Source organism: Neocloeon triangulifer, unplaced genomic scaffold (genome assembly GCF_031216515.1).
Source record: "Neocloeon triangulifer isolate White Clay Creek 2 clone unplaced genomic scaffold, ASM3121651v1 ptg000014l, whole genome shotgun sequence".
Classification (NCBI taxonomy): Eukaryota; Metazoa; Arthropoda; class Insecta; order Ephemeroptera; family Baetidae; genus Neocloeon; species Neocloeon triangulifer.
This window is the reverse complement of record NW_026775556.1, coordinates 7018518-7134662: the sequence shown is the minus strand read 5'-3', so window position 1 is coordinate 7134662 and position 116145 is coordinate 7018518. Positions and strand designations below refer to the sequence as shown.

At 38.1% G+C, this 116145-nt stretch overlaps 23 protein-coding genes across 29 annotated transcripts; 11 read left to right on the top strand and 12 right to left on the bottom strand.

The window, feature by feature from the left end:
• Positions 1-23740: 23740 nt before the first annotated feature.
• LOC132200152 (prefoldin subunit 2) lies at positions 23741-24528 on the top strand. 2 transcript variants are annotated; one of them, XR_009442149.1, is made up of 3 exons: positions 23741-23902; positions 23959-24312; positions 24368-24528. XR_009442149.1 is itself a non-coding variant. In XM_059625394.1 (2 exons), the coding sequence occupies exons 1-2, from the start codon at positions 23784-23786 to the stop codon at positions 24248-24250; spliced, it is 411 nt and encodes a 136-aa protein (XP_059481377.1). In that variant the 5' UTR covers positions 23741-23783; the 3' UTR covers positions 24251-24528. The 2 variants fall into 2 exon arrangements, 1 of the variants encoding a protein (XP_059481377.1); XM_059625394.1 differs by having other exon boundaries at positions 23959-24528.
• Positions 24529-24533: 5 nt separating this feature from the next.
• Positions 24534-26120, top strand: LOC132200151 (calmodulin). The gene is made up of 4 exons (XM_059625393.1): positions 24534-24681; positions 24940-25114; positions 25494-25635; positions 25745-26120. Exons 1-4 carry the CDS (start codon positions 24679-24681, stop codon positions 25872-25874), a joined length of 450 nt encoding a protein of 149 aa, XP_059481376.1. The 5' UTR covers positions 24534-24678; the 3' UTR covers positions 25875-26120.
• A 249-nt stretch (positions 26121-26369) lies between these two features.
• Positions 26370-29615, bottom strand: LOC132200149 (alpha-soluble NSF attachment protein). 3 transcript variants are annotated; one of them, XM_059625389.1, is made up of 4 exons: positions 29456-29615; positions 27401-27677; positions 26982-27341; positions 26370-26932 (listed from the first exon to the last, which is right to left on the bottom strand). In XM_059625389.1, exons 1-4 carry the CDS (start codon positions 29545-29547, stop codon positions 26783-26785), a joined length of 879 nt encoding a protein of 292 aa, XP_059481372.1. In that variant the 5' UTR covers positions 29548-29615; the 3' UTR covers positions 26370-26782. The 3 variants fall into 3 exon arrangements, with proteins under 3 accessions (XP_059481372.1, XP_059481374.1, XP_059481375.1); XM_059625391.1 differs by lacking the exon at positions 29456-29615 and adding an exon at positions 27953-28141; XM_059625392.1 differs by lacking the exon at positions 29456-29615 and adding an exon at positions 27859-27987.
• Positions 29616-29989: 374 nt separating this feature from the next.
• LOC132199267 (ras-related protein Rab-4B-like) lies at positions 29990-31491 on the bottom strand. The gene is made up of 4 exons (XM_059623860.1): positions 31445-31491; positions 31307-31387; positions 30631-30963; positions 29990-30364 (listed from the first exon to the last, which is right to left on the bottom strand). The coding sequence occupies exons 1-4, from the start codon at positions 31458-31460 to the stop codon at positions 30159-30161; spliced, it is 636 nt and encodes a 211-aa protein (XP_059479843.1). The 5' UTR covers positions 31461-31491; the 3' UTR covers positions 29990-30158.
• Positions 31492-31937: 446 nt separating this feature from the next.
• LOC132199268 (peptidyl-prolyl cis-trans isomerase FKBP2) lies at positions 31938-32817 on the top strand. The gene is made up of 3 exons (XM_059623861.1): positions 31938-32210; positions 32322-32434; positions 32637-32817. The coding sequence occupies exons 1-3, from the start codon at positions 32052-32054 to the stop codon at positions 32779-32781; spliced, it is 417 nt and encodes a 138-aa protein (XP_059479844.1). The 5' UTR covers positions 31938-32051; the 3' UTR covers positions 32782-32817.
• A 336-nt stretch (positions 32818-33153) lies between these two features.
• Positions 33154-37133, top strand: LOC132199265 (delta(14)-sterol reductase TM7SF2). The gene is made up of 8 exons (XM_059623857.1): positions 33154-33245; positions 33636-34003; positions 34590-34849; positions 34901-34945; positions 35217-35687; positions 35744-35988; positions 36045-36172; positions 36231-37133. The coding sequence occupies exons 1-8, from the start codon at positions 33169-33171 to the stop codon at positions 36512-36514; spliced, it is 1878 nt and encodes a 625-aa protein (XP_059479840.1). The 5' UTR covers positions 33154-33168; the 3' UTR covers positions 36515-37133.
• A 305-nt stretch (positions 37134-37438) lies between these two features.
• On the top strand, positions 37439-40473 carry LOC132199266 (uncharacterized). Its single transcript, XM_059623858.1, has 6 exons — positions 37439-38334; positions 38434-38591; positions 38656-38778; positions 38830-39068; positions 39123-39270; positions 39489-40473. The coding sequence occupies exons 1-6, from the start codon at positions 37706-37708 to the stop codon at positions 39521-39523; spliced, it is 1332 nt and encodes a 443-aa protein (XP_059479841.1). The 5' UTR covers positions 37439-37705; the 3' UTR covers positions 39524-40473.
• Positions 40474-41484: 1011 nt separating this feature from the next.
• Positions 41485-53445, top strand: LOC132200605 (dual specificity protein phosphatase 10). 2 transcript variants are annotated; one of them, XM_059626204.1, is made up of 6 exons: positions 41485-41618; positions 47059-47208; positions 50494-50767; positions 50976-51195; positions 51504-51821; positions 52513-53445. In XM_059626204.1, exons 2-6 carry the CDS (start codon positions 47066-47068, stop codon positions 52779-52781), a joined length of 1224 nt encoding a protein of 407 aa, XP_059482187.1. In that variant the 5' UTR covers positions 41485-41618; positions 47059-47065; the 3' UTR covers positions 52782-53445. The 2 variants fall into 2 exon arrangements, with proteins under 2 accessions (XP_059482187.1, XP_059482186.1); XM_059626203.1 differs by lacking the exon at positions 41485-41618 and having other exon boundaries at positions 47011-47208.
• A 1968-nt stretch (positions 53446-55413) lies between these two features.
• On the top strand, positions 55414-63227 carry LOC132200367 (muscarinic acetylcholine receptor DM1). The gene is made up of 6 exons (XM_059625790.1): positions 55414-55629; positions 59296-59681; positions 59905-60110; positions 60172-60422; positions 60679-61010; positions 61729-63227. Exons 2-6 carry the CDS (start codon positions 59323-59325, stop codon positions 62282-62284), a joined length of 1704 nt encoding a protein of 567 aa, XP_059481773.1. The 5' UTR covers positions 55414-55629; positions 59296-59322; the 3' UTR covers positions 62285-63227.
• Positions 63228-63809: 582 nt separating this feature from the next.
• Positions 63810-67361, top strand: LOC132200883 (SET and MYND domain-containing protein 4). Its single transcript, XM_059626651.1, has 6 exons — positions 63810-64154; positions 64420-64615; positions 64966-65506; positions 65713-66034; positions 66407-66837; positions 67056-67361. The coding sequence occupies exons 1-6, from the start codon at positions 63857-63859 to the stop codon at positions 67224-67226; spliced, it is 1959 nt and encodes a 652-aa protein (XP_059482634.1). The 5' UTR covers positions 63810-63856; the 3' UTR covers positions 67227-67361.
• Positions 67301-69487, bottom strand: LOC132200884 (brachyurin-like). The gene is made up of 6 exons (XM_059626653.1): positions 69330-69487; positions 69107-69276; positions 68175-68344; positions 68027-68122; positions 67835-67977; positions 67301-67773 (listed from the first exon to the last, which is right to left on the bottom strand). The coding sequence occupies exons 1-6, from the start codon at positions 69378-69380 to the stop codon at positions 67570-67572; spliced, it is 834 nt and encodes a 277-aa protein (XP_059482636.1). The 5' UTR covers positions 69381-69487; the 3' UTR covers positions 67301-67569.
• Positions 69488-69857: 370 nt separating this feature from the next.
• On the bottom strand, positions 69858-71390 carry LOC132202103 (brachyurin-like). The gene is made up of 6 exons (XM_059628834.1): positions 71247-71390; positions 70994-71166; positions 70474-70643; positions 70322-70417; positions 70129-70271; positions 69858-70061 (listed from the first exon to the last, which is right to left on the bottom strand). Exons 1-6 carry the CDS (start codon positions 71292-71294, stop codon positions 69903-69905), a joined length of 789 nt encoding a protein of 262 aa, XP_059484817.1. The 5' UTR covers positions 71295-71390; the 3' UTR covers positions 69858-69902.
• A 115-nt stretch (positions 71391-71505) lies between these two features.
• LOC132202101 (leucine-rich repeat and calponin homology domain-containing protein) lies at positions 71506-80217 on the bottom strand. Of its 3 annotated transcripts, none has more exons than XM_059628832.1 (13): positions 79942-80213; positions 78278-78422; positions 77848-78083; positions 77643-77779; positions 77451-77584; positions 77215-77395; positions 77002-77081; positions 76823-76888; positions 76229-76409; positions 76008-76172; positions 75802-75942; positions 75616-75693; positions 71506-72996 (listed from the first exon to the last, which is right to left on the bottom strand). In XM_059628832.1, the coding sequence occupies exons 1-13, from the start codon at positions 80117-80119 to the stop codon at positions 72886-72888; spliced, it is 1833 nt and encodes a 610-aa protein (XP_059484815.1). In that variant the 5' UTR covers positions 80120-80213; the 3' UTR covers positions 71506-72885. The 3 variants fall into 3 exon arrangements, with proteins under 3 accessions (XP_059484815.1, XP_059484813.1, XP_059484814.1); XM_059628830.1 differs by lacking the exon at positions 71506-72996 and adding an exon at positions 73091-75414 and having other exon boundaries at positions 79942-80216; XM_059628831.1 differs by lacking the exons at positions 71506-72996; positions 76823-76888 and adding an exon at positions 73091-75414 and having other exon boundaries at positions 79942-80217.
• A 353-nt stretch (positions 80218-80570) lies between these two features.
• On the bottom strand, positions 80571-82764 carry LOC132202102 (large ribosomal subunit protein uL4). Its single transcript, XM_059628833.1, has 5 exons — positions 82653-82764; positions 81741-82094; positions 81234-81619; positions 81000-81172; positions 80571-80941 (listed from the first exon to the last, which is right to left on the bottom strand). The coding sequence occupies exons 2-5, from the start codon at positions 82085-82087 to the stop codon at positions 80627-80629; spliced, it is 1221 nt and encodes a 406-aa protein (XP_059484816.1). The 5' UTR covers positions 82088-82094; positions 82653-82764; the 3' UTR covers positions 80571-80626.
• A 69-nt stretch (positions 82765-82833) lies between these two features.
• Positions 82834-85789, top strand: LOC132199711 (U3 small nucleolar RNA-associated protein 4 homolog). The gene is made up of 11 exons (XM_059624647.1): positions 82834-83012; positions 83132-83343; positions 83397-83613; positions 83700-84052; positions 84103-84215; positions 84267-84481; positions 84535-84738; positions 84794-84998; positions 85051-85163; positions 85227-85331; positions 85382-85789. Exons 1-11 carry the CDS (start codon positions 83010-83012, stop codon positions 85757-85759), a joined length of 2118 nt encoding a protein of 705 aa, XP_059480630.1. The 5' UTR covers positions 82834-83009; the 3' UTR covers positions 85760-85789.
• Positions 85783-86835, bottom strand: LOC132199714 (MKRN2 opposite strand protein). The gene is made up of 4 exons (XM_059624651.1): positions 86549-86835; positions 86401-86478; positions 86121-86333; positions 85783-86053 (listed from the first exon to the last, which is right to left on the bottom strand). Exons 1-4 carry the CDS (start codon positions 86674-86676, stop codon positions 85849-85851), a joined length of 624 nt encoding a protein of 207 aa, XP_059480634.1. The 5' UTR covers positions 86677-86835; the 3' UTR covers positions 85783-85848.
• Positions 86836-87024: 189 nt separating this feature from the next.
• On the top strand, positions 87025-90183 carry LOC132199713 (signal transducing adapter molecule 1). The gene is made up of 7 exons (XM_059624649.1): positions 87025-87184; positions 87336-87496; positions 88312-88633; positions 88687-88896; positions 88953-89166; positions 89221-89476; positions 89528-90183. The coding sequence occupies exons 1-7, from the start codon at positions 87142-87144 to the stop codon at positions 89747-89749; spliced, it is 1428 nt and encodes a 475-aa protein (XP_059480632.1). The 5' UTR covers positions 87025-87141; the 3' UTR covers positions 89750-90183.
• A 173-nt stretch (positions 90184-90356) lies between these two features.
• On the bottom strand, positions 90357-93335 carry LOC132199712 (double-strand break repair protein MRE11). Its single transcript, XM_059624648.1, has 13 exons — positions 93113-93335; positions 92857-93019; positions 92649-92788; positions 92404-92597; positions 92140-92344; positions 91836-92087; positions 91677-91783; positions 91532-91627; positions 91316-91473; positions 91133-91262; positions 90873-91072; positions 90652-90784; positions 90357-90598 (listed from the first exon to the last, which is right to left on the bottom strand). Exons 1-13 carry the CDS (start codon positions 93207-93209, stop codon positions 90494-90496), a joined length of 1980 nt encoding a protein of 659 aa, XP_059480631.1. The 5' UTR covers positions 93210-93335; the 3' UTR covers positions 90357-90493.
• An 815-nt stretch (positions 93336-94150) lies between these two features.
• Positions 94151-97784, top strand: LOC132200117 (MFS-type transporter SLC18B1-like). Its single transcript, XM_059625328.1, has 11 exons — positions 94151-94686; positions 95491-95586; positions 95642-95715; positions 95780-95927; positions 95978-96046; positions 96452-96590; positions 96648-96760; positions 96825-97015; positions 97082-97177; positions 97239-97407; positions 97505-97784. Exons 1-11 carry the CDS (start codon positions 94489-94491, stop codon positions 97616-97618), a joined length of 1407 nt encoding a protein of 468 aa, XP_059481311.1. The 5' UTR covers positions 94151-94488; the 3' UTR covers positions 97619-97784.
• Positions 97501-98957, bottom strand: LOC132200118 (cuticle protein 16.5-like). Its single transcript, XM_059625329.1, has 2 exons — positions 98823-98957; positions 97501-98401 (listed from the first exon to the last, which is right to left on the bottom strand). The coding sequence occupies exons 1-2, from the start codon at positions 98835-98837 to the stop codon at positions 98117-98119; spliced, it is 300 nt and encodes a 99-aa protein (XP_059481312.1). The 5' UTR covers positions 98838-98957; the 3' UTR covers positions 97501-98116.
• A 950-nt stretch (positions 98958-99907) lies between these two features.
• On the bottom strand, positions 99908-100860 carry LOC132200928 (glycine-rich protein-like). The gene is made up of 2 exons (XM_059626721.1): positions 100812-100860; positions 99908-100446 (listed from the first exon to the last, which is right to left on the bottom strand). The coding sequence occupies exons 1-2, from the start codon at positions 100821-100823 to the stop codon at positions 100066-100068; spliced, it is 393 nt and encodes a 130-aa protein (XP_059482704.1). The 5' UTR covers positions 100824-100860; the 3' UTR covers positions 99908-100065.
• A 1298-nt stretch (positions 100861-102158) lies between these two features.
• On the bottom strand, positions 102159-107700 carry LOC132201627 (shematrin-like protein 1). Its single transcript, XM_059627931.1, has 4 exons — positions 107566-107700; positions 106597-106981; positions 103023-103090; positions 102159-102677 (listed from the first exon to the last, which is right to left on the bottom strand). Exons 1-4 carry the CDS (start codon positions 107578-107580, stop codon positions 102330-102332), a joined length of 816 nt encoding a protein of 271 aa, XP_059483914.1. The 5' UTR covers positions 107581-107700; the 3' UTR covers positions 102159-102329.
• A 1964-nt stretch (positions 107701-109664) lies between these two features.
• Positions 109665-114372, bottom strand: LOC132200072 (uncharacterized). The gene is made up of 3 exons (XM_059625261.1): positions 114137-114372; positions 110429-110911; positions 109665-110169 (listed from the first exon to the last, which is right to left on the bottom strand). Exons 1-3 carry the CDS (start codon positions 114170-114172, stop codon positions 109798-109800), a joined length of 891 nt encoding a protein of 296 aa, XP_059481244.1. The 5' UTR covers positions 114173-114372; the 3' UTR covers positions 109665-109797.
• Positions 114373-116145: the final 1773 nt, after the last annotated feature.

Below are 116145 nucleotides of genomic sequence, written 5' to 3'. Positions count from 1 at the left end.
AAGCCCGATTTTCCGTTTCATTTGTGTGGGAAATGGTAAGGGCTTCAACTCTCAATTATTCACCAAGTGCGGTTTCCAATAATATTGCAATATCTCATTTTGATCTCAATAGTATTACATGATTTTTAATCCGTATTTTAATAATTAAATATTCCTCCAAAATATCAAGTGGAAGACAACTTTCATCTCGTAAACCAATTATTTTATTATTTTCTTGTGCTTGAATTTTATTTATATAATTAATTTAAGTTTGTGAGACAAGTAATATGTGTGAATTTTTTATTTATTTATATATTTAAAAAAAAATTATTATATTTTTTCAAATAATTGTTATTTTGCGTGTGTGTTTTCTGTTCTAATTATGTAGAGTAGTGTCTTTGTTTGTGTTGATAAGGGTAACGCAGTGTCATGGTTTAATTTTTGAGAGGTTTTTATGAGATTTTACTGAAGCTGTGCAAAAAAACTTGGCTTCAAAGAATACGGAATACAAGTCAAAATTTTGACTTTAAATAAGAAATAAATCTTATACAACCCAAAAATTAATATTTTAGTGTTATATTCCAATCTTTAAAGCCAAGTTTTTCTTGCACAGTTTCAGTAAAACCACGTAAAAACCTCTTAAAGATTTATTAATTTTTTAATGTTTAATGATAAATGATAATAAAAATTAAATTTTATACATTCAAAATGTACATAGCAAACATCAAAAAATTATATTTAATATCACTTTTATTAACCTTCTTGAAAAATTAATTTATGAAATTCTTTTGTTAAATCTTGAGAAATGTTAAAAATATTGTTGTATTTTATTGCAGGCTTTGTAAAACAGAAAACTGACCAGGTTTCCCCCTTTTTAACGTGTTTGAATATTCCACAGGCAACTTCCACCCACAAAACAATTCACTTTGAATAATAATGACTACTTTTAACAACTCGCACAGAAAACGTAAGAAAGTCCGCGGCTTCTTGGCGTATAATTTGAAGAAAATTTTTATTTATATTTCCACAAGCGTGGCACAGTTGTAAAGGAAACAGATGTTTCGCGCTGTCTCGATTCGATAATCAACCCTTTGTTACCCCAGCCACATTTTCTCCTTGGCCTGAGCCGCGCGTTTTCATTTATTATTTCACAATGAAAAGAGCAGCTTTTCATTAAAGTTTCACGAGAGGCGGTGCGGACGTGCTCCGGATTTGACCCCTACGTGGTGCACTCGGCAACTTTCGTAACAAAAAATCAGGTATAACAAGCGGTGCAGCAACTCTCGAAATGGTAAAATTTGCTCTTTTCTCAATTCTTTATCTCGGTCACGTCGCCGGCCCGGGTCAAGTCCTGCGTGCTCAAAATGCTGCAGGCGCGCGCAAGGGCTGCATCATCCCCCATTCACATGCACACATCCATCCGGTGGTGCAGCCTGCACCACTTCCGCCCCAAGCCGCGGCGGTGCCGTACTAATCTACTCCTTGTACACACACCGGCTTAATATTTCTCATGCGGCACCACTCGTAGCAGAAGCTCATTCAAAGACACTCAATATGGCACACTTCTTTCTCTATTCATATGTACCGCCCATTTATTTCGTCTATTTATTATCGACGCTTTCCGTCTTTTTTATGCACTGCATTCAATTCGATACGCTGGAGACTTGTTTGCATGTGCATCAAAACTACTTTGTCGTCTTTGTCGTGCAGGAAGTTAGATTTTTTCCTTGCGGATTTCCTTCAAATCGTTTTCTTCCTTTTAATTGAAAGAAATTTGATATACGCTTTGAAAAATTGAACCGGGCTAATTCATTATAGTCTTTAGTCTCCAATTTAAAACACTTTAGATGTATTAAATTAATTCGCTGATTAATTCTTTTACCTCCAAATTCACTTATATATTTAATTTTGTGTGTGCTCATCTTGTATTAATTTAATCTGAAAGTACTCCCCCTCTATAGACCCTTTAAATTTAAAATTAATTGCTTAAATGTAATTCTCTCTCAATTATGAAATATAGATGGTTTTAATATTCAACTTTAATTATTTTAATCTAATATTAGTGCAGATATTGCAATAATTTTACATTTTATTCAACAAATCATCTTTAAACAGTATTGTTTTAATTTAAAATAAAAATTCATGATTTTATAAATTTCAACCTTTTAAAATAAAAAGTAAAAGATTTTAATACGCTTTCATAAAATAGATAATAATTAATTTATTTAGTTTTATTCATTATTTTTATTCATGTACAAAATTAGTTGAAAACTATCAAATATTAACCATTTTATTTTTAATTTAGTAATTTCTTAACGATTTTTATTCTACTTAGAAATATTATTTAAGGTACTCCAAAAGTTATTGTTGAATTTGAAGGGTCATTAAACTAAACATAATTTATATTTGTATACACAAATTCATACTCAAGCCTCCCTTTTTGATAAAAAAAAATTATAATAATTTGGATTATTTGCGATTCGTAGCTTTTATGCAAAAAAGTTTTGAAATGAGGCTAAGTCAAGATGCGCAATTGTATTATCTATATAGCAAAAAGAAAGAATATAATGTTGGGAGAGTCGCACAGCTTTGATGCGAAACTCTTCAAAGCTCTAATCTAATTCAAATAAAAAGTCAGCGGCGCAACCTCTGAATGCCAATCGTGAACCCATGAAGCGCCGAGAAATCCACAATCACGCACAATCGCATGCGAACACGACCTCTCGCACGTTTTATTTTTATACAAAAGCTTCTACATTAATGCATATATAGACTTTTATTTTACCTCCAAATTTCAACCGTCTGCACACGTTTATAAAGAGAGGAGGAGGAGGAAGTCAAAGCCCGTGAAAATCAGGAAAAATAAAATGCGCGCTGATATCACAGAGAGAATACGGTAAATAAGCGTCAAGCAATTAACTCTCAGTGGCTTTATCAGCAGTTGGAAGAAATTCTAGTAGTACCTGTCGGGGCGACCCAGCTGGTGCTCGGGTGGCGAACCAGAAGTTCGCATTAGCTCAACAGATGGGTCCCAGCCAGGTGGGCTCCCTGTTGCACCCCGAATTTCGATACATCTACCTACCTTTACGCACGTCCTATATATATAATAGAATAGAAAGAAAAAATATAATAGAGCCTATGCACCCTTATGGGGAGAGTGTAGCAGGAGGAGAGAGCAAGAGAAAAGAGAGCAACATGCAGTCGCGGCTGCAGCTGCGAATCTGCATCAAGGCAGGTGCTGATGGAAAAAAACACTGCGCCCGACGCTGCTGGAGTAGCTTGACTACTTATTTTTAGCTTTTTATTCAAGCGTGATTCGGAAAATCAAACTCACATGCGTGGCACTGATTTTTTTTCTAGCTCTCTCTCAAAACCAACTTGATGAAAAAAATAATGGCCGGTGCGTAGAAAAATATAAAACGCGGGGGTGCCTTCGGAGAGATATAATTCAAGGCTATTTCTGGCGCTTTGATTGCTCTGCTATGTGTCTTACGTATCACTGCTTTTACTGCATATTTATAGGCCCGAAGTGTGATGCACCCCACACACAAACTCCTGCACTTATTAATAAAATACATATCAAGACACCCAACAGATATAACATAGACGGAGGGGCACGCCTCGCGCTCGTATTAGCGATTAGACCGTCGGAATCTATTAGATCCAGCGCGAGACACGCGACCGGCCACATACATAATAAAATCAAACGCTGAAATTTATAATGATTGTGCCCCGTGGTGATGGTCAGTCGAGATCAGAGCGCGGGAAAATCCTTTAGTGCCGCCAATCATCTTCTCTCGCTCTCTGAACGTTTTGGTGTAACGATTTTTGAATGAAACTGATTTTTAGGGCCGAGGAAATTTTTCTCTCAAAATTTGTGACAGTTATTTAGAAATCTTATACGCTTTGCGTAAACTGTTTACGCTTTCTATGTATTTATTTAAGCGACGCGGGGCTTCGGCATGAGCATTGACGCCGCGCCACGGTGGCTTTTGGCGCGCGGCAGACTGGTTTTGATTTTAATAGCCGCTGATGCCCCCATTGGCGAAAAAAAACTAGAATCGCACAGTGAATTACCCGCGTGCGAAAACTTTTTATGGTTTGCTGTCATCGGGGCAGATTTTGCCCGCATTGCAATTAATTAATGATTTTGGGATGAAGTAAAATGAAAAGTAAAATTTATTTGAAAAATATATAATTTTGACTTGAGAATAACAGTTGTATGTTAAGCTGTGGGTATAAAACAATATAAAGCAATTGGCTACACAATTGCAACAAGCAGCTGCGATTTAATGAGTTGATCTCGCATTAACTGCTAAAATGCTTAATTTAAAGAGTGTGCAGATTATTTTTCCCTCTCAAACGCGCAATCTTTTTTTTTAATCCTAATTTGTAAGATCACAAAAGGCATACTTACTTTTCAAGGTGCATGAAAAATTGAATAAATCAATGTTCATGAAAGCGATAATATGGTAAAGCTATTAATAATTTCCTTCAAAATATACTATATTTGCAGTTATTTTTAAAATACATGTTTTAACAAAATTTTACATATTTTATAATAGAAATAAGCAATCTGATGGAAATTTTATAAAGTTTATTATTTCCCAATAATTATTTCAAATTTTATATAACAGCAAATAATTTTTTTAATCATGCCTTCGCATTAAGGATACCCTGGCTTAATTTTTTCTTTCAGTGTTTACTCAGATTAATTCCAAGCTATTAATTCTGTGTAGGCGGGTGATTAACACCCTGAGCACAGAGTCGTAATTCATAAGCCGTTCTTTCAACGCATTATGACACTGCACTCAATTTATTGCATTTTTTCGGCGCATTTTCAACGCCCCTGAGAGAGAATTATAAAATATATGAAACGGGCCAACTTCTCCGACGCGCACATATTAATAACACAGGGGGATTAAAAGTGCGAAGCTCCGAAATCAAATCAATGTTGCAGCCCGTCTGTTGTGACGGAAGAAAATGCAAATCCGTAATTTTTGTGGCCCAATTAGAGAGGGTGGCCGAGGATTATTTATTATACTTGCGTCTGACTCACCGCACATTTCACAAATTCGACTTTACGAGTGATCAGGGAGTTTTGAAAAAAATAAAAGAGGCATCACCATAATTCTCAACTCCCCCAAGTGCAGTGTCATATCATCCGCGTTGCACTCGCGGGGACACGCGACGCCGTGCCGAGAAAAAAGAGAAAAAATTGCTGCGTTTCCGCCGAAATCCAGAAATAAAACGCGCGCGTTAAAAAACTAGCAGGGCAGATTTGAATTTTTCTAAGGCCTGATTTGGTACATGTGGCCCTGAGTGATTTTGCGTAATAGCATGTGGATGGCACGGCGAGGGATTTTGTTTTTCATCTCTGGAGGCAGCTGGCGGCATCCTCTGCAGATGTGGCCGTCCCCCTGTTTGGAATAACATCTGCCTGGCACACGACCCATCCAAAGAGCAACAGATCCGCCGCATGACGTCACTCTCGAAGCTCACTCCGAGCACACATACCTTCAGATCGGCTCGGTGGCGTGGTCCATTGCGTCGCGGCCTATTGTCCCAGAGGAAGTCCCATTCTTCTTCGCTCATCAGACCACTCGCCGGACCATTGTTTGACCCAGACGCGACCATCAAACTCCTTTGCGTTTTCAATCATCCGACTTGCATGAATAAAGAGACGCTGAAGAGAAATTTGTTTATTTTTTCCTTTTGATTAAAGAATGCGCCGCATTTTGGGATTATTTCCGATTTCCATTTCCTGCGGCAGCTTCCTCGATCCTCGCGAGAGGGAAGCAACCCCTGCTGCAAGGGATGCAACTGGTGGCTCTCTCTCGAATCCGCGTGTAAACAGGCACAGCGTTTTTTTTTTCATTCCTTTTCCACTCTTTACTCGCACCGCAGTTGCTGGAGGATGTGTCGGAATTATTATTGTGTGCGAGAGCATAAAAGGCATTTTCAAATCAACGTATTGCCTGCTGCCTGTTGCCCTCCCTTGTAAGAGATATGATATACTCTTTCTGCAGTGGAGCTATGCGCGTACGCGTTCTTTTGTCACACCATCAATGCGTATTTTGAAAGCTCCCCTCGAAATTTTCAATGCCGCGCGATCGGCATCATTTAATATTCTCGTGGAGATATGTATTTTCAATGTTATAAGTAAATTTTAAATGAAAATAAATGTTTTATTATCTTAAAAGGTATAGTACGATTTAAATTTGATTAGAGGCATTATTTTATAATGCGGTATATTCAGTTATTGATATATAATGATCAAACAGAATTATTGACTTTATCCAAATAAATTTTTAATTGCGCATTTTTTGAATGATCTTTTTTAATTTATAAATTGCATAAGTTTTATAATACCAACAATTAGCCGCAATTAGCAATAATTATTATAAAAAAAAAAATGTTTTTCGAAATGCACCACTTTAATATTATTTGTATAAATATGTAAATATATATATATAATATAATATTACTAATATTCAAGAAAATTGTTTTCAGAAAAAAAACAGTTTTCAATAATTTTCCAGTTAAAAGTATTTTAACTATTATCTCATAATTATTTTATTAATTTCAAGGCGGCTTAATTGTTATAAATTCATTTAAGCATTAATTATATTTATTAAAAATATATTTCTTTGAAAAGCCATTCTGGCTTTTGAATCAAAATCGACTAAAATTAAGGAGCTAAATAATGTAATTTTTTTAAATTGCGAAAAACCATTGTATACTAATTTTGCATTGATTTTTAAAGCGGTGTGGAAAAAATTTTGAATGAAAATAATTCAATAAAAAGATATTACTGAGAAAAATAAATAATATATAAATAATAACTTCTTGCAGCTCTATTCGGCGCTCATAATAATTATTTGAAATTTATGGTGCACCATTATAAAATAAAATCCTGCGCGTCTCAAATATTTCTAGCTATATGTCTTTAATCAATTACATAGATAAACCCAAAACAAAAGGTCATTTAACGGAGTAGGAAAAAGTTGGCGTTATTCGATAAGGTGACATCATTTCATTGATGAATATATAGATGGGGCCTTTCCTGTTTTCGAATTTCCCTATCTCTCTGGTGGGTATAGCATCCTCGTAGCGCGCTAGCTTCGTTATCAAACTGTGCCAGAGAGTATATTATGCAGCATTGTCTTCAGGCATGTTTGGCATTGACAAACGGCGCAAAACCCTTTGGACTTTGCCGGCCAAAAAACCCATACGGAAGCTGCGCCGACACATCTTTGGTTTATGAAACGCCGCGTGCCTTTTTTCCTTCCCTTCATTTAGCGGTAAAAAAAAAATAATGTCTCCTCGGTGAGAACGGCAAAATTGCAATATGCGAAATAAAAGCGAATTTCTACATGCTGTAGAACAAAACAAAAAAAGCGAGCCATGCAGATTTTTTCGTATTGGATTTCGATACTGGCGCGGCCGGAGTTTCCTGCGTGCCTCAAATTCCTTTTGTCATTCATAAATGTGCTTTCTCGCTGATGATGTTCCAAGAAGAAGACGAGTGCTGACTGCGAGTGGCTGGCTCGTCGCTATATGGCTGGCGTCTCTATTTGCGCCTGTTGAGCCTCTGAAGAGTTGGAGCCGCGCTAACCCTCTCTAATAAGCTGTATAAATAGCACATAAATGCATCTCTCCGAGTGATGGGCCGCGCGCCGACCAGGAAATCACTTGAACTGAATATTTCGGCCCCTATCAAAATACATACATATATAGTACTCCTGGCTGTTCTCATATCTATTTCAGTCGCTCTCTTTTATTATTACAGACGCCGCATCAAATAATTTAGTCTGCGCCGGGACTTCGAGACGACCTTCAAACTTTATCTCCCCGATGGTGCTTTTCTTAATGCGCTCGCATAAATCCCGCTCGTTTTTTAACCGTGTTTAACACTCTTAAGAACCGATGTTTAATTTGTTTTTCAATCTGTTGTTTTGAAAACACATTTTAATGCGTGCTTTGCAATTAGTCAGGGGGAGGGGAGCATTAAAATTAATGCACAATTTGAACCAATCTCCTAATATGCACCGTTAAGTTTATTTATAATTTATATTTAACATTTATATCTATTTATTCATTCAAATGAACTATATAACAAAAGTTAAACTAAGTCCGCTTATATCAAATATAACTCGATCAGTAAAGAAAATCGTTTAACCTTAAACACCATAACTTTATTTCTTGGCAGCTCCAATATATACTAATTTTAGAGAAAAAAACTATTTAGATCAATTTTATTAATGGAAATTCAATTTAAATATTTAAATACGAAAATATAAATAATTAAATGATTAATACAAGGTAAATAATGTATTAACAGGATATTAGACAATACAATTAATATATTCAGTTATTTGTGAATCGCTCATTCATTTCTAGCGGAGGTGCTGTTGATGTTGTGTCTCAATTATCTCATTTTACTTGGTGGTCCCTGAAACCAAATCCTCTGACGCTTCTGTTGCCAGATCGTATCATAGTCCGGTGCGGGCGCGGTGCGATACTAATTTGAATGAAAACCGGAGACGCCGCCGCCAGGCTCGTTCTCCAGAGGGTGTCAAACACTCGATCGCTCATTAATGTCTCTCGGCGGTGGTCCTCCCTCTCATCCGCACACATGCACGCGAAAAAGAAGATGCTGCTCTCGAATAATAAATCGAGCAGCAGCTCTTCGACAGCAAAAAAATAAAAAATAGCGATGCATAACGCGCAGCATATGAGCAGCCGCGCCGCGTGCGCTGCCAATATGTGCGCGAGAATTGAGAGAGGCTGCTGTTGCCGCTCGGATTTCCTCCGAGAGATAATTGAGGCGAGAGTTGGATTTCTTTCGGAGGCAGGCGCCTGCAGTGTGCATCTGTTTTGCAATCTGTTGCTCCAGATGCCCTCGCAGGTAGCAAGCTCTGCGCGCTTCACCTGGCCTCTGAGCAACAGTTTACCAGGGGGTGTCCGGGGGCGGAAAGGAGGGAGGGAGGGCGCGTGGCCGACGCGTGCTCCATCGCCGCCGCCGACGCGCCGGCGACGTGACTGACAATATTGATTTGGAGAAAAATACACACACTAGCCGCCTTTTATGGCAAATTCTGAAAAACTGGATTTCTCGCCGCCTGCCGCCAATCGCAATTTCAGTTTTCTTCATCTCAAGTCTTTTTTTCTATTACATGCGTGTGTTTGTTTGATGATTGTTGGCGTGCGTGCTCGAAATCCTGATGCATTTTACTTACAGCAGATTGAAGTGCATCTCCTGCATTTGTCGCCGCCACTGCTGAGGAATTAGTCGCGGCGTCTTATATTCCTTCTCAATTCTTTTTGTTATGTGCCATGCATGTCTCTCTCTCTCTCTCTCTTTCTCTTTTCTACAGGGACGCGCAGGTTGAAAGGTCCAGAGGCACACGAGGCCGTTTTTATATTTTCATGTTTGAATCCTGCATTAGAAAGTGAAAACGTTCTTTGCGTCGACAATGGACATGACAATCGACTTGTGTGTGGCCCCTGCTGGAAACATGGAAAATAAGGGGGAAACGAAAATGGAATCGGGAGACGTGATCAGGGAAATAAAACATTGAGCTGATAATGCTGCTGGGACTGATAATTAATAGCTTCGATTCTTTCAAAATCTCGAAGAAAATTTTGTGTAAAAGATGGAAATAAACTAACCTTTTTAACATTCATCTACACAGTTTGAAAAATTTAATTTCGGCAGAATTTGAGCAAAGCAATGTAGGTTTTACAAAATGCGGATGAAGGGTAAAAAAGTTTTTGTTTTCTTTACATTACATAAAAATCGTATTAAAAATAATAACAATAATAATTTATAAAAAATTAAATTCATGAAGTGTAATAGTATATTTTAGCTTTTTATTGTTAATTAATTTTTTAACTTTCAAATTTTGGTTGATTACGATAAATAGCTGCAATTAATCTTATCGCGAAGGCTTTATTGTATTTGTATATACTGCTTTTGGTTTTGATCATGATTAAATCATGTTAATATTACTTCTAATGGATATGATTAATGCTTATTTTATTGGCTTTTATGGAATTTAAAAACTTTATTCTTTTCTTTCACATCATAATCTAGGTGATTTCTAAACTATTTTGAAATAAAACCTGGATTTAATTTAAAGTACTATGTATGTTAAAGCTCAATATGTGGGAGGTACGTTCCCTATAACTAATTTTTGATTGTATATTCCATCTCCTCCCTGGCACAGAAACAAATTTGAATTTCCACGCGATATTAAACACAACAATTACTTCAGTAGAAAATGAAATATAGAGACGTCAAAAGAGAAAACGGAAGCAAGGCGAAAATAAAAAGAACATCACATTTCCGCGCCATTAATTTCACTGCCCTTTTTTAATAAGCGCGCGCAATTCCACAGCACAGACCATTTCGCAAAGCATTGTACCTTTTTTGCTCCGGCCTAGAAATTTCGCTGCCGCACGATCGCGCATTATGATGGAAATGAGAATTTTAAAAGGCCTAAACACTTTTTCGCCACGACCTATAACATGTTGCTGGCGCGCATTTGTAAACAGCCAAAAGCAGCAACAGCAGCAGGCCGTGCTGGATGTTTTTGTTGCACGAATATTGCGCGTCGTCGCGAGTGGGGCATGTGCTTCCTGGTGTACACACCAAGTACAATTTTATATATATTCAGGGGGGCTCAACTCTTTTTGTGCGTACTACACACACACACACACACGTGAAAAATAATATAATACATTAAATGCACATGCACGGCCAAGGAAATAAAAAGAGTGTTTTTTAAAAGCAGAGCGAACCCCTGCCCGCCGAGAGCTGCACAAAGAGAGAGAGAGAAAGAGTTGGGGCGCGCAGATGAAACGAAAGCAGGTGAAAAAAGCAAGGGTTGAGTTGCTGCTGCTCGCTGGATGAGCTAGCCAGCAGCGGCCATAGCTAGTCCACCCTTCCGTTTCATTCAAGGGGGACAAATAAATAAAAATGCGCGCTGGCAAACACACACACACCTAGATCTCATTTCACCTTTTTATCGCGAGAGACGCTTCGCAAAGCCCATTGTGCGGCCCTATCCTGTTATGCATGCACACCTACCTATCTGCTGCGAAAATGAAAATGCAAAAAAGAAACAAGCATTTCGCCACTGGCGCGCCATTGTATATTATAATTTATATGTATATGAGAGTGCTATGCGTTTTTGATCACAAAACAAGCCGTGTGCTGCTGCTGTCGGCGTTTTATTATAATTCTGATGCTTTTATGGCTTCTCATCTGGTCATATGTATATTTTTTATTATTCTATATTCGGATACGCATGTATGCATATTCATTAATTTAAGGATTTTATCCGCGCAGCAGTCTGTGTGCAGCTGATCGGAAAATGACTCTCTATAAATATAACTCTGAGGTTGTACAAAAAATTACCCTTTGAGAATTTTTCAGCTTCTATAAAATGCATCGATGCGACGGAGTTTTAAAAATTTTTATTGGCCTGAAATCTAATAGGAGCATCTGCTGAGAAGCTCAAAATCATAATTATAATATCAAAAAATTATTGGAAATGTCTGAGCCAAAAAGAAACTAATGTGTTGTTTTTCTTTATCTGCCAAAAGAATTTGATTTTATAGACTTAAAATCATCCAAATAACTGGGATAATTGCATGCATTTTTAAGCAAAATCAGTCAGAAAAGTAATTACTTTTGCATAACACAGTACAAATTATTAATAGAAATTCATATTATAATTCATAACAATAATAAATACAAAACTTTAAAATGATTTTTGCACTTCCCAATAAATTATTTGATACTTAAATAATTTTTTCTTCTTTGTTTAATTTATCATAATCACACCCAATAAAATTTAATGTAAACTAATGAATTTTGATGCAAAATGCACAAACAACTAATAATATAAATTTTCACATTTGATATTTTATTTTTGTGCTTATTTTAATATATCTTTGTTGTGATCATCACATTTTTTATAATTAAATTATTTTATAACCCTGCAGACAATTTTATCACAGTAAGGATCAAATAATAATCTCTTTTAACCCTAACGGAAATGAATTTACATTTTCCTTCCTGAGCCCCTCGCTGCGTTAATTTACGATTGATGGGCCCTGCACATGTATGCTTCTAATGATGCTGTGAAAATGAAAAACTGCGTCAAATCATGCATCCAACGTGATCACAGCGGATCAGCTGCGCCTTTTCAGACTTTCAAACGAGCAGAGATAGACAAATTGATCATGCATGTGTCCATATAATATTCGTATATGATACGCGCAACCCTTCCGCCGGAATGGCCCTACGCGTCGATCAAAGGAATGGGGTGGGTGGTTTGCAACAAATTCAAAACGGCACCCCCTAAAAAAGTAGCAGTGCAGTCTCGCGAGATGCAATTCCTCTGAGCTGTTTTTTAGCTTTGCACTTGTCGCTCGTTGGACTGCGCTATGTGCACTTTATATAAATGGTGCATCTGTCGCGTTAATTAAGCCGCCTATTGTTGCGGCGGCGGCGAGCAACAGATGAGCCGTGGATGGGAACGGCCCCTGATGACTGAGGGTGCATGTTGACCACCCCTGCCGACGAATCCAGCCCCCGTGAGGAATGATCGTGTTGTGTGTATTATATATGGAGCAATGTGACCGGGCCTATCCATTGTGCTGCGTGGTTTTGTATCAAGTGCCGCCTCGGAAAAACTAAATCTAACCGCAGAGCAGTAGCATGAGCGTACCATTATTTTCTATTCATCAGTATGGGGCACACTTTTGTAATTTATTAAACTGCTCCGTTGCACACGAAAGAGAGAAGAGGAGAGCGACGACAGAATTTGGTTTACGGGACCATTGCCCTCGCTTTACCCCGCTAAATTCATTATAACACACACACATGATGCTAAGGGAATTGCGTTAAAGTGCAACAATAGACCTTCAGATGTTTCCCTTTAAATTCCTCCTGATCCATTTTATTGGAAATACGAGATGGTCTTTGATTTTTTTTTATCTGCTTTAAAAAAAGACCCCCTATTATAATATTATATCAAAAACTCGCGTGAGCGATCATGATGTAAATAAATTTAAATTATGATACTAAAATTACAGAAATGAACGTTAAATTTCAAATTTCAAATAAAAAGTACTCCTCATTCTAATGAAAAATTTGAGCTTGCGCATACTTTTATGCAAGCTCAAAAAAAAGGGCACAAGCCAATAAGAACACAATTCGTCTAGGTCTAAAGCATGATTCTCAACAAGAGCTATTTTAATATCAAAATATTTTAATCTTATTAGAGTCTTCTTTGAGATGGTACTTCGTTTTTGCAACAAAATGAAATGAATTTATAAAATGCAGTACATCATGCAGCAGAAGTATGGCTTTCAAGCATTTTGAAATAACCTTCTTCAGCTAGCAGAATAAAATTTTGTTTCCTGTAACCCCAATAACCCCATATTGTGATGAAAGTAGATTGAAAATTATTAAATTTTACATCTAATTATTCTTTGCGACAAAACTTGCGTGAAATGTTTAAGTACTTTGATATATTATTAAGAATAAAAATCGTAGAACAACACTATATATACAATATTTATACTCAATTGTAATATAGTCTAATATCTACTTGATTAACACAGTTCACGAGTTATTTGAAAATAAAATTAATCTATATTAATGTCAAATTTAATTAAATTACAAATAAATACTAATTTACAATTTATTTGCTCTCTTATTAAATCTGAACTTTGCTCAGTAATTAAAAATACAGAAAGAATGTTTTTGAAAATATAAAGTCTAAAATATCAATAGATCTGAAATAGCAATATAATGCTCACATATTTATGTTTCCACACCTTTCTTCTCGATAATTGGTTGTTTGCAAAAGGTGCTATTATAAAAATACAAGCAGAACGAATGCTTTCATGCTTCTTTTCAGAAGGCGCCAGAAAGCGTTTTTAATTTATCGCGTCTGACTAGCTGCTGAAAAACAAAATTCTGTTGCACACTGCTATATAATTTCCCTTTAAAAGGAGGCACACAGTGCGTTTGTGAGCAACAACGGCAGATTGCAAGGGCGAGATTAAACTGGAACAACATAATCAGCAGGTGCTGTCTGCTTCGTGTCATATAAGAGGAAAAATCAGCGGCAGCAAAACCGCAGCGCGCGAGCAGCCGCCGTCCTCTCTCGCGATCTCCCAGCTCCACTCACATCTCTCTTGTCTTTTCGCATGTGCTCTGCGGTTGAATATTAATAACCACACATGGCACATGCGGTGCACATCATCACGCTTGCCCACATACACCGTGCGCCCAGCAGGGAAATTAATTCGCGATAATGAAATGCCACCGCCGCCGATCTCTTCACTTTCATAAATTAGCAATGCGTAATTTTATGCTGATTTTTATACGGTGATAGAGACACACGCAAGCTTTCAATGAGTATGCACGTGTAATCACAGTGAAGGGTGTTCCACAACTATAGAAAAAAATGCTTCAATTTTAATTTTTTTTTATTATTATTATTATTTCTTAAAGTTGTATTTTACAAAAGAAGAAAAAAAAATTGAATTATAAAATTTTTTTGTTGCAAATTTTCGGTGTAAATTAGTGGAGTTTTTTAAATGTTTTGTCTTTTACATGTACTTGCTCATTTCAGAAAACATGGCCAAATATTGTAAAAATGAAATTTTTTAAAGTTTTCACAACACAAAAAATTAGATTTTTTTTATTTTTTTTTTACAATTTCAGAGCAAATTTGAATAAGTTGAGCTTGGAACACGCTATAATTGTATAAATTGGTATTAAAGCTTAAGTAGCAGCGGCTGCGGACGAGTTTTGCTATTAATCGCTTTCATCCTCGTCCAGGTCGCCGCCGCGGGCGTCGTTTTCAAAACCAGAAGCTGTGCTGACATTTCCTCTGCCACAGAGGCTCGACCTGCTTTAATTTGGCACCAGTAAATAAAACTTTAATCGGCCTTGCTTTTTGGGATGAGAATTTTATATATATTTTTGACAGTGTTGACAGCACTTAATATACTTGTCGTCCGGTGTAAATTTGGCATAATTGTCAACCGTCGGAAAACGTCCTTAAATTGGCCGTTTGTGTTTCTCTCGTCGTCGAAAATTCCCAGGCATCTGCCTCTGTGCTGAGAGACCGAGCGACACAATTAATAAAATTAATGTGTGCCGAAAACAAAGTGCTGCGCAGCAAAATGGAGAGCGATTTGCATGTTTTACAGTTGCTCGGTCTCTTTTCGGGTGTTGTGTCTATTGAAACATCGGTCTCTTGATTTTTCCCATCGCAAATGTGTCGCATTTATAATTGCCGCGCATTAGCATCAGCACAATTGAAAGGATTTTATCTGTTCTTTCTTTCAAAGAGATCTGCGCGAATTCTGCTGTGAGTGCGATGGACTAAAAATTACATAAAGTGAATTCCTAATGACATGTACGATCGTTAGATATCCAACACATCCTCTATATATACATTCTGCTGGCGGATCCTTATCAGAGACTATATAGCAGTGCATTATAAATGCAAGTTTTTGAATAAAACAAGTTGGAGAAAAGGATGTAGAGCTGTGAGCAATATAAAATGCAAATAAGCTTCAATATTTTTCTGTTTGCACGGTTTAATTGTTTCAAAAAAATTTATATTGTTTTAACAGTTATTTTTCCTTAATTATGTGAATTGACTACGGAATACTAATGAAGGAATGAGAGCGGAGAAAAGCTTTGTGTGTCACTAATACACCATTTTATTATTATATTATTTAAATACACCCCGCCAAAATTATTATATTCTCTTTGATATGAGCATATTGAGGACTTTCATTACAGCATAATGACGCGCGTGAAAACTCAAATTTTTCTCAATTTTAAAACCTGTCTAAACAAAATAAAAATTAGATTTTACACACTTTTTTATTCAAGTTTCCCTTGTGTTTTAATTGAAAATCTTCATGCAAATTCAATTTATTTGCATATTTTTGTATTATTGGTATTTTCCGTATTTTCTAGCTCTCCTTTCGAGTGCACCAGCTTGACCCTTGCATCATAGTCATTGCACATTTTATTTTATTGATTATTTTATCATAAGGACGGTGCTTATCTCTAATAGGGTATATATAGAGTATAATATAGAAAAGATAAAAAAAAGACGGGATGAAAATTCATCATAACTGACGCCCCAGAACGACGCACGCTATTAAAAAAAACGAACCAGTATATTTTGCGCGTCTCATTTGGGCTCTATATTTGAACAAGTACAAAAAGCACTTAGAAAAGAGCACGTTACAGCCCTAACGGGCAACAGATAGGCAGGGAGAGAGACGCGACTCACCCCTTTCATATATAAGAAACAGAAGGAGTGCGATAAAAACTAAAACACATTCGGCGTGCGGTATATATGGAGAGTGCGTCTCTCCGCGTTTTTTGATAAGCGCACGCGGGGAGTGAGTTAAGAGCGCGATAAAAAGATGAGTCGATGCTCATCTAATAAAAAAGCGGCCCCAGCAGAGTGGAAAAATAGAGCCCCGGCTAGGGAATTGTCCCGAGCGTGCATTTGCTAAAGGCAGAGGACGAACGAGCCAACTGGCGCGATGTGGAAATCAGAGAGCATCAAGTGGAGGAATTATTTAAACAAGTGTTTGGGGTGCACTGCAGCTGGCAACTGGGTGGATGAGCGGCAGCCGCCCGCCACCCCCAACCCCGCACGTGGCAGCACGCGCCCCCGCACAATGCGCGGCGCGTGTGCTTGCAGCGGGCCATTACAATCTGCTGGAACGTGCTGTCCGATTTTGTTCAAACTTATTATCAACTCTAAATAATTCAACAGTTGGCTATTTGTTTGTTTTTTATGCAGTGTTAACTGCCGCTGTTCACTAGATTTTTTTTATCCTCTTTTTACCGGTTTTTGAACAGAGAAGTGCATTTTTGTCTTAACGTGTTTCAGCTGCGCCAAAAGAGAAGTCCTTATTATCAATTCTTATCGATATTGGAAATATTTTATGAGAATATCTTCAATGGCTTTTATTAAGTATTATTTTAATTTCCAGCATTATAATATAACTTAAAAGTGTGAATCAATTCCCCAACCAAGTTTTTAATAATTTAAATACATAATGTATAAAATTTTGATGGAAACTCAACTTGAGAATGCCACTTTTGACTTTATTAGATTTAAAAGTTTACTTTCTAGAAATTTACCAAATTTTAAAAATTTGTTGCACATAATTAATTTTATTGGTGGTTTTTAACTTCATTTATATTTTAATTACAATTTTTTTAGACATATTTTAAATAAAAACTATTGATGACATTTTATGAAAAACTATGTCAAGGAACTGAAAATATCATATTATTTTTTAAATTGCATTTTACCAGGACAATACATATTTGTGCAATGATACTAATAAGAACAATGGAACAATTTGAAACATATTATAGTATATGTTCAACATATATTATTACTTGAATAATATATATATCTTTTTTGAAAATGCGAGTTAAGTAAAGATAAATCATTTTCATAATTACTTCCATTGCTTCTATGCAAAAGCTTCAATGATTTAAAAACAAATCTAATATTGATTTTTTTAATGGTTCCTGACTTTCTTTTTCTGCATGTGTATATAGCACGCATTCGAAATTTAAAAATTTAACACGCCAGCACGGCTCAAATTTTCACATGACTTATTAAGTTTTTTATCATTCACAGCAATTTGTCCTTAATATGGTGCAATATTATTGTTATTAAATAAGTTATAACAGTGAATATGGTAATTTTCAGATAGAGCTTAATTAGACAGGTAAATTTAAACACAGATCTTAATCTCGCGCGGAAATGGACGTTATTGTGCCACCAAGTTGAACACAATCAATTTTTATCGTACTACTTTAAAAAGTTTTTTACAGCGACACGCATATGATATAAACCTTAACTAATCGACGCCATGAAACGCTTCCTGGAAAATTTTCATAATTAAAAATTATTGATTGTCTGCGTGTTTTTGTGGCTATTATTTGCTTCTTTTTTCAGCTCCTTCCGTGTAAATTGTAGTATATAGAGAGGACGAGGGAAACAAAAGGTGGCTGATGAAATTTCACGATAACTCATCTTGAAGACCTTCTTTAATGAACAAAAGTAAAATGTTCACCTGACATGCACTCGGCGTGGCCCAAGTTAGCCGTGCGGCTAGGCAATAAAATATATTTTACAGCAGGTGCTTCCGCGTGATGGCGCATCACCAAAAAGTAATCAGCATAATTCCCTCTGGTCGGAAGAGAATAACGCTCCGTCGGCAACTTAATTTATCTCCCGGGTTTTATTATCGCAGTTTTACACCCAATCAACTCCTTGAAATGAAGAGCATTTTCAGCAAATCGCTTGAAATTAACGAGACGAAAGAAAATGAAGAGTACCGAGAGAGAAGATAGCGAATAAAATTCTTCGGCCAAAAATAATTGGCTTGAAATTGAGAAAATTCACGGTTTCGTGGTTTTATATTAAATTCGTCCCCGCGTTCATATTATATGCTGGCGTGAGTGAAGGAACATTAATCGTCGGTTCGGTACGATGGAGGTGCGAGCGATAATAAAAGGTTGGCAGGGCCAAGGTATGGTGTAGGTTTGTGTCTGCCGGTGCGTTCGTCAGGGCGCGTGGCGCGCGGCCCGCCGAGCGGAAAGCCTATTTTTATCGCGAAATGCACCCCACCGTCGACGGCGTTTTTTAGATTTTTTTCCGGCCCGTTTTCTCCTCGCTCTGTCAAACACAGGAAGCAGCAAAGGCTTGAAAGCACTTCTTCTTCTTCTCTCTCTCTCCTGTTTTTTATCTTGCCGGGATCCACAATGCGCAGCCATTAATTGGTGCTGTGTGTATGTGTACCTTTGCAGGATGAGGAAGCAGAGCAGGAAGAATTATTCAAGACGGAGTGAGAGAGACGCTCATTCAATGCGTGCAGCTATAGCGGGAGGAAATCAAGCTCCTTATTTTCATTCTTTGTTCTCCTTTGTGCTCAAGTATGAATGCGACACTTTTGCGTGCAGCTCGCCAATTATTTATTTTCATTAATGCCCCCGAGAATATAGGCGAGCGACAAAATAAATAAAAAGCATTTGAGACGAATTGGTATAAATTATTTGCCCTTACACGCGGCGCGCCATGGTTCGATTTCCTCTTTCTAATCCATCATTCAGGAAGACCCGCTAACAAAACATGTTATTTGCTCAACTTGATCATTCACACTTTGGAAGGGAGACGCCGCCGCACTGTTTGATTTTGCCATTTCCCAGAAGTGCTATTGTTTTGCATGCATGACATAGCGGCGGCGTGGCTTCTGAAAAATGAAAGTTATTTCTTGAGGTATTTATTTATTTGAAGAGCATTATTCCAAATCATGCTGGGTGTGCTTCCTGCTGGCTGGTGAAAAGAATTTGTGCCTGGAAAAATGATTATGTTGAGTTATTTCAAAGTGCTTGTCTCTGTTGTGTGGAAAAAGAGAAGGAAAATTGAGGAGCGTTTATAATTGATGAGTAAATATGGCCTCGCGCGCGGTTGATGTGTTTGTGCGACTGCTGTCGCTCGCCTGCAGAGTTAGTGGATTCACGTTTATGCGGAATTTGTTGTTTCCTATGAAATTGATAAGTAAGATGACCAACAACAGAAACGAGAATGCACTCTTGCAATTATTCCTTCCAGCCCAAATCAAAAAGAAAAGAGAAAAATTTTATGAAGAGTCTGGGGGAAAAGAAATATTTTATATCCATTGAACACGCAAAAATGCGCTAGTTTTTTATACAGAATAAGTGGCCCATTTCGTTTTATATTTCCAATTTTTATATCTTTAAAAAAAAAAACACGAAGAATGATCAAAATTATGGGAAATTGAATGCCACTGTGATATATCAATAAATATTATTTGTCAAACTGAATATTAATAAAGTATTATCAAATACATAAATTATAAATTTCCTTTGTCTCATGGGGCAAATTAACCGCGTAGTAAAGCTTTTAATGAAAATGAAAATCAAATTTTATTTCTAAAATTTTGCAGCTATAATGTGCAAGCAAATAATTTTTTTTTCTTATTTTAATTGAGCTTATTGGGTTTAAATTGTTTTCAGTATGAAATAAAAATATTTTAGTGAAAGGGAGCTAAAAATGTACTTATTACTCTATCAGAGACTGAACATCATTTTAAAATAACTTTTGATCATTAATTCTTATTTTGGAAAATTAAATTATGTTATCAAGGTTTACGTTAGCTTGCAGCACACATTCAGTTTAAGTGACGTGATATTTATTATAACTTTTCGGCTAAAAATTATTAAAATCCAAAATAAACATTAATTTGATTTTAATCAAGATTGCATTATTTACGATTATTTAATTTTTGTAAATTATGTAATTTTTTTTATTCCGATTATACTTTTTACTTTTTCCAAATATGTAGGTTGAATCCGTTTCCCAGTCCAGATTTAGCTTTTGCCAACGCCAGGGAAAAAAATCATTCTCGGAAGCGTGAGTTCGTAAAAATGCAGAGCGCAGCCTTAATGAGCGCCGAGGGGTGCGATTTGATTTTGAATGGATTTACACTTAAAAAAGGCAGACAGCGCGCAGCAGAAAATTGATATTTTCTTACCCTCGTTATACCGAGTGCACAGCAGCAGCACACGCCCGCGCCTTGTGTATGTATTATAATATTAAATTTGAAAAAGGTCCCCCATGCGTTTAGTTGGCGCATCCAGCACAGGAAGTCAAGTGTTTCTTCCAATAGGGCTTGTATTTTTACTTACTTTTAAGGATTCCGGGCAACAATTTTGCCACCAGCTGTACACTCGTGCCACCGAGCAGCAATCAAACGCTTATACAGATAAAAAGATGCGAGTAACATAATTCCCATTAAAACGACCGGTGCGGACTTTTAATCAAGGAAATAGTCTAGGGAACGAACATATTAAATGGAAACACGAAATCACAATTAAAAGAGTGTGTGAGATGCAGTGTGTGCAATTGTTCGTGTGGCACAATGTAATTGAAATAAGAAGAAGAAGTGAAGGAACTGTACTTGATCTTATTTATGTGCGGCGTATATATTTTATTCGCGGCGGCGTGCGCGGTAGTCCTATTCACACGGGCAATATTTTTATCTCTTTAAAGGCCCGCGAGCGAACGAGCCACCGCCGCACTTCGCTTGCTTATATTATTCCTTTTTTCCCATTGTCTCCGTCCTTCTCTCTGCGTCTTCTAGCTTTCGTTTATAAAATTATCCGCGCGCGATTTTTTTTCTCACTTCCTCGTGTACATATCGCGCGAAATGGCTTTATGCAAATGTGGCTAACGACCTGCCAGGTCTTTAAACCTCTAAAACCTTCCCAGCCGTATCAACACCCGCGCGCGCGAGACAATTATTCGTGCAGCAGATTTTCACGCCGACCCTCTTTTCCGAAAGTGAGCTGCGAGAGAGTGAAGAGCACACACTGCATGCGTATGAATTATTAATTGGCGGGTTCATGCACTCGCCGCCCCACCGATTTCTTTTTAATTGCCAGCACTCGCTCTCGACAGATTGCCGCCGCGTGCATTAGGACCTGTGCAAAAAATAAACAAATCTCCGTAACGCCACCAACATGTTTCTTTGTGGTATTAATTTCAGATTTTTAATTAAATATTTTACTAATGTCATATGCCTATTCCAATTTTGTTATTGTCAAATTATATTTTAAACCTATTTGATTTTTATATCATTATCTGAGTTTCAATCAATGCTCATTTTAAAGGTTTTTTTTTTCATAGATTTTAACTACAAATTTGAACAAAATAGAATAATTTTCAGAATTTTATTGATTCCTGATAGTTATGTATCATTTTTTTTAGTTAATTTAACAATAGATTCAAACTCCTTGTTAGCAAAACTCATCGAGCGGTGTGCAATGCGCCACATGCATGATAAAATAAAGGCACTTTAAACTCTAATTAAAAATCCTTGTTCAGGCAACATAATTACGCTGAAAATCTGTGTCAAAAATCTTAAAGCTCATTTTTCTTTGGTGCCTAGCTGATTACAAAGTAAAAAATGACAAACAAAAAGTGCGCTTCCTTCATCAGGACAATTAAAACGAGTCACTGTGTCACTTGAGACGCGAGCATTGTTTGCGCGCATTTTAGCGATAACAAATTTACGTCGCCGACGTCTGAAGGTGTTAATTTTTCTCAAGCAAAAACCTCCCCGTTTCCGTGGTGTGCGATGCGATCTCACCAGGGTGTCCTTGTCCCGAGAGAAAATAATTATATTTTGTACGACAATGCGCGCCGCCAAATAAGGAAAGAATATGCGCTTCGGAAGCTGATTTTCCCGCTAAATAAAAACTACTGGTGAATAGCACGGCGTATGCGTATATGAGAGATGATCTCGGGGAGAAATCTGAATGTGTGCGCACACACAATATTCTTCTGAGGGATATCTGTTGATTTCCGCAAGGTTGCTCGCGCGCTGGTGATGGTCGTCGTTCCGCCAGCTGTCGCCCCGCATGCACCTGGACCCGCGCGGCCAGGCCAGGTGTTTCGGCAGCGGCGCGGCGAGAGCGGCGTGCCTCGTGACGTCACCCCTCATCCACCCCTGGCGGTGGCAAGTCTCTCGCTTTTCTCTCATTCGGCGACCAACCCCTTTGCACGTGCAGCAACAGGAAAAACCGGCTTCCGGTGTCCGCCCCGTTTTTCCTCTGATTTGTTCTTTTTTGCCGCCGCTTTGAGAGCATCCCCTAGAAATTTTTTCGAATTTCGTCTGAAATTTTGATTCATATTTTGGCAAAAGCCTTTTTCTTTCACTCGACGCTGGTGAGAGACTCAAGGTGAAGACACGCACTCAGCGTGCAGCGGAAGTGCGCCAAGTCACTGGAACGAAACGCCGCGAGCAAGCAGCTAGTGTTCCTTAATTGCCGCCCCGTTGCCAAGTCGCAACCCTTTTCCCGCCGAAATTTTCTGACAAATGGAATGCATAAAAGTAAAAATTTGGCCACATTCGGCCGATGGGAGACTTGAAGGGTCGAATTTGTCGATGCTGTTATTCCATTGGCGCCTGACCAGTTCTGGAATATGCAACCCGCACGACGAGCGTTCTTGATACAGTGCCAAAGGTGTAGGCATCTAGTGGCGACATCCGAAAGTAAAAAGTAAAACTGGCTAACTTTTTTTACAAAAAAGCGCCACACCTTACCAAACCCAATAAACTATAAATATAATAAAGAAATAAATTATTTTTACCCAAAAGAGATTAGCATTAAATCAGAAAAATAAGAAATATTTTTTACTTAAATTACAAAATTATAATAATTTTATGCCAATTATACACTACGTACGTAATTAAATAAAATTTATCCTTCATATACCTAAAATTCTTAAAAATCCAGTATAAAAAAATCACTCTGATTTTTATGTTTTAATTTTGTTAAATATAAAAATTACGTTTTCTATTTTTATGAATTGCAAATCTATATTTTATGTGTTCCAATTTGTTATTAAATATTAATAACAATAAATAAATTTGAAATTTTTATCTTACAGTCATTAAAATATGTATCTGAATTTTTTTAAATAAATTATTTAAAATGGAGCAAAATTTTCATGGTCTTTTTCTATTCTTTTTCTTTATGCACCATAATATAAAATATAACCTCGCATCTCGCCCGAAAGGCTTTCCGTGCCGATTTATGGCTCGGTATTTTGCTTAACAAACCGACTGAGAAGTTCTGCACAAACCGATTAATCGGTTATTTACTCCGCACTTAGACCAAAACAAGCATGGCCGATAAAGGTAAATCTCCTGAAGAAATTGTGGCCGGGTTTAACACCCTTCGCAATGAGCAGCGACGACTGGCCCTCAAGATCTCCGAGATGGAAGTCGACCTGAACGAACACAAGTGAGTTTGAACCCTGGAGATTTGTGATCTTGTCTGAAAAATCGATCCGATTTCAGAATCGTGGTAGACGCCCTGGAGAAGGTGGAGGACGACCGCAAGTGTTTCCGACTGATCAACGGTGTCCTGGTGCAACGCACCGTCAAGGAAGTGCGTCCCTCGCTGATGCACAGCCGAGACCAGCTGTCCGAAGCGATTAGGCTTCACAATGAGGCGCTGTCCCGCAAAGGAACGGAGCTGAATGAATACAAGGATAAATACAACATTCGAGTGCGCAACGCCGGAGACGAAGAGCCCGAAAAGCAGGAGGCGCCCAAGGCACCGCAGCAGGCCGGTGTGCTCGTCAACTGACCCCCTTAAATAAGACTCGTTACGCCGTGATAAATAATGATCCTACATGCACGTGGATACCTGTGAAATACTTTAATAAATCTGATTATACGCCATTGTGACGTCTTTTTGAATTAGGCCGCCACCGATTGCCTGCAATGCGACGAGCAGAACAACCAATCGGCGCAGGTACTATTTTTCATCCGCGGTTATGACTGGAAGAAAATTCAAATTTATTTTAAAATAATGTAGAATACTTTCAAATTTTTGAATTCGTTGCAATAAATATAACAATTGTATTTTTTTCGTTACTAATTTCCCCTTGTAACACTAAAACAAATTTGAAAAATTAGTAGCGGAGGCGTTGACTTGCGCACTACTTTTCTGCCAGTGGCTACAGAGCTTTTGCGTCGGCCGACTGTTGTCTCGGTCAAATCCAGCAATCAACCATGGTAAGCAAGTCATCCAGGTCCAATAGCCTCCCTCAAATGACCCTATGGTATCACTAGAGACATCCTCGAGATTAGTTTTTCTGGGAAACGGCCGCTGTGTTTTTCCGCGGCCAAAATGGCGGCCGCCCCCTTTTTGGCCGTTCTCCAACCCCGGCGACGGTTACTACCCTCAGAGGACCGTTATTTTGGACACCCTTGATTCCCAACCTGATCATTACATTGTCCACGACACAAACTTAGTCTTATTTGCGCTTCTAGGCGGACCAACTGACTGAGGAACAAATCGCTGAGTTCAAAGAGGCGTTTTCGTTGTTCGACAAAGACGGCGATGGCACTATCACCACCAAAGAATTGGGTACCGTGATGCGGTCTCTCGGACAGAACCCTACCGAAGCCGAACTCCAGGACATGATCAACGAAGTTGACGCTGACGGTAAAAATGCGACCTTTTAGTCGTTTCCGCTGTCCAAGGCCTTTGTTTACATTATTCCTCACTGGCCCTGAGTTATTGATTTTATACCTGGTCCCTTAGAGAGGGCATAAATAAACTTTAAATTTACATTTTCAAGCGCCTGAACAAACGATCTTGCCTGAAATGTTCTTTAATTCTATAAATAAATATGAGCTTAACGCTGGGTAAATTTACAAAGTTAGACTATCCCAGAGGAGATTAATCATCGTTTAGAATTTAGAAATCAATACGATTTTATTCCTTGAATCAAACAATGTAACTTATGTGTCATTAATTAGCGTACCTTTTCTTTGTATGTTTCTGTTCAACATGAAAATTAATAGCCCAAATGGAATTTAAGGTAATGGTACCATCGACTTTCCTGAGTTCCTGACGATGATGGCGCGCAAAATGAAGGACACAGACTCCGAGGAAGAAATCCGTGAGGCCTTCAGGGTTTTTGATAAGGATGGCAACGGTTTCATTTCGGCTGCAGAGCTCAGGTAGACGCAGTGTAAATTATATCTGGTAGTTTCGTTTTAAAAGAATGGAAAAAAAGAATTATGATGAATTGGCAAAAAACATAAACAATTCTTAACAATTTTTCTTTAGGCATGTAATGACCAACTTGGGTGAGAAGCTGACTGATGAAGAGGTGGACGAGATGATCCGCGAAGCGGACATTGATGGTGACGGTCAGGTCAATTATGAGGAGTTCGTCACCATGATGACCTCCAAGTGAGGTGCCTGCCGGCCCTAATTTATTACTCGAAACACATTCCACCACAGTCATTTTTACATTTCCAAAGATAAAACACAAAACCACACACACACTTACACAACACACTCATCAATGAATCACTCACCGAGGAAATTGGTTGGTTGATTGGTCGGTCCGGCCCCGACAGGGCCAAGTCCAGAGCGAGTCGACTTTTCGGTCACAAAATTGTAAAACAACTACTAAATAAATGTTAAGGAGTTAAATTAATCCATATTCTGCTTCCTTTATATTTAAACATAATGGCGACTTTCGTGTGTGTCAGGAATAACATCATTAATCACCTTTATATTGATTAAATTAAACAAGGTGTATTCGTGTTAGTCAGGAGAGGTGTTACTTGGGAAATCAATAGCAGTTTCATAAAGTCAATATTTTTTAGTTGCTTGGGCAGCTGAGTCATTTAAGGGTGACACCCAGAGGCACTATGGTGGTCTAGTGAAGCAAAAGACAGTTGGATAAATATTGTAACTGGTTTGGTTTATTTTTTTGTCAAACAAAGAACTTGACGGTATTTTCTTTAAATAATAATGATGACCATAAATTTACATATCCAGTGCTCTGCAGAGCAAAATTGACTCGATGCTCTTGCGCTCTCTCAAATATCCTTCCCATCATATAATTTCTTAACTAACATTGTTACAAGTTTTTTTGTGTGTTTAATTGATATATTTTTGTTTTTAAATTTAATCAATCTCATTATGTACACCAAGAGGATTGGCAAACAAAAAATAATAGAAGTTAAGGTTGTGTTCTTTTCATCGCTTACATTTTTTTCTCTCGCCTTAAGTTTTCTTACTTGCAATAGAGGAATTCCTTAAATATATGTACAACAAAAATATAAAATAATAAAGCTGAGGAATGCAGTGGGATTAGCACAAGTCAGGGTTGTCTTGCACCGTTTTCTTGATTCGTAACAGGATGGTGGTGTACCACTGATCAAACCTAGACACCGAGTCGTAATCTTTGACTGCCTCTGTGAACCCATCTACGTTTTGCTCTTCCATGTGCTCCATCAGGACCTATTAATTTTTAATCAGTTATTTGAATCAAGAGATAAAAATAGTTCACCTTGATAAGTTTGTACTCCCGAGAGTCCTGGAAAGCAGGGTACTGTTGGATGTAGCGTTCAAGCGCAAGCTGAGCGTTAAGGATATCAACGCAAAGGTGACAGAGGCCTGCCCTGAAGAAGTACTCCTTGGCTGAATACTTGAGCAGAGAGCTCTCGAGCGACGAAGCAGCCACCTGTTCATAAATCGAGATGGCTTTTTCGTAATCAGCCAATTGGGCTGCATACTGAGCCACTTTCAGGACGCACTTGTTAGCCGACGAGTTGGATTCCTCACCCCTGAAATAATCAGCAGCTTGCTCATAATGCCGAGTAGCAGCCTCCAAGTCGGGTGCCTCTGTTTCGTAAATCTCTGCGATGGACTGGGGAAAAAATGATTATTGAAAACTGCTTGACGGGAAATAATTTATTTTTTTGCTACCTGATGGTGTCTGGCGGCCATGGTGAACCTGCCCATGTCCGTGTAGATTTCGATGGCCTTAGAGAGGCAGTTGACGGCTTCATTGGCATCCGCCTTTTTGAAACAATTGGCTGCGTCTACAAAATTTGTGGCCGAGTCGTGCTTGCTGCCAGCTTTTGCGTGAAGACTTGCAGCCTCGCAGAACGCTTTCCCAGCCTCGTTCCATTTCTTGGCCATCTTGAACATATTGCCTGCCCGCTGGTAACATTCCACCGCCTCTTCAACTTTGGCAGAGCCGCTAAATAAAAATTGATCATTTTTAATTAAAATTTAAAAATAATTCATACATATACACATATGTATTTCAACAAAAATTATATTTAAAAAAATACAATTCAATTCATTATTTTTAATTGAATTTTTGGTGATTTATAAAATTCCCGAATCAATTTCAACGAAAATAGAAAGTCGCTCATCACACTGTGGTTGTCTTGTGGTTTGGAGATAATCAGGTGCTTGATAGTGCCAACAAATCGATAAGAGACCCTTCGGTTGTCCTACTTTGAAACCCACCCAAATATGAAGGATAGAAAGCCTGTTGACTTTTGCAGCTTGGCTCGCGCTTCAGCCATCAGTGCGTGACCTTTGGCCTCGGAGTCGCCCATTGCAGATCGATTTTGAGGGGACTAAATTTTGAGATCCAACACGGAAGAAGTCCTCAAACGTAGAACGTAAATACAACAAAAGGGGCGTGCCTGTGTGACTCAGAAGGTCTACAATTTGAATGCTCTGCGCGGGTATGGGGAATTATTTTCTGAACGGATTTTGCAATTTTTAGCTTACTCATTCTCATCTAAGAAAATCGTTTGATTTCCGTTCAGATTTCAACACCATAAAAAATCATTTTAATTCAAATATCATTACGATGTATTTTCAAAGTAAATGAACAAATTGCATGGTGTCAATTTAATTCTTTAATGTTATTGAAGTGACAAAACAGAGAGAAAATATTTTCGTGTAAAAAATATAAACAATTGTTTTTGCAATTTGCATAATGCACATTGAGTGCCTACGATTAGTCACTAGGACACGCAACGTGGCCAGTTGAGCTGGAAAGTACAATGAAATAATTTGACGCAGCATGTAAATCGTCTAATTTACGTGGTACAAATAAGCATGGCACAAAATATAAAAATAAATACGAAACCGCGAGATCTGAGTCAGAGTCATTATTCCAAAATTAAAAAAAGGATGAAAATTTTCAATTGAAAATAAAGACATAAAATTTAAATAGTGATAATGATAATAAAAAAATTAGCTTGTGGTAGAAAATATTCAATTCTTTATTTTTTAAAAAAAAAAAATTCTTTTTTTATTATTGTTGTTGTGTATTTGTCCACATTGCTAAAAATACTTATTGAAAATTTTATTTCATTCAAAGCATCCAAATCCAAAGTAACTTTTTCACTAAAAATTTCGAATTTTGAGCTTATTGGAAAAACAAAAATCTTCATATTATACTGCTTTGCTCATTATTTTTTCCTGCCTCTTTAAATGCCACATTTTATGACTTAAAAAAAAATAAGGCCGCCATGCCATATTATACAATGCTTGCATAATTTTTGCAAGAGAAATTTTCTCAAGGCTGTCTTTATGCAATTTTAATTAAAAAAATAAGCTCGTCAGAATTAAAAAAATATTGTTGGGAGTTTAAAATTTGATAAGCTTAAAAATGTTTGAAAAATACAAATAATAGAAAACTACGATCACCTATAAACTCTTCCAAAAAATTTTATTTTGCGCAGTTCATACTGTTACACACCCTTCCTCTAAAATATATATTGCACTCGGCTTCCTCGAATTTCTTTTAAAAAGCTTTAATTCAAAGCAGCTTTGTTCTTTGCAATATATGTTGCTAAATAAAAAATGCGTAGTGCGGAATGGGGGTGGACTGTGTATTGCAATAAGGAGTGTGCAAGACGATATTGATTGAATGGGCCTTGGCGTAACCCCAAGACCCACAAGAGGTTTCACCCCTGCGGTCCCTGGGGACGCCGACGGACGGCGGCAACGTACCCAAAGAGTTGTCCCAAGAAGCCATTGGAGCGGTTCAACTTCTTCTCGGCGTCCGAGATGAGTTGATAGGCCTTTTGCTCAGAGTCGCCCATGGTTTTTGGTGCTCAAGTGTTCGCCAGCCGATGGCCGCCTTGCTATCGATTAGGGTTGCGGGCTGTGCGCCTGCGCCACCCTCTGGATACATCGATCCTTCGGCCCACTTCCACGAGGGCTCTTGCACCCCCAACCCATCCTCACTCTGTTACCACTCCATCTCCCGGTGGCCTTGCAGATTTAATAATACTATTATGCCAAAATTTGCACCGCTCGCCACTTTTCGTTTTTTTTTTTTTATAATTGTAAAGGAGTGGAGGTTGGTTAAATCATAGGAAAATTTTCACATTAATTTAGTTATGGTTTAAGTTTTACAAATGAAATTTTCCCTGACTTATTATTTAATGTGTTAAACTACGAACCTACATCAATTTTATAATTTTTTATTTAGATATGTTTGTGGGAAAATAGCGCAATGAGCAAGCAAAATAAAAAACTGTATTCTGCACTTAGTACGTAGATAAATACATTTTATTCAATTTTAATTTTTTTCTCATTAACTTACATACTTATAATTCAATTCAAAAATATATAAAAGAATAACAAAGAAGCTTCCCTAGACATTTTATAATAAAATTAATTTGTAATGCTTTCAATTGATTTGAACAGTTTATACCCTGCATGGGCAGGAGCGGCCAGTAGCCGCTGAGGTTGAGTTCCTTGTAGGCCTCAGGTTTCCATACTGAATTCCCGAGCCGATTCGATCGGGGTCGAGTTCGCCAGATTCGATCTTTGTCACAATGGCCTTGGCGCATTTTGTGAACGCTTCGACCACATTTTGGCCGCTCTTGGCTGACGTTTCCAAAAACATCAGTTCTGAAGCAAAAGTTATCACACATAAAAATTAAAAAAAAAAGACATCAACATAAAAAGTCTTTAAGAAAAAAAAAGGCAATCGTATATCTATAATTGATAAGATTTGGGACCGCAAAATAATGGGGAGTGACTCATAAAAAAAGAGACCTTTGAGACACACGCAATATTTGTAATCTTTGTGGTAAAAAACGATTATCATTACTGTATTTGTCAACCTTTTAAATTAAGCAGTAAAAAAAAATCGGAGGTTTAAAAATGATTCTCACCATTCTCTTGCGCAAATCTGCTTGCCTCGAGGAATGTGACCTCCCTCTGTGCCTCCAGGTCACTTTTGTTGCCCACCAGGAGAACAACAATGGAGGGTGAGGCGAGCGACCTGGCGTCAGCTAGCCAATTTGCGAGGGCGTTGAACGAGTCCCGACGCGTCACATCATAGACCAGGAGGGCGCCGGCCGCACCTCGATAGTATGATCGGGTTACTGACTTGAAACGCTCTTGACCAGCAGTGTCCCAAATCTGCAGTTTCACCTGCTTTCCGGACACGGGCACAACCTTCGAGCCAAACTCAACGCCAATTGTGTGGGATGAGTCCTCTTTGACTAAATTTTTGAAACGCAAAATATGAAATTTTATTTCTGTGCAGCTCCAAAAGCCTTTTTTCAAAAACATAAATTTTTTAATGTAAAGAAATAACTTTCAGCTAGCGCGGTTTTAATTCCTCAAAATTTAATTATGATAATTACTTTAATGGAAAAAAATGTGCAATTGCTTTTTGCATAGTGTGCGTGCATCACTTTAATCATGCTTGAAAACGAATTTTTTCATTGGAGTATGAATTATATGAGTCAAGTATAGTCGCTATAATTAACAGTGCGGCACACTGGATTAAAAACAATGGAGTGCTAGTGCGAGGGAGGAAGAATAAGTGGGACGCTCACTTACATTTGGATTCGATGAACTGGTGGAGCAGACATGACTTTCCTGTGCCCGCAGAGCCGATCACCAGGAACTTAAAGAGGTAGTCTGCAAAGTCGGACATGATATTGGACGGTCCTCAATGGATTAAAACGCAAGACTCACCGTAGCTCTCAGACATCGCGGATCACATCTGGACAACAAGAATCTGTCATAAACAGCTGACAATCGTTGCCAATGCAACAAAATTCAAGTCGGTAAAATAAAAATTTTGAAAGACAAATCATAAAATTTGATGATAAAGAGATTTTTTTCATCAAATATGTTTAAAATTTTTAAATTATATGATCTCGCTAGTATAATTAACTTTTTGAGGGAGAAAAATATTGTGGTAATTTTGTAGCTTTGGTAATTGGTAATATCTAGAACGAAGCAGTTATATTGAGATAGTTATAACCGGTTTTGAGAGTATAAATCTTTTTCATTTTTCTTCCAAACTCAAATAATAATGAAGCCAAAGTTTGATTATTTGAATAAATTGGAACAATAATTTTTGAATTCATATTAAAAATATACACGGAATAAGTGAAAATACGCAAAAATATCAATAACTGTTTTCCACTTTTGGCTAGTACCGGTAAAATTTTAACACATGAACAAAACAAAACAAGGAAATTCAGTTTGAGCGGAATTACAATTTACGTACGGGACTCCTGCGTGTCTGCACAAGATTGGCCGTAGACTGTGCTAGTTTTACAACCAGCGGCCAAATATGAGGGCCACCGTTGCATTTTTCATCTTGTGCGTGGTCGTTTTGGCCTCTTTCGCGGCCGCGGACAGCAAAAAGAAACTGCAGATTGGCGTAAAAAAACGCGTTGAAGACTGCAAAATGCGAAGCCGCAAGGGCGACTTTCTTCACATGCATTACACGGTATGTATGTACATTACAAATAGTTATCATAAATCAATTTCGGCATACTTCCCTCTTTGAAGGTGGCAATTTTAATGATCATAGATATTATAAAATAATTGCTTTTCTTAGGGTAAACTCGAGGATGGAACGGAATTTGACTCAAGCATTCCTAGAGGTCAACTCTTCACATTCACTCTTGGATCAGGACAGGTCATCAAAGGATGGGATCAAGGACTCCTAGGGTTTGTGCATTTGTTGTTACAAAATATGCAAAATATATTTTAAATTATGAATTATTATTTAAAAAAGTGAAAATCCAAGAGATTTCATATAGTTGAAATTTGGCCCTTTTTTAAATTTCTATTTTCCATTTTTTTCTTAAAATATTTATTATTTTGGATGGAACTGGATTATACTATTTTTTTTTTACTTCTTTGCATACAGGATGTGTGAAGGTGAAAAGAGAAAGCTCGTGATTCCCTCGGACATGGGCTATGGTGATAGAGGGTCACCGCCAAAAATTCCTGGAGGAGCAACATTGATTTTTGATGTGGAGCTGGTAAAATTGGAACGCAAGGATGAGTTGTGAAGTTTTTTTAATAAAGTTTGATTTAAAAACAGCAAATGGATTTTCTCATTAATATACAAAGCTCTGATTGTGAGTCTGTAGTGTCTGTACTCTTTCACGCCCCTGGCTTAGCCAAATCAACAGCCAAATTAAAGAGACCCGCCCCTACAAAAAAAACATAACTTCCTGGTTTTGCCAACAGGCGGTACCCAGTTAAAAATTCTTTGAAAAGTTACCAATGTAACAAAATTCAGTATCATGAAAAAAAACTGTTTCCCTCATTACTGAGTACAATTTTATCGAAATGAGCATTGTAATGCAACAAAATGGCATAAAGGCGTCCATATTATATTGGTTTGCTTCAGCAATTCCTAATTTATTATATTTAAATTGCTAGGAAATTTGCTCATGTTGGCAGTGCAAAAGCCAGTTTGGCGCGTTGCTTGGCAAAATTCGTTGGTGTCCGGCAATTTTTATTGTAAAAGGTAAGTTTATTTTAAAATTACCTTCAATCCGCTTTGTAAATCGTTGACTGAAAATTCGGCGAAAATTTTTAAATTGTTTTTTGGTCGACTTTCTTTCAGTCGGCGACTTAAAATCGCTTTGTTTACGTCGGTACCCAGGAACCAACGCCTCCCTGCGTCATTGGAAAGCGTCCAAAACAAAACTCTCTCATCTACCACCCCGATTTTAGTACCGGCATACCGGTTGCTTAAACGGTTTTTCTACCGTTTCCTTTATTTTTTATTGACACTTCCAATCAAGAAACCGGTAGAATATTTAACCGGTTTGTCAAATTGGACTTTACGCTTTGTGCGTTTTTTCTCACACCCGACGCGTTATTAATGACCGTTGGCGTCCTTTTTCAATTTCAGCATGTCTTGGTCTGTGGGTGCGAACGTGCTTGTGGCCATCTCTGAACAGGATGACCTGGCTGCCGGCAAGGTGTTGCACGAGAATAAGAGCGGCACCGTGCGCATCCAGCTAAATGATGGCTCAAAAATCACCGTCGGACCCGACGAGGTCTTCGAAAACCCCAACAAGACCCCCAAGAGCCGTCAGCGTTCTCGCTCCCCCGCCCGCAAAAGCACTGGCAGCCGCGGCCGCAGTCCTGGACGTGGACGACCACCGAAGAGTGAAAAGAGTCCTGCTCGGGCCGCCTCTGCTGGTCGTAAGCGGTCAACCAGCAGGGGCCGCAAGCCTGCCACTACTCCTAAAACAAAGGAGGAGAAACCAGAAAAGGGTTAGCGAATTTTTGGCAAAGTATCAAATTTCACTTGTGTAGATACACTTCCATAGCCCGATATTTTTTTGCATTTTTTTAATTTGAAGCCAAACAGCATTATTGAAATATTTAAAACTTACTTTCAAAAATAATTAGGCAATAATATTTAAAGAAATGTAATAATTGGAAGCAAAATAACTATGCATGATAGAAAAATTATATAATGTAAAAATATATTAGAGGCTTTATTCTGAGGAAAATTTGTAATTACATACATAATTTTAGCCGTCTTGGTAGAAAACATTTTTTTGGATCACTTCACGAGCATAAATTCATTTGGGTCAGGTTGGTTGGGAAGCACAATTGTGCCAAGGGTGCTCGACTACGGCAAGAGACCGACCTAATAGCCTAATAAGCTCACGGGTGCCATAAGCAAAAAAAAATAAAAAAATAAATTCAGGTTTTACAAGAAACAAGTTAACCTTGATTGGATTGCTCACAATGTTTCTACATTTATTTACCTTTTTTTTTTAATTTAGTCTTTGAAGGTGCCAAACCCTGTAATAATAAACAGAACAAAAAGTTAAAATTCTACTTTCTACAGCCTCCACAGCCAAGAAAACAGCTGAAAAAAAGAAGCAGGAAGAGCCAACAGGTACCCCAACCATGACTCTGCGCGTCCGTCGTTGGAACAAGGATGAAAATATTGATTCTGACACTGACGAGACAACCAAGCCTAAGAAGAAGAATAAGGACGACAGCACTTCAAAACCGCAACTGGAGTGGGGTGGTACCATTGGCGTGGTTTTGATGTTTGCCGTCTTTGTCGGAGTCACCTTTGGCGCTCTTTTGATGATTCGATCGGTGAGTTAAAATTTGTGCAAGTAGAAGCGAGTTTGAGTAGCGTTGTTACAGGTGGCCGTGCCCCCAAAGGCCTCCTCAAATGTCACAGAGCCCCAGGTCTGAATCAGCCCGTTCGGGTGTAGATTTTAACTATAGTTGATTTTTTTTTTAATTTGGCTGTGGATAGTTCCAAACTTTTGTAAAGACCCCTGAAGGATTAAGTAGAACAATTACTGTTTTTAAGCAGCATGTTGATTTTTCTTCTCAGTATTTTGCATTAATTTGTTTTAATGTTGCATGAAGTTTATTTTTTTGTGATATTTCGCAGTTTTTTTGTTGTTTGAAGTTTACTAAATATTCACTGATTAATCTATGATTATCTCAACAGGGCTCATTCAATCTGCGTGGATTAGATTGGCGCAAACTGGTCGCTCAGTGGCCTAAGTGGGACTGGAATGCGGTCGGCCTGCTCTTAGGCTTCTGGGCCTTTGAGCTGTTGTTGGCTCTCCTGCCTGTTGGACCTATTGAAAATGCTCTGCCTGGATCCACCGGACCTCGTCAATATCGTCGTAATGGATTTCTGGCAGCTGTAGTCACCGTGTCTGGCATTCTTGGCCTTCGCCGCTATGGATATGCACTGACCAAAGCCCAGCTTTTGGCTTACTTGCCTGTATGGGCTGCTACTGGCACCATTGTTGGATTTATTCTTGCCATTTACTTCTGCTGGAAGGGTTATCGTGTACCTGTCTCTCAGCAAAACCCTGCCGTTGCCTCTGCAGGCAAGATCTACACTTTCTTTATTGGAAAGCAAATCAACCCTGTCATTAGAACTTTCCATGTGAAGATGTTCTTCTTCAAAGTAACCATTTTGTATTTTTTAATTATTTTTATTTAATAAATTGATTCTTCGTTAAGCTTGGACTGACCAGCCCTGTGGTTCTGGCCCTTTTGATTTATCTGAATTTTGAACCAACTGGCTACGCTCAACTAGTTTCCTTGGCTCTACCCTGCATATACTTGCTGGATGCTTTGCTCTTTGAGCAGACCTTCTTGACCTCTTTTGGTATTCAGACTGAAGGATTTGGATTTTTCTTCACATCGATGATTGGAATCTACCCTGCGCTTGCCATGGTTAATCCCCTCTATGTCATAACTGCTAAGTATGTTAATTAGTTAATTTTTTTTTCAAGATGATTTATTTAAATCCAATTTTTAGGGTTGAAATGCAGACATGGTGTGTTGTTTTCCATTGTCTCGTCTTCACTGTTGGCCTGCTGATCAACCGCCTGAGCTGCAACCAAAAGTACCGTTTCCGCAAGAATCCCATGGACCCTGCTGTTTCTCGTAAGTTTCGGAATGTTAATTAAAAGTGATTTATTTATTTATGATTTTTATTTTCCAGACTTGGAAACTCTGCCTACTGCCAGAGGCAAGAAGTTGTTGGTATCGGGATGGTGGGGACTTGTGCGTCATCCCAACTATTTTGGTGACATACTGATGCAAATGTCCTTTGGTCTTAATGCTGGATTTGGACATGCCCTGCCTTGGTTCTTGCCTGCTACCACCATCCTGATGTTTTTCCAGCGCGTTGGACAGGATCATCGTCACTGCCAGGCTAAGTATGGAGATGCGTGGTCGCGGTACTGCGAAAAGGTCAAGCAACGTGTGCTGCCAAAGATCTATTGATCTGTTTAGATCTCCCTTGAACTGAAAAGAAGAACAAACTGAATCTACAAGAAGTATTTTGGCCTCTCTACATTTTTGTATGTAAAACTATTTGTCTCGAGTACAAAAAACTATGCCTGTTTGGAAGCTCTGGTGGGTACCAGGCTTCCCATTGCTACATGAAGCCATTTTTTTACAGAACTTTTGTGTTTGTGTGACTATTTTTATAATGTAACTCTACGAGTATGAGAGATTTGATCGCAAAGCAATATGAAGGAGTGTTTGAATATTTGACTTTAAGTCTGGCAAATTTTGTCATGAAAATAAGCTTGTTTTTTTACGGTTTGTAAAAATGTCATAGACTTAACCTTACTGCATGCAGGCAGAACCAATATATTTACATTATTTGACCGAGATTATGGAATGGTTATGAACTTTCGGAACCAGGCTTTTTAACATTAAAACGATCTAAAGAATGTCAACCATTTTTATGTGCAGAGAATCATTTTAACTAATAAATGAGAGAATAATATAATACCATGGCGATTTTTTTTAAACTTTGTGTTAGCGTCATTATTATATAGGACTTCAGACTTCATTCATCATTGTATTCTTGGGATATCATTAAAATTGTCTACATCAAGAAGTATAAAATTTTATACTTCTTGGTCTACATTAATGCTTGATGTACATATATTTTAGTTCAGAGGATAAAAATGTCCTTTGATATAATAATAATATGTATTATCAGATTTATGACATAACGTCTAGAGTTTGCTTTCAGAAACAAAAGTCTGCTGTCTCAACAAAACAAATACATTAGAATAAAAATCTGGTTTTTATGCCCCTTGAGTAAAAAAAAAACACTTTTTCAAGAAACGGTTATGCTGGAAAATTCGCGCCAGTAGAATTATGTCTGTGTGACGTCACGTGACGTCACATTCTCAAAACTCGCGCGCTGCCGGGAGAGAAAGACGCGTCGTCGTCGCCTTCGAGGACCACCGCCGCACCGCCTTTGTTTTGTAACCCTAAAGAGGAGTCGAAAGCCGCCCCCGCCGACGATCTCACCTGCCTCAGGGTTCTACCTTTGCTATCGCACCTCTACCGAAGTGCCGAAGACCCAACGTTTGGAGGCCGCTGCAGACGGCCCTGACGCCGCTACTCCGCTGGATGGGCGGCCATTTTGAGCGACACTTGTAAATAAACGCCGCTATGACCGACGCCGAGGCGCCGCTTGCGCTGCTGCCGCCCCAGGCCGCCCCCGCGGAGGCCACTCCAGTACTCGCCCCTGCTGTTGAAAAAATCGCCCTGAAGCCGGAACCGGTGAAAATTGAACCGCCGCCGGTGAACGGGACCGAGACCAAGTCGGAGCCGCCCCCACCGGCCCCCGCAGATCCACCACCTCCAACAACTAACCACACTCCTAAGGTGGAGGCGGCAGCCCCCGAACCTGCACCTCCGAAGGAAAAAGAAACACCGCCACCTGCCCCTGTAAAGGAGACCAAGGAGAAAGAGCCCACCCCTGTTAAGGAACCAGCGCCGGCAGCTCCAAAGGAGCAACCGGCAAAGGAGCAATCTGCTAAGGAGCAATCTGCAAAGGAGCAATCTGTAAAGGAACAACCAGTAAAGGAGCAACCAGCTCCCAAGGTCAACCACAATAAGCGCAAACGAGAGGCCAAACCGGTCCCCGAGTCCACCCCTGGAGAACAGCGCTCCAAACGCAACCGCTTCCGGACCCAGCCCTATCAAGCACCACTTTCCACCGCCGACCTTGGCCTCAAACCAACCTCCACCAAGACTCGCGCAAAGAGTCCAGATGATAAGCTTGTTGTTTTCTTCAAGTAAGTCAAATTTTAGCCAGTTGCATAATTTTTTTAATAGACGAACATAAATTTACTCCAATCAAAACATGTATATAATTAATAAATTTTTAATTTCAGAAACGAATTCCTGGGCGTCCGAAATGCTGAAGGGGGATTCTATGTGTGCCAGGCCACACACAATATCACCAAGAAAAGCCATAAAATCCGCATTCGCTGGCTTAGCCAGGATAAGTCGGACACGGAAGTCTACTCACCAGATTTCTACGACAACACTGGTTTGTTTTCCAAACCTGAGCTTTGAAATAATATTAAAAAAAAAAAAATGTTTTGTTTTCACAGATTTTGACTGTATACTTACTAGCCTGAATTTGGACAGAGTTGACAAAAACAAGTATCGGTTGCCTAAAGATGAGCTGACAAGAATCAAGAGCATTCTGGATAGAGCACTGGCTGTCGAGAAAGGTTTGTTTTGATTGTTAATTTGACCTCGTTAATGAAATTTCCTGTTATTAGGGTCCGCTCGTCCTGAAGTAAACGAAAGCCATCCTGACGGCTTGGACCTAAGTTTGTTTAAAGACCAAGCGCAGCTCAAGAAAAAGCGCCGAAAAGAGCAGACAAGCAGCCCTAAAGCCAAGGGTCGGAAGAGTACGAGCAGCAGCAGTGGTAGTAGCAGTGAATCCGAGGAGTCGGAATCATCAGAAGACTCCTCGTCTGACGAAGAAGATCCTAAACCATCCAAGCAGACCAAAGCGGTCAGTTAATTAAACTTTATTTTTGTCCGTCTTATAATTTTTCTCTTATTGCAGCCTGTAAAAAAAGAGACGGCTGCTGAGTCTCGCGCTGCTAGAGCCGCTAAGCGGCAATCCTCGGAAGGGGAGCCTTCTCCGGCAGCCAAAAAACCCCGCCCTTCAACCTCTAAAGCAGCTGCTGCACCTGCCAAGAAGGAAGCCAAAGGTAATTAATATCTGAATTTTCTAACTTAATTACTCCACCAATCTATTCATATTAAATATGTGCAAATTGTTTTTTTTTACAATGAAACTAAATGTAACTTATGAAGTATTGGTAAGAGTAAATTTCTTCATAGGTTAAAAATTTAGATGCACAAAATATTTGAAGGGCCAATTACAATTTTAAATTGTGAAAAGTAAAATCAATATTGTTTTTTTCAGGCGCTGCAAGTAGAAGAGGAGGGAGGAAGAAATAAGTTGTACCTGTTGAACGAAGAATAAGAAGGACTTGTTGTGTCTCGTGGTAGTATGGGTGTGAATTTTAACTCTCGTTAGCGCGTAAGGGCACACCACACACATCGATGTATAACAGAATTAAAGAGGAGAGCAAGCGTCTTGTGTAACATAAAACTACACAACACGAAAATCACACTAAACATGAAGAGACGACACTATATGGAAAGAAAATGTTACATAAACACAAACACACACCAACCATCAACCCTCTCGCAATCGAGATTCACGAAATAAGTAAATAATTGAATTTATGAATTAACCATGTCAATCGGTATGTCTCTCGTTGTGGATGGATCAGCCAGACCAATACCTAACGTACGTTCAACCTTTACTGATCTTCATTTTTCGTGCTAAAATTCAATAAAGTTCTATTGAATGGGACAACACAAGTTCTTTATTTTGTTATTGATTGGTTACTCGCTGGTTGTCGGACCACTCGAATACAAACGGCACTCAAATTAGTCCAGCAATTCTTATTTACACTCAACTTGGTATGATTGAATTTAACTATATTCATTTTGTTTGGTTTTCTATGCGCAAATTTATTTACATTTTTTTACGTGTTTATTTTTCATACGGTCACTTGCAACTTTGCCATATTATTAATCGTTGCAATCGAGATCATTTTGACTTTATTTAGATTAAAACTACTTCGTCTGCTTCCTAAGTGCAATCAATTTACTTAATAATCTATATAAAATATCGTATTGTGAATTGAAAGTGAAAAATTATTGTCGAATCTAATCATTCAAAATGTTAAATTGTACTCAATTGTAATTAATAAGTTGGCATTGATACAGAGAAGTACCAATTTTCCATGCGTAAAATTAAGTTAATTTGCAACTCACCGGTGTCTAAATGAAAATTGTACGTATTTTGAATGCATCGTCATAATAAAATTAAGGCCCACTCAGGAACATCAATTTTGGTTTTGTGCTCTGTATTCAAAATTGAACCCATTCCTTCAAAATCATTGTCAAAATTAAAATGTACAAGAAATTAATTTGTAAGAAAACTTGAAATTAAACTAAATGATGCCATAAGTTGAATTAACACATTTTATTATAAAGTATGAAACACAAAGAGTGCATCCGTTAGGTTTGCAATCGATGAACACAGCGGAAGAAAAATATAAAATGCTTTTAAACCGTCTGAGAGTGCTCGTAATTAGAGTTTACTCATGATATATAATTTTGTCCTTCAAATCGTTTACCCACACGCGAGGTTTCTTCCTAGTGGATCGCATATATATGTAATAATATTTCCATAAAAAGCGTCGCCGCCGTTATCTGGCATTGGATTATAATGCAGCGAGTCAGAGAGGCGCGTGTAAATCCTAAATAATGAAATTTCTATTTGAGAGGTGAAAATATTTGCTCAGGGATCAGATCTTGCGATGGATGAATTTGTGTATATTGAAAGTGAGAGATGAATCATGCCATAAGCAAACAGAATTATCATTCATTCAATACACCGAAATCAATGACATAGTATTTTTGTATTGGAAGCAGGTCGAAGAGTTCAAACTTTTATATTACGTATTTTTTCTTCTTCCCAACATACAAATTAGCCCAACAACCAAGAATAGAAAAGTTATGTGATGAATTTATTTTGCTAAATATACGTTCACGTGCCGCGGCTAATGCCTTTAATTTAATAAGCGAGACGGGCATTATTCATGAAAACTGACATGACGACGACGACAGCAAGAATGAAAGACGAAAAATTCTCGCGGAATGACAAAAGGCAATTAAGTTCAAATTAACGGGTGTCGTCATCATTCACTCTGCTGCTGCATTTATTTTATTCTACGTCCTCTGAATAGGTGCTCGCGCACTTGAGCCGTTCATACTAGCACAGGTCGATACCTGAGTCATTGCAGGGAAGGGGATTCCTTGCGGTGACGTCAGCGAGCGCCGATAGCGATTGGCTGCGAGTGGCGAGAGCCGCAGCCAGTCTGTCTTTTTCTCGCGTACTCGCCACTCGTTCCCGCTCCTGATCTCCTCACTTTCAGGACTACAGACCGACCCTGCGGCTGCCCTTGGACCTAAACAGGTGAGACCTCTAACCATCCGAACGACCCAACCGGGGCGCCGGCCCAATCCAAAGGTGCAGGAATTCGTTTGAGGGGACGCTTGAGTAAACAAACTTTTCTAACAGGTTTCGGGCACTTTCTATTATTTTTTTCCGGATTTCAGCTTTTTCGGGTGGTTTGATTTTCAATTCTAGGGTGATCGCAGCTGGGGGAAAGGTGCCCGAACCCCAAAGTCTCGGGAGAAAGGCGCGGGAGCACGTAAATAATGTAAATGAGCCCATAGAATGACGTCACCTTTCTCTCGCTGGATGACTCACGCCACCATTATTATTATTATCACCGTGTTATCGCTCCTATACACTCTCCACGCTGCCCGCCGTACGCTCGCATTATTTTCCGAACATTCGAAACCAAGAACCAAGGGCACAATAAGTGTCGTTAAAGGAGGTGTCTTCCTCTTTCGGCTTTATTTCTTTTCTCAATCTTGGTCGCGGAGAGCGAGAGACGCGGTCAGCCTTGAGTGGCATTTATTTCTCTTCCGCGTGCGCTTCCGGTGCATGAATGGCCCATTGACAGTATTCAGCTGTTGCTCTCTCGCGGGCCAGATGCACCCCGGGGGTGAATCAACCCACCCCTCGCGAGTGACTCACGGTCAGGGTGACTCACGCCGAATCTGGAGGCGAAATTGCGCAACCCTCTCACTTCTCTCTCTCGTCGCTGACTCACAATGCCCATTATGTATCGCCCTCATGCTTGCTTTTGTTGTTAATGTGCGTAATTCATAATTCAGGGGTTTGTCAATCGCATACACCCCATTTTGCATCCCTCGTTAGTCATCCGTCGCGCACAGCGAAAGAGAATGACTCATTTGGCTTGAAATAGACCCAAGTGCGCAAAACGTAAAAGTTATAATATACGTGACTCTTTTCACCCTCCAACCGTTAATAATTTGCGTCCCTCGCGCGAACTCACGTGCCAACCGTGCCGTTTTCTTTTCCAAATCAAATTGACCTACATTTTCGTCCCGCCAAAAGTGCATTTCCCCCGCCGTGTTTTGCTATTTTGGGCTGATGATGCACCCCTGCTCCAGGCTCGTCCTGTGTGTCTCTTTCAAATTTACCCTTTTTTAGTGGTCTTCTGTTTTTATTTTTGCATTAATCTCATAAAGGCTTGCGGATAAAATTTTTTAAAGTAAAATAATGCTCCTGAACGCATCATTAATTACAGCCTGCATGTAAGATAAAACTCATTGATTAAAATGGAAAATAATATTCCATTAGCAATTTATTTTTTAATTTGTGTCAAATGAATAAATAATATAACCATAAACCATTATGTATACAGCTGTATAAAAATGAATCATTTTAAAGCTAATTAATAGGTAGCGAAAAAAAAACAGGCTTTGTTCTCTTAAAAAAATTGTTTTTTATTCGAAAAAACATTAAAACTGTTTTGAAAAGAAAAAAACAATTTTTGAAGCCTGCTTTCTTTGCTTCCTTGATCGTCAATTTCTTCACTAGTTATTATACGTCTCTGATAATTAAACCAATATTAACAATTGTCTGCATTATTTTACAAAAAAAAAAAAAAATACGTGAATACCACAGAAATAAACCGGCGGAAATAATTTTTTCCTCTTATTTATCGCGGAATTGTGCGTTTCCTATGAAAGACAAAAGTGAATCAATCCCACGTTGAGGCTCGTCGGAAATGTTGCCATTCCAAAATCATAGAGTCATACGCCGTTTTTTCTCTCTCGTCTGATTTACTTTTTCCTCAAGTCGCGTGGTTAGGCCTGCTTTTGTTAGCTCACACTCCTCGTACACCGACAGGAAAAAATAAAGTGAATCATGACCTTTGCTAACGCCAATGGAATATTAATTTTGGTGACGCTTGTCCTGTGACGACGGGAGCAAAAAATGTAAACTCCGTAACTCCGGTTTCAAGGTAGATCAGAAATGAGTGGAAAAAACGCTAAAGGAAAAAATATATTGAGTTTTTCCTCTTGTTTACGCTCATTTTAGTTGCATCAGCTGTGCACATAAATGCTTTTCAATTATTGCATTATATAGTGTTGTTATGCAAGAGTTAAAGGACATCCTATCTTATGAGTCTCTTCATGTCTTCATGAGCTTGGAAAATTAATTAATATCAAGCTTAATAATTGCATAAGTATTTGACAAAAATAAAAAGTAAATAAATTTTTATTAAAGTCAATCTGTTGATTTGATTAAACTTTTTAAATCCGTGGAAACTGGAAAACAACTGATTACTATTTTAAATCAAGAATTGTATTGAAATTAAAAAAAAAAATATCCCAATAATTTCATGTTGAATTTTAAAATTAAAAAAAAAAAATCGTTTGGCCGTTTCCCCAAAAGTCAACATCTTTGACTGCGATTGTGCGTTAATTTAGGTTGAAGGTTTCTTGAGAGAGGAGAACGCCAGTAAAGTTAACAACAACCAAGTGTGTTTGTACTTAAACGAAATTGGCATTCGAGCAAACAGTGAGATCATCCGATGATCGCAAGACCACAAATGCGATCATCAAGGGGAGCTGTAAACTCGTTCGTTGCGCGGCGCTCGATATCAAAACAGTTTGTTGGTGCTGCGGTGCAAACCCCCCTTGCATCAGATCGCTCTGTATGTTATGACTGCTTTCGCCAGAGATAAAGAAAAAAGAAATAAGCTTCTCCCTGCCGAAAGAAAGAGCACTGTTGAAATATATAAAAATATACGAGAGACGCTCTATTACCAGAGATTTAACAACATTATTTAGCACGGCGGCACTTTCCATTTCGATTCGAGCACGTGAGTCACCTCTTCGACGATGATTTTTGTTATTTGCGTTCGGCGAGTTGCGCTGTGAATTCATGCGGAGTGTTTTAATGATTACAATTCCCAAAGCCTGATCTCTCCCAATAACTACTTCTTTGAAAAATAAAAACAATTACAATCGTAGCCGCACTTGCTTTAAAAAATCCAATGGAATGGCCGAAATAAAAATTTTTATAATGGATTGAATGAACTAAAAAAAGGCAGCATAAAAAAAATTGGTAAAAAATATTGTGAAATTATTTAAATTTTTCTGTGTAAAAACGAACATTATTATTATAATATTTAATTATAAGTGAAGGAATCAAAATTAAGATTTTTTTACATAACTAAATATAAAGTTGCAAAAAAAAACTAGTTCATTCAACACAAAGTTCTGGAACGAAATTGTTTTCACTGGAGTTTATTTCACTCATATAGGGGTCTCATTTGAAATAAAATCGGTGCAGCTCCGCTCAGAGCAAAAAGCTTGACAATGCAGCCCTTCTCGATTTTTCGGGGGCACTGGGGGTTCGATAGGCCGAGATTAGAGTGTTTGCACCTGGTGTGCGGGCAGGCAGGCACAAAAGGTGGTGGAAGAATACATTGGAGCTGTAGTGATACCACGACGTGATGACGCAGTCTGCCGTGAATGCATGACTCACCGACTGAATTGCGGCAACGGGGGGAATTGGACTCGCCGCGCTAATAAGGTCGAAACACTTCCTGCCTCCGGAGGCCGCGCCAAGGCCCCCGAGTGCCCCCAAACCACCTGTCGACCCGGTCGCAAAGGTGGAAAATATTCTTGGCGTTTTAAGACCAAATTCGGATCGGTCGCTCGGGTTTTGCGCGTTCCGCCGACCTTTAAAGGTCACTTATCTTTCTCCTCAGGTGCGTTGAGGTGTATTGTGGAAGATCGAGTTTCTAAACGCGCACTGTGATGGACGAGTCTAGTTTCTCTTTGCAAATCTGCTCAATGATTTTCGCAAACTTGTTTTTCTTGCTTAGAAGACCGCAAACTCAATTTCGATTCCATTTTTTTTTTTTATAAAAAAAATATTTGAAATTAAAAAAATTATAAAAAAAACGGTCTAGACAGCCCAATGGTTTAAAATATTTATTTATATAATTTCTCTCTTGAACTATTTTTTTTCAACAAAGTGAAAATTTTGATTCACCGAATTCAAGTTGGAGCCTCTCCATTCAGCGAAATGTCACTTATTATGAATCAAGAGCCGGCAGTTCATTGTTCCTCACGGTCGCCGCGCAAAAATAAAGAACGGTAACCCAATTACAAGAGGAAAATAGCTGCAATTTTCTACGAATCGGAACAGTTCGCCTCGAGAGAGTGAGAGTTGCGCTCGAAAAAATCTCGGCGCGCTTCGTGAGAAGCGAATAATAAATTAGGCAATTATTTATTCACATTTATAATATAAATTTACAAATGTTGTGAATATTTAAACCGGTTTTGCATACAATAAGCATGCATTACGCGACTTTTGTTCCTTTTCCGCCGACACTATACTGTGTTTGAAATTTCTATGTGTGGAAGTTGAGTCACGTTTTGCGTCGCCCGACTACTTTGACAGAAAAGCTTATAGCATTTTAATGACAGAACTGGGGTGATGAGTTAGAAAGTTATTTATTCGCACGTGGACTACATGGAGAGTGCCTTTAATGAATATTAATGAGCAATAAATTAATGAATTTAACATGAAACCATTGAATACTGAAATTGGATATTCTTAATTATGTATGCTAACTGAAATTACCTCAGAATCAAATGAGTCACACTACAGAGAGAGGGAAACGTTTGTCACGTTAGCAATTCCAAGATAAATCCACAAAACGTGTGTTTATAGTTTATACTTAAATATTTTTGTGTGGAAAATATCTTAAAAATTGAAAATTTGAAAAGTAAATGGATCTCTTAAAATAAATTAAATAAATGTGTCATACAACTTTAGCAATTTTAGCAATTTTTGTGATTAGTCAATTTTTAGCTCCTAAGAGCTTGGGAAACCAAATAATCTTTACAAATTGTTTATAATGCGAAATTTGATAAAAGAACACCTGCTTCTATAAGGTTGATTTTTACCAATTTTTATTTATAGCTACTGAGGTTGTACTAAAATATTTTAAATAAGAGGTCACAAAAATAGATCTTAATAAACAATTTTTCTTTGGCTGAAATTTAAGTAAAGAAAAAAAAATTCAGAAAAAAATGAGCTTCAATCAAAGTAAAGCCTATTTTTTCAATTCCTGGCCAAAGTTTCAAGTCCCTTGACCGCGATCAATCTTATTTCCCTTTCCCCTTTTTAAAAACCAACATTATTTATCACTCGTCAAACACGGCCGCGCCATCAATCAAACGTTTGTCCTCAATTTGAATTTGCAAGTCTCGGAGTTAGACAGAGGCGGCGCAGAGAAAGGGTTGATCGACACCGGAGGCCTGGGGGCGGCGCGTTCGCGATAGTGGGAGCGGGCGGGAGGGCGAGAGAGAGACGGAGCTATTTGCGTGTCGGGTGAGTCATCGCGAGTGCCGCTTCCCCCCAGCGGCTGTCGTTTAAAGGCCTCGCACCAGAGTCAGTTTCTTTCTTGAGCGATGGAGTCTCCAAATAACCGAGCACCGATGTCTGTCCGCAGCTGAGCGATGACCTCGCTGGTGGCCATTCGCACAGAAGCCCCCCAGAGCCCCCCGCAGTCGGCCAAGCTGAGGTCCAGTCTGAGGCTGCCCCTGGCCCGCAGCGTGTCAGAGCCCGCGCCCCTCGACAAGCCGCAGCCCCTCAGCCCCAGGTAAATCATCATCACCTTTCATTCGCACTTTGTTTACCTCGTGCCGCTTGTTTGGGTTTTCTTATTTGGGTTTCGGAGCCTACTTAGTTTATAGAGTTGTTGAGCACTCGCACAAACACACCACTAGCAATTGTAGGTAATGAGATCAAAGCAGCTCCGTAGATTAGTCTTTGCAATGCACGTTCTTGTTTAAAATTTCTTTTTGTTCAGCCTAGATTTGATTATTATGATCTTTTGGCACCGCACTTCCATTGGCGTGAGAATAATTTTAATTTTATTTAATTCTTAATCATAAATTTTGATTATTTTTTATTTTCACCAACGATTTTTATTTTCTAATTTTATTTAATTACAATTATTATTGTTGTTTATTTATCCACCTTGTTACAAATACATTGATCACATTCAAATGTTGGAAACAATTTATTTAAATAAAAAAGGAATTATTGGGCAAAACGGCACCACCACGAGCAATATTTTTGCTAAAACTTCCGAGGTCAAAAAGACCCCATCCGCCACAGTTGATATATTTTGGAATTTATTTTCAAATTAAATTTTTTTATTATGAACCATGAAGCATTTATTTCGTATGCTAAACTTATGAACTTATAATGTATTTTTCAAGTATTTTAAAATTGTTAGTAATAAAATAGTGATTAATTATTATTATTATTATTATTAGTATAATTATATGAGAGGCCCGGAGTATATAACCGGACTATCAATAATTTTGAAGGTATTTAGACAAATTTGAAGAGTTGTGACCTCTCAAATCAATTTTTTTCACGGTCTTCCATCTCATTGAATCATTGTTTAATCTTATCACGCACCGGCCGCATCGTCATTTGATATCTCTTTCTTAAAAATTACAAATTTTTTCCCGAAGCTAATGAAAACACTGTTATTGACAATATTTTTGTTGTTGCCAGTCTTTAAAACTAATTATGTCAACCGCAGATACAATCTCTCGTCACAAATGAGCTCTTTAAGCAAGTGCCAAATTTGCGTCGCGCGCGTGCTCGTGTCTTGAGTTAAAAGAAATGCGCCCTCGACTCGAAATCCCATTGAAGTAGTTTCAAGTTCCTTGTTAAAAAAAAAGACCCGGAGATAAGATGCTGAATAATTTCGCGCTATTTTAAGAAAAGTTCAAAGGAGCGTGATTTTGCGACCAATGCTACAAGAAAAAGATAAGCTCTATTTGAAAAGTCAGATCGATTCTTGCGCGAGACCAAGCGCTGCTCGAGTGTCCTGTTTTATCGGAGCTATCAGATGCGGACAAATCTGTCGTGCGCTGGCCGTACTTGATCTCGCGTGCAGTATTGCAACTTTGGGATTGCGACCAATTGCGCAAAAGTCTGCAGGGTGAATCATGGGAAACTTGCTATTTGAAATGTATAGGATCGTAAAATGTGCTTAAATTAGACCAAAAATTTCTTCGAGAAAAAATAGGGCAAATTCGCATGAGATAATATTATGTAATAAAGAAGTGTTTTGATCACTTGTTTATGCCAATTAAAATGGGAAAAAATTTGAACGTTCTAAATATTTTCGATTGTAAAATTTTAGGTAATTTAGTTTCAAGAAAATATAATGTTTATTCGGTTTGATTTATTTCATGCCAAGCCACTTGCCCAAAGTAAAACATTTTTGAGCAGCTGCCTCTCCTAATTCTCCTTGGTCAGAGCCGCTCCGTGAGAGTTTGGCCTTTAGAAAGAGGGTGATCGGTTGTTATTTTCGTGTTGCTGATGTGGTATTGCCTTTTCGCGGCGATGAATCACGATTGAATTTGCCACACACACACAACTCGCCGCTCTGGCCGAGCGCAAACAGGTCCTTTCTTTATTTACATCGCGCTTAATTAAGTACATTTGAATCCGCGTGCACTTGCACATTTTAATTTGTAATTGTCGCCTCGGTGCGTCGCAGTTTGTTTCTTTATTGTTGTCCTGCCGTTGCAGCGCCCGCGTGACTAATGCGCCGATTGCGCAAACACCCTCGCGATGATTCAGAAAACGCCTTTTTTCAGGCATTATTCATCACTGCTGTCTTTCGCACATACTTGACTCAAAATCGCCCATTTTTCATACATGACTTCACTCGTTTCCAATTCGTCACACTCGCAAATTTGTCGATAGGCGTATTATATAGACGAGGCTTATAAGGAAGATTTACAAACATTTAGTCACTGACGCTGATAATTTCGTCTGCCGCAATTGGTCCATTACAATTATGCGCGCGGTGATTCACAAAAGTGGACTTCTTCACATTTAGCCTTCTTGGCAGCGCGGCCAGCGAATAATTTAGCCGACCGACCGGCGGGCAGTGATTCAAAAACTTTGAACATTTCATTTGCCAAGATCGAGTTTTAAAAATATCACGCCCTTTGCTAAATCATCTTCGGAGACTTCTGACTGAATGTATTTTGCTTTCAGTCTCCCCTACATATTCTGCAACTCGCACAGGAACATTTACGCAACTCGCAATTTTATTCGCTGCAGCAGTTGCAAAACGTAAACATGCAAATTTAATCGCACACGCATTAGCAATATGTAATACTGTCGCTGATGAACTCGAAGGCCGCTTCAATTTATTTTCTGCATCCGAACGAACGCGTAATCGAATGCGACAAGCACATTGATCACAATTCTCATGAGCAGCAGACACAGACGACCCAATTGAATGTTGAATTATTTTCAATTAAAATTATCATCGGTTTAAGTCTGAAGGGAAATTCGTGAGTTAATTAGACTTAAAAATTGCGCAGCTTTAAAACAATCGACAATTACACAATGGAAAATAAATAAAATTTGAAAAGATTTCTATATCCATAAATATTTTATATTGCAAAATTGTTCAAGATTAACCAGAATTTATGCATCAACTTAAATGTTATTTACAAAATATAAATTGTGTTCTTGTGGGTTCAGATCTTTTATCAGTTGTGGAAATTTAATTCAAACGTAATTTTTGACCAGCCATAACTGGCAAAATTTGGAGCAACTGACTGAATCAGCATGCAACTGACTTTTCTTCTTATCTGTGCGTAATCTGCCAGGCTATTTTTAATGTCGCAACGAAAACGATGGCGAAAGTCTTATAATTGAGGGGCACTTCGCGAGAGGTCGCTTTCGATTATCTTCTCAGCAACCGATACAAAAAAACACTTATCTGCTCACTCTTTTTTTCTATCGCTGCGATAAAGCTGAAGTCGGTTGAAATATAAAATCAGCGAACGCATCAATAGAACTATTGTCCTCTAACCTCGACCATGATGCTTTGTTGCAGCATCTTCAAAAGCCCTCTGCTGGCGCCGTCGACGTCGTCGCCGGAGGTGAAGCGCTGCAGGCTGGAGCCGCAGTCGCTGCCCACCTCGCCGTGCTGCGACTCATCCACGCTGCACCGTTCCATGGTGCTGCGGAAGGTTCGCGCCCTCGACTGCGCTTCCCTGGCGCGCAGTCTCACCTCCAGTGGCCCCAACGGCCTCCTCCTCATAGACATCAGGCCCTTCCTGGCCTTCAACCTCAGTCACATTGCCGGCTCCTACAACATCAACTGTCAGGTAAAAGGAAATCTTAATTGTGAATCAAAATGGCAACAAATTTATTTATTTGACTTAGTTATCAATTTTAAGTTTTCAAAAGTACTTTTAATTAAGATTCATTCTTTCAATTGATTTTTTTTTTTTAAATTTAACTTCAACTTTTAGAGACCCTCACAGTTTAAATTGACTAAAGCAACCAATATTTAACTAAACATTCAATCCTCAGGACCGTTTCAACCGTAAAAAGCTACTGACCAAGAGAGTCCACCTGAGCGACCTTGCTTCCTCAAAAGAGGCAAGAGAGGCCCTTCGCAAACGTCAGTACAGGGAGATTGTTGTCTACGACCAGGGCACTGTCGAGTTAGACAAGCTGGCGCCTGGACACCCTCTCTTTTTGGCCTTGGCCTCGCTGGTGGAGGAGAACCGAGAGCCCGCTGTTCTAATTGGTAATTATTTTAATGATTTCTTTATTTTTATGACGTTAGACTTCATTGAAGATAATTAAATTCTAATTTATTATCATGGAAGTGGGACTATAGATTAAATATATGAACAGTTTAATTTTAATGCACTTAAGTAATCGTGATTTAAAATTTATAAATCTTGTTTTTGATATGAATTGTTCAAAACTGCTTGGGTAATGAAATTATCTTAAATTATTATCAATCAATCAGTTGCTAACAAATATAATCAAAAGACAATTTTATTCATTTTATTTTAACATTATATCTCATTTTCACACTTGATTTTCCAGGCGGCCACTCGGAGTTCCAGCGCCAATTTCGCGAGCACTGCGAAACCACTCTTTTGCACTCGGCACCGGAAGAACCACCTTGTTTGGATCTCCACGCGCACCCTGCGTCCAGAATCCTACCCCACCTGTACCTGGGCAACGCTAGCGATGCCCGCAACCGAGAGCTGCTGACCAATTTGGGCATCTCACGCATCTTGGCCGTGACGGCTGATGAGGAGTCACTGGTGCAGCCTGGTCTCGAAACCAAAACCATCGCGGCCATCGACAACTGCAACCAGAACATGAAGCAGTATTTCGAAGAAGCCTTCAGCTTTATCGGTGAGTCACAGGCTTAATTTAAAACCATACACACATGCAACTGTTTACGTTGCATAGACTAGTGAAGAAGTTGGGAAATTATCTATATTTCTTTCGTCGAAATAAGAAGCGGGCCTATTTTTTGTGTATCACCGTGACACTTAAATGGCCCTTTTGATAAAGGAAATTATCAGTAAGCTCTAAAGCAATCACACCTGACGTAGCGGGCGCTTGATAACAATATCGTCCGAGTGCATAAAGATTCAATATTTGATTAGTTTCAAAGTTTCGTAAAAAAAATGAAGTAATATATATAAATACCTAGTAGAAATTTCTAAAATATAGACTATATTGTTTTGATTTTGTTTTTACATAATTTATTTATTTAATTGTTTGGAATTTGATTGTTTTTGTTGATTAAACTTATATCTTATACCCAACAATCATTTAATATTTTCATTTTTGACTGAACAATTCTCTGAAGGGGCTAAGTACCATCTCAAAAAACTATGTATGATACGATAATGCAATTTTTAGTAAAGACGTCTAAATAATTATATAATTGAAATGGATCAGAGTAGTACTGATAACATGGAACTTAAAGAACTTTAAAAATTTAAGTATCATTATTATTAAGTATTAAATTGCAATTTTTCATCTTTTTGGAATTTTGATTTTGATTTTTTATTAATTTCAATAACCTTCCTTGCAGAGTCTGCTCGTGTTGATGGGGGCCGTGTTCTCCTGCACTGTCAGGCAGGCGTTTCGCGTTCGCCGACCATCGCCATCGCCTACCTGATGCGTCTGGAGCGCGTGACCATGTGCGAGGCGTACCGCCGCGTCAAGGCCATCCGGCCGATAATCTCGCCCAACCTCAACTTTGTCGGTCAACTCATGGAGCTGGAGGCCAGTTTGCAAGACCCCAGCTGGAGCGAAAAGCAGTCAGAGGTGGCCCCCGCCCCCGGGGGTGGCATCAGCTAGCGCTAAGACTGTCAGCAAAGCGCCTAGTCTGTGCATCTAGTCCCACTCAATGGACTGAACGGCGCTCGACGCCAACCCTTGCGGACTGCACGTTTGTGCGTCGACGTCACGGCGCACACGCAGTGATTCTGCCGCTAACAAAAGTGGACACGGACTTAAGAATTTGCAGTCCGCAGGCCTGGTGTCCGCGTCAATTTAATTAAGCGCAAGAAAGTGAATGATGATTGAGCTGTTTGAGCGCTCTCAGCGCCATCTTAATTCGTTTATGCGGGTGATTTGCATATCAGGTTGGGCGGAACTGCACTTGCCAAGCATCCCACCAATCTGTCTGGCGGTGCCAAAAATGTTTCGCCCCAGGAGCTTTATCATATTATAATGTGGCGTTGGCCGGAATATTTAAATTATATAGATGATGTGTATTAACAGTTTTAATAATAATTAAATAATTATATATATTTTTGAAGCAGACCTGCCTCCAGATGGTGCTGGGCGCGTATAAGTGGTTTATTAATCAATGTGAGAATTGAGGATTGTAAACAATGATGATTTAATTATTATAATTACTATTACTGCTGCTGAGTATAAATGTGAAATGTGAGCTATTTGACGAGAACACTATTATATAAAAATAATAATAATACACTCGTATAATGATGAAAACACTCCTAAGATGTTTTACTGTGTTTGCCTACCTATCAACAAACGCTGGACGGGAAAACCAGAGATAATTCTGTTTAAGGAGTTGTAATTTTTTTTCTTAATTGGCCTTGATAACGAATTTGTTTGATTGAGAAATTGAGAACGATAAGAAGGAAAAAAGGTCCCGACTGGAGATTATGCAATGACACGCAGTTTGTTATTGGATTAATGTTATTTTGGTTTCCATCAATGATTAACACAGCCATATCAGGAGACAGATAGGAACTTTTTAATAAGAGATTTGTTTGCTTAATGTGTCATTTTAGTTCAATTTCATAGCAAAAACTAGGCTAAAATTTAATTAGTGCGTGTAGTTGGTAAATTTTGAACGTGGTAAGGTTAGGGCTTGAAACGAATTTTGGTTATTTGATCGCTATTTGTCATTTTTGGGATGCTCAAACGGCGTGGTATCAAAAATATCAAAAGACCTAAAGATTAAAAGAAATGGCTAAAAGGACAATAATTAATGACTGAGAATAATTGATAAACCACGTACTCAAAGTCTTGTCGTAGGTATGCTATTACAAGCAGTAGATAAAAGGAAATGAAATATTCAAGAAGTGTTCGCACGTTACGTAACTAAAGCGAATTCTTGCTCGGTCGTTTGAATAGACGAAGCGCGGGCAGGTCTCATGAATGGGCAGCCGCCGTCAGCGACGCAGTAGGTGGGTTATAGAAGGACACGTGGATATTTGCAGAAGGACGACTGTTTGCTGAGAAATTTCTGTGCTGGCATTGTAAGGGCCTGTGATTACGTGCTCATCCGCGGCTCTTTGCGCGCGGCTCATTTCCTGCGTGCCGAGGAAAATAATTCAAGGAAAGCCCCTCGGCATATTAAAAAGCATCTCTCGAGCCGGCTCATTAAAAAGGCGGGCTTTTTGTGTGCCACTACTCACTGCGCCCGAGGCCGCGTTTTAATTAAAACCACCGCACCCAGCAAGGTCCACGCCTGGGGCCAAATAGACCCCAAGAAAGGAAGCAACGGACGGACGCCTGAGACCTGATTAAGTCGCAAAAGAAAGACGAAGAAATGAAGAAATCTGCCTGTAATGTGATTTAGCTCTTCTGGAAATTAAAATGGTTCAGATTTGGAGATCTAGAAATTATTCAACCAGCAAAGATAAATCTAATAAAAGAAAATGAACTTGTATGAAAGACCATCAATACTTATTAATTAAAACTTAAAACCAATTAAAACAAAGTTATTCTGTTCTCTGGAATCAAGCATATAAAAAGATTAATTTTTTAGGATAAATTATACGCAGACGATTTTTTTTACTTATTTGAGTGTTGAATTTAAATTTAGGTCCATATATTTGATTATTTCACGAAAATGTGAATAATATCTGACCTTTCTGAAGAAATTAAAAAAAGGACCTTTGTTTCACCATCCTCTCAAACTACTACAGCTATATAAGATCCACTTGAATTATCATGAAGGTGGTGAGTTGATGATTGAAGAATTAGATCTAGTGACAAAAAATAATATATTTTATTACGATTGTTCAGAAGAAATAATATGTGAAAAAAACCCATTAAATTGATAAATTAGATATTTGAGTCTTTTTGAGGAAAAAGGATAATATATAAAAATAAATAAAACAATAAGAATATAAACTTTAATTATTGTTATAATTTATAAAAAAAAATCCAGGCATGAATTTCTGGAATTTTGAAATATTTTATTTTCTTCATTGCCGGCAAAAAGGTGAGCCGTGTTTTGGGAGTGCTCTTATATTAAACACGAAATTACAGTGCATTACTGCCACCGCCTGTAGTGGCAGACCGCTGTGCTTCCCGCAGCATCCCTCGCATGGATGCTCTCTTGCTTTCTCCGTCCCCCACCAGCGAGTTTGCGCATTTCCGCAAATCACATTTGCCGTCAAATTCGCCTTTTTGCGGGCCGAAAACTCAAATTTGCGGGTCGCCACTTTTGATTTTGGCGGGCTGTACGGGGGCACGCGGGCGCCTCGGGGTCTCCGGGCTGCCAAGTGGCTCGGATAACCAAATAACAATCGGCATGCGCGAGAAATCTGCTTTTCCAGTTGGTCCACCCTCTTGAAAGGGAATCGATATTTTCCGGGCTTTGTCAACGGCGGATCCCAATTTGCATTTCTCGTGTGCCGTCTCTGCTGCTACGACCCTCACAGTGAGTTTGTTTTGGCCTCTCTCCACGGCCACTCTGCCCGACCCAGCATCCGCGGCCGACGGCCGCACCGCTCGTCGAGCGAGTAAAACACCCCCTCGGGGGTGGCCGGGGCTTTTGCTCTTCGTTTCCTCGCGCAATAATTCTCTCATTTCCCCCAATCTCTCTCTCTCTCTCCGCCTCGATCCGTTCGTTATAAACACGCACTAATTTTCCTAATTGCCTTCTTACCGGGGCGGATTTGCGTATTTCCAGCCCCTTTGTCACGCTCAGAAGGAGCCAATTTCCGCGTCTCGACGAGGTTTGTTTCTCTGCGAGGCAGGGAAAATCTGGTTTGTAGCAATTTTATCCACTTCTTAAAATACACCCTCTTGACTCTTTCTTTGATCATAATTCAAGGACGCGTCTTGAGATTTTATCCCGCTCCTACTCTAGAGGATAATTAACACGTAAAATTGTTAAATGGGAATTAAGTCAATGTTTGCAGGGGCAGGCGTTAGTTTGGGCGGAGCTGCTATAAAGCTCTAGTTTTGCAAACACGGTTGGTTAAAGGGCGTGCAATTTCTCGCGCTCTGCAAAGGTTGTCGACGACGATAATTAACAATGTCTTAATGACATTATTTTAGTGTGTTAGAAGGGATCAGTTAAAAAAAATCCACCCGACTCAAGAGGATTTTTAAAATATTCCTTTCGCCGTCCCGATCCCGCAGCTGTTCAAAACGTTATTCTAGGACCATTCAGATCCTTGCAGAAGGGCCAAAAATTCTTGTCAAACGACTTTTTAATTTAATTTCTTAAAAACACGAGAGAATTAGGAGTTGGAAAATAGTTTCAAAAACGAAATTTCATTTGCCTAGCAACGTTTCTAAAGTAAAGATAAGTAAAATTAATATAACTTAAGCAAAAAGATTTGAGAAAATTTTATTTATTTTTTTTTAAATTCTCGGAAGAAAAAGAATTGTTCCATGATTATCCAGCAAATCCCTAGAAATGAGACTTGCTCCTTTATGTTTTTCAGACTTTTATTAAATTAAAAACATTATTGACCAAAAAATTTATAAAATAGCGTTTTTGTTTTGGAATTTTCATTATTTTTATTATTATTATTTTTTGTAAGGAAACAAAGTCGTGAGCAAGCAAAACAAAAGTTTCATACGCAAACAACATTTTGTCCTTGCTGAGCTCCTCTCTATCCACCTCTCATCATTTCAAAGTTTTGAAACTTTCCCTCAGCAAACACTCCATGCTAATCTCTGATTATCTTTTGAAAGTGGCACACTGCTGCACTGCCATCTCTCTGTAAACCAGATTTCCCTCGTGCACGCTGAACCACACATCGCGCGCACCAAGTTATTTATTATTTGTGACTAGTTTTGTCCCGTATTTGTGTTGCAGGCTCTCGCGAGTGAGAATGAGTTGCCTAGCTGTGTATTTATTCTGTGAAAAGCGGGCTCAAGTTTTGCGTTGGAGGAGGGCAAAAACAGTCGCAGCAGCCGAGCAAACAAAACAAGCAGCGAGCGCCTGCAGGCCGAGCGCTTAGGCAATCCGCTGGTCACGGGCGTCGCGCAGATTGCATGCCGTGTCATGTTTCAGGGGTTCGCGCGTCGCACACAATGCAATTCGCAATCGATTTTCGCAGTCTGGTTTCTGATTTCTGATCCCTCAAAGCTGCTCCTTTTGTTCTTTTAAGCGAAAATCGATAAGGGTGGGGACGCAATTTTCACTCAACTTTTGACATTTCCATTAACGCGCGTGGAAAATGTTTGCAAGCTGGCCGAAGGATGAGCGAAATAATTTACAACTTCATTAATTTTGAATGGCACCAAATCTGACTTATATACAGCCTTTCACATAAAAAAATCCATTCTAGTCTCATTCTTGCGCCAAAACTTTTTTATTGCGTTATTTTTAGTTGGAGCTTATAAGAGTTAGACAAATGTAAATGCAGTTTTTTAGATTTTCCCACTTTTGGATCTGAAGGCTTCTTTGCCATTTCTAACCTTCATTTTTGTTACAATAATATCTATTTAAAAACAAAAATAAGATTTACATTACTTGCCATTTTCGGAAATATTACAATTAAATTAAAATGTAAACATATCTAATTTTGTTTTGTTATTCATCTGGATAGTATATGATCCTGCCAAGCTCCATTCGGGCTTCTCGGCTGGAAAGCCTACCAAATTAGCCAGATGCCGCTGGACTTTATGAAATTCCCCCATTTGGTGCAGGAATTCCCACAACTTGAAGAAACGGCACAAACCTCGAGCAGGCAAGTTCGGCGCCTTGCGGCACCTCCCGAACATTGAGCACTTTTTGACGCGCTAACAACATCAAAGCATTGATCTCTGTACCTTCGTATTGGTAGCCTAACAAAAATACCAATACGCCACCCACGCCGGTTGCAATTTGAAACTTTGGCGGAGTGTGTTAAATATTTCAAACGATTTAACACTGATATTTTTAGGACGTAAAAGTTTGTTTGTACTGAACAGCTACTAATTTTATAATCAACTCTTGAGGAATATTTTGAGATGTTCTTTTCGAGGAGGATGAGCACAAAATGTAGGCTAGAGAAATTAATTGGAAAAGCTCAAGCCACGTCGTCGCCGTCGACAAGAGTTGGTTTTTCCTGACCTAAAAACAAGCGAAACAGTCCTTTGAAGCATAAGAAAGCAGGGTCGCGAGATGGAGACTAGGACGGACTGCAATTAATTCCGCAGATGGAAATTAAGAAGCATATGTGGGTCTAGACCGGTTCTCGGCTCTCATCTGCATAATCTACGCTGGAGTGGGTGGCCGCGCCGCTTTGTCACAAAAGCAAGTCGGTGTTTTGTCGCACACAGTGAAAAAGAGAGAGAGAGAGCGACGGCTGACCATCCATTGTTGCTGTGGAGCCGCAACAAGTTGGGCTTTTTGCAGCGTTTCCCATTCAAAAGCCCATTCATATTCGACGAGTTTTGCTTGCCCGAGTGCGAATTTCGAAAGCGGAAACTGCCGCTTTGAGCACTTAATTGGGCGCGGCACGCGAGCCTTTGTGCTCGCTGGATTAGTTTGATAGTTCAAAGGGCGGCTAAGCACTCGGTCGTTCTTGGAGAGCAAACAAGGCGTGCGAAATTTTCACGACGAATTTAATCTTTGAGAAGTCCCGAGGAGCTGTTGATATTGACACATTCAAAATAAAACTCAAAAGAAACACGACACGATTTTTTTTAAGCTCTGAAAGGGGTGATTGAGTTTTTTTAAATGAAAATTGAAATTAAAAGTTCAGGGAAAATGCAAATTTTCTTCAGATTCTCATGTATTTTGTCGGGAAAAATTTTGAAAATTTTAGGGTTCTATTAAGCAAAAATTGACGTAGGTTTGAATTCTGAATTCCCCGAAAGAGCAATGAAAATTATTTGTGGTATTTTTTACTGAACTTAAAATTACTGATCTACAAAAGTACCTTTCCAGACCTTTCAGTTATTCACCATTTATATTCAAATTTCACATTGGTGATGAATATGAGATTGATACATCTTTTTCTTAATCAGTAAGAAGTCAGAAATTATTTCTTAAGTTTTAAAAATCATCATAGGTAATTTAAGTCTCCAAAAGTAGACTCTATAATTTACTTTCATTTTTTTTTTTTGAAGGAAAGGAATTGATTAAAATTATTTTCTACAGATGATCGGGGGCTAACCAGCGCCCAGGATGGCGGAGAACGCGACAGAGGCGGCCACTCTGGCGCCGCCGGCGCCGTACTCGGTGGCCGAGACGGTGCTGATTGCGGTGATGGCAGGATCGTTGAGCATGATCACCGTCGCCGGCAACATCATGGTGATTCTGTCCTTCAAGATCGACAAGCAACTGCAGACCATCTCCAACTACTTTCTGCTCTCGCTGGCCATCGCCGACGTCTTCATCGGCTCCGTCTCAATGCCCCTTTACACGATTTACTTGCTGCTCGGCTACTGGCCTTTCGGGCCCAACGTCTGCGACGTGTGGCTCGCTCTTGATTACCTTGCTTCCAACGCCAGCGTGCTCAACCTTCTTATAATCTCATTTGACAGGTGAAGAAAGAAATTATTAGAAAAAAGGAAACCATCGAAGAAAAATTCAGACATCCTTGATTCAGACCTTTTATTTCATCATAAACAAGAAATTTACGTTTCAAAATAATTTCATTCATTTTTTTAGATTATTTTTGAATCTTAAATAATTTCTCACCTTCTTTATTCAATGATTTCATGTGTCAAATTTGAGTTGCAACTGAAAAATTAATTTCCTTTTAAGATATTTCTCGGTAACTCGTCCTCTAACCTATCGAGCAAAGAGGACGACGACAAAGGCAGCAGTGATGATTAGCTCCGCATGGGGAATTTCTCTACTGCTGTGGCCGCCGTGGATTTTCTCCTGGCCGTACATCGAAGGCAAACGCACAGTTCCCGACACCGCCTGCTACATTCAGTTCATCGAAACGAACCACTACATTACTTTTGGTGATACAATTGAATTTTTAAGCTTTTGAATTTGTTTAATATATTAATTATTTAAAAATAGGTACTGCAATCGCGGCGTTTTACGTGCCGGTCACGGTAATGATAATTCTTTATTGGCGAATTTGGCGGGAAACGGAGAAAAGGAAGAAAGATTTGCCAAATCTGCAGGCCGGAAAGAAAGAGTGCTCAAAGCGCTCCAACTCGAGTGACGAGGCCATGGACCTCGAGGACTGGAAAAGGACTCGCAGCGAGTCCAGTACTGGGCCTGACGAAGTCGACTCTCAGAGCTTTATAGCGGTCCCATATCGCACGGTAAAAAAATTTAGAAATTATTAATTGGATATAAAATTTAAATTTAATATTTAAATGCCCAAATATTTGGGTTGAAAAAGTCAGAAAATATGACGAGTTACATTAAAATGAAATGGTTCAGAAGCTTTTCAATTATTTTAAACTTTTGTAAAATTTATCAAAGGAAAAAGAAAAATTATAGCTTCTCAAGAAAATTATTCCTGAATAGCTTATATTTTTAGTGTAGCGTTTATGAAAAACAAACCAAAATTTGCAGTGTGCGGTGCACGGGCCGACGGTGAACCAGCAGTACCACGCGCCGTGTTCGCCATCGTGGATCCGCTACAAGTGCGACCTGCTGGCGTCGTACTTGCGCTGCTGCTTCGCCCGAACCTTGGGCGGCGGCGAGGCGCAGCAGGCGCCGCAGCACCGATTTTGGCGGCGCCGCCAGCATGACTTGGACACGATGAGCGAGGCGGGCTACAACACCTCGGTGTCGATGGAGACGAGCGTACCTAGCAGCGTGTCGCGTTGCACCTCTCTAAACATGATCAAAGACCAGTACGCGGTCAACCCAACCGCCAGGCTTGCACACTACGATCCTAAACAGTAAGTTTTTATATAAATAATAGTTTTAAGTTTTATACTATTATCTACTGACAGTTTTATTAAAAATATAACTTACTATTTATAATGTTTTACATAAGTTAAAATTTATTTGGTAATAATTTTAATTTTGAAATAACAAAATAATGTAATAATTTTTTAGAATTAAATATATATAGTGTGCATATCCTAAAATACAAAAATTGACAGATTTATTGCCGCATGAAAATCTTCAGAGAAAATTGAGTTTGGCTTTGTCGTGAAGCTTTACTTTAAATTGAGATTTTAAATATGAGGATTGCGGAAAAGAATAGTAATTATCAAATCAATAAATTATTTTGAATAATATTTAGGGCCTAGATAATTATGATGGTTTGGAATTTTAATTATTTATTTTATTTATTTCAATTTATATATATATAGAAATATTTTCAAATTTTGTCTTTTTTATCAACTACAAGCAAAGCGAGCTAGTTTTTTTTTGCCCTTAAAACAAGGACTGACAATTCTTGATTATACTTATTAAAAAAGTCTGACACTAATCAGTTTTTAATTGACATTATGAAATTCTTGACCTTTGTAGAGGCAGATAACTTTTATTTCAATTTAAAAAATTTTGGGCTAGATCAAAAAATAATATAATGAATTGAATTTAAATAAATTATTTGAGATCTGCAGTTTTCAATTAGATTTAACTGATCACATTTTAACAAATTTTCAGGGTGACAAGTGGGGCTCGCACGCTGACGCGGTCCGTGTCCACCGAGTCGGTGTACACGATTCTAATACGACTGCCCTCGGAGAACGAAAAGTCCGAGTTGGCGTCGATCAAAATGCTGCCGGCGCTGGACACTGGTTATCCAGACGCGAATCTGCGTCGCCACTCGTCGGACGTACGCATCCCGTTGAACGCCAAAATCATCCCAAAGCAGCTGATCAAGTCCAACTTCCCGCTGAAGAAAAAAAAGAAGAAGTCGAGTGAGAAGAAGGCGGACAAGAAGGCGGCCAAGACGTTGTCCGCCATCCTATCCGTGTTCATCATCTCGTGGCTGCCGTACAACGTGTTGGTGCTGCTCAAGCCGCTGACCTCGTGCGAGGACTGCATCAGCCAGGGCGTGTGGGACTTCTTCTACTTTTTCTGCTACATCAACTCGACCATCAACCCCTTCTGCTACGCCCTGTGCAACGAGACCTTCCGCAAGACCTACATCAAGATCATCAAGTGCAAGTGGCAGTCGCGCAACCGGGCTGCCCTCAACCGCGGATATTACAACTGACCGAGACAATAAAAATAAAAAGCCAAACCACACTTTACATTTTTTACGGACCCTGATCGACCCGACACTCGGCTTTTTTCAGCCCCTGAATAACGCGATTTTCCGGCCTGATTCGAGAATGGAGGACGAAAAACGAATATAAATAGAGTATAAGGATTTTTGTCCAACGCGCTTTTCTGCGTTAGATCGGTGTTTGTATCAAACCTCATTATTATACTTCCCATTAAAGAGAAATCTGTGTACTACTAACGTCAAATTTTAGACAAAATTAACTATGAAACGAATCTCGTGCCAAATATTTGAACAGGTCAAAGTTGCGTTCTTGCGGTATTTGAAATTTCCGGCGTGGATAAAACTTCCGGCTTCCTCTTCTGGGTGGAGAGCAAGGGTGCATTATTAAAATGGATCTGAATGTTTAACCAAATTCCAAAAATTTAAAAGGGCTTGGGACAATAACTTTTTAATAATAAAATTTGATCTCCCATTTCAAAATTATATTAAATTTCAGTTTAAGAGAATTTTGTATATGTTTTTTCTCGTGATTTTCTCCCCCGTCGCAGGCATATAGATTTGAAATTCCAATTTAATTACTGATTTTGGGAGATGCTGATAGACGTGTACTTTTTTCTCATCTCAAAAGAGGAGGTTAAGAGTTTATTCTCGTCTCAAAAGTTACAATTTGTAATTTTGAAAAAGTAAAAAAATTTATTTGAATTTTTAATTAATTATAATGCAATGAGTGTCGGGCCGCCGAGGCAGGGGTGCTGTATTAACGAACCAACGGCCACGCTGCTCAACGACCCTCGGTGTGTTCTCTTTCATATCCCCGCCCGACACAATTGAGAACTGCTGCAGGCAATTGTGCGAATCAGTGTTTGGATGTTTGTATTCTACCTAACGAGCTGTGTTTATTGATTAATATTAAATATACACACATATGAAAACCCCGAAATTGGCTTTCTCTCTTCGTGCCATTAACCTTATGTCACGACCCGCCGTCGAAAAAGGAAATAAAAACATCGCCCGAGGTGTACGAAAATTGGATATTGACTTTGATGTTAAAAGCGCGCACAAACGTTTACATTCGCAACGGTAAATATAGGCAACCGGTGGAACATGAAAGCAGCGCTGGTGCCTGATGCCTGAGCCCGCAGGCAAAAAAGCGACGAACTGCGATAATTCAAACAGAGTGGCGTAATTTCCAGCAAAAATAAGAGCACAGTTGGTTAAAATTGAATTTTTCTCCTTTGAAATTGAAATACAACTGACATTAAAATCTAAAAAAAAAAAATTAAAACATATCATATTTATATAATCTTGAGGCGATAATAAATTTTTTTAATCTTTCATTAAGATATAATTTATTTTTTCAATTTTTATTTTTAGTGAATTCAGATGATGCTCAAAATTTTGTTTCACCAGCTGATATTTGTGTGCAGCAAAGACTTGTAATCACGCTCACGTGGCCAGAGTGCCGGCGCACTATTTCCGTGCCTGTTCCCAAAATAGCAACCCCGAACAAAACACTCGGCCGCCCCCCAGATCTCTCGACGTCCGAAGCAGATCTTCGCCATGAGCGCCTCCACACCGTTTTCGTTCTTGTCATTCCAGGAACAGGTGCACAATGCGCTGAACGAGGCCGACGAGGCCGAATTCGGCCTCCTCCAGGACAACGAGCAGCGGATTTGCTACGTGGCTAAACTGCTGGACGCGAAAGGGCTGCAGCCGAACTATCGGCATGGCGGCGCCGAGAAAAATAGCGAATTGGCCCTTGAAAGACGCAACGAGGGCAACAAAGCGTTCCAAAAGGGAGATTTTAACACTGCCCAGCAAGTTTACACGATGAGCTTGCTTGCGGCTAACGATCCAGGCAAGTAATACTCTTTTTGTGTGCAGGTATTTTTTTTATAATAATTGAAATGATCAGTGACAATTTGAACTTATTTTTCCTCTAAATTATAAAAATGGAGACTATAAATGATATATAATTGTAATAGTACAAAATAAAAATTAATTAAAACAATGCATTTCCTTTTTTTCAAATTTTGTTGTCGTTGTACTGACGCTGGCATTATTAACCATTATTAATAACAGAACAATAAATTTTAATTTATAATTTTTTCTAAATATATAAGAGGCTGCTTGTCTGGCTTTGGCGAACAGATCTGCAGCCCTTTACAACATGAAGCAATACAAATTTGCACTGAAAGACATTGATGAGCTTTACACGATTGGTGCATATCCCAAACATCTCCTACACAAAGTAGCAGAGAGGAGAGCTCGTTGTTTCTTGGCCTTGGAACAACGAGTAAGTGCTAGAAATGCATTTAGGTAAGGATAAGATAAATAAAAAGGATAATTTTAAATTACTTATTAATACTTTATTATAAAACATAAAATTTCTTCTACATATATGTATTTCAATTTCATTTATAAAACAGTTTGTAATATATAAATTTATAAATAATTATTTCAAAGTTATTTTGTATTCGGTAAAAAAAATTGAAATTTTAAACGATTTTAAATCCATTTAGATTTAAATTATTAGTTATTATTTATAATATAAAAAACAAAAAATCATCAACATTAGACTTCAGTTGCATTAGATGTATGCATACAAAATTTAAATCACTCATTCTTTACATTCTATGATATAAAATCGAAGTATTTTTTTAAACTAGAAACACAATAACCGCATTGGACGACGCGAAACTCGACCAGGACCGAAAAACGAAACTCCGGATGGACGTGCAAATCATGCTGGTGATGCTGGAAAAAGGTGTCTTGGTTGATGCACCTTTGCCTTTGGAGGAGACGGTCAAGCCACCCTCGCTCTCCGGCGGCGTCAACCCCAACTTCTCGTGTGCCAGCGACTCACTGCGGTTTGAATGGGCCGGACCCACGGAGGGCCGTATGGGCCGCTGCAGGTCGGCCATCCGCACGGGTGATACCGTGCTGGTCGAAACGCCGATCGTGTCCGCCCTGCTGCACGAACGGCGCCACACGCACTGTTGGCACTGCCTGGAGCGCCTTGCAACGGCGCTGCCCTGTCCCACGTGCGTCGAGGTCGCCTTCTGCGGCACCAAGTGCAGAGACGCGGCCCTCAAGACCCATCACAAGTGGGAATGTGACTTTCTGCCGACGCTGCGAGAGTCCAAGGCGTCAGTCACTTGTTTACTGGCGCTCAGACTGGCAAGTCAAACCAGTATCCAAAAACTCAGGGTAATTACAAAAAAACTCATGCTTACTTTTGATGGAAGAAATTTTAGTAAAATTCCAAAATAATTGCTTATTAATTTCAATTTTTAAAGATTCATATTTGTTAACTCACCAAGAAAAGAGATTGTGTTCATGAAAAAAGACTTTCCTCGTTTTTCTTTCTTGTAAATTATCATTTAAAAATGTGAATTTTCATCGGTTGGCTGCAGGAGTGTGTGGAAGCGGCCGAAAAAAGGGACGTGCGGGTCATAGGCGACGAAAAGTACGATTCTCGCGACTTGTCCAACTTTTTCACCCTGGTGAGCCACACGGAACGACGCTCGCCGCGCGATCTGCTCCAGCGTTCTTTGATGGCGCACTTTTTGCTCGGCGGCCTTTCAAAGGGTGGATACTTTGGCGAAAAAAGTGCCCTCGGCGCAGAACTCGGCGCCGATCAGGCTCTGGTCGGTGGAGCGTTGCTGCAGGCGCTGCAAATTACGCAGTTCAATAGCCACGAAGTTTCAGAACTTGTTTCACGCAACAACGATGCAGGTAGGAAATACACAATAAATAAAATTATATTTAAGTACGTTTTACAAGAATAAATTAAATACATACATTAAAATTTTCAAAATAAGCATGGCGTTTCCATTTTAAATTTTATCTAATTAATTATTAAATCAGATTTTCAAACAATTTTTAAATTGTCTTACTTATTAAAAATTAAATTGCGGTGCAAAGTTGTAGATTAATCATTGTTGTTTGGGCTTAAATAATTTCAAACAATTTCACATCAAGATTTTTAAAATAATCCCTTTACAACACAAAGTCCTAAATTGAATGATGCCTTATTATTGTACGCTCCATTTTTGCTCTGAATATTGTGTGACAGTGAAATAAAAATTTAGGATTTTTTTTTCGCAGAGCCAAAATCGTTGTTCATCGGAGGTGCCGTGTATCCGACCCTGGCCCTTTTGAACCACTCGTGCAACCCGAGCGTGATGCGCTACCACGCTCCTGGCGGCGTGGTCGTCGTCCGCGCCGTGCGTCCTATCCAGCCGGGCGAGGATGTGTCCGAGAACTACGGCCCTCTGTGGACTCGGGAGTCCCGCGACGTCAGGAGGCAGCGATTGCGGGACCAGTACTGGTTTGATTGTGCTTGCGAGGCGTGCGACGCAGAGTGGCCCCTGTTTGACGAAATCCCTGACGACGCCATCAGGCTCCGGTGCGGGGGGTGCGGGGCGGCCGTCAAGTTTGGTGAGGAGCAAATCGCGGCCACTTGTCTCGTTTGCGGACACAAGACCAGTGTGCTCGCCTCGTTGGCCGGCGTCGCCGACACGGAACGGAAAATGGAGGTTGGTCATTTTCTTTTTACCACATTTATGCAAATTTATGGTAATAATTATAAAATTCCATTAGAAAAATAATATAATTGCTGTTAAAGTTTTTGCACTTAACATTATGAATAAAAATTTTTTTTCCTGATACTGTGATTATACTATAAAATAAGGTTATTTTCATTGCCTAAAAAATGCTACGAAAATGACATTTTATTTACATTTTTTCACTTCAGTTGGCTAAGATGAGAGCACTAGATTCGTCTGTTGAAGCGCTGGATATGTTCATACAAATCCTTGAAGCCTACAACAAGTTTTTGGCACCGCCACCGTGTAAGGACTTTGTTTTATGTCAGCAGGCTGTAAGAAAATGCCTGCTTCAGCACGGCAACTGGTTCCAGGGCTAATACCTTTTACACTACTTTTATATAAGTCAAAAATAAAATTTGTATCAGTGACTGACAACTAAAAACTTATCAGCTTCTTAAACCAATCCCACTGAATTTATTTGATCACTATTGACAGCTAATAAATATTTCTCAACTTTTTTACACCAGTTTTGTCTCAAATATCTCGTGTCTCGAAACGCAATTCTACGTAAAGGCGATTAGTCAAAAGTTACTAATCTAACTAATAAATTGCTAGTTTTTTTTTATTCATAGCGGCCTAAAAATAATTATCTCACAAATATAAGCCTCACTTTTTCCGCAAGAGGATTAAATAATTATGTAAATTGATGATATTTCAAAATTAGTGATGAATTTGATGGGCTGCTGGTTGTCTAAAAGGTTGTATTCCGGAGACGTTGTACATCCACTCCAGGTAAGGGGCCACTTTGGTGAAACCGACCGGGAATCCTTTGATGCACGAATCTGTGTCCAGAAAAGAGAAAATAGCCATGACCTGCAAAGTGCCGTCCTCTAGCTGCTTTACAAGGGGCCCTCCGGCATCTCCCTAATTCATTTGAAATAAATATTATTTATTAATTTTTCCACTTCTGAAATTTTTGTCTCACATAGCACGGTCCTCTTCCTCCAGTGGTGCTAACGCACGCTTTCTTGGGAGTCATCCACCCCGCACCATATCTAGTTTCACACACAGACGTGGCTGCCACTTCATTGAAGGAATACATCAAAACGTCGTTCATCTTGTTTGCACCTAATTTTATTTTTAGCATCACTTAATTTGATTAAAGTTAATTACAAACCTTGCCTAATAAATCCCCATCCGGGAACAACACCTGCGTTCCCAGGAGTGAAATCTAATTCCTGGTCTGTAGAAAGCCCAATAAAGTTGATGTAAGCTACAAAATATATTTCCTTAATATTTCATTAATATTCTGAAAAGGAAATTACGTGATAAGGTAACTGGTCTTGCCAAATGTACTAAAGCAATGTCATCGTCGTAAAAAACGTCATTGTAACCGTCGGGAACAAAGAATACGTCTCCGTATAATTTAACCCTTCCGAACTCAGTGGGTGCAGAAATATTGTGGGCGCCGAGCCAAATCGTCAAACTTGTGGATCTGATTAAGAAGGTTTTAAGAAAATAATTTCATTATATTGATTTTTTTTCTTTTTAAAGATTGAAATCTTGAAATTATGATTGAGAAAAATAGTATCTAATTAAATTATGGCTTTAAGATAAATGTTGCGTGAATTATGCTTGGATTTCTTATTTTAACGCAACTCAACGCAGCATTTTGAATTTCATGCTATTAATTATTTTGTGACAAATCAACTATTCCATTTGGAAAAGTCTCCCAAATTTTATCATTTTTTGACAAATATAAAACACACTAAACAATATATTTAATATAAAACAAAGTAAATTTATTGAAACTATAGCAAAAAAATTAATCTCCCCATGAATCATAAGCCATAAAAAGTTCCGCTGTTTGAAAAATGCAGAATTACATAACGATCAATAAAATAATATGTAATATTTTATGTAATAATTAGCTTATAATATTATTATACTATTATATTTAATTTAAAAGGCAATAAATCTTTGTAAATATTGCATAGTTCAAGTCTTTCACATTAACTCCCCCCCCCCCCCCCCCCCAATGCGCGGATCTCTTTTAGCTTTTTATGAAACCATACCTCATAAAATTATAGTTTAAAAAAAACTTTCCTATTTTTGAAAACAAAAGCACAAAATATTTCAAAACGAAATAGACATACATTTTTTCAAAGACACTGACACACTAAATATAATGGAAATAACAATATTTTTCATTTCATCATAATAATTATCTTCTTATATTTTTAATTTCAACCCTTACCCAACAACACACTGAGCTGCGGTCAGGACGTAATCACGTGAAATTAGGGCGCCTCCGCAGTACGAAAACACTTGGCCTTTCCAAAACGCCTCAACAAGGCTCATCCACGGGAACAGCTTGCTGGTCGCCACATTACCACCGACTATGTGTTCCTCCGGGTTTTCCGAAATCTATAATTCATTTTCTAGTGATTTCATTTTATATAAATTAAGCAAAATCTCACAGTGAAGCAAAAGCAAGAAACCAAAATCGCACACAGCAGTAGACACTTCATTATCGACGCTTGCTCGAGATGCACTGCCGGTTTGATTGATTGATTGGCCAATTTCACTTGGCATGAAAGGCGATAGAATCTGACGCCGAGCCACCGGCTCCTTTCATGATTTTAATCTCAATTGTATTCACTTATCTAAAATAACGAGCTTCTTGAATATTGTAAATAATATATGTTCTCGCTTCTGTTGTTTTGAGTGTGAAAATCTTTGATAGCGGTTTTTAGCAAAAGTTTCAATTAAAAATAATACAAGATTTTGATGGCAAGGACTTGAAACTAGATTAAGCACTTACAAGAAGCTTTTGATAAGCATTATGCGTGCCAATTTTCGACATCAATTGATAACTTTATATGAAGCTGTATTGAAAACAAAAATGACACACGTCAATACGTCAGACACGTCAGTGTGATTTTTTCATCATTAAATTAGGTTTGATTTTTATGGCGTTCTTTAATTAATGACTAGAAAAATTATTTGATTAATTTTTGCATTTATTTTTCTTAATCTGCTGTTGATATAAACTATTTTCCATTCACGATTCCATTGATCCAATCGACGTATTGGCCCACTCTGGTGAATCCAACCGCGAATCCATTCAGGCAGCCCAGCTTGTCCAAAAAGGAAAAGATTCCGATTATGGTTTTGTCACTTTCACGTATTAAAGCGCTCCCTGCATCGCCCTAATTAATAATTTAAATATTAAATTTTTCCTGACTCTCGTAGAATAAACAGTAATAATTTTCTCACGTAGCAAGGTCCTGCTTGATTTGCAGTTTCAACACAAAGTTTTGCAGCACTCATCCAGTTGACGCCGTAATGAGCTTCGCATTCCACTTTACTAACAACCGTGTTTCTCGAAAATCGTAGTATGGAGGTCAAAGAGTTGATGCCTGATTTTCTTTTTAAATTAAATTTATAATTAATTATCACACCAAACTACCATCACTAGAACCCCATCCGGCGAAAACACCCTCTGCGCCCAGAAAATCGCTGCCAACATCTCCGCCAGTGGGAAGATTGGCGACATCAATATACGCTACATATTAATGTAATTTATTTTATCATTTTATATTTGTTTTGTTAATTTCTAACTATTAATTGTGACTTGTCTGGGCAGGGTGATTACGGCGATGTCATTGTCGTAGTAATTAGTGCTGAATTCAGGGTGGATTGTGAAATCTGTGGTTTCCATGATGACTCTGTTGGGCTCGTTGGTGGCAGAAACGTTGTGAGCTCCCAAGTAAACGCGAACGATTTGAGCCCTGCAATAAATTAACCACTGCTGTTTTACATCCACCGAAAAGACTCTTAAATGTGGAGGTCTACAAAATCTCTCTTGCTAATAGAAAAATTAAAAATTAAATAATACTTGCAATAAAAAAAAATACTTGCAATAGAAAACATATTTGAAATGATTTGAAAGATAACAATATCGATTTGAATTAAATAAATAAATTAAATTCTCAAAATTTATTCAGTCATAGCTTTGGGAAAGTTTCTTTGAAATTTAAAGTTGATAAATTTGTATTTAAAATTTCTCACTGATATATAATTTCAAAAACAAGCATTTTTTTTTATCTATATCAGCAGAAGAGATAATAATGAAGTGTACCCCTCAAAGCATTGGGCCGCTGTCAGAACGTGGCGGTCAGAAATCAGGGTGCCGCCGCACCCATACACAACCTGGCCATTTGCAAAACCTTCGGCATAGATCTGCCATGGGTAAGCTCCGGGAGTGGCTTCTTGTCCGCCTACAACCCGACTGCCAATGGAGACAGATTGCGCCTAGAAGACAAGCGATGACGTTTTCATGTGATTGACATTACCTTTCACACTGATAAGAAAAGTCATTGCCAAAACATTACCAATTGCGCCCAAAACAAAAGCACTGATGCTAACTCGAGGCGTCTCATCGTTGAGGTTGTTGGAATTTTTTCTTCGCACTGATGGTCTCAAGTTTTTTACTGTAAGGCGAGTGTTGTGATTAGATAGCGGCGTACACGTACGGAATCTCGTGATTTTAAGATTGCAATTGCAACCCAAACAAAAAAATAATTAATATCAAAAGAGTATAAGGAAGATTATCCTAGAAAGACAATTTTTGTTAATTGAGGAAGTTTTTTATTTGACTGATATTACATGTTATGACAAAAGATAATGAGATACCATTACACATTATAGAGTACATGAATAAATAAAAGTGGTGAGATTATAGAGAAAATCAGTAATTGCAGATTGGTGGATCAAAATTAATTTCTGGCCTCCTTAACTTAAATGTATGGTTACAAAAATTCATGATCGGATCCACCAGCAGAAAAAAACTAAATGCTAATCAGAATTGCTTGGAATTAAGTTTGCACTAACAAAGAATAAATTCTAGTCTACTAGGGAGGTTTTATGACTAAAAACAGCAAAATAGGAAGAGATTTATTTCAATGAGCGATATGTTCGATTATCAGGAAATCAAAGCAAATCGCTACATTATGTAACAAGCTGGGAGAAGTTGATCTGCTTAAGTTTAAACACTTGTCAAAAAATAAGACAAAAATCAAAGTACACGTAAAAAGACAAATCATCATAATATTTTATGTATTATCAAAAATAAAACAATAAGCTTTGATCAGGAGATTTTTCGAAAATGGAATTATGGAAGTTTTGTTCGGAGCAATAACTTAAAGACAAATCACAGTGGATTTGATCCAAATCAAATTTACAAAATTTGGCTCTGATTTTGTTCAGAATCAGGTAATTATATTGTCCAATGACCTTTCAAAAGATTTAAAAGATTCCTTCTCAGAAGAATTGAACGTGCTTCATACACCAAGAAGCCTCACAATCAACACAATTATTTGAAATATTCAAATCGACTTGATTGCATTTTGTTAACATCTACAATCTGCTAAATGAAGCTTAAACATTATTTATAAATATATTATGAGAATAATTTATATTTTGTTGCGCCTTATTTATTCTTAGGCTGTGGACTGAATAATAATTGGCCTCCCCCCGATTGATTCAAAATATTCTTCCTTCCGGATTGAAGTGAGCAAAAGGACTTTTGTTGTAATATTATTAATTAACAATATATTGATTGGTGGTGAGGTTTGTGATGGCTTTTCAGGAGAGTATCTAGTATAGTTTATTTTCGTCGAGTTACGCACCCTTCGAAGCACTGCTATTGCGACTAGATATCAAGTGATCCAAATGCGTGCGTGCAATGGCCCTTTCACAAATCCCAAACACGTCAGGCCCGAAACACACAAACATGCAGTATTACAAAACTGGACCCAAATTGGTCTCAGTCTCACAGACAGACTTTCTCGTATGTGAGCCAATCAGGTTTCAGGTTCCCTTTTTTCCTCAGAGCAAAAATTAACCATCAACTTAGAAATTTCAAGACACAATCTTTGCAAATGTATTGAAGTGCAAAAACCAATTGAAAAAATTTACCGCTCTTTCGACTCTTTGGCACTGCTTATTATAATTATTAACAAACTCCATACTTTAGATGTGGGTCTGTCGGGGCTGGTGGAACTTGAGAAGCTCGGAAGTTGTGATGGCAACGCAGACTGTACCTTTGCCCTCCAGCACATCAGCAGAGGAACACATCAAATTCTAGAAGAATAAGCAAATTTTACATTTAAGATTATCTCTTAATAAAAATAAAAAAATATTAATGGATATCCGAGCAAGGCTTGCGATATTGTACAATAAAATAATTGCAAATGTTTGGTATATTTATCATTGGGATATTTATTTGGTAATAACTGAAAATCAGGCATAAATTAGATTACTAAATATGCTACATTTTAAGTAAAGTTATAATGATCATACAATTTAATAACCAGGCCAAATTGGCATTGATTTCATCAAAACAAAAAATATTCGTAACAGATTGCAGAGCGTCTTTTGCCAAACTCAGTACCAATCAAATAAATGAAATAAATATATTCACAAAAATCAAGTCTTTTTTCACACTTTCTTACAGCACATTTTTATAGTTTCTGAAGCCCATCATATCAGATTAGAGGAGATCAGAATAATTTTATATGGAATTTTGTTCAAAGCAGATATTTTTGTCTTGTAACTTATTTAAAGGAATGCAACTTAAAAATGCAAGGAGCCCTTCTAATTCAAACATCTTGAACTAAAGGGCAAGGAAAAGAAATAAAAAATGGCTTCAAATATTTCACATGAAATCAAAATATAATCAAAATCTATCAACAAACAGGGGGAAATGATATGATATATATAATTATTGTATAATATAATATGATGTTTAAATTTACATTTAGCTTTTCCTCAATGGTTTTTTGAGTCGTTTATTGGTTCGTAGAAGAAAAAAAACAGTATCCTGCTTTTATATGAAACAATTAAAAACTAAAAAAAACCATTGAGGAAAAGCCATATTTAAATTCAAACACTATGAATCAACCTTCAATTGTGAAATTCTTCTACAAAATTAAATATTGTTAAGTTTACAACTTTCTGATCACCTCGTATGTTTCTGTATTTGGTTTCTAATTATCTACAGGAAGATTAAGCATTTGAGTAATCACCAGGCCAGCAATGAATTCGTAGTACAGATGAGCCTATTTGAAAGTTTTGGCTGTAGTAGTAAATACTGATGGCCTTTCTTTGGATGCACAACCTGGTTGCGTTGGTTCGCTAGTAATTTATAGGCAGCCGATTTGTTTGAGGATACACAAAAGATGGCCACATAATGCTTTGATTGATTTTTTTGACAAGACTAGACGCGCAGTTCTTATTTTTAACTATCTAAACTGATTCAATCGATCCACAACTGAATCAAGTGCTGAATAATTAATGGTCGTTTTAATTATAAATATTATGTGATATTATGCATGCGTTAGTACATATTTGTCATCAAATATTTTGTATTATTACAAAATACGGAATTAAACTTTAGCTCCAAAGGGCAAGTCCAAAATTATTGCCGATTTCTGCGTGTCTCAAAAATATTTTACAAAATACTCGCTACCAGCTACACTGTTGATAACAATGTTGTGATTGAATAGTTTTTACAATTGTCGGCTATTTTCATTGTTTCTTTTCACAATTTATGCAGAAGATAAGGCTTTTTCAAAATATTACACTTTGAGTAAAGATAAGCGTGTCTTTGACTGCAAGTCTCCACAAGACAGTCGTTGAAAAAAAACTAAGCTGGTTGAACTTTGTCCCTAGCTGAAGCATTTTTTAAACAAGATTTTGAGCAAACTGATGTCCAAAAAATCTTTTACAAAACTTTGGACAAAAATCAGCATTTAATTACAAACACGACATTGCTCCAAAGTTAGAAAAAGTCTTAGTCGAGTTGCTTCGTTCGAAAGCTGTAGAATTTCTTTAAATTTTGCTAAATGCCAATTCATTTAATTAAGTAGCAACCGACAAAATGTTGGGCTTTGGGACTCGAGTATAAATAAATTAAATGCACATAAGTAGAAATGTTCAATGGTGAGATCTGCATAAAAAGCAGTGGCTTTAAGTAACTTGGCTGCCTTGTTGTTTCAAAAAAGACAAAATAAGTCTTTCAGTAGTATGCGTATTTTTCAGACTAGCAAATTGCTTTGAAGAATTCACTTAGCTTTTGACAAGATTGCATCTATAAAAGAATCAGATTTTAAAAAAAATGGCAGATTTCATAACAAAAGGAAAAGCATTGGGTCAGAATAACAGTGACTCTTCCTGAGGCAGGAAGTAAGTCAGAACAAGGCCAGCAATAAAGGTGGCTGACAATAAAATGCTGGCCAACTGACTCGAGCAGGCCCTTTCGATATCAAAGCTCTCATCTTCGTAAGAATCCACCAAATCAAACTCTGTTATATCCGTAATTGTCTCTTCAACCTCTTCATAGATGAGGCCAAGGCCATTGCCATTGCCACGGTACTTGTTATGGTTCTGGTCGGCCACTTCCAGGAGGTGGTGCACCACCTCGGCCAAACGGGGGCAGGTCCGGCGGTCCAGCACCCACTCTGACTGAGCTAGCGCCTGCGAGAGTTGGTCCACACTCGCCTGCAACAAAGTTACTACAGTCAGACCCGCTTTGCCGGACCTGCCCCCAAGAACAAAATTGCACACTTTTGACCTACACTTTTCTTAAAGAAATTTGTACAATTTTTTATAGCCTTGCTCGGAACGAATACAAAATTGGCACTAAATTTTATGATTTATGTGCATCATTTGTACGTTATTTAATATGAAAACGGTACTCACCTCAGGAACTCCAATGCGCCGACAAGCCTCAAGGAAGTTTTCAACATTTTTTCTACATCGTGCCATTGGAAGTTTGGGCTGTAAATAAAGTTTCGGATTTAAAAATTCAGCAAAAGGTGTTAAATTGACCATAAATTTTTATATATTTAACTTTTTATTGCAATGTTATATAATATGAGCTCTTACCATGCCAGGGGAGGGTACATGCACACTTGCAACCGCTCTAGGTCGTACATGATTAGCCAGGTGGCAAAGCACTATTCCATCCTGCAGGGCATCACCCAATTCTTGTGTCTGCAGAGACATTTTTAGCCGAGTCTCCAAATTCTGCAAAAATAAAAAAACATTTGCCATTATATTATGACAACTTTTAGGAAATTTCCTGCATTTACTTGTTTGAGCTGGGCTAATAAAAGTGCCTCTTCCTTTGCCTTCTCGTTTTCCCTCCGCATTGTGAAGCTCAGACTGCGAGTCGGCGAAAGTTTGTTCACCCCGTCTGGTTTCTTCCGCCGGTGATTGTTGTTTTCAACCTGATTGTGCCCGTTCGGCATTTGTGACTGATGGGGGAGAAAAACAATAGAGATATCGAATAAAAAGACCATGACAAACATACCTTAACATAAGAAATGACAGCCTCCATCTTTGGATCAAGTTTCTTCTCGCCAGACTCTTTGCTTGGTGTGGTCTTTGGAGAATGCCTCTCAGTGGGAGGCGTGGGCGGGGTCGTGTCTGGCCCTTTTCTGTAAACTTCCTGCGCTTGCATCCTTTGCATGCGCATTTGCTCCTTGAATTCCCTGAATTGAACAATACAGAAATTAGCCAGGCGTGACAGTAAGTAATTGCAAGGCGTGACATAGAGCAAAAACAAAGACCTCCACTCACTGTAAAGTTGCCTTTGAAATACTCAATGCCACTTAATTTTATATTTAGATCTAGAGATAATTTAGTTGTTGTTTAAGATGATTATGTTTGATCAAAGCACGCTCAAAGCTTTACTTTTACAGCAATCAATTAGTAAAGCATAGTTAAAAAATTGATTTATTATTGATTTGATACCCTGAATGAGATATATAATATATGAATTGCCCTAGAGGAAGGTGATCGAAATATGTGTGCGAGAGGTGAAAACAAAAAGGATGAGAGTGGACTGAACAGAAATGAGATTGCGTGATGAGAGTGATGCATGAGTGAGGTGAGGCTGTGGTACCTGTAGGTTTGAATGTGCTCTAAAGGCCCCTTCTTTTCCTCACCGTCCGTCACCACGGATTTGTGGCTGCAAACCAAAATAAACAAAATTGGAGCCAGGCTCAAAACAAAAAGCGGAACTAAATGGTTTGAGTGGGGGGCTAAATGCGAAGCACACAGAGGGGGTACAACACCACTTGCCTGGGGGTGAGATTATGTTGGTTGTCCACTAAACCGGCCAGCCTGTCTGGCCTCTTGGCTAACTCCTGATTAGAATTCATCTAAAAAAAAAAAAAAAAATCAATTTTAATAAAAAATTTAAATTTGACATAGATTGCAAAAATTTCAACTGATTTATTTTGTCTTCTTTGTTTCAAGGGAAATTAAATACAGTTTAGGTATACTTATTCTTACAATGTTCTCATCAAGGAGGCAGCCGCTATCACCAGGAGAAAGAGTTGAAGGAGTGGAATGACCGGAAGAACCATTCGTCATGCCCAGACTGCCCAAAGTGGCGGCCAGCAGGGTGCCGTTCATGGTTGAGGAAGTGCCGTTGTGTCCGTAGAAAATTTCAGGCTCTGGAGTCTTTGATACTCTGGTAGAAAAAATGAATGTAAAGGAAAAAAATTAGCTCGATTATCTATATTAACCTTCCAGGTAGAGTCTGGCGTCGTCTGCCTTGGCCACGTCCGTCAAGAGTTTCTGCGTGCCGCCTACGTCCGTCCCCTCTTTGCGAAATCCCCTCTAAGTATTTAAAGATGTGAACCTTTCCTCTGGCACACAACTATAAACAAATGCAGCTTATTAATAAACTTGTTTGCTTGTAAACAAAAGAATCTTACACTGCTCGGTGGGGAGACGAGAGGATTGTGATCTAGATCGAGTTCCACCAGAGAATCCATCACCCGCAGCTCAACTGGCAGTGTGGAAATCTGGTTGGCAGTCAGGTCGAGTTTTTCCAGTCGCAATGCAGCCACCTCTGATATTTTTAAAGGTTTAAAAAGATTACTCAAAACATTGTTTTTTTATTTTATTTTTTTAACTGACCAACTGGCAGCTGGGTAAGGTGGTTTCGTCTAGCGTTCAGATGTCTCAAACGACTTAGTTTGCCAATGGACGGGGGCAGCATAGTTAATTGATTGGCGGCAACGTCCAATTCGGCCAGCTCGGATAAGCATCCGAGGTCGGAGGGAAGTCTGGCCAGCCTGTTGTTTGACAGGAGGAGAACTTGCAGACTGGCCAGCTGGCAAATGCCAGGAGGCAGCCATTGCAATTGGTTTCGGCTGAAGAGTGGGAAATTGTTATAAGTAAGAGTAGAACGTTGAGATTTTTAGATAGAAATTTAAATTTAGAAAATATAAAAAATCTAAAGCCAAAATTATAAAATTATTACTGATTTATAAAAGTTTTTCGCTCATTTCTTAAATTTCAGAATTAATAATTTTTCGAAGGCAGCATATTTGTGGTCGAGTTGTACCTGAGGTCAAGGTAGATGAGTGAGCGTAGATACTGGATGTTGTCCGGCACCGAGCGCAAGACATTGTGGTACAAATCAAGTCTCTCGAGGCAGCTGAACTGGCAGATCTCAGCAGGCACTTCGGAAAAACGGTTCTTGGACAAGTCTGAAACACCCGTTTATTCTCCAATTACAACAATTTTATAAGACAGTGATGAGTTCAAACTCAATTAAGTCCCTTCTGCCCATGAAATAAAAGTCTCAAAGTGATTTACAGAGCATCTGATTGTTGCTGTCAAATAAATTTCAATCGAAGCGACCGACGACCGTCAAGGCAGCGCAACATCCGCTAAGTGCCAAGATAAAGAGATAAACAGATGAATGTGCATGTTGGTGATTCACATCGATACATTGACACCAATCTAAAGGTCAGAGGTCACGTCACGGACAACTGGCACTGCCTCGGAGGCCTTTTGGCGAAAAAGGGGCCACATTCATTAATTTTTTATTGCTTGATAGAATTTCAACGAAACGGCACTGTTTGGGCTGCGGGCCATATTCCTACCATTTTCGGCACTGCGTCACAGCAACGAGCCTTGGGGGGCCAACAAGATTAGATAGTCATCCTTTATTTGCGGTTCACGATTATATTTATAAAAAAAAACGGTGCATTTTGCTTATCCACCACCGGCTTTAGTCAATTTTTCCTGCCAAAAATTTTTAAATTGAATTATGAATTATTCAGAGCGCACGCAGAGTTAATTGCATTTGAACCAATAGGATATCATTTATTTTCATGGTTTTTGGGCAGATTGTAATGGAAAGAGCGATGGAAATAATTAAAATACAAGGCCACGTTTCATCTTAGCCTTGGAGTGATATAATAGAAAAAATACGCTCTCAGAATAAATTACTCGCTCTTTTGTACACTTTACGCTATAGTCACAGATTAAAATAAAACACAATAAGATAAAATCAATTAACCTGTGAATTAAAAATGTTAAAAATTGCATTATTAGCTTGTTTGCTTTCACAATAAGACCCAGGGGGAATAAAAGGGAGACTCGAGTGGAAACGTAATAAAAAATCAATAATCAATAAAAATTGCGCATTATCGAGCTTTGAAGAAAATACATGTCAAGTATGTATACATACACGTAAATATTTTTGACTCAATGGTATAACATCAGAAGTTTAATATTTAATTAATCAAATTGTTTATTAATTGAAAGAATTATAGTTCTAAGAGACAAATTTTTGTGTGAGAACTATTATGTATATGTACATATATAGCGAGCTGCAATTATTATAAATTCATTTTAAATTCTATTAATTTCCTGGAATAAATTATTTTAAAATTTAGCAAAAATAATATTGTAATAACCACTAAATGAAGGAAATCACTCTAAAAATGTACCGGCTGCGTTTGTCTTCCTGCATAGGCGACACAGGAAAAGCGAAACGAGGATCTCGAAAGCCGACAAGAACTTCCTGCATCGACAAAAACACGAGATCGCCCCACAGGAGCCCCTAACCGACCGAAACTCAAAAATGGTTTTCACTTAAATTCAGGCATGTGGAAAAGAATGTTCCATCAAAATTTGCTACAATTCGAATTAATTTTCAAAATCTTTTCTCTCGGTTGAGTGGGTGCGGCGTCTGGGTAAATAAATATGGAAGCAGACCTGCGTTGAGGGTGTCCCCCAGGGCGAAGTCTTTGCGACTTCGTGGAAATTCCTTGAGTCGGCGGCCACTCAGGTTGAGGTCCCCAGTGCCCTGAGCCTCATCCAGGATGCGCTCGACCGGCACGTTAATCTTGTTGGCGGCCCAAGTGCGCGGATTGTGCACCATCGCACTGGCCATGTCGCCATTGAAGCGACTAAACGCGGCGCAGACACTCGATGAATCAGTCAAATGGCCGAACCCGCACGCACTGCCTGCTGCTGCCGGCGCAGCAAAAACGCAAACTCCAACTTTCTCTTGTCTCTCGTAATATGGCCCGCAGCTTGCATCGAATGGCCAATGAGCAAGCAGACTGAAGTGCACGTGACTGAAATCGGCCAATCAGAGGTAGCAAAGGCACATGGCTTCGATTATTATGTTCCTAGTGTGATACAATTGTAGTTTTTACAGTACATAATTCATGCACCCTCCTAAGATATTACCCCAAATTTCCATCATGTCCTAAATAATTAAATATACATAATTATCTCAAGTCGCACGCACTCTTCATTATTACAAGATGTATTAAGTAAAGGAAAATATTAACGCAATTTAATTTCAGTGAGAGGACACATGAATAAATTTAAGCAGATTTATTATTAATGATGACCATATTTATTTCCGAGAAATGAACAATTAGGGAAGGGTTTACTTCTTAGCGGCGCCAGCCTTTGTAGCCTTCTTGGCTGCCTTGGGTTTGGCCGCCCTGGCCTTCTTGATCTGCTCTCGTCTCTTCTCAATAAGCTGGTCATAACGAACCTCCTTCTCTGTCCTCTTCAAAGGAATTCCGTGCTTCTTGGCAAGGAACTCCTGCTTGTCCTTATATCTCTTCTGAATTGTAAGGATAGCTTTCCTCTTCAAGACAGCGGCGTATGGGTTCAATTTGAGCATAGCGCGCACATTCTTCAACGGATTCAACTTCCTAACTGCCCTCTGTGGCCTCTTGTGTGGAGTCTTCAACACCTGCAAGAAATTTTACAGTCAAACAATTATGTCAAAGAGAAAAATTTGCAATTCTTGCCTTGCGAATTTCTTCAGACTTGAGCAGCCTGGCCAAGTCAGTGTTGGTCATCTTGGGAGTGGGAAGGTTGTAGTCCTTCTTTTCCGAAGAGGGAGTTGACCAGGTGCCATAGATGGCATCCAACTGCTTGAAAGCACTCTCTGTCCAGATGATGAATCTACCAACATGGCCACCTGAATAATAAGAATTGTCAGTGAAATTGCCTATTTTCCCCAGGAAATAAAATTAACATACCAGGTGCCAGCTTAAGAAGGTTCAGCTTCTTAACAGAGCAGACGTCAACGCCGGGAATGTTCCTGAAGGCAAGCTTCAGACCCTGGTCCTCTCCATAAATGATGAGGGGTCCACGACGCTGGACGCGGCGCCTGTTCCTCATCTTACCCTTGCCGGCACGCATTCTCCTGCTTTTGTAGACCTTCTGCACATCGGTCCAGGCCTTGATACGGCGCAGGAAGATGACGGCCTGCTTGGTCTTGTTGAAAGCTTGGATCTTGTCTGTTACAACGAGGGGCAGCTCTGGGATCTCGTGCACCATGTGTCCCTTGGACATGACCAGGGCGGGCACGCCACTGGCAGCGATGGACGACACAAGGGCGTAGCGACGCTGGTTCACATTAATCCTACATATAGGAATTCAGCAATTAATCCAAGGTGTACAATTTATAAAAATTAAAGATGAATTGGTTTGCTTTGGTTTAGTATCTTATTCTGGCATATTATCTAATACATGTGATAAATTACCTGCGGTGCCAACGCCTCCAGGTCTTGGTGGGAGCGAACATGCGACCTCCGCGACACATGTTGCCAAAGGCACCCTGGCCAGAGCGGTGGGTACCACCACCCCTGACCCTGGGAATACGAGCAACAGCTCTGCCAGTACCCCAAGACTCGGCACTGGTCTGGTGACCAGCATCCCTGTTCACGGCGTAAGGTTGACGCCGGTTCATGGACATCTGCTGGTGCACAAAGCTGACCACATCAGGTCTGATGGGTGCTTTGAACACCACGGGCAGATGCACGCTAGCTCCTGTCTTCTCATTTTTCTCTGAATAGACCGTAATCAACGGACGGGCCAATGCTGAGGCCATCTTAGCGCTGAAAACAGAAATTCAATGAACTTTTGAATTATAAAGCTTTGCTGCGTGTGTGTGATATTTTAATGAATTTATTTATTTTTATTTTGAAGGTTAAAATTTATAAATAAATATAAAATACATAGTTGCTCGTCACCAATGAAAGCGGCAAGCACTGAGAGGGAGAGAACATACATTCAGGGTCTGTCCCAACGTGGTCAAAAGCAACAAAACGAACACAAACACGTCAGTTTTAACGTCATTTCCAAAGCATTGAGAAGTTTTGAGCACTTAATTACACTCTATCTTAACTATTTCTGAATTTTATATAACAACATATTTGATATTATTGGAAAAAGAACAAAGAATATCAAAAATATTGAAATATGCGGCCACGGAGTGCGGCGAATGCAGAAGTGGCAAACGTAACTTTCGGAACTTTTTTGGACAACATAGCACTAATAGAGGGTAAATCTATCTTGAAAAACGTATACTGACATTAATGAGGGATAGATCGGTGAAATTGTTTGGGTAAATTGTGCTAGGATGAAGAAAATAATCAAAAATTTTAAATTATTACCTGATCTCCGATCCAAGCGCACGTCAAACAAGAATATTTCAAGGAGTAAAAGTTTTCTGTAGCAGTGTAGCAGCGAATATTGGAATATTGCATTCGAGTTTGGTAAAAAACCTCCTTGGACAAATACCGCGAAATCCAAATTTTGAGCTGCGCATGCGTACATATTGCGCACAAAGTGCCGGTCGGCAGCAGGCAGCAGTGCCTGAAATTTTTGAAAACAAAGCCACATGGACTCCGCTATTTGAATTCCTGTTTGAGATTTTTCACTTTTCTTTGACATTTACGAAATTTAATAAGTCTCCATAAGGCTATAGTTTCAATTGGCAACTGAAAATTGTTTTCACAGCAGGACCAACCATGGTATGGATGGAAAATGATTCTTTAATTTTTTTTCGGAATCATAGACGTCATGTTCCATGTTCAATATTATTTTAAAATTCAGCTTTCAGCTGAATTCATCTTGTTATTTGTCTCTTTAGACTGACGAAGCAATGGACTGTGAAGATTCCTGTGATTTTGATCACATGGATTCACACACTCCACCAGACACTCCTGCAGCAGAACCTCTGAGAAGCTGTCCGGAGACAGTTGTAGTTGTGCCGAATGCATTCGATCCTCAGCCTATGACCATTCATCAGTTGGCCTATCAAGCCGAAGGCAACCTTTTGGCTGTTTCCAGATATGCCAGAAAGTACACTTTTTCAAAACTAGCATGTACCTGTTTTTTACATCAATTTTTAATAGAATACCAGTGCCAGAGGGCTCAAAAGTAGCCATTGAAGAACCAGTTGGAAAGATTGAAATTTGGGGAACGAGGCCTTTGTATAGATTAAAGCAGTCGATTTACTTGCCCGGAGAGTTCAGCTCCATTGAAAGCCTACACTGGTACAAGGGAAGGCTGTTTTCGTGTGGTATCCACGGACATCTGGTGGAATACGACATTAAAAATGAAAAAATAAAGGTAATTAATTAAAAAAACAATGTATATTCTTTTCAGGTCAATTTTAATTTAGCAAATTATTTTATTTCTGTTGTTTTTCTTTGCAGAAATGGACCAGTGTTGTTGGAGGAATTAAGTGGTGCATGGCCATTGACAATGCTACTGGTCGTATTGCAATTGGCTCGGAAGATGGCTTTGTGGCCATTATGCAAATCTATGATTACGACATTGAGACGGATCAAATTCTAGACAGGCAGGAGGATAGAGTTTTATGCATTTCCTGGAGTCCTGACGGCACTAAACTTGCTACAGGCTCTCCAAATGCTGTACGCATCTGGGATGTAAAATCTGGGCAGGCAGTGGATAGAATCAGTTTGGGCCAGACGAGAGCTAAGGATGACACCATAGTCTGGTGCATCTCGTTCATTGACAACTTCACCTTTGCTACCGGAGACTCGAAGTAGTAGATTTTTTTCTTCATCTTGTTTTGGTTGACCAATATTTTTTCAGGGGCCGTGTTTGTATTTGGGATGCCAAAATGGGCGTCTGTTCAGAGATTCATGAGACGAAATCACAGCAAGTTCAATGCTTAGCAACAATTGAAAACAAAATTTACTGTGCTGGTAACATTTAAAATTTTGTTTTCGTTTTTACTTCATTGAAATTTTCAACAGGTGTTGGAAAAAGCATTCAAGTTTTGATGAAAAGCAAGGATGATTTAAGCAATAAGTGGGTCATTGGTGCAACAAGGACTTGTCACACCCATGATGTTCGAGCCCTTGTAGCTGTGACTTCAAGCGAACTTGTTTCAGGAGGTGTTGATTCATATATGATCGTTTCTAAAGCGCCACCTTTGAGTGTCAATGTAATTCCACCATATCATAGCTCGGTAAATTTTTACTTTTTTAGTATTTTCATTTTTTCTAAGAAAATGATTTATAGGATATATTAACTGCGCCATCAAAAAACCTCTTCATGGTTCGCTACATCAACCACACGGAAGTCCTGCAACTACCTCCCAATTCCCATTTGGTGAATAAGATTTTCCAATTCAATACAAGCTCTCCCCTGACAACCATAGGCATTTCTGATGATGGAAACTGGTGTGCTCTGAGCACATTGAAAAATTCCAAAATATTCGCTCTGGTATAATTAAATTTTGACCTGACATTGCCTGAAAGCTACAAGTCTTTATTTACAGGTTTGGCCGTTTAAAAAAGCAGTTGAGGCTTCTGCTGAATCAATCATGCTCCCCTCAAGTCATTATAAGGCTTTCAAAAGGATAACATTTTCAGACCCTTCTCAAATGGCTGCTGTTGTTACAAAAGATAACAAAATCCGTTGTCTTTTGTTGTTGCATGAAATTAAAGCAGTCACTGAAACTTACATAGTGGATGTTGCTTCCGGTAACACTTTTGTCTGATTACAAAGGGTTTTATTTAAGCAACAATATTTTAGTTCTTTCTCCCCGGTCAACCGTTAATTTGATGAAGTTTTCCGAGCACCATCTCATTTTGTCTGACTTTGACGGAAATGTCGCATTAAAGCATGCAAGTGAAGAAATGTCAAAGGTAATCTTGAAAAATTGTAACCCAAGGCATAGCAATTGTTAGATAATTTATTCTGCCCATTAGAAATCAGACTGGAAGCTCCTTCCTAAAAACAGCCACGAATTGACCGCAATGGCTCTTCAGAACACAGTCAAAAATAAGATATTACTTTTCTATTCTGATGGACAGGTAAAAATCATCTTGGCTTTTTTAATACTAACTAATCTCTAAACATTCAGATATCTGAGCTTGCAATTGAAGGTTTCTCATACAAAATTCTGCAACCAAACTCTGAGGGACAGAAGCTTCATGGCACTGGAGTTACCGGGAACTCGCTTACGACTGTCTGCTCCCATTTGACCAAGAAAGGATATTTTATGTCTGTGGACGGCGGAAAGCTGCTTGGCTTCAACTACTTCAATATGCTATTGCAAAAACAGGGCAAAGGCAGTAAGAGGTATCCCCCAATGACAGAAAGCAACCTTGGAAAATTTTTGGTCAACATAACTCAAAACTCTAATGGGGATATTTGTGTTGTGCGCGCTTCTCATGAGAGGCTTCTCGAGAAGTTGCCACCTATGCCTTTTGCAAAAACTTTTGGGACTCAATTAATGTAAATTATAAATATACTTTATTTTTTATTGAAACCTTAAATATTTTTTATTTTTATATAAATTTAATTAACAAATTTTCATCTTCATTCTCTTCAGCTTAACTTTTTAACATAGCAGCCTTTGTCAGAGACCCTTCGAAACAGTGATATATATTTACCAGCTGTCACTGTTTGTGGAATCAGCACTTTTTCACAGAAAGTCTTTCGATCGCTGGTGAACGACTGCAAATTACAGTGTGGTAATTTGCCGAGGAAATGCAAGATGAATGTGTAACAATTGTGGGTGTCTTCGTGGTATCTATATAGTTTAATTTGTAAAGTTACCAAATTAATGTGGCGAAAATAATTATAATACCCCTGCTCACCTTTTCGAAGTCCAGTCGTCACTTTTTAAAAGCATCTCTAAAACTCCATCCCAGATATCTTCAATCAAAGTAAATGTTTCAAAACATTGAATGCTTAAACATTCATTCCAGTCTTCTGAAGGTTCTCTTTTTAAACCATCTTCATCATATGAAAATATTTGCCCTTTGGAGTTTGTCACACCGATGTGTAAATCAGCATTGTTAGAATAAGATCTGAGAAAGAAATATCAATCAAAATTTAGCTTACACGGAAAATGACGGGCAGAGAATTAAATCATGCCTAAGAAAATCTCCATTTGTTGGACGGAGAACCAAACTGCATGGATGCTGAGAAGCTCGTGAAAAGGGAAACGGGATCCTATAATTGATAGAATTATTACTTTTTTCATTATTTATTAGACCAAATAGATATTTTTTAGTTTTTTTACCTGACTGGAGTAATTTCTATATCGCTGCTGAGCACCAATTCGCATTCTGGGCATTTTTCAGGTAATGAAAATACGAAAACGTCCGATTTGCAATGCTTGAAGCAAATTAGCCCAGGATCTCTATTCATTTTTTGCAAAACTGAGCGATCATGACGAGAAAAATATATATAATATAAATAAAAAAGCAGTTCATAATATGAAATTATGAAGTGAAACTACATAAAACTATTAATATAAAAATCCCGCAACCCGCCATACACAAGACAAGTATTTTACCGCAATAAAAACCGGTTATCAAGTTCTGCAAGTTTATTGGTAAAGCAATTAATATGATATTTTTTCTATTAATCTAGAACTTTTTGTTGTTCTTGCTTATTTTTTTTAATATTTGAACTAATTTTAGAATTTCAATGATCAACATAAAATTGTCTTAACAACCGGTTATCACTCAATTAAAAAGGGAGGGGATGGGCAGTCCATTCCAATTTCCATTTTGCATTTTGCTTTTGGCCTGTGAGTGACAACACAGACGAATTCTGAGTCACTATCGCATGATTCGTTGGAGCTGGGCCTAAGTTACGACAAATTCGGTCATGGGACTGTTTTCGACGGCGTCCTCCTTCGACACTGATGTTGGTGAGTGCCTAAAATACGTAGGGGCCTTTAATAAATGACCCTTGCAGGCCTTGCAACCTTCCATCAGCTAATCCAATTTGCAGCTCACGTTTTACGCACTTCTGTTTTAATCCTTGCTGACAATTGTCCCTAATTGCCTCCTCCGTTCCAGAAAAAGCCACCGACGAAAAAAACACTAGCGAAAAATGGGCCGAGATTATGGACATTTGCGACAAGGTGGTCACCACGCAGAACGGCGCAAAGGATTGTCTGCGTTCTATCATGAAGAGGGTTGTGCACCCAGACCCCCATGTCGCCCTGCAAGCCCTCACTGTGAGTCATCGGGATTTTTTTCTTATCCCTCGTAACAGATCGGGAGTAATAATTATTTTTAAGACGTAATATTAATGTGCCACTGCCACAAACCATTAAGAGATTAATTAATTAAGCAGTATATTATTCCGCCCTTGACCCTAATCATTGAATAACAACTTCTAAGTCACCTGGTCAAATAAACAGTGACGTTTGCCTCTCTGGTTATGGTTACTCATATAATGCATACAGAAGCATTAGTTTATTTGAAAAATATTTACACAAAAATAACAATACTGATAGGGCCATGTAATTAAATCTATGTTTAATTGAACTTTAAATATTACACATATATTTTTCCAGTAACCTCAAAGGGTTTGAAAGTGATTAATAGTAGCTGTCAGAACTAAAATACTCGGAATCGAGCAAAATGTGAAATTCTTTTGGAGTCCGTAAAAAATTTTCCCTGTTATCTTATCAAAAAAGTAGGAGGTACCGGTAGGAAAGGGCCGGGAAGCTGGTTTGAGTTTATTATTACCTCTTGTAAAACAAGTTTGACTTTTTTATTACATAAACTTTGGTTGAAAAATTCAAAATATAAATTATAAATAAAATTTACTCTTCTTGTGACGTTTCAGGTTGCAGCTTAATTAAGCATTTCATTTTCTGCAAGTTGCAAGTAACTTGATTGGTATTTTGAATTTCACATTGGAAGTGATAATGATAGTTAATTAACCAACACTAAACTTATTGTGAATACTAAATATTTCTTATGATCTTTTTATAATATTATAAATACAAAGAGGCTAAAAAGTTTATTAAATTTTTGTACCTAGTTGCTAGATGCATGTGTCAACAATTGCGGCAAACCGTTTCACCTTGAGGTTTCGTCGAGAGATTTTGAGTCTGAAGTGAGGCGTCTAGTGTCCAGATCAAGCAGGACACCTCTGCAGGAGAAACTCAAGTCAATGCTAAAGAAATGGGCTGAGTCTTCCGAGTTCTCCAAAGACCCGCAGCTCAATCTAATTCCATCACTTTACAAAAAATTGAAGGAAGAGGGAGTGGACTTCACCCCTTCACACCAGCCAGTCGAACACAAGCTCTCAAAGGACCCAAATGTGGTTCAAAGCAAGCAAGAAGAAGATGATATTGCCAAAGGTATACTTTTTGAGTGGTAATATTAATACTTTAACAATATTGGTCTGTCACAGCTATTGAACTATCCCTGAAAGAGGCTGGCAAGTCTTCGTCTAAGTCGAGCAGCTCTGGTGGTGCCATCAGCAGCTCATCCCTCTACCCATCAATGAGCAACTTTTCTTACAAACCGTCTTCACCTCCACCGCAGGAAACAAAAGTCAGAGCACTCTACGATTTTGAGGCAGCTGAGGACAATGAACTCAGTTTTAAAGCTGGTGATATAGGTATGTAAAATGTACATAAATCTTGTGTCAATGATTTTTTTAAACCAACTTTGTAGTGTTTGTTACGGACAATTCTGATCCGAACTGGTGGAAGGGCCACTCTTCAAAGGGCGAAGGTCTATTTCCTGCCAATTTTGTCACCACCGATTTAACGGAACCAAAGAGAAGTGTTCAGTTCAATGAAGCAGTAGAGGTGAAAACCCTAACTTATGATGAAGAGGAAGAAGAGGACACTTCTGTTCCTGAAGTTGATGAAACAAAAATTGACAGGTAAATTTAGCTAAAAATTGTGAGATTCAGGCTAAAAATAAGCACAACTTCTAGGCTGCTAGCAATTATTCATGATATCGACCCCACTGACGAGTCTGCTTCTGGTGTGGATCCTGCCCTAGAAAAACAGGTCGGTGCCATGGGACCTTTGATAGACGAGGAGCTTGAGAAGATTGATCGGCGGCATGCAAGTCTCACCCAGCTAGCCTCCGAGCTGACTGATTCCCTTAATATGTACCACTCCCTCATGAGAGAAAACATAGTTAAACCTGTGCAACCTGAATGGACACCGTACATGCAGCCTCCGCAGGTTGGTTTTAAATTTAGATTTTGTTGTTAACACTAATTTTTGCCTAATTAGTTGTACGGCCAGCAATATTCCCAGCAAATGCCACCTGGCCCTCCCATGTACCCTCCTCAAAATGGTGCAGTGCCACCTCCTCATGGGCCTCCAGAAGGCTACAACTGGCCGCCACCTCAAATGGTAGCCCCTTATGGACCTCCGCCAACAGATTATGGGGCTACTCAGTATCCACAGGGGCCAGTCATGCCCCAGAACGCACCCTCGTCGACAATGATGTGATAATTTTACATAAGGATTTAACAAGAAACTGGATGAAATGAAGAGGCAAAGAATTATGTTGCAGTTATTCAAATTCCAAAGACCGCTTTTATAAAAACGTCTGGCATTTCCGGTTCATGTTTATAAAATTGGAACATCATCAGTGGTGAAATAAGTTTTTCGATCAAATCATTTTTTTTTTCCAAAATTTTGAAACCCCATTGCAACATAATTTAAAGTTTAGTGTGTTGACAGTGCAGCCCACCTAAGGGTACTGCAGACTTCTCAAAAGTTTTGGTCAGGATGCTACTAGCCATTGTTTGCTTAGTTAGCGTTAAAATCTCTGGTTTCCACAATTATAAAGTTATTTCAGTTTTCATAATTATGAATTGCATACAATAGCATTCTTCAATACATTCTATTATAGTATTGTAATAAGCGAGCATGGAAATTATGGTTTTGTTAATTGAAAATTTTAAAAAGTTATCCGCTTCATATTTATAATGCTTGTTGCAGAGTTTGTACGAATGAGTGCAAGTTGAATGAAAGTGAATTGCTGCATAATATTTTACTACATCAGTTGATCATATTTGTGGAAAAATGTATTAAAATTGGAACACATCTAAAATAAACTGCTCTGTGAAATACTTTAATGGTGTCTTATTTCTTTGACATATTGATATTGTGTCCTTTTATCATGTTATTCATTGTGAGAAATCAGGAATGTATTGTGATTAAAAAATAATAGGAATATCAAATTTGAACTCAATCACTGTCGTCTTCGAACATCATGGCCATTCTGTTGCCAGGCTGCGTCTGTCTAGTGGGTCTAGAGATGTTCACAACAGGTGGTGGAGGAGCATGTCGAGCCTTAACAAAAAAAATTTGAAAGTAAAATAAAAATACATAATAAATTCACTCACAGGCTGAGCAGCTTTGGCTCCTCTCTTGCCCCTGCTTCCTCTGCCACCCCTTGAGCCTGGTCCTCTCGTAGGTCGTGCGGGCGGGTCATTAAGGGTGCCATCAGAATCATCATCAATCAATGATGCTGGTGTCCTGAAAAAAGAACCAATTAGTGGATTTTAATTAAATCTACTGAAATAACCAAATTAACAAATTTTAAAATTCGAAATAGCTACTTCACCTCTTAGCTGCTCCACGTGCCCTCCCAAGAGCCCTGGTTGTTGCTCGACCTCTTCCCTTGCCCTTAGAAGTAATTGGCTCATTCGCCTCATTCGATTGATCTTCACCATCACTTCTCATTTGAAAATCATCATCTTCCTCCTCCAAATTTTCAACTTCATCAAGCAGCCCCTGACGCGGCCCTTCTAGGACAGCTCGGATCTAAAAATCACAAAAAAAGAAATATTATATATCTGCCGAACATTTACCCCCAAATAATACCTCATTGATCATTTGACCATTCTCTTCATCCCCATCGGCAAAACCCATTGCTGCAAACTCATCTTTTATATCATCATCATCAGTTAAACCCTTCTCAAGAATTTTTTGAACAACAAAATCCTTTCTTTTCCTGTTATTGTTTTATTTTAGTTATTGCCCTACAAATTCTTAAGACAATTTTACCTGATGACAATCTCAAAAGCTGAAGAGTCGCCCTTCATTTGATGCTCTAGAGCTTCGTTCATCATGGCCACAGGCAACAACTGCACTCTCTTTCCAGGTTCACAGTCCGTGAAATACTTTTCAATCAGTTCTTCTACGTTGTGCAAAATAGCCTCAGACTTAAAATATAAAATTCATTAGAACCTTGTAGAAAAATGTGTTGCTTAGTTAGACTACCTTAGCAGCGTCAAATGCGTCTTGGTCGAGCACATCCCTAGCCTGCCTAGCACCTTGGACTCGAGTGATCATGACCATGTCAGTGGGGTTTGCAACCTTGAACAATTTAAATATAGCGTTGCCAAATTTTAAGTCAATAATATACCTTTTCTTCAAACTGCAATCCGAAACGAACAATATTGAACAGTTCATCTTGATTGAAGTTCAGCACTTTCATTCTTATAAGGGGCAATTTTGGTTGCTTAGGGTGGCCTGGAGAAGGATTTTTTAATCAGAACGATGAAATAAACGGACATGACTTTACCTGTCAACTGATTTTCAGCTTCTTTCAGCAAATCCTCAACCCTTTGCTCTAAGAACGCTTGAACACCTTGCTTCATATTACGAGCAGGTCTGTCTCTGTAATCGGTGGCCAAGTTAATGACATCAAATACAAATGGACGAACAGTCTTCAGTGGGATAGGCCTCATTTGGAATTTTTTATTATTCACATAGAGAATGCCAACTTTCTTCTGCACCGCCTCTCCTTCACTCAAAGATGTTGCAACAGAACTGCCTATTTTTTTTATGAATAATTTGTTACGGATTATCTATTGTATCATTAGCACCTGGTTGAGTGACATAGAAATTTCTATTATTGTTGTACTCTGGCTCCAATTTGCACTCATGCTCGTGCCCCCAGAAAATAAGGTCCATTGACTCAGGCAGGAGATTCTCATGAAGACACTCGTCTTTGTTGTGGCAGGCCCTATTTTGATGGACCACCATAACGTTGTACCAAGTTTCAGGGTCCTCAGGTTGCATGATGTGTACCTGACACAGAAATTGAGTTTTTTCATTAAAATAATTAAATAATTATGTTGATAATATACCTTCTCTTCTCTGAACATTCTATTGGCTACTTTGTCTTTCAATGCTCCAAGTCCGTAAATGGCAACTTTCGTGTTGCCTTTGGCTACCAACAGTGGCACCAAGGAAATGTCGTCCTGCAAATTAAGGTACTTTCCAAAATAGTTGATCAGTCCAGCTGCACTCAACATGTCAAGCGAGCACTTAGAATTGTAACCTAGAAAAAATATAAAAGTTACATGATAAAAAAGCTTAAGCATGGTTTTACCAAGCGGATCGTCGTGATTTCCATGGATGGAGAAAATAGGCAAAGCAACGTTGAGATTGGGGTTCATGAAATTTACCATGGGGTTGCTCGAGAAGCTGAAAATCTCAGCTGGATCACTGAGAACGCTGATTTTGACCTCTCTGTTTAAATAATATAAACACATATTAAAATAATTCTAATAATTTGTTTACATGTTTTAAAAACAAACCCATCCCCCATGCAGTATCTGTTGAGCAGGTCCATGCACTTGCTGTAGCAATTCACAGAAGGTCTGCCATCGTGGAAGAGATCTCCTCCAAGTAGAATGAAATCAACTTTGTACTTTTTGCCAATCCTTAAGATTTCTTCAAACGCTATGAACGAGTCCTCGCCTTGAAATAAGTAGGGTGCATCATGTTAACATGTTTAGTCACCTTCATCACATGCATGCAGATTGCAGACATATTTTTGGAATTAATTTTTACCTCTGGTGGGATGTGTTTCATTATATCCTAAGTGAATGTCAGTCGCGAACAAAATCTTCATTGTGCTTTCATCGCCTTGCATGTTATCTGATGCCATTTTAGCGGCGAAAACTAACTATTTTTTGCAAGTTCTAAAAAAAATTACATAGAAGACCTCTGGATCCATGTGCTGTGGCCTCTGCCAGCTCTGCCTCAAGCTCTGCCTCTTCAGTCTTCTGTTAAAATCCAGCTGACAAATTGGCGCCTTGTCTGACAGAAGGAGAACGGCAAACTGGCGAACTAGCGAAGAATGATTAAAAGGGAAAAAGAGAGGCGCGAAAGCGAGAAGAACGAGAAGAACGTGTCCGAAAACCCAGTCAAATGCGACCTTAACAATATAAATAATAATTGATAATTGAGCAGCGTATGATAAAGACACAATTAAATCAAATTAACTCCACAAAAAAACAAAACAAAGCTAAAAATCCAGTGATGTTATTAAGTGTGCATAATACATAATACATTGATTTTAATTCTACACACTCTTTAAAAACAAGATTTTTATTTTTTTTTTTTCAAGTATAAAACCCTTTTAAAAAATTGATGAAATACGCGATATGTGTTCCAAAAATATTTCACTTTTTAATGTATTGTAATATTTAATTTTATCATTATCAATTTAAATTATTTTGCAGCATAATAAAACGCTTAAAATTTCTGAAATTTCTCCCTTTTGCTCTAGAGCTCCATAGTGAGCTGACAATTTAACCTTTTAACTTATCCAAGAATAATTTCAAGTTTGTGAAAAATCATTGCACAATTATTTAATATTATTTGAAACTATGTTTTTATCAGTTGCTTTTGGGCAAACAAAAAAGGAGAGATGCCCCTTAAGAAGTTCTTCTCTTTTTGGGAGCTTATCAACACTAGCGGCGATTATCAATATTGGAAATCAACGAGATAAGTATAGAAGCAAGCAAGTGGGAAAAGTGTCATGCGCCGGCCGCGATCATAATTCCTTTCACTTAAAATGCACAGCGGCGCGCTTCTGCACTGGATATGGTATAGGTGCAGCGTGCGGTCGCCTGCTTTGTATCAATAACAAACATATAATATTGAATAAATAATATCCTGAAGAGCGTCTCTGTTTATATGTGTCGTCAGTAACACGTCGTAGAAGATCTATCTCTCTCTCTCGCTCGCTTTATTTATCATTCACGCAAAGTTATGCACTCGTCACAAGACCAACTGGTTCTTCGTCCAGCGTCAGCAGCATCGCCGGCCTAAGACGACTCTTTGCACTTTTCAGTGATTTTCCATTCATACAAGCCGAGGGGCCGCGTGCAAACTGAAATAACACCGTTAATCAACGAGATCGATCGGTGTGCAGCATTGCTATGGCTTTTGACGAAAAACAACCCTTGATCGAGGACAACTCGGCAGAGTCGTCCGCGCAGACCGCCCCTGACACACCTGCGAAAACCGCGACCACCGGTCTGACCAAACGGCAGTGGCTCACGGTGGTCGTTTTCGGCATCGCCAATTTCATCGCCGCTCTTTGTATTTCGCTGCAGGCGCCGTTTTACCCGGAAGAGGTTTGTTTGAATTTTTCTCATATTGTGTTTCTTCGCAGTTATAAAATATTACATGATAAATGAAATAAATTTCATATATAAAATTTTGTGTTCTTTTCAAGTTAGTAAAGCAATCTAAAATAAAACACAATTAATTATTTTGTTTTATAATAACACATAACACATAAGAAAATAGCTCGTAAAATAAATAAGTAGAAGTGTTTATAGAAATTGATATAAACGTAAGTAACGCACAAATTTATTTAAAAATTATGCTTCTTAAAAAAATATTGAAAAACAAATATTGAAATATTTGAACATGAAACAAATATCTTTATCTTTGATGACTTTTCTTATAAAAGTGCATTATATTATAGTCAAAGTTATTTTTATAAATTGAATGCTAACATTCGTGGTGGCTTTCATGAAAAATTGAAACCGAGCGAACCTCGTTTCAGGGAAAAAATGAAAAGGTCAACTGACTCTAAAGGCAACGTGTGGTCTGCTAGTATTTTAAAAACCTAGGTAGTTGGTTTTTAATAGGTTTTAAAATACCAACAGACCGCAGGACGCCTTTGGGGTAAGTTTTATTTTTTATTTTACATCTTTTCTTTGTAACGAAGTTCGCCCAGTTTAATTTTTTGTAAATGATGTATCTATCATTTTTGGAGACGAATATTGACTTTCCAATTAAAAAACGAGCAAATGATTAAATGAGATTGATATATAAAATTAATTTATTGATACATCAGGAAATTAATAATTTGCTTAAATAGTAAAAATATTTTTAATTAAAAATCATTTTATTTAACAATTTTATCACAGGCAGAGGCGAAAGGTGCAAGTGCAACTGAATATGGTTTCGTTTTTGGGATTTATGAGCTCACGTCATTCATTAGCTGCCCTATATTTGGCGTTTATGTAAGTCTATTTTAAAATTTGAAAATTAGAATTAATTTTTTAATAATAAAAATAGTTGCCCAAACTGGGTCCAAGATTTGTGTACAACGCAGGAATATTTGTAACAGCCGGCAGCTGCATTCTATTTGGGTGCGATTCAAAATTTTCATTTAGAAAAGTGGGTTTTTTTAACAAATGTATTATCAAAAATTAGGGTCTTGGACCTTGTGAGGCAGCATGTGTCTTTCCTCGCTCTCTCGTTCGCCGTCAGGGTGGTCGAAGCCCTCGGATCAGCGGGCACCCTGACTGCCACATTCGCTATCATCGCCGCCGAGTTTCCCCAATCCGTCGCCACCACATTTGTACATTTTTCTTCATTGTTTTCAGCAAATAATTTTTTTTCTTATCGCAGGCATCGTTGGAAACGTTTTTCGGCCTTGGCCTGATCGTCGGCCCGACAATAGGCGGCCTGCTATACCAGGTGATTAGCGTGGGACAAAATGAAGCCCTGTTTTTTTAATTGCATGCAAATCTCTCCGCCGCACGGTGGCGGTTTCAACTGCATGCATTCTAGCACGATCAAATGTCAATGTTCCCAATACACACGCGACACACTTACTTCAATATTTACGCTGTAAACTTAATACGATTTTGAATCTGTATTCCATTGACCAGAAATAAAATGAACTTCTAAATTCATAAATTATTTCTAGGATTTGCAAAATGTAGTTAAAATCAATTTAAGTTTGCTTAAAATTGCAGTAACTCTCAACAATAAATCGGCTGTTTCCTTTTGTATGATTTTTTAAAGTTTTATTAATTACGGAGTTGAAAAGCAATTATTTAAATTACATGTAAATTAATCATTTTTTTATTTTTTTTTTAGATAGGAGGGTTCCTGTTGCCTTTTTTGGTAACAGGCCTAGTCCTGCTGGTCGGCGGCATCGTTTCTGTGATTCTTTTGCCCAGTGAAGACGGGTGCACGCAATTAGCAGCTGCAAATGCAGTTGCGACCAGAAATTCTGGTAAAACTTGTATTAAAAAATTTTAATTAAAAAAATAAAAAAATAATTTTATTTCAGGGTTAATTGCGATTCTTAAAGTTCCTTCAGTTTCTCTATCCGCAGTTTCGATTGTAGTTTCCTCAATGAGTATAGGTTTCATTTCTGCCACTTTGGAACCTCACTTAAGACAAGTAAATTGATCATCAAAACAGATATAAAAATATTTTTTTGTTAATTCGAATTTCTTTTTTCAAGTTTGGGCTTAGTCCGGTTCTAATGGGCGTCATGTTCATTGTAAGTGGAGGGATGTACGCCCTGATAGCACCTTTTGCAGGGTACCTTTGTGACAAAGGAGTTGGCCCGAAGGTTTTGGCCTCGATTGGAAATGTGTGCGTCGCATCCTCATATATGCTAGTCGGACCGGCCCCATTTTTTCCAATAAACACGTACAATACGCATAAATTAAATTTAGTTTGTTACATGCATTTCAATTAACCTATTAACATTGACAGAATATTGTGGATGGTGATTATTGGTCTGTTGATTCACGGCACGGGCATTGGTTTGCTGCTGGTTTCGGCTTTCATTGACGCTCTCCACTCAGCCACGTAATTAAAATTATCAATAAATTGAAATGCAATTCGCATCTAATGTTAATTTGGATTGCAGAAAGAACGGATTTCCAGACGACATATCCACTTATGCAATTGTGTCTGGCCTGTGGGCCTCTGCCTTTGCCTTGGGGGCATTCATTGGGCCTTCTATTGGCGGCGTAATGTTGGACTTTGTAGGCTTCCGATGGGGCTCCCTTGTAATCGTCTCCATCCACATAATTTCAGTAAAATTTATTTTGCAAAAATTATATATTTTTTGTATCATATTTCAGCTATTTTTATTTTAAATAATTTTTTTATCATATGTTTTTTTTTTTTCAGTTTTTCGCACATTTGATTTTCTTGAGAGTGGAATCTCGTCAACCCAGATATACAGAAATAATCACCGAGGAATTTCATCCACTTCTTGGAGGGTCGCATCACATTAAAGCATAAAACATGGCATAATTGTTAATAATACAAAAATCTGTGAGATAAATTTTATTTATATCTGTTTCAAATAGACTGCAAAGATTTCAATCATAATTGTTGAGAGTATGTGTTATATATTTACTGGCGTGTAATTTGTAACGCTTGAACTCATTAAACCGTCTCTATAAACTCAAAAAAAAATCTCTCTTTTTAGAATTATGTACATATAAATATAATTTTTCGGCTTTAAAAGAATTGCAAACACAAAAATTAGGAATTATTCAAAGTATGGAAGAACTTTTTTATTCAATTTCCTCTTATCATTATTCTTTAGCTTGTTCCCTTTTTGTTTCTAAAATCTACGCAGTGACAAAAAGCGATCGTAAAATTAAGATTTGAAATCCCCCCCACCACGACTTTGCGTGGATACGCGGGTGTTTATCAGCTGGGGTGGTCAGTGACTGCTCAGATCTCAACAGTCCCATCTCTTGTGTGTTCCAAAGTGTTGATGGTTTTCCGAAATTAGTGAAGGGTGTATGCACTGTATCCGAGAGGGTAGCCCATGGCGGGGGCGTGATAGGCCACAGGGGCATGGACCGCGGGAGCTGCGTAGGCCACGGCCGGAGGGTGGTAGGCCACAGGTGCGACGGGCGCGTGGTATACAGCGGGCGCAGGAGCGTGGTAATAGGCAGGGGCGGCCAATGGGGCAGCGTGATACACCGCGGGCGCGGCGGCCACGGCGTAGCCACGCTTCTCGCGATCAGCAGGAGCGGCCACGGCGACGGCCAGCAGACAGGCGGCGATCACCTAAAGGTAGGACACACAACGTAATTAGTATTGTTATGTACTCGTTACTCTCTGAATATTATTTCAATTTTTTCTTGCACTTTTTGTGATTTTTAAAAATAGTTGAAATTCAATTTTTTCAACAGTATTCTCTATTCCACTGTATTCTTTGTGGGATTTTAATATTTGTCACGCTATTTGAGCTATCTAAAAATTTCAATCACAAACAATATGGATGGAAAACTCAAAATTTAATTGCTTATTATTATTGAACTGCTGGTGCCTTTTATAAGTTTTATCCACACATTATAAACACAGCTCAACTTTTCTAGATTTTCGTTGCAAAATTTTTTTTAAGAAAGACTGAAAAAAAGCTTCTTTGAAATAACCTATTCTGCTGAAACTAATCTCAAGATGTAGCAATTATGAATTTGTAACTTACAAAAACAGTCTTCATTTTTGAGGAGAGTCGTGGGTTGTGTTGTTTCCTCTGCTGGGTTCGTACCTGAGATGTGACTTGAATTTGTGCGTCTTCGATATTTATACTATGGGGACACCTCTCCTCTCCACCTGTGATTTGAAGCACAATGCAGAAAATATGTCACTTTTGTGGCTAGGTCAAGCATCAAGAATGCGCCGAGAACAATTAAACGCCATTAAAAGCCGGTGAGGCAGGTCAGCGCTTTTCTAGCAAAATCGACTTATATGTGGTGTTGTGTGGTCTCGTTTGAGAAATAGGGCTAATATATATTACGCAACATGTCGGTTATGACATGAGTTGTATACAGAGCTGCGTTTCATCTGTAAGCGCTAATTAAGGTGATCAAAGAGTGGGGTTAATGATTGGTACTGCAGCAGCCCAGCAATTTTTATCTTGCAGGTAAAATGCTCTGGATTCAACATTCACCTCTTGGAGTATTCAGATAAAAACTCCATATAAAAAATGTTCATAATTCTATTTTTTTTTGCCTTTTTATATTTTATATTAAATTAATTGAATCTTTTAATTTTTAAATGAGGCCAAAATGAATTACGCTGAATTCAGAAAATACCACAAATAAAAGCTAGTCCTGCGCAGACCACCTGCACTGTAAATCACGTAAAGCAGGTCGTACCTTCCGTTGTCTTGAATCTTGCTCTTTTATGATTAAATCGTGCATATTATATTACCTTGGTTTTAATGTCTGCTTCCAAATTTTTAATTCTCAACTGCAGTCTGCGTTGAAAAATGTTGCGTAAAACAACTAAATGACAACTCAATCGATAGTTCCTTTTAAAAGCTACTGCTTCTTGTTGAGGATGTTAAAAAAAAGATGAAAGTTTTCAATCGTGTTACGTGTGTTTATGTGTGTCTATCTTTTTCAAAGTTGATAACAAAAATTTTCTTCAGGAGCTTTTGTAGAGAAAATATAAAAATGATCATAACTTTTTGATTAATTAATCAAACAGTTATGATCATTTTTATAAGATTCAATAATAAATTATAGTGGATTTTAAAAGTGAAGAAAAATTGCATTTTTCTTTGTCAAATCAGTCTGGTAAATTTATTTCATACTGGATATCACAAAAGGCATGACTATACAGTCATTGAAAAACAATTGAGCATGTATACGGGATGGGGTGGAATCAATAAATAATCGAAATATATGGCGTCGAAAAATTAGCTGTCTTTTAGATGCAACTTCTTAGTAGTGGAGACCGTGGAGACCATAGCCGTGGGCGTAGTTCTTGTAACCGTAGCCGTAGCTGGAGGGGTAGGCGCCATAAGACTGTCCGTAGTTGCGACCATAAGATCCATAAGTGCGGCCATAAGATCCGTAGGTGCGGCCGTAGGCCAGAGCGTTGTGGCCGTATCTGTAGGCGATGGGGGCGGCGTGGCTCACGGAGTGCACGTTGGCGTAAGAGGTGGCGACAGGGGCGATAGCCTTGACCACGGGGGTGGCGGCGTAGTGGCCGTAGGGAGATCCATAGCCATAAGAGTTGTAGGCGTTGTAGCCGTTGTAGTTGTTGTATCCCAACACTCCGGGCTCGGCGGAGGCCACGGCGACGAGGAGGGCAATGCAAACCTACAGGAGAGAGGAAAATTTAATTTATCATAAAAAATTATTAAAAAAAATCTCTAATGACGTAAATCCTATAGATATAAAATAAATATAATATATTAAAAGCAATAATTTACTGATTACCATAGGAATAAAATAACATTACTCATTATTAATTTTTTTACAGTTTTCTCTAAACATACTTATTTACTTTTACCATTCATTTTGACATGGAAATATTTTAAAAAGTTATATATTTTTTATATCAAAATATATGGAAATTTTAAGTTTTATCCATTTTTACCGTTGAAATTATTTTTAGAGAAATAATTATCATTCCGAAATAATGTTTTTGATTTACTCCTAGACTGCAATTTTAAAAAACTCACCAGGAATTTCATGTTGGTTGGTTGTTGGCTTGTGCTGCTGACAAACTGATGCTTTGGTGAGGCTGTGCCTGCGTATATATAGCACCCACGTGGATGCACTTTTGCACCTTTTCTGCACGCGCCACTCTCCCTACCCCTGCAAAGATACGCGGCCCTTTGGTCATCAGGGACACGCCTTTAGTGCAATATGCGATCGCACGCTGAAAACAGCGTACCAAAGAAGGATTCGCGCACTTGAGTGATCATTGCAAAAATTATAACCAGTTGCTTCAGTAGCGTTTTAAAGTGGAGGGACGCAAGCTTTGTTATCACCTTTTCATGAATCTTTTATGAGACTGATTGTGAGTTTGCCCAGATTTTTTTTCTCATATTATAAAATATTTTCAGTTTTAAAATCTTTTGCACATTTTATTTTTTTTTAAAGTGGTACAGATCGTCAAGGTATAAAGAAATCTGACGGAAAACTCTTATCATGGAGGAATTGAAACCACTTCTTTCAGGGTCACATATACATACAAATTAGAAAATACTTAATAAGTTGTTTTAGAAGTGATTTATTTCTACATCAAATGAAATCAAATTTACATAATAATAACATGATAAAGAAAAAAAACACCTAACAATCCTAACCAAAAGGTTGGCGGATTGTAAATTTTGCAATTAACTTGTTTTCACAACATTAATTGTAAATTTGCGACCAAGTTTTAACTTTCAATTAAATTATTTGAATAGTGAATCGACGCAGGATGTCGTTGGTGACTAATCATATATTAATGCATATTATGTGTGCCTTACAAACGGATCCACAAATGGGAAATAATTTTGCATTCAATTTTCTTTAATAGTTTTCTTTGGTTTGCTCCATTGGTTTTTTTTCACTAGAGTTACCACATTTTGAAAAAAGAGAATTTGTTTGATCTGGAGTCATGGCACTTGCTTCATTTTTAAATATCACAGTATCATAGTGATAAAAGGTATATCAAGACAAAGGTATAGGTCACAGTGGTTCATAGATGCGATCAGGGTGCGATGGGAGCATAATTATGGTATAAAAATTAAAAATGGTACTGGGCTTTACTACCTGTATCAAAGATTCATGTTATAAAAAAACAAAAATTAAGAAGAAAAAAAATAACCAAATAAAGTTATAAATAATCTTCCTTGACAAACACATCATATAGTTGAATCGTAAAACAAACTTCTAAAACTAAATTAATTTATATATTTTAAATTATGAGCAACTGTCATGGATATAAAATTAACTATTGCTGAAATCTCAGGATAGAAGAAATGTATTTATAATGACATTGTAAAGGGTTTTTTGCAATAAGAAATACTTGCTATTTTCTTTGTCAAATCAGTCTGGTAAAATTTATTTCATGTACTTGAATATCACAAAAGGCGTGATTTACAGGCATTGAAAAACAATTGAGCGTAAACGGGATGGAGTGAAAAAATAAATAATCGAAATGGTGTTAAATGTCTTGAACTGGTTGTCTTTGGGGGTGCAACTGCTTCTTAGTAGTGGAGGCCGTGGAGACCGTAGCCGTGGGCGTAGTTCTTGTAGCCGTAGCCGTAGCTGGCGGGGTAGGCGCCATAAGCGTGTCCGTAAGATCCGTAGGTGCGGCCGTAGGCCAGAGCGTTGTGGCCGTATCCGTAGGCGATGGGGGCGGCGTGGCTCACGGAGTGCACGTTGGCGTAAGAGGTGGCAACGGGGGCGATAGCCTTGACCACGGGGGTGGCGGCGTAGTGGCCGTAGGGAGATCCATAGCCATAAGAGTTGTAGGCGTTATAGCCGTTGTAGTTGTTGTATCCCAACACTCCGGGCTCGGCGGAAGCCACGGCGACGAGGAGGGCGATGCAAACCTACAAAAGAGGGAAAAAATTAATTTCAGCGCCAACATAGAAAAACTAAGGAATATGCAACAAATTGTTTAATCTCAATAGAATTTGTTGCGCAAATGATTCATTTTCAATATCCCCCGACTAAAATTATTTGTTAATTTTAATCCTGAAGATGAAAAAAATTAGCAATAATTGAATAAATATAATGAGAATAACATATTGATCAATTGAAATTTTTAATCCTCTGTAAATTTCAAAAGTATATTTCTTCATTATTTGGCACCCCAGCATCATAATGCTTAAAATAATTAATTTTCCTTTGGAGTGGTGTTGTATTTTTTGCTAAATAATATTGGAAAAACTCACCAGGAATTTCATGTTGGTTGGTTGATGGCTTGTGCTGCTGACAAACTGATGCTTTGGTGAGGCTGTGCCTGCGTATATATAGCACCCACGTGGATGCACTTTTGCACCTCTTCTGCACGCGTTTCGCTCCCCACCCCTCGAAGTTACGCAGCCCTCTGGTCATCAGGGACACACCTTTGGTGCAATACGCGAGCGCACGCTGAAAAAGAGAACCAACACCGGCTTTGCTCGTTCGAGTGTGCACGGTATAATAATTATGACCATTTGCTTTTTTATTTTAGAGGTGATTTGATTCGTTTTTGTCACTTACCGAGGATAAAAAAATACAAATCGCAGAAGCACGTTTACACTATAATTATGGTGTACCGATCAGGCAAGAATAAGCCGCGGGCGCAATTTTTAAGGTCTTGAGAGTCTGGAAAACAATGGGAGCAGGAAGACAAATATTGGATATAAGTTTAAGGTCGCGGTGAATCGAAAAAAAAGAACGTGATAGCGTGATCCAAATGTTGAGAGCCGGAAATACAGACAATTGAAATTTTTTCGAAGACATAACAAATATGACATGACATTGTTCATGTTTTTCCAACCAATTGATAGATTTAATGATCAACGTAAAATTTATAAATAACAACATGCATAATTATTGAAATGAAAATTCAAAACATACAGAGTAGTGATATTATTGCTGTTGTAAATTATTTTTAAAAAATTCAAAAGATAAATTGAAAAACAAGCATCAATTAAAGATTGTTGTAATAACTACTTCAATCCTCTTTTAAAATTTTATGTTCCTTTCATTTAATTTTTAGTATCAAAATTTATTATATTTGGTTGTTGCTTAATTTTTTATTTTACATTCGTGTTCTAATTTAAATCAAAGATCGTTTAGCCGCGATTCAAGGAAATTTTACCCTTGAAACAATATGCATAATTTGGCCCAAAATTTCCAAGAGCTAGAACAGGAAACGTGGAATTTTTATTAATGATATGATAATCAATGAAATACGCTCGAATTCGTTTAACAATTACGACTAATGTAATATTTCCGCATGAATGGCTTAAAAAAACACTGAACTTATACACAATAATATAATAACCATGTCGTGTGCGCTTATCCGGTGCAGAGCAATTATTTTGTGTAACCAGTCAAATTCCTGGCATTTCGCATTCAACGTCTCATACTTTCCTGTAATTTGTTTTTGCTTCAAGGTCGCCGCTTTGAGGCGTGACATTGGGTTTTTGCTATTATTATTTTTTGCCTCATAGTTTACCGCATTTATTGATCAGGTTGTAAATATATCAGAGAACGTGATTTTTGCAAATGTGCGATAGAATTGTCTAGCAACAATTAATACTCATTGGCGGTCGCTATTTATGGCGAGATTGATCCGATTATCAAGAGGTGAATGATCGCGCGGGAATTATACATTTATGTTTTATGGGATGTGTGGCTCAATTTGTAATTTTGGAAAGCTGCAGTTCGTGATTGAGCTCAGAATAATAATTGCCTGCTTGCATTTTATTACTGCAGTTTGGGTTTTCGTCACCTTAATCGATAGCAGAACGTCAGATTGCAAAATATAGGAAGTGATAGGAAGTATCCAAAAATTTAATAATAAATAAAACTAACAAAGAATTAATTTAAAGGTTTTTTAACTTCATTGGGACCAATTAGAATAGTTTAATTGTATTTAAATTTAAAATAAAAATTACGATCATACAATTTTATAATTTTACAATTAATGTAATGGTTTTAAAACCAAGGAAAAAGGTTGAGCTGCTTTTTTTTATTGCTATTTATTCTTGTCCATGCATTAATTACTTACTTTGCATGTCATCAACATAGTATATCACAGAAAAACTATTTATTTTTATAGGCTTATTATTATTATTTCATTAAATATTGGAGACTAAGTTAATCAAGAAATAAAATTTTCCTCTAAGCATATATTTGGTTATACTTGTATTGGAAATTCTAGTATTTTGTATGGCGTTGATTTTTAGATACATATTTAGAAAATTCTATCTAGTATGTATTAAACAACGGACTAAAAATATTGATAATTTTTCGAAACTTGAGTGAATTTCTGTTTAATGAACTGATTGTGAATGAAACAAGAGATTGTTTGCAATTTACATGAAAATCGTATTATGTTCCGCATTAATTTTGCAAGTCTGTTGCAGAGAAGGAAATGAATTACAAAATAAAATCGGCAAACTTTTGCAGAGGTGTCCATGCGTACTTAAGCAAAATCATTGCATTACTCGCGTGTTGTGTAAGATCATTGATAACCATCGGCTCGCACACATCATATCACAACTACAGACATGCATGGCTAAATTCTTCACTCTAATTAAAAAATAAATCATTATACACGGCCGTAAGTTTTAATATGACCAGACGCGTGCACTGGAAACATATATGTGGCCTCTCATCCGCCAACCTTGTGCCTTTCGGTTGTAAAAGTTAATTCTGTAACAAATGTCCCTTGTCTTTAAAGTAAAAGCGGCCTGTTTTCTAATGCATCTGGAGATTTGCAATGCACACCGGTGACACTTGTTGTGAAGCTGCGGCTCAATTATGGCCACCAAGGAAACGAGTTTGAACATCGCGGTGCTCTTGTGAGATTTACCGAGATTTACTGCCCTTCGCACTCCAGCAGCTCACATTAATTGATGGCAAATGCTCGACTTATTTTTATTTACCATAGAATATTACAGCAGCTTTACATAATAGACCTTACGCACGTTTTCTGCAGTCGGTTTGTGGGGAAAAACGTGAGCAGAAAGATTTTAATTGCGATTGGGCAATCTGCTTTATTGAACCATGTTCTAACGTGTTAACAAGAAGTGAGATGTGACCTTTGTAGATCCTAAATACAAAAAATCAGAATCATTCCGTATCTAGGCATTAAAAATTAAAAGCTCTGATCGTCAAACCATCCTGCTCTTTGGTAGCTCTTTTTATTAAATATATAATTAGCAAGAAAAATCTATTTATCTCTTGTTATATTGACTACGCTGTTTTTTTTTAAGTATGTGAAAAAAGTTGCCTTTTTTAGAGTATATAATTACAGAATTGAAATATTTTTTGCTTTTGAATTCAATTTTTTGGCAACATTCAAATAAGCCCGATATTTCCTTTACTTTCCTAAGTAGGTAAATATATGTATTTTAATAATATTTTATTATTGTAAAAATAAAAATAGAATATAATTAATATCAAATTTAAATCATTTTTATTTTTGACCTCTCTTTATTTATAGTTCCTTTAAATAAATTCACATTGAATTGCAAATTAAGAAATTGATTTATCATGTAATTATTATTAATACAGATAATAAATAGATATTACATCAATTGATGTGTTGGTATTTGGTTAAATTTACTGGCTTTAGCATTGATAAATTCATAATTTGTTATCATGAAAAATATTTTTAACTTTCTTTGCTGCACAAGAAGAAAGGATTTTTCTGTAATGATAATGAGTAGTTCCGCCTTAAAACCACATTTTATTCAACTGTATGTACAAATTTCATTCATGAAGCAACATTTCACATTTTGAAAGTTTAGTAGTGGTATCCGCCATAGTGAGATCCGTATTCAGATCCAAGTCCAGCACTGTAGCCTCCATAGCCTCCATAGGGAGCTGCTCCGTAGCCAGCGCCATATCCATGACCATAGTGAGGCGCGGCCAGGGCGATTGAGTGAGTGTTGGCGTAAGAAGTGGCCTTTCCGTAGGGATAGCCGTATCCTCCATATCCAAGTCCGCCGTATCCGAGTCCATTGCCGTAGCCGCCGTATCCCTTGCCATAGCCATATCCTCCATAGCTGTAATCATCGCCGTAACCACCATAACCGCCTAGACCGGCCCCCAGGTATGAATTGGAGTAAGAAGTGGCCACGGCCGATGGGGAGGCAGAGGCGCAGGCAGCCAGAATGGCCAGGCAGGAAACCTAGAAAAAGTGCAAGATAGTGATAATTTTGAAAAAAAAAAAATCAAAATTACAAAATTTTCAAGAATTAAAAAGTAGACATTTATATTTTACCACCAATTTTTAAATTCTCAAACATTATTTATGTTATTGTTGTAAGTTTTAATTTCTCATTTTAAAAATCAGATAAGTTCTTGCCAAGAAAGGAGACAGATTAATCTATTTGAATATTAGAGGGCAATTTTTATGATTTATTTGTGTATTTTTACGTTTTTTGTGAATATTTTGATTATGTTTCGTAACTCATTTAATTTGCCTTCACAGTGTTAACAAATTTTAGATACAAAACTAATATTTAGATGCAATTTATAAATAAATTTATATAATTTGAAAAAGGTGCAATTCAATAAATTTTAATTCCTTGCAATAAGATTTAAATTTATAAAAAAATTGTTAAATTTTTTTACTAGATTTGAAAGACAATTTCAAGAAATTTTGCTTTACGGTTTCCTTGGACAATGAAAATTGTATTGTATCAATATCAAATTTAACACTAGTGTTAAATTTTTTAATTATTATGAATTTGTTTTCGCTATTCTGCTTACCAAGAGAGCGTTCATGGTGCTTGTTGTCGTTTAGGCAGGTGAGGGTGGAGTGTATGTCTTTGGGTGGCGCCCACTCGCTTTTATATCTGCAAATCGTGTGCATTGCAAATCCCAAATCACGGCCACACACCTCCACATCGGCCCTATGTCAATTTCACTCTCCGTTTTGTGGTCGACTTGTGTTAATTTTAATGCAGCGTGCGTGCACTCAGCCGTGCACCGAGCGCGCGAAATGTGCAAGCGCGATCGCGTTGTGCAACATCCATGCACCGGTCCATTTGATCTAATAGACTGACTGACACATACTCGGTTCGATGCGGTATTGAATTTGTCAAAATCCACCGTAGTTTGGCAGGCGAAGCGTGAAAATGCCGCTAAATAGCTTTGCACCCTTTCTCTTTGTATTAATCGCAAAAGGCCATTGGCTTCGTCTAGCTTTTTTTCAATGCAACTTGACTTTGGAATGTTTTATCCTGTACAATTGCAAACTTCCAATCATGCGCATGTTTTTTCTCGCGAAAATATTAATTTATTTTGGTTAATTTCCATGGAGATTTTTAATAAAAAGTTTGTTATTTGAAATTTGAAACATGATTGCCACAATTTTTTTATTAATTAATTTGTATACAATTATGGAAAAATTTCCCTACAAAAACGTCCTCTACCGCTCAAGACCTGAAATTTTTGACGCTTTAGCGTTGCTTAATATGACAAGGAGAATTCATTTTTGAAATGATATTCCTTGCTAGTTTGAAAAATTAGTATTTTGTTTCTTGGTAGGTGTCATTACGTACAACAAGTGTAGTGAAGTTTGCATTCAATAATAATTGAAATTAATTAATTAATTAAAATGAAATGAGATAGTAATTGATGTGAGTATTTAAATAATTAATATATGATTCTTCTTTATTTTAAGAGAATTTTATTTAAATTGTAGAATGAACGTCATTTTTAAGGTTTTAATAATACAATATTAAATAATTTTAACTTTCAACGTCCCTGTCTTCTTGATGTCATGCGTTAGTGCATAAATATAATTTTTGTTTTGTCAAGAGGAATAAACCAACTTACATTTAAATATCAGGTTAGCTGTTCTATTAAATAATATAATATCCGTTAAATTTTTTTTTAACTAAGCTGGACATAAAATCTGCCGTTCTATTAATAAATTATTTTATTATTTTATATTATCAATTTGTTAATTCCTATTTTAGAAATTCAAGCTCCTTTTGCAGTACACATACCATTGAAGAAAGTGTTTTATTATCAAGTTATGCCTCACCGTAAAATAACATCCGAATCCAAAGTACACGCAAATTTTAATGACTGCCAGCGCATGCATGACTTCCTACCTGTTTCTACTCTTCACTCTGAATAATATGTGCAGTTAATACCATTAGTGCGCATGTATAAAATTGTAAATTGAAGAGAGAAATTGTAGCCAATTTGAGGATTGATAGTCGATAGTCTAGACTTCATCATTAAAATTATCTAACCAGCTGATCTCTTCCGGCCTCTTGTTTTCACATCTTCTCCAAGTGGCAGAACTGGTTTGAGTCTTTGTTAAATATTTGCCAGAATCCCTCAGGGACTGATTCCCATCTAGCTCTTCTGGGACAAGAGGGCACACAGTGAAAGCAATTATTACTTAAATGAGATGGGATCGGAAACAAAAGGAACAAGTCATTAATCAGAACATTAATTGAACAGGACGTGCGTGAAATTGTGTTGAGGAAGTGAATGTACAACACACGCATTAAATTGTTTTTTTTTATTGGTCTCATCAAAGCTATTAGTTTTCCGGGTGTTGAAATGATCTAAAGTTCTCTCAAAATCACTCTAGAATAAAGAATCAATTCCCTGTTGAATGTCAGATTCTTTTGTTCATATAAAATTTTCTAATTTCACATTCAAGAAATTTATATTACGATTTCTGCTTTTTATTATTTAGCCCTATATTTTATATTTACCAAAAGAAAGTTTCTATCTGAAATAATTTTTTTTAACAAATGTCGCAATTTTCGAAAACTGCGAAATATATCACGGTTAAAAAAAATCAGGTAATATGACTGATAATTGAAATAATTTGCCAGTAGAAATTGTTAGGAAAATGTAGATTTATTAAATAAAACGAAGCGAACAATTAACTTATTGAACTGGAATGGCAATGATGGTGTGTACAGGCGAATGGATGCAAAACTAGATTTTTCACACCTTTACGTGTGTTTTTTTTTACTGAACCCTGTTGGTAAATGATGATGAGCTGTAGGAAGTGCCTCCAGCCTCACCGTGCCCAGGGTGGTGCGTGAACTGCAGGTTGGCGCTGGCAGGGATGCTCAGTTCAGCGGCGTTACCAAACACGCTGGTTTGGCGGGCCAGGGGGTTCAAAGGGGCAGCTGCGACCAGGGGCGTAGCTGTGGCAGGGGCAAGAGGGGAGCCTTCAGCGGGGATGGCGGCTCCGTTGGAGAAAGTGGCAAAGTTAGAGGCGTATGAAGGCTGCTGAGGCAGGCTAGGGATGGACGGGCGGGCGCTGGGAGGGCGGAAGGCCGCTCCAGGAGCAGCATACTGATCCAACTGGTAACCCTGAGCAAGGAGTTGCTGGTGCTGCGTAGATAAAGTACAAAATTAATGATTTGATTTGTTTGATTTAAAAAAAAAAAAAATTAAGTAACTGAAAGAAAATAAGGCGATTCTGGTTAAAATAACAAAAAAGGTAATTAATAACTAACAATGTCTTCTTGTAAAAATTTATGAAATTTGGATACTAAAATTTAAGCAAACGTATTGAAAAACTACCACTTTTTTTATTTTACTAATGAAAAGAAAATTATTCGCTCTATATAAGGAATTTTTTTGTTCTAACCTGCTCACGAAGGGGGACATAAGTAACCGCATCAGGAGGAGGAACGATCGCCGGGGGTGGCTCAACAATGCGACGTGCACCATTGGGGATGACAGAGTTGACGATCTGAACGACTCCGGGGGCAGCTGTGGGCAGATTAGGGTCTCTAGGGGCTTCGGTGACGGGGGCAGTATTGGGGAGAATTCCGGAAGCGGGAGGGATGATGCCGAAAGCGGCGGCGGCGTTTGCGGCGTAGGACGGGGGGTTCACCATCTGGGGAGCTTGAGGAGCCTGGGGGCGAACTTGGGGCAACGGGCGGGGTGGAGGTGGAATGTCATTTTGGTCCTCTTGCACGGGGGCAGGTTCTGAGCGGGCGGCGAGAGCGGCATATGATGGGGAAGAGCCGTCAGGAATCACAATGCGGAAGTCCTTGTGGGAGGGAAGGGACGTTGGTGCGTGAAAACTGATGATCCTGCCGCAGGTCATCTGCAGGCTTAGCAGAACCTGGAAAAATATTCAATAAATATAAATTTTAAAATGTAAACAAATAATTTTTAAAGAAATTAACCTTCATCTCTGCACATATTTATGGTGTTTAACATTAAAACTTAAAACAATTTAATTGGTATTCATAGCTAACATTTGCAAATTTGCTTATCAATATATTTTATTTTTTATCCGCCACAGAGTAAACTAATTTTTTTTTTTTTTTGCCCCAAAATGAGTGCTTTATGCTGAAGTTTTACAGAACTAAAATTTATCAAGGTATTCTTTAATTTTTTTCACACAAATTAATGAGTTAGTTAAAGATGTGGATTGCTTAAAATAAATCAATTATTTCAATTTGATTTTAATCCCTTATAAGACTTTATTTTAAAGTAAAAAAAAAAATTAGAAAATTTTTGTTTTGATTTTCATGCGGCTTATTTTTTAAGAACTCATTGCTTTCTTGTACCTCTTATTTGATTATTGTGTAGCCCTGAAAAGGGCTGGTTTTGTTCCGAAGAAACAGATCTACTCTTCTTTTATTGCCTTCATTAATTTATTCTTGCCGTCTTCGGTTTTCCTTTCAACTTTCAAATCTTGCAGCCTTTCACATGCTTTCTCAGCCTCTTCAAATGATGCAGCTCGGACGAAGCGCAAGTTGGTGAGCGTTTCGATTCGCTGGATGGCAGTTTTCAACATTCCTGGAAATTGTGTCTTTTCCACCACCTGCCTGAGGCTCAAAAAGGGCTCTTCTTGGATGGCCCTGATGAGGCGTTGGTCGTCTTCATCCGTCGGAACAACTGCTTGCGAAATCCTCTTTTTGCGCCAATCAGCAGTCACTCTTCCTCCGTCCTTGTAAAGTCGGGACCACCTGCTGATTGTCCTAGTGCTGACCTTCATCCTGGCTGCAACAACTGCTTTCGGCTTTCCTTCTTGAAGCATGCTGATGGCTTGGTACTTCAGATCTTCCTTCACGGGTGCTGGCATGATGGAAAATGATGCGCTGCTCTCCCCCTGCCTGGTTTATATACCCGTCACGGGCCACGATCAGCCAATCAGATGTGACTGTCGAGTGCGCGTGCGCGCTAAGGGCTAACGTAAGATCGAGAGAAAAGGAGAATAATTCAAGGACTTTGAATCAAGACGAAAATATTATTTATTAATGCAAGTTGATCTTGTTCTTGCATGCTTAAAAAACTATTGATATGATAATCTTTTGAAAATAAAAGTCGTTTGAAGAAAAAATAAAAAAAATAGCCTAGCCTGCGGCGTATGTGGTTTTTTTCATCTCAGGAAATTTAGAAAAATTCTTGCTAGCGGTCCAAACAATTTAAATTTCTTTCAATAAAATTGTACAAAAATTTAATGTAAACAATATATTTGTAACGATGTTGACAAATAAACAACAAAAATAGGTAATAGGACATGGTCAGATCAAATCTTTACAACAATGGTGTTTAAATTAACAATTGTTTTCCAATATTTGCCAAAAATGGCTTCTTTTGTTGTAAATAATTTATTTGACTATGCCAATAAGAAATATCATAAAAAGTTAGAAATAATTAAATTTTTTAAATCAATTAGTGAATTTTACTATAGTTTTGTTTCACATTTTCCATTAAATAGATTTTTTAAGGTCTTGAAGTAATTGGTGCGGTTTAGCAACTTTCGTTTTATTTTCATTTCTATCTGCCAACTTTTTTGTGCGGATATTGCAGTCTATCCAAACAAGTATGTAGAAGTTGCCTAACCGTTCTAAATACAAAAATAATTTATCTGAAAAGACAAGTTTTGTTCCATACAACCTTGAAACGAGCTGTGCTTTAAAATAGAAAAAAATGCACACAAAATTTGGCAACATAAATTCCACACACGCATTAATTTTTTTCCAACCTTTCATAATTGCGTACATGTTGCTAGAAACCTTTCAGTCACTTCTCAAACCGGATATTTGGGTCAGGATTTCCTAAATTAGCCTTTAGTTGTGACACCGGTCGCTCATGATATTATTTAACTTTTTTGCGTCAAATCGAATCAGACATTGTCGAGGCATGAACCTGCTCTTTGCATACAAAACACATCAATCAGATTGATTAGCAGGCGGGGACAATTATTACATAATGTGCGGCGCCTACGGCCTGTTAACATTAAAGGCATTGAAAATATAATGTAGGCTAGGCGACTAGAAAAAGAATAACAACGCCGCCGTTCTGGTTACATAATTCAATTAATTCCACGTCTGTGGTAGCGAAAAGAAAGTTATAATCGAGTGTAGTCTGAAGGCTGCGAAAAATAAAAAAGTATCGAAGGAGAGGCGCGAATTTGCTCACTTTTACCGATGAATGTGTCAACTGACTTGGATCATATTATAAATAAATGTGCGACTTTTATGATCGTTTCGATATATATTTTATTTGCAAGAGTACGCAAGCAGTCAGAATTTTCTCTGCGCTCTCACATATGTGTACGCTCTTGAAATTATCCTGCTTTCTCTGGTTCTGAGATGAACCGTGTATTATAGTGATCCTCACGACTCGCACGAAATTGAATGTAATTTGATAGCGGAAACCTAACAATGAATCATAAATTGGGAAACGATTCATCTCGATTTCAACCGGAAGGATAAAGGTAATAGAAACGCAAGATTTTGTGCCAAGCATAATTTATGGCACTTGATTTTCAACAATTTCTAATGGAAGTAAAAATTAAAAATGTATACATTGTTTGGCTCTTACTATTATATTAAAAATTGCTTATTCCTCCAATTAACTTCGTTTGCGAAACACAATTAAAATTAGGTTAACTCACGTGTTCTGCCAAGGTCAGAGGCTAATTACTTTAATTAGTATTGCTAAATTAATATTTAAAAAATAAAAAAATAAGTGAAAATAAGTTTTCTTTTTCTCATTGTCAGAACAAACGAAAAAAATGAAATGACAAAAATATTATATATATTCAGAGACAAATAGGAACACGGTGCTTTGAATAACACTGAAACTTAAAAGCCGAGTTATTATTGCATTATAGATTATAGTTTAATTCTGATACATATACACGTACAGCTTTTGCACACATATCAAACAAATAAAATTTAAAGAAATTGCAAATTTTTCTCAACAGATTACCATAGTTTTAAGATAAAAATAACATTTTACACATTTATTTTCAACTTTCAGCATGATGTTATAATCATAAATGATTCGATTTAAAAAAATCAATTGGTTTTTAAATCACTTGACTTACCCCGAGAAGAGCTAGGTTTAGTTTGCTGGGTGCCATGGCGTGAAATGTGCGAAAAGCCGGTGCGGCCGTGAGTGTATAGCTCGTCCGCTCGCTCTCCGCGCTAAGTGTGCAGCCCCCCTTTCTAAAAAGCGTGTTCCCTTCCTCCGTGGACCGCTCGCAACCCGCAGCATCCACTTTCGAGATACCAGGTGGGTGAACACACAGTCTGTCGATCGTTGTAGGTGGAGAAAGTAGCGATCACATGCATAAGCGAATTTATTTCCATACTTAAAGTTTTAATTACGTCACACTTCGCTTGAACTGCAGAATTTATACACTTTTTGCAAATATGACAATTAAATAATTAAAATTCAGCACTTTCCCTATAAGCACAGCGAATTTGCAATGAAACAAATGAAATGCGTTAATTTCTATGGAAATGCTAATTTAGCAATCTTTTTTTTTAGTGTGTTGCAAGTTTTAATCGACCAGACAATTTTTTTCCCTCTGTAATCATTCAAAATTGTATCAATTATATCAAAGCTCAAATAAGCACAGATTCACGCAACAGACTTAATTGACGGTTTTTTTTTAAGGTCAAGTGATTATTTTAAAAACAGCATTGTAACTTATAAAAAGACCAATTTTGTGAGAAAGTCGACATTGAATGTGATTTTTAAGCCAAATTTAAGTTCTCCTTGTTAATTTGTTTCAACTTTATTTCTTACAATTAGACCAGGAAAATCATTCATTCTTTTCACCTCTAACAAATATTAAAGTCAACTAAAACCGATCGTTGTGTCACCTATATTTTCAAAGAATCATAATCATAAAAAAATTCCCAATTTATTAACAAATTTAAGTCGTGGATTTGAGATAAAATTTTTACTTTTGAAATTTCAAAACCAATTCTCAAATCAAAATCAAGCGTCATAAATAAAAAAAAAAAATTGAAAAATTAGTAGTTGAAATTACTTTTATGACCTCCTAACTTTTTTTACGTGCAATTTTGCAAACCTGTCCACTTTTTAAAATCCGGCAGAATCACTTTTTCATTGAGATCATTGAACTCACATTCACACAAATTTATTACCCGGCACTTCGGGCTATATCAAACTATCAGACAATTTTATTGTTATTGTCCGGTAAAAATTGAATCGCCGTCTTTTCGCGGCCTTACTTAGACATCAATGCTGCATACGAACTGCCTTTCATATCGTGTTCGTATTCAATGAGCGCTCTGATGTAATGATTAATGACAACTTAAATGGGCATGATTCTAATGAAAAGGAGTGGTCACTGCAACTGCAGTCGTACGAGAGTCCACACTCATTACAATGCACAATGCGCGCAGGTGATTGTTGAGAAAGAAAGTGGTGCGGTTGCGAGACAACATTGGAGACTTTGTGCATTATTTTGGTTCCACTCGAAAAAGTTTGGCGACAGGTCGTGGGAATCGCAATTATCCGGCCGGCGGCGCCTTTGCGCACCGTCCCGCGGCACGCACGACCCGAAACCTTGAGGACCTTGTGCGCTGCACGCAATATGAGATTGAAATTATTTAGCGTTATTCAGAATAAGTACAAGAAGTGGTCGTTAGCGCAAGTGGTATGAATGGAAAGTGGTTCGTTTGGCAAGAATCTCTGCGGCTTTTTGTGACTCTCGAGAAAATTCAAGGAGAGCTTCAGAATTTACAAAAAAAATGATACTAATTGAAGAGTTTAGCGTGCGGTTTTTTGGCGAAAGCAGCGGCAAACCTTCAAATTTCTCTCAATAGAATCGATGAATTTTTAAAAATATATTTATTATTCATTTTTACATTCATATATTACTATGAAAATGGTATGATATAACTGAAATTTTAAGTGTTTTCCTATCTATAAAAAAATACATGCACAATAAATATTAACAAGCGATTAGTAAAATAAATTTTCATAAAAAGAAATTGTATACAAAGCAAATAAAATTTGCTCGCATAACTATAAAATTGAGCAAATATTATTTAATATTATATTCTATTTTAGCAATGT

What these genes read in the sequence shown, in the direction of transcription:
- LOC132200883 (XM_059626651.1), top strand. Translation starts at nt 63,857, where the DNA reads ATGAGCGCCTCCACACCGTTTTCGTTCTTGTCATTCCAGGAACAGGTG. An exon ending in AGTGCTAGAAATGCATTTAG is followed by an intron (nt 64,616 to 64,965) that starts GTAAGGATAAGA and finishes TTTTTAAACTAG; the next exon opens with AAACACAATAACCGCATTGG. An exon ending in CCAGTATCCAAAAACTCAGG is followed by an intron (nt 65,507 to 65,712) that starts GTAATTACAAAA and finishes GGTTGGCTGCAG; the next exon opens with GAGTGTGTGGAAGCGGCCGA.
- LOC132199712 (XM_059624648.1), bottom strand. Translation starts at nt 93,209, where the DNA reads ATGGCATCAGATAACATGCAAGGCGATGAAAGCACAATGAAGATTTTG. An exon ending in TTTCTATGTCACTCAACCAG is followed by an intron (nt 92,088 to 92,139) that starts GTGCTAATGATA and finishes TAAAAAAAATAG; the next exon opens with GCAGTTCTGTTGCAACATCT. An exon ending in ATGGTCAAATGATCAATGAG is followed by an intron (nt 91,073 to 91,132) that starts GTATTATTTGGG and finishes TGTGATTTTTAG; the next exon opens with ATCCGAGCTGTCCTAGAAGG.
- LOC132199267 (XM_059623860.1), bottom strand. An exon ending in CCAGTTCATCGAATCCAAAT is followed by an intron (nt 30,964 to 31,306) that starts GTAAGTGAGCGT and finishes TCAAAAATTTAG; the next exon opens with TCAAAGAGGACTCATCCCAC. An exon ending in CAGATTTGCGCAAGAGAATG is followed by an intron (nt 30,365 to 30,630) that starts GTGAGAATCATT and finishes CTTTTGCTTCAG; the next exon opens with AACTGATGTTTTTGGAAACG.
- LOC132201627 (XM_059627931.1), bottom strand. An exon ending in CTATGGCGGATACCACTACT is followed by an intron (nt 103,091 to 106,596) that starts AAACTTTCAAAA and finishes ATATATACGCAG; the next exon opens with GCACAGCCTCACCAAAGCAT. An exon ending in CAACCAACATGAAATTCCTG is followed by an intron (nt 102,678 to 103,022) that starts GTGAGTTTTTCC and finishes CCTCTTTTGTAG; the next exon opens with GTTTGCATCGCCCTCCTCGT.
- LOC132199268 (XM_059623861.1), top strand. Translation starts at nt 32,052, where the DNA reads ATGAGGGCCACCGTTGCATTTTTCATCTTGTGCGTGGTCGTTTTGGCC. An exon ending in TTCTTCACATGCATTACACG is followed by an intron (nt 32,211 to 32,321) that starts GTATGTATGTAC and finishes TGCTTTTCTTAG; the next exon opens with GGTAAACTCGAGGATGGAAC. An exon ending in TGGGATCAAGGACTCCTAGG is followed by an intron (nt 32,435 to 32,636) that starts GTTTGTGCATTT and finishes CTTTGCATACAG; the next exon opens with GATGTGTGAAGGTGAAAAGA.
- LOC132202103 (XM_059628834.1), bottom strand. Translation starts at nt 71,294, where the DNA reads ATGAGACGCCTCGAGTTAGCATCAGTGCTTTTGTTTTGGGCGCAATTG. An exon ending in CAGACAAGTCACAATTAATA is followed by an intron (nt 70,418 to 70,473) that starts GTTAGAAATTAA and finishes ATTAATATGTAG; the next exon opens with CGTATATTGATGTCGCCAAT. An exon ending in CGGATGGGGTTCTAGTGATG is followed by an intron (nt 70,272 to 70,321) that starts GTAGTTTGGTGT and finishes AAAGAAAATCAG; the next exon opens with GCATCAACTCTTTGACCTCC.
- LOC132200605 (XM_059626204.1), top strand. Translation starts at nt 47,066, where the DNA reads ATGACCTCGCTGGTGGCCATTCGCACAGAAGCCCCCCAGAGCCCCCCG. An exon ending in CCTACAACATCAACTGTCAG is followed by an intron (nt 50,768 to 50,975) that starts GTAAAAGGAAAT and finishes TTCAATCCTCAG; the next exon opens with GACCGTTTCAACCGTAAAAA. An exon ending in AGAAGCCTTCAGCTTTATCG is followed by an intron (nt 51,822 to 52,512) that starts GTGAGTCACAGG and finishes CCTTCCTTGCAG; the next exon opens with AGTCTGCTCGTGTTGATGGG.
- LOC132200072 (XM_059625261.1), bottom strand. Translation starts at nt 114,172, where the DNA reads ATGGCACCCAGCAAACTAAACCTAGCTCTTCTCGGG. An exon ending in TAAACCTAGCTCTTCTCGGG is followed by an intron (nt 110,912 to 114,136) that starts GTAAGTCAAGTG and finishes ATATTTTTCCAG; the next exon opens with GTTCTGCTAAGCCTGCAGAT. An exon ending in ATGTCCCCCTTCGTGAGCAG is followed by an intron (nt 110,170 to 110,428) that starts GTTAGAACAAAA and finishes TTATCTACGCAG; the next exon opens with CACCAGCAACTCCTTGCTCA.
- LOC132200117 (XM_059625328.1), top strand. Translation starts at nt 94,489, where the DNA reads ATGGCTTTTGACGAAAAACAACCCTTGATCGAGGACAACTCGGCAGAG. An exon ending in GCCCTATATTTGGCGTTTAT is followed by an intron (nt 95,587 to 95,641) that starts GTAAGTCTATTT and finishes TAATAAAAATAG; the next exon opens with TTGCCCAAACTGGGTCCAAG. An exon ending in TCTCCATCCACATAATTTCA is followed by an intron (nt 97,408 to 97,504) that starts GTAAAATTTATT and finishes TTTTTTTTTCAG; the next exon opens with TTTTTCGCACATTTGATTTT.
- LOC132200149 (XM_059625389.1), bottom strand. Translation starts at nt 29,547, where the DNA reads ATGGGCGACTCTGAGCAAAAGGCCTATCAACTCATCTCGGACGCCGAG. An exon ending in TGGCCGCCAGACACCATCAG is followed by an intron (nt 27,342 to 27,400) that starts GTAGCAAAAAAA and finishes TTTTTTCCCCAG; the next exon opens with TCCATCGCAGAGATTTACGA. An exon ending in GGGAGTACAAACTTATCAAG is followed by an intron (nt 26,933 to 26,981) that starts GTGAACTATTTT and finishes AAAAATTAATAG; the next exon opens with GTCCTGATGGAGCACATGGA.
- LOC132200884 (XM_059626653.1), bottom strand. Translation starts at nt 69,380, where the DNA reads ATGAAGTGTCTACTGCTGTGTGCGATTTTGGTTTCTTGCTTTTGCTTC. An exon ending in AAGACCAGTTACCTTATCAC is followed by an intron (nt 68,123 to 68,174) that starts GTAATTTCCTTT and finishes TATATTTTGTAG; the next exon opens with CTTACATCAACTTTATTGGG. An exon ending in ATGGGGATTTATTAGGCAAG is followed by an intron (nt 67,978 to 68,026) that starts GTTTGTAATTAA and finishes AAATAAAATTAG; the next exon opens with GTGCAAACAAGATGAACGAC.
- LOC132199711 (XM_059624647.1), top strand. An exon ending in GTTTCCAGATATGCCAGAAA is followed by an intron (nt 83,344 to 83,396) that starts GTACACTTTTTC and finishes AATTTTTAATAG; the next exon opens with AATACCAGTGCCAGAGGGCT. An exon ending in TTCCACCATATCATAGCTCG is followed by an intron (nt 84,482 to 84,534) that starts GTAAATTTTTAC and finishes AATGATTTATAG; the next exon opens with GATATATTAACTGCGCCATC.
- LOC132199713 (XM_059624649.1), top strand. Translation starts at nt 87,142, where the DNA reads ATGGGACTGTTTTCGACGGCGTCCTCCTTCGACACTGATGTTG. An exon ending in GATGAAACAAAAATTGACAG is followed by an intron (nt 89,167 to 89,220) that starts GTAAATTTAGCT and finishes CACAACTTCTAG; the next exon opens with GCTGCTAGCAATTATTCATG. An exon ending in CGTACATGCAGCCTCCGCAG is followed by an intron (nt 89,477 to 89,527) that starts GTTGGTTTTAAA and finishes TTGCCTAATTAG; the next exon opens with TTGTACGGCCAGCAATATTC.
- LOC132199265 (XM_059623857.1), top strand. Translation starts at nt 33,169, where the DNA reads ATGTTGGCAGTGCAAAAGCCAGTTTGGCGCGTTGCTTGGCAAAATTCG. An exon ending in GGCAATTTTTATTGTAAAAG is followed by an intron (nt 33,246 to 33,635) that starts GTAAGTTTATTT and finishes TTTCAATTTCAG; the next exon opens with CATGTCTTGGTCTGTGGGTG. An exon ending in CATGGACCCTGCTGTTTCTC is followed by an intron (nt 36,173 to 36,230) that starts GTAAGTTTCGGA and finishes TTTATTTTCCAG; the next exon opens with ACTTGGAAACTCTGCCTACT.
- LOC132200151 (XM_059625393.1), top strand. An exon ending in CAACGAAGTTGACGCTGACG is followed by an intron (nt 25,115 to 25,493) that starts GTAAAAATGCGA and finishes ATGGAATTTAAG; the next exon opens with GTAATGGTACCATCGACTTT. An exon ending in ATTTCGGCTGCAGAGCTCAG is followed by an intron (nt 25,636 to 25,744) that starts GTAGACGCAGTG and finishes ATTTTTCTTTAG; the next exon opens with GCATGTAATGACCAACTTGG.
- LOC132200152 (XM_059625394.1), top strand. Translation starts at nt 23,784, where the DNA reads ATGGCCGATAAAGGTAAATCTCCTGAAGAAATTGTGGCCGGGTTTAAC. An exon ending in GTCGACCTGAACGAACACAA is followed by an intron (nt 23,903 to 23,958) that starts GTGAGTTTGAAC and finishes ATCCGATTTCAG; the next exon opens with AATCGTGGTAGACGCCCTGG.
- LOC132200367 (XM_059625790.1), top strand. Translation starts at nt 59,323, where the DNA reads ATGGCGGAGAACGCGACAGAGGCGGCCACTCTGGCGCCGCCGGCGCCG. An exon ending in GAACCACTACATTACTTTTG is followed by an intron (nt 60,111 to 60,171) that starts GTGATACAATTG and finishes ATTTAAAAATAG; the next exon opens with GTACTGCAATCGCGGCGTTT. An exon ending in TAGCGGTCCCATATCGCACG is followed by an intron (nt 60,423 to 60,678) that starts GTAAAAAAATTT and finishes CAAAATTTGCAG; the next exon opens with TGTGCGGTGCACGGGCCGAC.
- LOC132202102 (XM_059628833.1), bottom strand. Translation starts at nt 82,087, where the DNA reads ATGGCCTCAGCATTGGCCCGTCCGTTGATTACGGTCTATTCAGAGAAA. An exon ending in TGGAGGCGTTGGCACCGCAG is followed by an intron (nt 81,620 to 81,740) that starts GTAATTTATCAC and finishes TCCTATATGTAG; the next exon opens with GATTAATGTGAACCAGCGTC. An exon ending in AGTCTGAAGAAATTCGCAAG is followed by an intron (nt 80,942 to 80,999) that starts GCAAGAATTGCA and finishes AATTTCTTGCAG; the next exon opens with GTGTTGAAGACTCCACACAA.
- LOC132202101 (XM_059628830.1), bottom strand. Translation starts at nt 80,119, where the DNA reads ATGGCCAGTGCGATGGTGCACAATCCGCGCACTTGGGCCGCCAACAAG. An exon ending in GGGGGACACCCTCAACGCAG is followed by an intron (nt 78,423 to 79,941) that starts GTCTGCTTCCAT and finishes CGGGTGTTTCAG; the next exon opens with ACTTGTCCAAGAACCGTTTT. An exon ending in CCTTACCCAGCTGCCAGTTG is followed by an intron (nt 77,780 to 77,847) that starts GTCAGTTAAAAA and finishes TAAAAATATCAG; the next exon opens with AGGTGGCTGCATTGCGACTG.
- LOC132199266 (XM_059623858.1), top strand. Translation starts at nt 37,706, where the DNA reads ATGACCGACGCCGAGGCGCCGCTTGCGCTGCTGCCGCCCCAGGCCGCC. An exon ending in AGATTTCTACGACAACACTG is followed by an intron (nt 38,592 to 38,655) that starts GTTTGTTTTCCA and finishes TTGTTTTCACAG; the next exon opens with ATTTTGACTGTATACTTACT. An exon ending in AGCACTGGCTGTCGAGAAAG is followed by an intron (nt 38,779 to 38,829) that starts GTTTGTTTTGAT and finishes TCCTGTTATTAG; the next exon opens with GGTCCGCTCGTCCTGAAGTA.
- LOC132199714 (XM_059624651.1), bottom strand. Translation starts at nt 86,676, where the DNA reads ATGAATAGAGATCCTGGGCTAATTTGCTTCAAGCATTGCAAATCGGAC. An exon ending in ACAAATGGAGATTTTCTTAG is followed by an intron (nt 86,334 to 86,400) that starts GCATGATTTAAT and finishes TTTCTTTCTCAG; the next exon opens with ATCTTATTCTAACAATGCTG. An exon ending in GACGACTGGACTTCGAAAAG is followed by an intron (nt 86,054 to 86,120) that starts GTGAGCAGGGGT and finishes TAAACTATATAG; the next exon opens with ATACCACGAAGACACCCACA.